The sequence below is a fragment of the Ovis canadensis genome, chromosome 2 (assembly GCF_042477335.2).
Source record: "Ovis canadensis isolate MfBH-ARS-UI-01 breed Bighorn chromosome 2, ARS-UI_OviCan_v2, whole genome shotgun sequence".
Classification (NCBI taxonomy): domain Eukaryota; kingdom Metazoa; phylum Chordata; class Mammalia; order Artiodactyla; family Bovidae; genus Ovis; species Ovis canadensis.
In genome coordinates, this window is record NC_091246.1 from 27652699 (window position 1) to 27776763 (window position 124065).

The window sequence follows — 124065 nt, forward strand, 5'->3', positions numbered from 1 at the left end:
AAACTAGTCAATCCTAAAGGAAATTAACCTTGAATATTCATTGGAAGAACAGATGCTGAAGCTGAAGCTCCAATATTTTGGCCACCTGATGTGAAGAACTGACTCACTAGAAAAGACCTTGATACTGGGAAAAATTGATGGCAGGAAGAGAAGGGGGCGACAGAGGATGAGATGGTTGGATGGCATCACCGACTCAATGGACATGAATTTGAATGAACTCCAGGAGACAGTGAAGGACAGGGAAGCAGGGTATGCTGCTGTCCATGGGGTCACAAAGAGTCGGGCACGGCTTAGTGACTGAAGCAAACCACCACCACCACGGAGGTAAAGTGCCTTTCTCCTCATATCACATCAGGGGAACATGCTATCAACATGACTTAACACTGATGATGCTGACTCTGATTCTCTGGCCAGGAGCTGTTTGCAGCTTTTGCCACTGTAAACTGATTCCCTTCCCCAGCCCCTTCCACCTTATACTTTCTGGAAGCAACTTACTGAGTGCATTTTAGTGGGGAAAGAGAAGAGTATCTACCTAAATTAATCTGGAATTCTTCATAGGAGGTTTGTCTCATCTTCCCAGTTATTTATTGCTCACTTATTTATATAAACTTGGGCTCATGGACATTTTAAACTTTTCCTATGGCTCATGCATTGTACACAGACAAGCATTGGGCTAGATTGAGAATGACCCTGAGTCATAGAAGACTCCTCGGGAAGGACTCAAGTGAATAATATTCTCTGAGTTATTTTATGTTGATACACATGTGTGGCCTTTATATATAAAAGCTGCATGATTTGGAAAGAAAATAATTTTCTCCATCTCTTTAAAAAAGGTTGTTGGAATTGTATCAAATCTGTACATAGCTTAGATAATATTGACATCTTAGCAAGATACTTGTGTGAGTATCGTTAGCTTCTGGCATGGTGTTGCTTTTGAAAAGTCAGAAGTCAATCTAATTTTACTTCCCTTTTAAATGGCTTGGTCTTTTAAAAAATTTTTCATTTCATAATATATATATTTTATTGAAATATAGTTGATTTACAATATTTCAGGTGCAAAGCAAGGTGATTCAGTTATACATATACATACATATTATTTTTTAGACTATTTTCCATTATAGGTTATTACAAAATGTTGGCTATGGTTCCCTGTGATATATAGTAAATCTTTGTTGCTTATTGCATATCTATTGTTTTTAAATTAGACATCTAGCATTTTATTCATACTAAGTCAGTCCTGGGTGTTCTTTGGAAGGAATGATGCTGAAGATGAAACTCCAGTACTTTGGCCACCTCTGCGCAGAGTTGACTCATTGGAAAAAACTGATGCTGGGAGGGATTGGGGGCAGGAGAAGAAGGGGACAACAGAGGGTGAGATGGCTGGATGGCATCACCGACTCAATGGATGTGAGTTTGAGTGAACTCCGGGAGTTGGTGATGGACAGGGAGGCCTGGTGTGCTGCAATTCATGGGGTTGCAAAGAGTCGGACACGACTGAGCGACTGAACTGAACTGAACTGAAGTCAAACAAGTGGAGTCAAAATGTCATAAAATTTTAGTTAGGCAAAAATTCATACATTTTCTAAGATACATATATTATATATACTATTTACATATATGTGAACAACAGCTTTTCTACTGCACATGATACAAGTTCGAAAAAGAACATCAAGAAAAGAGGTGTAGAAATTGAAAACATAAGCTACACGAAATGGGAGCACTGAATATGAAATAGAAAAAGTGAAACAAACTAAATAAAAGTAAAAGATCATCATAGAGTCCAGTACTTTTAAACATGGCTGCTCATTAGAAACGTATCTGGAGTTCTAGAGGAAAAAAGAAATATCTGGGCATTGTATTTTTAAAAAAATTCCAAGATAATTCTGATATGCATCTGCATTTTAAAAAGTGATTACAGGTTTTTCTATTAGATGGTAGTTTTAGTGATATAGTATTCTGTTATTTTTCTGTTGACTGATCATGATACAATGATGTTAAGTGAGTAATAGTTACATAATAACAATAGTAAAAGTGGTTTATTAGTTTCCACAATCAGTTCAGTTCAGTTCAGTCACTCAGTCATGTCCAATTCTTTGCGACCCCATGGACTGCAGCATGCCAGGCTTCCCTGCCCATCACCAGCTCCCCAAGCTTTCTCAAACTCATGTCCATCGAGTTGGTGATGCCATCCAACCATCTCATCCTCTGTCATCCCCTTTTCCTCCTATCTTCAATCTTCCGCAGCATTAGGGCCTTTTCAAATGAGTCAGTTCTTCGCACATCAGGTAGCCAAAAATATTGGAGTTTCAGCTTTAGCATCAGTCCTACCAGTGAATATTCAGGACTGGTTTCCTTTAGGATGGACTGGTTGCATCTCCTTGCAGTCCAAGGGACTCTCAAGAGTCTTCTCCAACACCACAGTTCAAAAGCATCAATTCTTTGGTGCTCAGCTTTCTTTATAGTCCAACTCTCACATCCATACATGACTACTGGAAAAACCATAGCTTTGACTAGATGGACCTTTGTTGGCACAGTAATGTCTCTGCTTTTAAATAAGCTGTCTAGGTTGGTCATAACTTTTCTTCCAAGGAGTAAGCATCTTTCAATTTCATGGCTGCAGTCACCATCTGCAGTGATTTTGGAGCCCAAGAAAATGAAGTCTGTCACTGTTTCCACATCTATTTGCCATGAAGTGATGGGACCAGGTGCCATGATCTTAGTTTTCTGAATGTTTAGTTTTAAGCCAACTTTTTCACTCTCCTCTTTCACTTTCATCAAGAGGCTCTTTAGTTCACAATCAATAGCCAGACTGAAAAATAAGACAATTACAGTTGAAAATCATAATGCAAACATGATTAACCTAACAATATAAAATAATTACATACAGTTTGGGAGGTCAAGTAGAGTGATGTGGTAAGTGTAAGTACATTCATGCACATGTTTTCATCTGCCAAGCCAGTCTATTGTTTGGTTGGTGCATTTCATCCATTTACAATTAAGGTAGTTATTGATATGTATGATCCTAATACCATTCTCTTAATTGTTTTAATTTCTGTAGGTCTTTTCCTTGCCATGTTTCCTGCCTAGAGAATTTCCTTTAGCATTTGTTGTAAAGCTGGTTTGGTGGTACTGAATTCTCTTAAATTTTGCTTGTCTGGAAAGCTTTTGATTTCTCCACCAAATCTGAAGGAGAGTCTGGCTGGGTAGAGTATTTGTGGTTCTTCCTTTTCATCACTTTAAATATATTGTCATGCCATTCCCTTCTGGCTTATAGAGTTTTTGTTGAGAAATCAGCTGATAGCCTGATGGGAGTTCCCTTGTTTATTATTTGACATTTTTCCCTTGTTACTTTTAATATTTTATCTTTGTCTTTAATTTTTGTGAGTTTGATTACTATGGGTCTTGGTGTGTTCCTCCTTGAGTTTATCCTTCCTGGGACTCTCTGTGTTTACTAACTTGATTGACTGTTTCCTTTCCCATGTTATGGAAGTTTTCAGATATCATCTCTTCAGATATTTTCTCAGGCTAGTCATTTCTCTCTTTCTTCTCCTGGGACTCCTATAATGCCAATGTTGGTGCATTTAATGTCGTCCCAGGGGTCACTTAGGCTGTCTTTTTCTCTTTTCATTCTTTTCTCTGTATTCTTTGTTCTGTGGCAGTGATTTCCGCCATTCTGTCCTCCATATAACTTATCTGATTTTCTTTCTCAGGTATTCTGCTATTGATTTCTCCCACTGTATTAGTCGTCTGTTTGTTATTTAGTTCTTATAGATCTTTGGTAAACAGTTCTTACATCTTCTCCATTGTTTTCACAAGATCTTTAATCATCTTCACTATCATTATTTGGAATTCTTTTTCTGGAATGTTGGCTGTCTCCACTTCATTCAGTTGCTTTTCTGCAGTTTTATCTTGTCCCTTCGTCTGGGACATAACTTTATGCTTTTTCATCCTGATTAACTTTTTGTAATGCAGTTTTCAACACAAGAGAACACTCTACACATGGACATCACCAGATGATCAACACCGAAATCAGACTGATTATATTCTTTGCAGGTAAAGAGGGATAAGCTCTATACAGTCAGCAAAAACAAGACCAGGGGCTGACTGTGGCTCAGATCATGAACTCCTTATTGCCAAATTCAGACTTAAATTGAAGAAAGTAGGGAAAACCACTAGACCATTCAGGTATGACCTAAATCAAATCCCTAATGATTATATAGTGGAAGTGAGAAATAGATTAAGGGACTAGATCTGATACATAGAATGCTTGATGAACTGTGGACGGAGGTTCATGACATTGTACAGGAGACAGGTATCAAGACCATCCTCAAGAAAAAGAAATGCAAAAAAGCAAAATGGCTGTCTGAGGAGGCCTTACAAATAGCTGTGAAAAGAAGAGAAGCCAAAGGCAAAGGAGAAAAGGAAAGATACACCCATTTGAATGCAGAGTTCCAAAGAATAAAAAGGAGAGATAAGAAAGACTTCCTCAGTAATCAGTGCAAAGAAATTGAGGAAAACAATAGAATGGGAAAGGCTAGAGATCTCCTCAAGAAAATTAGAGATACCAAGGGAACATTTCATGCAAAGATGGGTTCAATAAAGCACAGAAATTGTATGAACAGAAGCAGAAGATATTAAGAAGAGGTGGCAAGAATACACAGAAAAACTGTACAAAAAAGATCTTCACGGCCAAGATAATCATGATGCTGTGATCACTCACCTAAAGCCAGATATCCTGGAATGTGAAGGCAAGTGGGCCTTAGGAAGCACCACTATGAACAAAGTTAGTGGAGGTGATGGAATTCCAGTTGAGCTATTTCAAATCCTAAAAGATGATGCTGTGAAAGTGCTGCACGCAATATGCCAGCAAATTTTGAAAACTCAGCAGTGGCCATAGGACTGCAAAAGTTCAGTTTTCATTCCAATCCCAAAGAAAGGCAATGCCAAAGAATGCTCAAACTACCACACAATTGTACTCATCTCTAGCAAAGTAATGCTCAAAATTCTCCAAGTCAGGCTTCAACAATACGTGAACTGTGAACCCAGATGTTCAAGCTGGATTTAGAAAAGGCAGAGGAACCAGAGATCAAATTGCCAGCATCCACTGGATCATTGAAAAAGCAAGAGAGTTCCAGAAAAACATATTTCTACTTTATTGACTATGCCAAAGCCTTTGACTGTGTGGATCACAACAAACTCTGCAAAATTATTCAAAGGGTGGGAATACCAGACCACCTAACCTGCCTCCTGAGAAATCTGTATACAGGTCAGGAAGCAACATTTAGAACTGGACATGGAACAACAGACTGGTTCCAAATAGGAAAAGTAGTATGTCAAGGTTGTATATTGTCACCCTGCTTATTTAACTTACATGCAGAGTACAAAATGAGAAATGCTGGGCTGGATGAAGCACAAGCTGGAATCAAGATGCCCAGAAGAAATATCAATAACCTCATATATGCAGATGACACCACCTTTATGGCAGAAAGTGAAGAACTAAACAGCCTCTTGATGAAAGTGAAAGAGGACAGTGAAAAAGTTGGCTTAAAGCTCAATATTCAGAAAACTAAGACCATGGCATCCAGTCCCATCACTTCATGGCAAATAGATGGAGAAATAGTGGAAACAGTGAGATACTTTATTTTTTTTAGGCTCCCAAGTCACTGCAGATGGTGACTGCAGCCATGAAATTAAAAGATGCTTGCTCCTTGGAAGAAAAGTTATGATCAACCTAGACAGCATATTAAAAAGCAGAGATGTTAAGGTCCATCTCGTCAAAGCCATGGTTTTTCCAGTAGTCATGTACAGATGTGAGAGTTGGACTACAAAGAAAGCTGAGCACCGAAGAATTGATGTTTTTGGACTGTGGTGTTGGAGAAGACTCTTGAGAGGACCTTGGACTGCAAGGAGACTAAACCAGTCCATTCTAAAGGAAATCAGTCCTGAATGTTCATTGGAAGGACTGATGTTGAAGCTGAAACTCCAATACTTTGGCCACCTGATAAGAAGAGCTGACTCATTTGAAAAGACTCTGATGCTGGGAAAGATTGAAGGTGAGAGGAGAAGGGGATGACAGAGGATGAGATGGTTGGATGGCATCACCAACTCGATGGACATGAGTTTGAATAGATTCCGGGAGTTGGTGATGGACAGGAGGCCTGCTGTGTTGCAGTTCATGGGGTTGCAAAGTCGGACATGAAGAGCGACTGAACTGACCAACTGACTAAATGTAGTTTTTATTCTAGCTGTGGGATTGTGGCTCTTCTTGGTTCTTCTGTTTGCTCTCTGATGGAGGAGGCTAAGGGGCTGTGTAAGTTTCTTGATGGGAGGGCCTGGCAGTGGGAAAAACTCGGTCTTGCTTTGGTGGGCAGGGCCTTGCTCAGTAAAATTTTATCCAATTATCTGCTGATGAGGTTTTGTACTCCCTCACTGTTAGTTGTTTGGCCTGAGGCAACCCATCCCTGGGGTCTAGGGCTCTATGGTAGGGTTAATGGTTACCTTCAAGAGGGTGTAAGCCAAGGGGGGCCTTCCAGGACTACTGCTGCCAGTGCCCCCTTCCCTGTGGTAAGCCCCTGTTGATCCACGCCTCCACAGGAGACCCTCCAACATTAGCAGGTAGCTTTGGTTGAGTCTCCTGTGGGGTCACTGCTCCTTTTCTCTTGGTCTTGGTACACATAAGATTTTGTTTGTACTCTCCAAGACTGGAGACTCTGTTTCCCTCAGTCCTGTGGAAGTCCTATAATCAAATCCTGCTGGCCTTCAAAAAGACTGAGAATTCCCAGTCTCTTTGTTGGATCCCCAAGCTGGGAAGCTTGACATGGGGTTCAGAACCTTCACAACAGTGGGAAAACTCCTTTTGTATCATTGTTCTCCAGTTTATGGGTCACCAACCCAGCAGGTGTAGGATTCGATTTCATCGTGGTTGTGCTCCTTCTATTTCACTGCGGCTTCTTTGTCTTTGGACATGGGATATATTTTTGTGGTGGGTTCCAGCATCCTCCTGTCAATGGTTGTTCAACAGCTAGTTGCAATTTTGGTGCTTTTGCAGAAGGAGATGAGTGCATGTCCTTCTAATCTGCCATCTTGAACTGGAAGCTTAAATAACTTGGTCTTTTGTCTGTCCAAAGAGTCTTTTGTTTTTCCTTTAAAAACCAATGATTTTACTAGAGTATGTGTCACTGTTGACCAGTCTGGGTTGATTTTTCCACGTAAATGGAGTAAATTTTTAGTATATACTTGTAAGTACATTGCTCTTTCACTGAGCAATTTTTTTTGATAGTGTAGTTTTAAAAATTATTATTTATTTTTTCCCATTATTTCAGCTTTCTTTTTCGGATATACGTGTTATACTTATGTTGAATCTTCTTTGTCCTCTGTATCTATCACTTTTCTCAAATCTTCTTAAACTTTACTTTGTAAATTTGTTTTCTTCCTTCCCTCCTTTGTTTCTCTCGGACTTATTTGCTTTTTTGCTTCCCAGGTGGTGCTAGTGGTAAAGAACCCACCTGCCAATGCAGGAGACATAAGAGACACAGGTTCAATCCCTGGGTCAGGAAGATCTGCTGGAGGAGGGCATGGCAACCCATTCCAGGAGAATCCCATGGAGAGAAGCCTAGTGGGCTACAGTGCAGAGGGTCACAAAGATTTTTATACAACTGAAGCAGCATAGCACATAGCACATCCATCAGTTTAATATTCAGTTTCTCAAAATTTTCCTCTTTATTTCTAATTCTTTCATCTTTTTTTTTTCCAGACCTTGTTTTTAACCAATCATCTCATTTCTGAATTTTTCATATTCTATTTTTTTGCTATCCTATCATAGCACCTATAATCTTAATTTTTAAAGCTCATTTAAATATTAGACATCTTTATTTTGCAAGCATATATCTCTGCATTCTTTCATTATTTATAGGAATGTTATTCCAAATTTAACCCATTAATCTTTTTTAAATAATTGTATATGGGATTGTTGTTCATGTTATATGAGATGGGGCAGAACTGCTTCCCTAGCTTTATAGTTTCAGGATGTCTTTCTCTGTGGTTTCTGAAAAGTGATGAAAAAAATAGCCCAAACCAAAAAACCTCATACTTTCCATTCCTCTCCCAACTTTCCTTTCCCTCTTCCTTTGCACTCATTTCTCTCTCCTTGTCAAACTGAATCCACTTCCAGCAGCATCACCTTTGTGGGAGGCTTTGGAAAGGAGCTTTGGGCTGTTAGCTTTGACTTGATAGAGGCCATACGCTGTCAGGGATACCTGTAGGGGACCTGAGACTCAGGTGTCTGCAACCTTTACTTTTTCATTAGAGTATTAAGATGTTATGTGCATTTCTCATGCTCATGAATGTACAGTGTAGTTTTCCAGTGGTTACAAGATGTGTGACAGTATAACAAAATGAATGCAAGGCAGATATGAGAATCCAGTTGTTTTCTCTTGTCAGAACTTAGAGATTTGCAAAAATTAAAAACAATGCCACTAACTTAAAAATATTTATATTAAGAAGTACTGAATGGGTCAATTACTAATATATATATATATGTGTGTGTGTGTGTGTGTATGTGTGGTGTGTCTGGGCATGTTAAATCACTTCAGTTGTGTCCGACCCTTTGTGACCCCATGCACTATAGGCCACCAGGTTCTTCAGCCTATGAGATTCTTCAGGCAAGAATACTAGAGTGGATTGCCATGCCTTTCTCCAGGGGATCTTCCCGACCCACGGATCAAACCCTTATTGTCTCCTGCATTGGCAGGCAGGTTCTTTTCCACTAGCACCACTGGAGAAGCCCTATATATATATATATAAAATATAATAGATAATTATATATAACAATATGTAAAATTATATAATTGTTATAATTATTATATGTATAATTATATATTATATAATTACATATTATAACAATATAATTGTTATATAATTATATTATATAATGTATAATTATATAATATATATATATATAATTATATAATACATATATAAAAATGGATAAGTATTACATAATAGAAATAAGCAAAAGCTTTTTGAGGAACTCATTGATTCTTAGGAGAGATAAACCAGTCAGAACTGCTGCATAGGAGCCTGTGTTTGTCGTGTGCATTTGTGTATGTGGAAGCCACTGTTGTGTGCATGCACATGTTTCAGTGACTCTACAGCTTTGCTTTCTTTGCTTTGCACAGTCTCTCAGTTGCTGAGAGTGGGATGGTAAAGTTATAAGCCTAACTGTGGCTTTGTCTATTTCTCCTTTCAGCTCTACCAGATTTTGCTTCATGTATTTGGAAGCTCTGATGGTTGGTGTGGACTTACTCAGAATTATGTGTCCCTGGTGGGCTGATCCTTTTACCACTGTGTAACGTTTCTGTGGGGAAGGAAATGGCAACCCACTTCAGTATTCTTGCTTGGAAAACCCCATGGACAGAGGAGCCTGGCAGGCTGTGGCTTTTGCATGGGGTTGCAAAAGAGTCAGACACAATTTAGCGCCTAAACAACAGAAACAAATGTTTCTGTAATTTTCTTTGCTTTAGAGTCTACTTTATCTAATAAACCATTCTGTTTTTAATAAGTAATGTATAACCTATCTATAACATTGTATTTTAATCTTTCTGGAAGGCAGGATTTATTAGTCATTTTTATCTACAAAGCCAATCTGTCTTTGGTGCATTTAGACCATCTGAATTTAGGTAATTGTTAGAATTTGTCAGCCATTTTATTATTTGTGTTTGTTTGTTTTCTGTATTCCTCATTCTTCTTCTCTTTCCTGTTGTAGTTATTTGAAAATACAAAAAATTCCATCTTGATTATAGTGAGTATATTACTACAGTTTTCCTAGTGCTTACTCTAGATATATGTAACTTGGCTAGTCTACTGGCATGGGATGTTTTATTCTCCAGGCCAGAATGTTGGAGTGGGTAGCCTTTCCCTTCTCCAGGGGATATTCCCAACCCTGGGATTAAACCCAGGTCTCCCGCAATGCAGGTGGATTCTCTACTAGCTGAGCCACAAGGGAAACCCAAGAATACTGGAGTGTGTAGCCTATCCCTTTTCCAGCAGATCTTCCCGACCCAGGGACTGATCTGGGGTCTCCTGCATTGCAGGTGGATTCTTCACCAACTGATCTATCAGGGAGGCCTGTTGAATGAAGTGGAGAACCATTACTTCCATTATGCCCCTGTACACTCCACTTCCTTGTTTTTATTTATTTAGATTAATATTTACTGGAATATAGTTGCTTTACAATGTATAGCAACTATACATTTTCTACCATATAGCAAAGCGAAGCTATATTCCATTATGCCCCTATACACTCCACTTCCTTTTTACTTATTTAAACTAATATTTACTGGAGTATAGTTGCTTTACTATGTTAAGTTTCTACCATATAGCAAAGCACAGCTATATATATACATATATCCCCTCTTTTGGGGGTTTTCTTTCCTTTTAGGTCACCACAGAGCACTGCAGTTTCCTGAGCTACACAGTAGGTTTTCATTAGTTATCTATTTCATACGTAGTATCAATAGTGTACATATGTTAATGCCAATCTCCCAATTCATCCCACCTTCCCCTCTTGGTGTCCAAACATTTGTTCTCTACATCTGTGTCTCTATCTCTGCTTTGCAAATAACCCATTTTTAAACATAACTGACCCAGGTATTTTTTTCTATATACACTGACACCAGGGCTCTACTTTCCTTTCCTCAACCCTCTTCCCTTTTACCCATATTACATTTGTTGAGTCCTCCCTATGCACCAGTGTTACACCAGGAGTAGCAGTTTCATGGATGAAAAGAAATACCAACAAATCCAGCATCTTACGTTTAAGTCACGTGAGACACACATACGGAGGACTTTGCTTTTAAACTTTATCACCTCTTAAAAGGCCTGTCTCCAAACACAGTCACATTCTGAGGTACTAGAGGCTAGGATTTCAACATATGAATTTTAGGACTTAATTCAGCTCATGACACCTCCCTACGTCTGGGGGTCATCAGGTAGTTGAATTTAATTACATTTAACAAACTTTTAATTAATACATAGTTTGAAGGGGCAGAGCTGAGTTTTGAAGGACACTCAGAATTAACAATAATGAAGTATTGAGAATTACTCTTCCACCATTGTATAGAAAGAATGCAGGTGTGGGCTGAAGCGGGTAGCTAAGTGGCAGACAATGCAGAACCCATTTTGGGTGCTGATGGAAGGAGACGGCATGAACAGGTGACACACAGGCCTGCACTAACTAGACCTGGCTCCTGATGGAGGGATGAATGACTGAATGATTCCTGGGTGTCCCCAGCATCAGCAGAGTGGAAGCTCAGAGGAGCACAAATCAGTTGCTGAAAGAATAGTTTTATATTAATCTCTTTCTTTTTTTTGGAACTCTGAGCATAAAGGATATCCTTAGAAAGTAACTGATCATCTAAACTTTGCTAAAATAATTTAGAAAATGTCACCTACTGGCCCCGGGAAAATGAAATTTAGTATTCGGTTGAACTGTATAAAATGGCCCATATTTGATAATTTTTGACCTGCAGAAATGGCCATTCAGTATGGTTCAACATAATTCAATGTCTGAGTAGTCTGTTTTATTCTTAAGAGGAGAAAGAAATGAAAAGGCAATTCACGAAATCAAAACCAAGTAATATTTGCAGACTGTAATCAAATGGTTAGGTAAGTGGGAATGTATTCTAAAAATATAACTTTTCTCCCAAAGAGGCAATCTGAAGAGTAAAACATCTTTTAATTTTAATCAAGAAAGCCAGGAGGCAAGGGCATAATTGCCTTCTCTTGTGATGTAAATTGCAGTGGATGTATGAAACTTTTATTTTTCAGGGCAAAAGATTTTATTATATTAAAATCTTATTGGGACATTATTTTTAGTGACTAGCTACTTTAATTGACAATTTAGAATGAAGGTTCACTACAGCTCTACTGTTGAATGGCTCCATTGTGATTACTTGTAAATCAGTTTTATTGTCAGCCAGCACTGGGCTAATCAGAGATCAGCTCAGGCTTAAAAGCATAACTAAAAAATAATCCACCACTGTGTAACAGGATTTGTTGAATCTTTCTCCTATCATTTTATCTGTAAATAATTTTCAACCACCTAACACTGAAAGTCGCTCAGTCGTGTCTGACTTTGTGACCTTATGGACTATACAGCCTATGGAATTCTCTAGGCCAGAATACAGGAGTGGGTAGCCTTTCCCTCCTCCAGGGGAGCTTCCCAACCCAGGGATCGACCCAGGCCTCCCACATTGCTGGTGGATTCTTTACCAGCTGAGCCATAAGGGAAGCCCAGATATTAGGGCTTCCCTGATAGCTCAGATGGTAAAGAATCCGCCTGCAATGCAGAAGACCCTGGTTCAATTCCTGGGTCAGGAAGATCCGTTGGAGACGGAATAGGCTACCCCCTCCAGTATTCTGGGAGTTGCAAAGAGTCGGACAACTTTCACTTCAATACTGAAAAGGGCTCCTTGGGTAAGGTGTTACTCTTGGGTCACATTCATAAAAAGCAGCAAAGGAAGTGTGGTTCTTACTGAAAATGTATCAATGCTTAATAATTTTGAACAACAAAGATCCTGTGAGTAAGCTGTCACTTTTAAACAATTCCTCAAATTATCCTCAAATTATTTGGGGGCCTTCAGATATCAAGAACTTGGGACACACACTCTGTCTACAATATACTATCTCTGGAAACTTTTTCAGACCTCTAGAGAACAGCCAGAAATAGCACCCAAGCATATAAGCATGTGTCCTCCATTTAAGAGAGAAATACAGAAACTTCCTCTCTATTGAAGTATGATATGTTTATTTTCATGGAATCCAGAGTGATGAAAGCACATACTCTTTCTCAGATAGAACTGGGAAGTTGGTTGAAGCTATGAGAAAGTAGATCAGCATAGTGTTTCTGAGTTATGCAAACAGATGAAGAAACTTTAAAATAGCAGCACTTCATCTCAAAGAGCATCAGCAAGTTCTCTGAAACAGGAAAAAAACAGAAGTGGCAAGAAATCATGCACTTTCTATATATGTATGTATGTTTGTATGTGTGTATCACACACACATATGTAATAGCAATAGAGTGAGCTCAGTCTTTTTCAGAGGACAAAATTTGTAGGATATTCCCACTGAAGTTACGGATAATACAGTGCTCTGTAATGCCCTCATGGAGTCCAGTTTTGAAAGGGCCTCAAGAAGGAGAACATACTTCAAAGTCAGTCAGAGGGGAATCCTTTCATCAGCCAAGTATGAAAAGTATTTCACTCCTGGCCTGGTAAGAGAAGTAATCAAACCAATGCATGTGCTCAGCCATGGTAGTTAAGTTCTGAATGTGTGCAGTTTTGGCTCTTTCCACTCTGCTGAGCTGAATTTTTGTAGGCCTGTAACTTCTTCTAGTAGGCAGACTTCTATCCTCTGGGCTACAGAGAACTCTTCATCAGTTCAAATACTGGAAGGCAGGAATCCTGCTGACCTTGAGATTTTCCTCCCATATTTCTCTTAGAATCCTCCTATCTGGCTATCTCCACCCCTTGGTCATTCTGAACCAACAGAGTCAGAGCTGACTACTCAGTCTGCTCACTAGGAAATCCTAATCACAAAGCCAAATCTTTATCATCAGGATCTCAAGAGCACTAAACTAAAGAAGTACAAGACAAAGATCATGTGTTTTCCCCCACTTTTATTCAAATAAATACAAAACCTGTATACAACTTGATTCATCACACCATCTCTCTCTCTCAGAGTGGTACACTTAGATTTTAGGCAGGCACTGCTGTGGTCACAGCATGGCTGTGCAGGATCTATCCTCTAATCTGAAATGATCATTTGAGACCGACAAAGATGAGGATAAATATCTTTTTAGGTATAAAATACATTATCTTTATAATGTACCTTTGGATAAATGTAATAGTTTTCTCCCTGTCTTTCCCAAATCAGGCACTTGAAAATAAGAAATTTCAGGAATGGGCAAACCAGTTTACTAAAATTCACTGGATCTAATTTCCTAAAAATTCAAACAGTATGGCATTTGCCACTAGAGTTAGTAAGATCAATAATGACAGACATTTTTGATGTACTAGAGTTGATTCAGAAATGTACAAGTTGGAGAAATTTCATTTCTTGTAAATTACTCTCTCTGAAATTTTGTCTTTAAGATTACGTAGTAGCTTTAGTTTGAAACTAGTTTAGTATCACTTTTATTGGGAAAAAAAGAGTCTTGGCCTCTTCTGCCCCACATATTCACTTAAATATTATTTAATGGCTTTGATTACTGATAGTTTGGTTTATAAGGAACTAAATCATTTAGGCAATTACTTCCTCGTATCTAAAACCAGTAGGGTGAATGCAACCTACAATGAGTCAAATTCAATTTAAACATCTAAATTCTCACAGAAAAGCAACCAAAGATAAAGCCCTGAGGCAACTGGGTCTATGAAACAGTAGATTTAGGACGTGTGGGCTGACGCTCATGCTCTATCACCCCATCAGCATGAACAGAACCGCCTCTGGGGAGTGGCTGTGGCTATGGCGCCCGCCCCTGTAAGACAGTTCTGCTGGAGTCCTGCAGCTTCCTACACTGCTTGTCACCGATCCTACTTTCTCTGTAAAGATGCTGCTCAGCTCAGCAACAGCCCAGGAGAGTGCGAATAAGGCTTGATGTGTTAAGAACTGTTCCTTCTGCCTCTGACAGCAGAGGTCAGTGAGGTTGTCAGGAAGCCTGACAAAGAGCAAGCCTATTTCCTACAGTAAAAAGTCCCAAACACTGTACTGTCAATCCTTTAAGGTAAAACTAAAACACTCACAAAAATAATACATTTGAGACTCTTTGCCACATTTATAAAAAGAAAAAACAAAAAATTCAAACAAATGTAAAAAAATCCTTTAAAATGTAACAATAGCCTTCTTATAACAAATATCATACAGTTTAAGACACTTGGTGACTTCCTTAAGGTCATGTATCAGGGCATACACATTAAAGTTTTACTATTAAAATTATCTATTTGGTAAACAGATAATTCCATCAATAAAGAGAAGAGCTCCATCAATAAAATAATTGTTTTGGAAAGTGGAGTTACAACTTTTCCCAAAATGTCAAAAAAGAACAAGGATGTAAATACCATATGCTTAAAATATTAATACAACAATATTAATTCAGTTAAATAAATACATAAATAAAAGAAGTGGCACTGACTTTATGGCAATTTTTTAACATAATATAACTGAAGGATATTTTAAAATAAATAATTGCTCCAAACAGGAACAAGCATTTCTGAGCACAAACTGAGAGCATCTGAAATACAGTGCTATGAAACGAAGCAGTTCCACACTTCAATTTGTTCAGCTATGAGCAGAAATGCCACTCAGATCTTCAAGTCTGAAACAGTCATGAAGGGAAAGTCAGCGTCACTAAATGCCAGGCCCAGGGCTATCTTTTGTCATTTTTCTTTTTTCTTCCAGTGTGTGCTTAAATATTTTCTTCAGGGTGTTGTAGACTATTGGTCCATTTTCAGAATCAAAATTAACCTAGTGATAAAGAAAATTTATATTCAGTATACTATAACAAGAATTCAGGATACTATAACCAGTCTTTATTCTGGGAGAAAAGAAAGGGGGTGGAGAAAAACAAAAACTTACAAACAAAATTACATATAATTAAAAAGGACACACAATACAGTTCACATATGAGTTTAAATTCAAGTAGTGTATTAGAACTGCCAATTATGTCAATACTAAACTTAGAAATGAAAACTAAAACAATTAAATCTAGTGCCTGGATAGGTACTGTACTTATGAAGCAAGCCAACAGTGAGTGTGATGGGGGTTTTGAATCCAGAGACCAACCATGGCTGGCCTAAGGGGAAAGTCTCCTTATTAAAACAATGCACACCAGCTTAACTGTTGCACTGAGGTGACCTGAATAAGAAGCCTAGCTCTCTGTAAGCAATTGTAGCCTCGGGTCATATCTAACCTTTCTGTAAAATGGAGATCACAACATCCATCTCCTTAGGATTTCCGTGAGTACAAAATAGGAAGATCTAACATGGGCATGACACTTGTAAAAACCTCTGTGTAAAAGTTAATTTCCTTTCCCATTGGTGGGAAGGCACCATGTACACATATTTGGATTGTTTATCCAAGTTCACTGTATTGCAGGGTTGCAATGACATTAGGACAGAGCACCAGAGCAATCACCACACCTCCATCCTACTCCCACTGCCAAATGCGCAACTTCTTAGGAAAGATCAGGACTCCTTGACCAGTGATCCCTTCCCTTCTGGAGGGAGACTGGAAGGCCGTTCCCTCCAGGGGGGCTAGGAAGGATCTCACACAACTTGTGGACACTGGCAGAAGACATGACAGAGTTGGGGCAAACAACTTTATGGCTGAAGGCAGCAGACTCCATAATCACATGGGTTCCCTTGCCTTCCAAGCCCCCCGGGGATGATGCAGAGGGGCACAAGTGGAGGCCACACAAGCGAGGAGTCAGCCTCACCACTGAGGAACTCCCCAGTGTCTGATGAGGGAGCTGTGCCAAGGCTGCTGAGCTGTGGCCTGAAGGAAATCTGATCTATTACACTGGAAGCAGACGCTACACAGATTTCCTTCACGAGCCAGTCTGGAATAAAAGCTATCAGGGCCTCTATTCCTAAGATTGTACACAAGCAAAGAGACCCAAGAACAGTCTTCTAATATTTTTATAGACATATTTGGAACAACCAGTATATTTAACTTTTCATTAGTATTGCTGTGAAAGGTCAACAGAAGTTGTAAAGAATTCCTACTGCTTTCAGGGAGACCAGTATTAAGGACTTATTTTTAATTAAATTCAGAAATTTAACTTTATCTTAATCATTGTTTTGTCTATCCTATCTGCAAAACTTAATAACATTAGTAATGGCCTGAGCTGCATACTTTGTTACACACCAAACCACAACCCTCCCCACAGAGCAGGTAATCTCTGGGTCTATGAAAACATTAACACAGTTGTAAAAGATCACATAATTTGGTCTTGATGTGCTAACTCTGGAAATAGTCACAAAGAGACTGACTGAGAGGATGCAAAGCGGTTAGTGCTGTAAAGCTCTAGATGAAGAAAAAAGCTCCTGATGTGGAACAAAGAAATCTGTAAGAAGGACATCACTTTGGAAAGAGTGGATGGGGAAAGAGAATGGCGTGTGAGTACAAATAACAATTGCTATTAATATAAATGTTTGCCAAAGACGCTGTCATCAAAAAACAGGGTTCTTTGTTTAATGATATTTTGGTATCACATACAAGAGACACAAAACAAATTAGCTGAGGGGAACCTTTTCTCTTGCCATGAAATCTGGCATCTTTCTTCAGTCAGGAAAGACTACTGCAGGACAAAAGGATGTGCATGGAAAGGAAACTTTGCTTAGGATTTGCCAACCAGACACTGTTCTGAACTGGCAAAGCTGGATGTTAAATTCTCAATAGGTGGTTTCTTGTTCAGACCCAAAGTAGAACTGGCTCAAGAAGAAAAGATTCTCTCCTAGGGTTAGAATTCTACTAGGCACATGATTTTAAAATATTTCCTCAACACTCAACTGTTTCTCTCTACATAACAGTTCTTTGTTTCAAAGTTTTCCTTCAAAAACCCCACCGTTCAGCCTTTTCTCATATCATTGTTAGAAAACTGCTATTTTTTAGCCAAAAGTCTATAACTTTCATGAAATGTCAAACATATTTCCACTAAAGGGAAACATGGCCAAAAGTTTTATTTTAGAGAAGGCTGATGACCTCTGGATTCTGATTTACTAAGATTATGCTGACTGTGGTATGAAGTGGGAAGGAGGAGTGCAACCCACCTTAGTGAAAGCTTTAATGGCACGGGCAAGAACAGCTTCCTCCACATCTGCAGGAATCGTCTGCAGGCTCACTATGCAATGCAACACGCAAAGAATAGTTTGTTGCTGGCCCTGTTTTGCAGAAATCAAAATCAAACAAGTTGTCTGGAAAATGCCTCAAGAAATAAACTCAAAACAACTGCTGAGCCAAGAACTGGTTTGCAATCAAGTATTTACTACCTCAAATACTAAACTATCTACCAAGGGCTCTACCAGTGTTTACTGTTATATGTTAATCTGAAGAGCTTTCAGGAGATAATATCAAAGCTGGTTATTTATTACACAAAATATAGTTGAATCTGAAGATAAGTGCAATTTTTAATCGAATGCCTTCCATGCAGTGTACTGAAGATGATTCATTCTTGCTGTTTCTAGACAGTCACTGAATACACCTAGCAGATACTGGCACCTCACAGAAGTATGTGTACTGGACAGCTGAGTACTCAGCACTCAGCGCCTTCATGTCCTGCCAGTTGCAGACAATACTGAATTGGGAAGGACAGAAGAAAGAGCACCACAGCCCTCCAGGAACATGCTAAAGCATAAGGGGAAAGGTCCCTGAAGAATGAGTCCCCAGCTTAACTCCTAAGGGCTGCTTCCTTTGGAGAAGCAAAGGAGAAGCCCTATCACTGGAGCAATTTGCATCCAACACACCCTGTCCACTGAGTCACTAATTTCACTTCTGAAAATCTACTCCAACGACATAATCTGAAATGCAGGAAAACATGTAATCACAAATTATCATTACAGTGATCTGTATCAAAACTGTTAATAATGTAAACACCCTGCATGTGAGAACTAGAGTGAATAATGTGGAAATAGCACAATGAGACAGAAAAGTACAGGACTTCGGTGCCAGAGTTCGTATCCTGCTCTGACACATGCTGCATGCTGTGGGCAAACTGCTTCACACTCCCTCTTCTGAAAAGTGGGGCCTCTACCTCTCTGAGCAATGGAGATGAACAAAGGTGAAAACAGAAATTATGACCTAGCAAGGGCCTGGCCCACTGCCACCCAATCAGTGAAAGTTAACTGCCTTCCTTATCCCTGCTCCGGATTAATCTCTGTCATTCAAATGCTCATGGGCATCACACAACTGTGCACAAATGCCTGTGTGTATCTCTGTGTGCCTATATTAAGCAGTAGTTAGTAGTAGAAGATTTAGAAGCAATGAAATGTTTATACCACAGCATAGCAGATTACTCAAGGCTGATTATGAGGTAACACTGGTTCCTAAAACAAAACAAATCCTATTTATAGATGAAAATTTACTATCTCTACATGGTTAAAAATACTAAATTGTATAAAAGAATCTACAATGAAAAGTCTCTCTTGCTTTCTAGATCCACTGTCTCCTATTACTATTCTCTAAAGGCAACCATCATTATCAGTTCCTTATTTTTCCTTCTATATTTTATATATACAAAATTATACACATAAATGGATATGTGATACACACCCTTTCTAAAGAAATACAAATGAATGTAATTCCAACCCACTTCAGTTAGTCACATTATATGCTCACAGTAAATAAGTAGAAACAAATACCTGAAAATGAGAAAGTAATTAGTTATAGCATATCTCATATTAGAGTATTATCTACCCATTTAAGGTTACATTTATGAAAAACACATGGAAAAACATCTATGTTATAATTTTGAGCAAAAATGAAGTATAAAATTTTATGTGAAATAATTTTTACCAAGTTAACATATGTGTTGATAAGACTGAAAGAAAAAACTTGAAAATGTTTCAATGAAAATGTTTAAAGTAGCTCTCCTGACTCATTTGATGTTGGGAAAGACTGCAGGCAGGAGAAGGGGACGACAGAGGATGAGATGGTTAGATGGCATCACCGACTCAATGGACATGAGTTTGGGTGAACTCCGGGAATTGGTGATGGACAGGGAGGCCTGGCGTGCTGCAGTTCATGGAGTCACAAACAGTCAGACACAACTGAGCAACTGAACTGAACTGAACCTGGGGTTATGGGTATTTTCCCATTTTATTTTTGTATCTTCTGAATGTTTATATTGGGGATGCATTTCTTCCCTTACCTTGGAAAATTTTAAATTAGACCTCAATACAGAATTCTGTGTGAGTCCTCTTTTTTTCTCAAAATGGTTATTTTTAGTGTGTAAAACTTGTACTGAGAGCCTCAGTTAACTTCATCAACTGTTCAACAGCTATTTTACCTTTTCTAATAAGAACAGTGCTTCCGAGGCATCTGCACATCTGTCAACCAACATGTCCATGTCCTCTTTGGTTATCACAGGCTCCTTTAGCTGCTCCACCCAAGACCACATCAAACTGCACAGGATGAAAGGATCCTTCTCGCCACATATTCTTTCCCAAGCTCCATCTCGGGAATTTAGTTCTTTCTAAAAAGGGAAGGAGAAAGAAAAAGAAAGAGAAAGGAGAGCGGACAGGACAAGAGAGGAGGGAAAGGTACAGAGAGAGAGAGACAAAGTGAGGGAGAGGAGGGCAGGGAGGCATGCTGTGACATCTGATGAGCCCTAGGCTCTCCAGGAGAGTAAAGTCTCAGGCTCTGAGGTGGGGACTGGAACCCCTCCCAATGGTCCCACTTTTACCCTGGGCTAAGACATTTGATTTCTCTAAGCCTCAGTTTCCCTTTGTGAAATTCATCCCCACCCCACTGGTGGGCTGAATAAACTGAGAGGGCTGTTAATGCTTCTGATACTAAGAAGGATTAGTTAACCCGAGTTCTCCATTTCATTCAGAAACCACAGAAACAATTCAAGAAGGAAACTTTCTTTTCAGTCTCCTTAGAACAAAACAAATATTTACTGCAAGGAAGTTGAATGGTAAATGAAAAAGTATAAAAGTGCCAAAAAGTTAATAAATATGATATATATAACCTGTTTTTTTTCAAATTCCTTTTTAGAATCCCATGTAAAATTTAACAAGTCCTGCATTCTGAATTTGATAGGGTAAAACAACTAGGAAGTTTTGCCAATACTTCAAATGCCTGGAGATAATTTAAGGAGATTTTAAAACTTTACCTCACAGAGAGTAGGGGGGAAAGTAAGGTAACTATTTTTATTCTGAGAGGGTTCAGATTTATGTTTTAATAAATAAAATATAAGTTTGCAATGGTAATAAGCAGAATAATTACCACCATTCATTCATTCACCCAAGCTAATACTCATAGAAAACTTGTAGTATGACAGGAATGATGACACAAGCCTTTTCTCTGCTTCTTACAGCAACCCAGCATAGAAGTCCCCTTTACTGATGAATGTACTGGGAGGCTCATGAAAGAAGTAACTTGCCCAGGAGCCCAAACTAAAAGAGCACATTCCCAACCCAGATCTGCTCTACCCCAGTCTGTGATGTTTTTCTCATGCTATCAGGGTCCTCCAGCACTGGTTTCTCTTTATTTTCTCCTAAATAAGCCCAAACTTTTAGTTATGCATAGTTCTTCATATCTCATAGCTCACGTACATAGCAGAGTAGCTTTTATTCAATTTTATGTTATGCAGAAACGACATGACTCAAAGACCCTCTTAGTAAAATGACCATTACATCATTGCTGTTTTCTGAAAATTTCCAATGGGGCTAGGAAAAACATCAGGGATGATGAAAAGTATTAAACACATTAACTGTACCCTGGCTCTGCTACATTCAGACCACGTGACCTCAAGCACATTACTTGACCTCTCTGAGTTTTCTCACCTGTGATACTTAGTTTGTAAGTACTGAAAGGTTAACAAAGAATTTGTAAATAGTATCATCTGTCTCACAGGATTGCTGTGAAAATCACATGAAACAATGTGAAAGGGCCTTAGGGATACACAGAATTCAACTGATTTTATTACTGAAAGACCCACAATAAAATCCAGAAAGGAAAAAAGGCAAACCTATCCAAAGGATAGAGTTGTATCTACATCTAGAAAACGCTTTTGTATATATTATGTGTTCAGACTGTTTGTTTGGTCATGTGGGGCAGACCTACGGTGGGGTGGTGAGCTGTCGAGCCTGAAACTGGAGGTCCTGCCGCTAGCTACTGTGGCTCAGTTAGGCGGAGGAGACCCGCCTACTGAGTGGAATGTTTGTTCAGCTTGGAGTACGAAATTAAGAAAAATATTTCATGTTGGAAGACAGCAATACGTTTAACTATTGATTAAGCAAAACACTACAATTCTGATGAAAAAATCATGTGTGGAAGTGCTCTCCTCCTGTCAAACAGTTGTAAGTGAAGGCAGGCTCCATGCCTCCTCTTCTTGCCTCTGCATCTGGAAGGCCTGACCTCCTGGAAAGTGTACACACCTTGCTTGATTAGTGGTAGGAGATGGAAAAGCAGCTACAAATAATTCATGGTACATTATGGGCTAACAAGCCAAAATATCACTGAGCCAGGCCTCCCCAGGTCAGCCCTACATTTGGGCAGTTTACCATACTAGGTTTATAAGGCTTGTCTTCTCTCTAATCAGCTGCTCATTCTAGGCAGAGAGCATGATTTTAGGCATCTCCCTCATAAAAGTACAACACAAAACGATGTTAAAGTTTAAAATGTCACATTCTAATTTAAGTAAAAGCCAAGAAATAGAACTCAGGAACTCAATCTCAGATAAAACTAGTGGACACAGGGGCTCTGTGGCCACTCCCATTTGCTTTCCGGAATCCAACACCTGCCTTGTTTGGTGGGCTGGGGAGGGATTGCTGAGCAGTCAGCACTCATCACTCATCTTTCTGTCCTTACTTGATACTTGGGTTAATGAGCTTTGGGAAAGAATTGTCTCTATTTCATTTTCTCTCTCAGCTCGGGGTTCTCCAAGTGTGGTTCCCTGCTAGGGCTCAGGTTAGAGATGCTTCAGGTCAGTTCCTACAGCTGTCTATCCATCTGGCCATCAGTCCCACAGGCCCAGCACGGAAGAAGGAAACTATTGTCATCAATCACTATCATTGCCATGATCAGTCAAGCACACTGATGACTGCTGAGCACTAAGTGCTTTCTTTCACAGAGACTGAAATAAACCTATACAAGAGACCTGTGTCTGTTGTTTCAATGACAGCAATTTGGTATTACGGTTGAGTAACTTGACATTCAAAAGTTATGTATTATACCAAAATGTCTTCAAATTCCTGAAAACAAATGAACTTGGGAAAGTGTTTTACTTTTGCTCTGACAAAAATATTTCCTACTCATAAATAATTAAATGAAATACAAATACCTGCCACATTTCTACCTTCTTTTTCACTTCCTCCTTTTCTGCAATCTCATTTAAATTTGCCAGGGCTTTGGCTGCCAGTATTCTCCTTGCTTCAACACTCAGCTCAGACTGTAAAGCCATATGTGCAGCAACTTCACACAGGTATTTGCTGTTCTGAGTTTCATTCCCCAAGAACTGTGCTTTGGGACTGGACCCACAGTCCACAGGGCGGCGGCAAGTCTCACCATCCTCTGCAACAGAGCTTAGGCCACGACCACCGTGACTTTCACACTCACAGTGGTACACTTTCTGTTGAGAACAGTTTGGTCCCTTAGGAATATTTGCAAAGTTTGGTGCGACTGGTTCCCCAGGGTTGTATGAACCTGAAATTCCTGAAGAGAAGGTTCTACTTCTCTGTACTTCCTTTGGAATGCTCGTCCTATGGAAAATTGATGACCCATCATCTTTGAGTCCCTCTGGGACTCCAAATTTAGTGTGATTCCAGAAAGAATATGTATTGCGGACCAGCGTTTCCTTACTTAAATCTAGTTGTGGAGACTGTGGGTAGTAACAACGGCTTATGTGCTTCTGCTGCCTGGGATTATGGCAAAGCAAGGCTTGGGCAGGCACTGTCCATGGAGTCCTCCCTTGCTCCAGAAGCGAATCGGGCCTTTTTAAATCTGAGTCACTGTAGCTGAGCTGCCTTTTCAGATGAGCCAGGGGCTGAAGACACTCGACATTCCGCCTCTTCCAAAGAGGGTCCAACTCTTGCTCACTGGAAAGAACCACATCCTGATTCTCAAAATCCATCACCACTGCATTGGGGGTGAAAGTGTCTGATGCATCACTGTCATGTCTCAGTAACTCCTTATCCAGCTGCCTTGTGATCATCTCAGAAACAGTCTTTTCAATTTCAGCTGAGAGGCCAGGTATGTCGGCCACTTCTTCTGTCACCACTGGCCTGTTCTCAGCTAAGTCCAGCAGCAATTTGCAAACGAGGTGGATAATTTTGGGTATGTGTTTCAGAAGTCGTGCCTCATATCCGTGAAGCAGATGCCGCTGACGAATGAGATACTGTGCTAGGGTGACAGCATGTGCCTTGGGGTCACAGCAAGAGAATATATTGCGAAGAGGAATCAGAAACTGAGTAAATTCCCTTACACAGAGTAGCTGTCCTCGAGTCTGTATGGAATTAGGTCGCTTTGCCCGAACAAATATAATTGCTTGGTCAGCAGTCATTCTTGTTGCAAAAACTAAGTAACATGCTATTAAAACACCTAAACAATGAAGAAATGAAGATTGGTATGAGAAAAATTTATATTTTTAGTTATACTCTTTGATGATTTTAAAATTTGAATATGTATTAGGAAACCATATATATATAGGAACATTTTAAGAACAATGATAACTTAAACTTTTGGTACACGGGTTCACCTATTTACTTGTCTCTATGGTAACCCTCCCCTTGACTTAGAACCCTTGGTCACCTCTGTACCACAGGGCAAGCACAAGTACTGTCACAGTGAACCTGAGCAGGTGTGGAGTAAGGAAGGATGGCTGAGTGTGGAGGGCAATGACTGAATGAACTGATGACCTGGTTCATTTATCCTCATTATGCCCAACTCCAACATGGAAGAAAGCCAATACTGCTTTCCACTCTGAACAGTCCTTAAAAATTTCTATTCAATCACTCCATACGTTCTGCTTGGAACTTCCCAGCCCTTTCAGCTTTGACATCAATTGGTGGCACATTCCAGACCTGCATTTTTCCCACTTGGGTGTTTTTATTTTTGGCGACTATTCATTTTCACAATCTATTTCCTCTCTTGAAGTTTCTTCTTTAAGAATAAACTAATGCCTAAACTAATATATATTTTCCTCCAGACCACAGATACTTTTCTATAAGTACTTAATAGTAAGGAAGACCACATTAACAGTGTAAAAATTATGTACTATCATTAATACTAAACTGAAATGAATAATAAAAAGGTGATATATTAATTTAAATACAACAGTTAATTAACATCAAGTAAAAGGCAAATCAAAAGACATCTGTGTGATTCATGAAGTTTCTGAATCTCATTACACACGAAAATCAGAACCTCTGAAAAATGCCTGGTTTCCTAGTATGACGTAAGGTCCAACATATCTTTCTCACTAGGATAAGGCAGTTCTTTAGGGCAAGTATGATATGTCTGCAAAACTATCACATGGAATCCCTAGAACAGTGAGATCTTGGCTCAACCATGAGAGCTGACAATCTGAAGCAGAACTACGTCCCCATCCCCCTCCCCAGTAAGTGGGAAGGCCAGCGGTAAGTACATGGGTACATTGTAAACAGAGTCAAACTCTGGTGTCTGGCTGGCTTAGATGACCAATGAAGATTCCATCCTTTTTGTGCCCTAGGTTTGGCATTGCACTGATATTCTGCTGCATTTTAAAGTAAAATCACTGATTTTTATACAGAACTTAGGCACAGTTAAGACTCTACAAACAAAATCCTTATAGCAGTGGCTTTAAATCATGGTCCTGTGACTTTAGATACAGCAAATTAACCTCCTTCAAAACTTACAGTGTTGCTAACAACTTAAAAAGATTATTGGATGAAACAATGCTTGCTATTTCCATTATTATTTTGGTTAATGAAGATAAAATTTTAAAAAGACTTATGTATTAAAAACAAAAGTATTGACTTTTTTCCTTGAAAGAAGAAAATCAGAAAGGTCATTCAGCTAGCTATGGAAACCCACCTATTTTTCAATATGATGCAGTTTTAACTCTAAATCATTCAAAAAATACTCTCATGGATATATGGTCACTGAAACTATCTATTTAAGATATTTCAAGTATCTTTTATTGACTTGCTCCATTTGACTCCAAACCTTCGATAGGAATCTGAAAACTATCCTTAAGAACTAGGAAATGTTTTTCCTTATATGTTTAAATACACAGAAAGGCAATAAAACCACCCCCTAGAATTTACCTGTTCGACCAAGCCCTGCATGACAATGGATAGCTACTTTTCCTTCTTGTAAGGCAAATGTCATCACCTTCACCATATCTAAGATGGTGGTAAGGGACGCTACACCATAATCCTTCCATCCAAAGTTGTAGAAATAAACTGGACAATGAGAAAGAACAAGAAGAAATCAACATATAGGAGAAATACTTGCAAAGACATTTGAAAAAACTGAGTGAAGTCATGAAAAGTATACAGCTGTAAAACACGCAGATCTCACTGGATGTGTAGACCTAAAATAACAGGCTTTTCCCATTTCCAGTAAATTTACTGTTAGCATTTCTTAAAAAGCATATTCTGTGTTATTTAACACATTTCCTGCTGAAACTCAGAAATAATTAATGAAAAGCAGGATTATAAATTAAAGTTGATGACCTATGCCAAAATTACTCTACCATGGAGGGAAAGCATGCAACCTTGTTTAAGCACTGAAACATGTCTGACTGACTGATAAATGACATGAGGTGGCACATACAGATTTTTCTAACTAGTGGGATAAAAAGCTAGCATGAACTTCAAGTTGTAGAAGTGGCACAGGTTGATCCTTTCCAGCTTGGTGTGAATGACACATGTTCAGGGGATTCTATGCTAAAGCTCCTGTGACTGATAGCTTCTGGACTTGTCACATACAGAATCCCCACATCCTACCCACTGGGTAGAGCTATGCGGTAGGAAAAAGCACAAATAAGTCCTGGGTTTTAATCTTGTTGCTATGTTTAAGTTGTGTAATCCTGGGCAAGTCAGAACTTCCTCAGTCTGTGTGATCTCATATGTGAAGCAGAACAACAACTATATATATATATATATATATAGATATATATATATATATAGATATATATATATAGATAGATAGATAGATAGTTAAACATTCATTTATTTATTTGGCTGTGCTGGGTCTTGGTTGCAGCATGTGGGATCTACTTCCCTGACCAGAGATGGAACCCAGGCCCCCTGCATTAGGAGCACAGTCTTAGCCACTGGACCATCAGGGAAGTCTCAGAACAACTACATTACATGAATGCTTTAAGGATTAAATAAGATGATAGGTCTGACATACTGTTTATGTTAATTATGCAGGTATTATTTCTACAAGATCTCCTCTCAAGATCTCTCTCACAGGAAAAAAGAAATTCTGTACTTTCAACACCAATACTAAATAAGATATTTAAAGACAAAGTTATCTCATCTTCACTTTTCAGAAGCCCTACTACTGTGCATGAACTTTGTTTCCATCACCTTTTTAACCTAAGAACTGAGCAGACAAAAGTCTCTGAGTTCTGTCCTTGGTAACGTATGGAAAGGAGGTTGGAAAGACTTACTGCCAGCCTCCATGAAAGCTTCAGGAAGATATGTGAAGCCACTTTCTTGTTCCAGAGGGTTCCCACAGCTGGCATGCTCACCAGGACGCTGCAGGTTAATGATACTTTTTATCCCATAGCTTAAAGGAAAAAGAAGAAAATTAGTCATATTGGGGAGGTAGTGTTAACAAAAAATAACCATTTTTGGTATTAATAAACATTACTCTTAAAACTTTATCTTACTTGAAATAAGTTCCTCACATTTCTGTTGGTAAAATGAAAGGACTTTTCTATTTTAAGTCAAAAGCAGTGGAAAAGAAGACATAAGCTGGCTTATTACAGTGTCTAAACATGCGACATTTACCTTCGGAACTGCTCAATGATACAGAACTTCTCCAGGACCTCAGTGGATGGGCGTGCCATGGCCAGGATATTATCAGTGACCCTACAGATGGGAGAAGGGACTGATGAAATGCACAGAACTGAGAAAGTAAGATTTCAAGCCCTTACTTTTTCTCTGATTTCAACAATACTGTAAGATAAGAATCTCCTTATACAAATCTGGCTTCAATTCTGTATTATGATTAGGGCTATACGAAACCCTTACTTCTTAAATCCCTGGAAACAATTCCAGAACATAATGTATTTATGGGCTCCAGCAAAGTATCTTCAAGGACTTTCATGAGATTCTAGCGGCCATGACAGAATGATGGAGAAGCCTCAGCTCCATGCAGCAAAAGTAACATCCTGGATTAGTTATCCAGAGGTTACTGACTAAATGAGGAGGGCCAGCTGGGAAGCATTTTTAGTTACTTTAGTCATCTATACCTCAGTTATCTAATGTGTTGAGTGAGGGTAATAATGCCTGCCTCATAGGGTTCGTGTGAGAATTCAATATTATGTGACTATAAAGTCTTTTAGCATAAATCCTGGCATGTGGTTATGAATAAATGCTGAGTTATTATGATTTAGAAAAAAAAATCACTTTGGAGTCAGTCAGGCCTGGTTTCAAATGCTGGCTTTTCTATTTTCCAGCTGTGTGGCAAATTACTTAGTCTCTCTGGACTTCAATTCCTTATCAATAAGATGACACTAACAATGCCTACTTAAAAGGGTTTTATGACCATAATAATTTGAAAATGTCTAGCACTGTGACTGGCCTGTAACCAAATGGATGTTTACTGAGTGTACAAATGGACAGAGGCCCAGTAAATGGCTGTCATTCTCACTAGGGCTCTAACTTCCCTCTGTTCTGATCAAATTTCTCACCAGTGGTCTGGTGAAAGATACCTAAGATAGACTGTCACAAGTTGTGGGTTACAAGAACCTGAGAGGAGTAATAGAGACATCAGATGAGCAGGTCAGGATTCAGAAAGATACCATCTCTCATGACTGGGGCAATATCTAAAAACAGGGAACCATGAAGGTTTGGGATCCCCCAAATGTAATAGCACTTAGTGTAAGATTAGGAGAGATGTAATGTGAAAGCAGCAGAGGTAAAAACAAGAGAGTTTAGTCAACAATAAACCAGAAATGTTAATGTGACCTTAAGCTGCATTATTATAAATTTATGTGTCTGGCCACATCTCAGGAGTAGTGTTTGCTTTTTCATGACACTCTTTAAGAAAGGTAGTGATGAAGGTAATGACAGTGGACCCCAGACTATAACACTACACATGTACCCAACAAATCCAATGTGAAAAAGTACAGGGCTGGAGGTTAGTAAACTGGCTGACAAATATCTGATTTGTACATGGAGTCTTACTCTATAAAATGATTCACCAGCAGAGTTATTTAAATAGTGAATTCTTCTTAGTGCGTTCCAAATATGGTTTTAAATTTCAGAATTTTTCAAAGATATCACTATATCAAAAAAGGTATACTTGACAATTTGCTAATAATAATAAAAACAGCATGATTCAATAATGAATGAATTACACTTACGTACCATAAACAATGAAAGCATTTTACCTCATCTACTGAACTGACAACTTATACCACCCTCTACTGAGGCAGACTGGAAGTGTATGTATTTGTATGAAAATGTATCCTTTTATACAGAGTACAGGAACAAAATAAAAATGAGGCTAAAGTTCACCTACATGAAAGTGAAAAACTACCTATATGCCTCATAATTTCTCAAATTTATAGCTGAATATTTTAATTGTTTCTAGCAGTCTCTGAAATTTAAAATCTATCTAGTTACCAATTCTTTAAGATACTTTACCTATAACATTCTACTTTATTAAAAACAAATAATCCTATAGGGTTGGTTTCATTATTTCCATTTTACAGATGAGGAAACTGTGGTTCAGAGTGCCTGTGAGTAGGCCAGATGGTCAAGAGGGAAAGCCAAGGATGGAAGGTGAGGCCCTCTTACTTCAAAATCCCACATTCCTTCTTCTACAGGCTACTGCCTCTGGCCATCACCTACAACTCCATTTCCTTTTCCTACTTAGCAGTAGGTGGAAGCTATCAAAGACTGACAGAATCACTTACCAGGATGAGTAGACCCCTTTAACAGCTTGTTCCTGTTCACTCCAGCGAGCTGCATTTTCATACTTGCAAGCTTTGCCACCACATGCCACAGAACAGGCCACATGTCCAGGAATGACATGCCGCAAACGCTCTCCAACTTTTGTATATTTTGGCGTTGGACGTCCTGAATTTCCTAGAATAGACGAAGAAGGGAAGATTTAAAGTCCTACTCCCCAAATGGAATAGTAACAAGGGAAAGAGCTTCCAATTTCTCTCAGGATTGCATGACAAGTTGGTGCTAAATCCCCTTCATTTTGTCAGGAATAAAACTGTTTCCCTTTCATATAAGTGCACTATCCTTTACTTCGGAAAAGGCCTTTGCACACAAGAATCTCCATATGGGGTACTGGTAATGAAAAGGAAGAAACTGTTACAGCAGATCTTCTACAAAGAAATGAGTTTTACACAAGAACTACATTTTTAATGAAAAAAAAACATAAAACATTCAATCATTTTTATCTATTACATGTCTACTGAATCTCTTAGCATAACAGACAATAGAAAGTATAACAGAATTCTCAAAATTTTAAAAGGTATAAACACAGCATAGCTTCTTCACAATCATTGTATTTAAACTCAAAAGTGTGTCAATCTTTAAGAAGAAAAGGAGCTTTACTTTTTCTCTCGGGGCAAGTTGGGTTTCTCTCAGCACAGCTGACAGAGGACATGGCCACCATCACCTGGAGAGAGGACGAGGACAGCACCTTGGCAGCAGAGCTGCGCCGCCCCTGCTGCAGCCGCAGGATAGGGTCGGAGGCAGAGTGGCGACGACCCTCGAAAAAGGAGCTGAGGAATGGCACAGCAGAGAGCCTCCGGGGTGGATCCTGCATGGTGCTGGGCTTCCAGGAGGGAAGAGCTGGAGGCGAGATGTCAGCGCCAGCCTGCTCCATGATGAAGTTACACTGAGATGTGAGCATCACTCTGCGTGATCTAACTGCTGTTCAGGATAGGCTGACTTGTTTCCATAGTGACAAACAAAGAAAGTACTGATTCCCACTCAGATCTGTACAAGCAAAATCCCTTATGAATGGATTGTGTTTTGAACAGATTGTTCGAATACAGGGAAGAATAACATGTATTTTAAATAGATTATACCTAAAATGTGACTTTTCTACTGTTTCTCAAATACCGTCAAAAAGATCTGATGCAAACACACACATTATTAAAATACCGAAATTTTGTTCTTCCTTTCTTATCTATTCTCTGAATATTTTGAAAAATATTCTCTTTCTACTCCTCTCCGGAACAGGGCAGATAAAAAGTTAGTTGTAATAAAGTGGGACATATTAGATACCTCTAACATTATTAAAACATCATTTTTCAAAGCCAAAAATCCCTCTATTTTTTGTTTAGTTGCTAAATCATATCTGACTCTTTCACAGTCTCATGGACTATAGCCTGCCAGGCTCCTCTGTCCATGGGATTTCCCAGGCAAGAATACTGGAGTGCATTGCTATTTCCTTCTCCAGGGAATCTTCCCGACCCAGGGACTGAACTCGCATCTCCTGCACTAAAGGTAGACTATCAGTGGGCCACCTTGGAAGCCCGAAACCCTCTATTATTTTATAGAACAACTTAAGAAATGCTTGGAGAGAAGAAATAAAGACATCTTGAGGGCTGGTATACTAACCAAAGACATTTATTTTCATATTTCTATTTTCAGAATGTGAAAATCCAATTCTTGGTTATTGGATAGTTATAGCAGTCATAACTACAGCCCTCAAAAACTCAAAAGACATGCTTCTGTGTCTTTTGTTGCTGACTAAGGGGAAAGAGAAGCTTCAATAATGTCTTGGCAGAGACACAGGAAGAAAATCCACTAAGTATCACATTTTTTAAAGGAACTGGATGAGGGGGAGGTTGCAACTTGAGGATAAAGGATATAAAGAACACAGAAACTGTTAACAACCACCCATTGTCCGCCTCCTCTCTTGTTAATGTCAAACTGCAACACCCTCACCCCACCCCGTGTCTTTTTCTCTTTCTGTTTCTCCAAATGGTATTCTGGCCATGTGCAGATGGAAACAAACTATTGTCACAGATAGGGCTCTTTGCTTTGTTCTGTTCTATTTTAATAATTAATAATGCTTTAAAACTTGCTCCTTTTAAAACACATCCCCATTTCTCCAAATGGATATGTTTTGTCAAATAAGATACAGCAGCTCAACTTGGTGTCTAAATTTGAGTGTAGCATCCTGCCCCTGTCATTTTGTAAACAGCAATGAAAAAGAATTTCTTCTAATGTAGTCTATTCAGAAGGCACAGCTTCCACAGTTTTAAAGGAAAGGAAAGTACAGAGGATGTGGTGAGGAAAGCATGCTGGAACCTGATGTCAAGAGGCCCTAAATGCTCAAAATAAGGAGTCTGAGTCTGCTGTTGGGGAACAGGAGTCTGACTCAAGTTCCTCAGGGTTAACACTCCCTGCAAAGACAGGGATTGAAGTCAAGGACTGAGGGCCTGCTGGGACAGTGACAGTAAGTGTGGGAGCAAGATAGTATAGGGGCGGACACTGCACTGCATGCCAAGACTTCAAGTCTAAGCGAGCAGCAACAAGACACTTAAGTCAGTAAATATGCAGTCCATAACGAGAAGGTGCCATAGAAAACCCAGCAGGCAATCTCCATCTGAGATGAAAATGCATGTGAGGCAGCAACTAGGAGGCCTCAACCAGTGAGCAGGAAATGCCTGATCTGTGCAGCTCTAAGGACATGAGAGTCCAAGTGACTCTGCGCTCAACAGTTCTGAAAATGAGAATGAATTTGATGAGGATAGGACTTGTCTGGACCAAGCTAAGGAAAGGAAGATTTTTCTATCATCTCAGGAATAATTTCTGCTGTGAAATCTTAAGAACTGGGCTGGCCTCAAATAAATATGCAACCACTTAGTGGGCTGAGTTACCAGACAGGGACACTGAGTTTGGGCTTTCAGTAAAGTAGAGTGAAGGCAAACAGGAATCCAAAAGGTGACTGCAGCCCTCCCTCTCAGCATATTCTTGCCTTGCTCACTCACCTGGGGCACCCAGGGGTGCTGGGATACACTGGCACTGTCTGGTGCTGAACTGGAGTGCTACCCACCTGTGGGCCCGACAGACAGAGCAGAGGCCTCCATTCTCCAAGACATGTCAGAACTGTCAACCTCACTACTGCATGCTCCAAACTACTCCTTTAAAAATGCCCAATTCATAGCCAAATCCACCTTTAAAAATCAGTTTTTATTTATGCCAAACGATGTTACAATAGGGAAGAGTACCTTTCATTCCACCCCTAAACTCATCTTCCTTTCAATATTTGTCCACAGGCACGTAGATTTTCTATTTATTTGTAGTCATAATTGCAAATAATTTTCCCTGCTTTTACTAAGCAGCATAGCCAACACCTTCCCATTTTGCTTTAGTCTTATTTTCATTTAGTGGATACACAAGATTTTGATGCATTATAATTTACCTAGTCATTCTTTAGCTGTTGACTATTTAGGCTATTATTATATTGTTTAAAAATAAGGTATTATATATTTTCAGGATTAAAATTTTTTACTTCTATTTTTTCCTTCATTAAACCAGAGATGATATGACTGGTGTGCAAGGCTCATATTTTTATTTACTTGACTTTACATGTTTGAACAACTAACTTTATACAAGTGGAAAGGAGTAATATTTTATAGCAAATCACAGGTTTTTCCTGAAGTCAGAGAGGAACACAGCATTAAAATAAAGATCAAGAGATGCTGTCCCTGATAAGCTATTTTGTCAACCTCCGTGACCTCAGAAATCCATATCTCCACATAACCATGTTTTCATTCATAGAATGTTGCCAAAAAGCAATCATGCCATGACTTTAAAGGGATTATCTTCTAATTCATGGAATAAAACATGTTAGAACTTGTACCAAATTAGTACAAATTGGTCTCTCTTTTTTGTATTATTTTAAAAAATAGTTATTTTATTCATTTTGTGGATCAATTTAGTTACTAATAGTCATACTTTTTGTTTCACACCTCTGTAAGACTTTGTATTACATCCTAAAAATCAATTAAAAATTTTAAATTGGGATGAGTCATATAGATTGCTAATGATGAATTGTTCAGACTAACATTTTAATATTTATTTAAATTAGCAATTGGAAAAAAATGAAGCCTTTTTCTTAAAAGGAGCAACAAGACTACTTAATTTCTAGTATTTTTCATGTTTTATATAAAATGGAAGTGTTTTAAAGCAAGAGTAATTTTATGAAGGGCCATATTTTCAATAGACATCTAAAAGCTAAAAAAACTTTTTTTCTGACAACCACAGAGATAGGCTGTTGTTGTTCTTGTTCAGCTGCTCAGTCATGTCCGACCCTTTGCAACCCCACAGACTGCAGCACGCCAAGCTTCCCTGTCCTTCATCATCTCCTGGAGCTTGCTCATACACGTCCATAGAGTCTCATGTCCATTTAGTCACATGTCTATGTAGTCTCAGTCCTAAGTCAATAAAGCAGTCATTTCCAGGAGCTAGACTAGAACGCTGACTTTTTAGCTCCTTTTTTTCCCACTTTTTGTGACATGAGACTCATTTCTCACAAGGAAATTAACTATTCAACTGTTTGACAGCTCAAGATGCTTCCTACTGTTGAGTCAAAATCCATTTCTCTGTAAACACTGGTCCTGGTTCCTCCCTTTGAAAGCGAAAGTCGCTCAGTCGTGTCCGACTCTTTGCAACCCCACAGACTGTACAGTCCATGGAATTCTTCAGGCCAGGACACTGGAGTGGGTAGCCTATTCCTTCTCCAGGGGATCTTCCTGAACCAGGAATTGAACCAGTGTCTCCTGCATTGCAGGCAGATTCTTTACCAACTGAGCTATCAGGGAAGTTAAAAATGAAAAATAAAGCATCTCTCTGACTTGCAAGGTTTTCAAATATCTGAAGACAGAACCTCTCCAAGACTCCCCCATTGCAAATCTTAATTTTTACAAACATTAATAGTCATTGCTTCCAGATCCTTCACTATAATTCATTTTCTTCAGAGAGTCCCCCAGCCCCTGCCTTCCCTTTACAGATAAACTTCTAAAAAGAAAATTTGACTTCATTTGCTATTTTCATTTGTGATCTGTTTCATGGCCACAGGCCTGGAAAAGGTCAGTTTTCATTCCAATTCCAAAGAAAGGCAATGCAAAAGAATGCTCAAACTACCGCACAATTGCACTCATCTCACACGCTAGTAAAGTAATGCTCAAAATTCTCCAAGCCAGGCTTCAGCAATATGTGAACTGTGAACTCCCTGATGTTCAAGCTGGTTTTAGAAAAGGCAGAGGAGCCAGAGATCAAATTGTCAACTTCTGCTGGATCATGGAAAAAGCAAGAGAGTTCCAGAAAAACATTTATTTCTGCTTTATTAACTATGCCCAAGCCTTTGACTGTGTGGATCACAAGAAACTGGAAAATTATGAAAGAGATGGGAATACCAGACCACCTAACCTGCCTCTTGAGAAATCTGTATGCAGGCCAGGAAGCAACAGTTGGAACTGGACATGGAACAACAGATTGCTTCCAAATAGGAAAAGGAGTACGTCAAGGCCGTATATTGTCACCCTGCTTATTTAACTTCTATGCAGAGTACATCATGAGAAACGCTGGGCTGGAAGAAACACAAGCTGGAATCAAGATTGCCGGGAGAAATATCAATCACCTCAGATATGCAGATGACACCACCCTTGTGGCAGAAAGTGAAGAGGAACTAAAAAGCCTCTTGATGAAAGTGAAAGTGGAGAGTGAAAAAGTTGGCTTAAAGCTCAACATTCAGAAAATGAAGATCATGGCATCTGGTCCCATCACTTCATGGCAAATAGATGGGGAAACAGTAGAAACAGTGTCAGACTTTATTTTTTGGGCTCCAAAATCACTGCAGATGGTGACTGCAGCCATGAAATTAAAAGACGCTTACTCCTTGGAAGAAAAGTTATGACCAACCTAGATAGTATATTCAAAAGCAGAGACATTACTTTGCCGACTAAGGTCCGTCTAGTCAAGACTATGGTTTTTCCTGTGGTCATGTATGGATGTGAGAGTTGGACTGTGAAGAAAGCTGAGCGCTGAAGAATTGATGCTTTTGAACTGTGGTGTTGGAGAAGACTCTTGAGAGTCCCTTGGACTGCAAGGAAATCCAACCAGTCCATTCTGAAGGAGATCAGCCCTGGGGTTTCTTTGGATGGAATGATGCTAAAGCTGAAGCTCCAGTACTTTGGCCACCTCATGCGAAGGGTTGACTCATTGGAAAAGACTCTGATGCTGGGAGGGATTGGGGGCAGGAGGAGAAGGGGACGACAGAGGATGAGATGGCTGGATGGCATCACGGACTCAATGGACGTGAGTCTGAGTGAACTCCAGGAGATGGTGATGGACAGGGAGGCCTGGTGTGCTGCGATTTATGGGGTCGCAAAGAGTTGGACACGACTGAGCGACTGAACTGAACTGAACTGAACTGAAGGTCTCTGATGGTCCTTTTTATAGTTGTCTTATTTTTACTTTTTAGCACACATTCAACAGAGTTGAACAATTTAGTTTTAATTTTAAAAATATTTGGAAAGGATTTTACTTTTTGATGCAATCTCAAACTTATAGAAAAGTTTTATGTATAATACAAAGAATTTTTTTTCTTGAATCATTTGAGAATAAGCTGCAGATATGCTGCTCCATTACTCTAAATAAGTTAGTGTATATTTCTCACAAAAAATTCTCCAAAATTCCCCCAAATCAGAAAATTATAATTGATATATTATTAGTTTCCCACTATTCCTCAGACCTCACACAAGTTCCACTGATTTCTCTCAATGTTCTTTATAGTAAAATCATACTACACAATGTTTAGAATCACACACTTTTAGTTGTCTTCTCATTTATTTCAGTTTAGAACAAGTTCCTCAGTCCTTCCTTGATATCGATGCCTTTGGCTTTTGAAGAGTACAGACCAGTTATTTTGTAGAACATTTCCTCAATTTGGGTGTGTCTGCTTCCTCATAATTAGATCTAATAAGTTCTGGTGTTTATGGTAAAAAATGATATTTAGAAACCAAGTCCACATGCTAGGTGTGGTCACTACAGTTAAAGAGTTGTTGCCTGCAGGCATTCTCAGTGGATAGAACTAAAGAATGCATACAATATATACACGTATACACACACATACACCACACATTTACATCCATATTTATATATGCATGCATTTATGTTGAAAACTGAGAGTTCATGCAGATGTTAGCAATTCTAATCCAACAACACAGGGCTCCTCCTAACAGCCCTCCTTCCATAAATACACAGGGGCTTCCCAGGTGGTGCTAGTGGTAAAGAATCTGCCTGCCAATGTGGGAAATGTAAGAGATGCAGGTTCGATCTCTGAGCCAGGAAGATCCCCTGTTCTGTAAATAAGTTCATTTGTACCATTTTTAAAGATTCCACATATAAGCAATGATACCTGTCTTTTTCTATCTGACTTCATATAACACCTGTCTTTCTTTATCTGACTTATTTCATTCAGTATGGCAATCTCTAAGTCCCTCCATGTTGCTGTAGATGGCATTATTTCATTCTTTTTTATAGCCAAGTAATATTCATTGTACACATGTACCACATCTTCTTTTTGTCTAGTTGTGTGTGTGTGTGTGTGTGTGTGTTTTTTCATAGTGAAAACTTTTATATTTGGAATTAGCCAGCTGGACTCAGTTTAGATGATCCCAATTTTGTTGGCAACATCCAAAACATCATAGTCAGGAACCAGTCGAACATATGCCTTCTCCTCTCCATCAGGCCTGATCAGGGTATTGACCTTAGCCATGTCAATGGGATAGAGCTTCTTCACAGCCTGTTTAATTTGGTGCTTGTTGGTCCTGACATCCACAATGGATACCAGTGTGTTGTTGTCTTCTATTTTCTTCATGGCTGACTCGGTGGTGAGGAGGAAATTGATGATGGCATAGTGGTCAAATTTGTTTCTCCTAAGGGCGCTCTTCTGAGGATATTTGGGCTGCCTCCTGAGCCGCAGTGTTTTGGGCCTCCAGAAGGTAGGTGATGTCTGGATCTTCTTTTTCTTGTGGCTGTGGACAGCTTTCAACACTGCTTTCTTGGCCTTCAAAGCCTTTGCTTTGGCTTCAGCTTTAGGAAAGGCAGGGGCTTCCTTCTTCGCCTTCGGTGCCATCTTCATGAAAAGCTATTTGTGTTTTCATTGTCATTTATTTTGAGGTAATTAAAAAAAAATCTCTCCATTTCATCATGGACCCACTGGTTTTTTAGTAGCATGTTGTTTAGTTTCCATGTAACCTTGTTTTCACTTCTCTTTCTGTGGTTAATTTCTAGTTTCATGCTCCTGTGGTCAGAAAAGATGCTTGAAATTATTTATGCTCTTTAAAATTTGTTAGGGCTTGTTTTGTGTTCTAATATGTAGTCTATCCTAGAAAATATTCCATGTGCTCTTAAAAAGAATTTATTTTCCTTTTTTTTTTTTTGGAAGGGGGGGGGAGTGGAATGTAATGTCCTGAGTACATCATTTAAGTATAACTGTTGTATTGTGTCATTTAGGATCTCTGTTACCTTATTGATTTTTCTGTCTGGAAGATCTGTCCATTGGTGTCAGTGGGATTTTAAAGTCTCTTAATATTAATATATTCCTATCAATTTTTCTTTTTTCTTGCTAGCATTTGTTTTAGGTATTCCTATATTGGGTGCATATATGTTAGTGAGCGTAGTATCTTCTTGTATTGACCCTTTTATCAATATACAGTGTCCTTCTTTATCTTTCTTTATGGTTTTTGTTTTAAAGTCTATTTTGCTTGATATAAGTATTGCCACCCCTGCTTTCTTGTCATTTCTATTTGTAGGAAATACCTTTTTCCATTCCCTCACTTTCAATCTATGTGTGTCCTTCACCCTAAGGTGGGTCTCCTGTTGGCAGCATCTTCTTTTATTATCTAGTCTGCCACTCTGTGTCATTTGATTGAAGCATTTAGTCCACTAACAATGAAAGCAATTGGGGGGGGCATACTGCATGGCATGTGGGATCTTAATTCCCTGACCAAGGAATGAACTCAAGCCCTGGCAGTGAAAGAACAGAGTCCTAACCACTGGAATGCCAGGGAATTCCTTGTTTTTTCTTTTGTGTTTCCCTACTGTATTAGGGTTGAGTTTTCTTTTTGGTTTTTGTGAATCTATGCTTTTGACTTGTGGTTACCCTAGATTTCAAATATGTAAACTCATTACTATATCTACTTGTTTTACACTGGTAGTCATATTGGCTCAAACACATTCTAAAAGATCTACATTTTCTTACTCCTCTCCATTTTATTATTTTTATATCTTATTTTTATACTTTGTTTATCCTTTTGCTGTTTATCATAATCATTTTCACAAAAAATTTTATTGCTTTTCAAAACATATGTACTAGCTTAAGTGATCTTCAATCCTTTTATATATTTGCCTTTCCTATTGTGATTTTTTTCCTTCCCTATAGACACTTGCTTTTTTCTATTCAGAGAAGACCTTCTAGTATTTCCTTTAGAATACGTTTCCATTCAGTTCAGTTGCTCAGTCAGTTATAAGGGATTCCCAGTAAGGCTATTAGCTGATTTCTCTACAGAAACTTTGCACGTCAGAAGGAAGTACCACAATACATTCAGTCCTGAAAGTAAAAAGCCTGCAACCTAGGATACTCAACCCAGCAAGATTATCATTTAGAAAGATAAAAAATTTATCAGATAAGCAAAAAACTAGAAGAATTAAGCAATTCTAAAAAGCCTCTTGATGAAACTGAAAGAGGAGAGTGAAAAAGTTGGCTTAAAGCTCAACATTCAGAAAACGAAGATCATGGCATCTGGTCCCATCACTTCATGGCAAGTAGATGGGGAAACAATGGAAACAGTGTTAGACTTTATTCTGGGGGGCTCCAAAATCATGGTGATTGCAGCCATGAAATTAAAAGACACTCCTTGGAAGAAAAGTTATGACCAACCTAGATAGCATATTCAAAAGCAGAGACATTACTTTGCCAACAAAGGTCCGTCTAGTCAAGGCTATGGATTTTCCAGTAGTCATGTATGGATGTGAGAGTTGGACTGTAAAGAAAGCTGAGCACCAAAGAATTGATGCTTTTGAACTGTGGTGTTGGAGAAGACTCTTGAGAGTCCCTTGGACTGCAAGGAGATTCAACCAGTCCATTCTAAAGGAGATCAGTCCTGGGTGTTCTTTGGAAGGAATGATGCTGAAGCTGAAACTCCAGTACTTTGGCCACCTCGTGCGAAGAGTTGACTCATTGGAAAAGACCCTGATGCTGGGAGGGATTGGGGGCAGGAGGAGAAGGGGACGACAGAGGATGAGATGGCTGGATGGAATCACCGACTCGATGGACGTGAGTTTGAGTGAACTCCAGGAGTTGGTGATGGACAGGGAGGCCTGTCGTGCTGCAATTCATAGGGTCACAAAGGTCGGACACGACTGAGCGACAGAACTGAACTTACTTCCTGTGCCTAGATATTTTCCCCCTTTCAATTTAGCAAGTTTTCAGCAATAATTTTTTCAAATGAATTTTCAATCCCCTTATGTCTTTCTTCTCCCTCAGGAATCTCTATTATGTGTAAATTGGCATCCCATAGGTTAAATATGTTGGTTTCATCTTTTCTTTTCATTTGTCCTTTTGTCTGCTAACTGTGATTGGGTGATTTCCATTATTCTATCTTCCAGCTTACTAATTCATTCTTCAGAATTAATTTGCTGTTTTAAAAAAATTTCATTTATTTTCATTGGAGGCTAATTACTTTACAATATTGTGGTGGGTTTTGCCATACATCAACATGAATCAGCCACAGGTGTACATGTGTCTCCCCATCCTGAACCCCCTACCCACTTCCCTCCCCACCCCATCCCTCTGGGTTGTCCCAAAAAAACAGCTTTGAGTGCCCTGCTTCATGCATTGAACTTGCACGGGTGACCTGTTCTACATATGGTAATATACGTTTCAATATACATCAAATTGTCTCACTCTTGCCTTCTCCCACATGTCCAAAAGTCTGTTCCTTATATCTGTCTCTTTTGCTGTCTTCCATAGAGTCGTCATTACTGTCTTTATAAATTCCATATTTATGCATTAATATACTGTATTGGTGTTTCTCTTTCTGTTTCTCCTTCTTACTCCACTTTCTATAATAGGCTCCAGTTTCATCCACCTCATTAGAACTGACTCAAATGCGTTCTTTTTTATAGTTAAGTAATATTTCATTGTGTATATGTACCACATATCCTTATCCATTCATCCGCTGATGTACAGCTAGGTTGCTTCCGTGTCCCAGCTATTGTAAACAGTGCTGCAGTGAACACTGAGGTACACGTGTCTCTTTCAATTCTTGTTTCCTTGGTGTGTATGCTCAGCAGTGGGATTGCTGGGTCACACGGCAGTTCTATTTCTAGTTTTTTAAGGAATCTCAACACTGTTCTCCATGGTGGCCGTACTAGTTCGCATTCTCACCAACAGTATAAGAGGGTTCCCTTTTCTCCACACCCTATCCAGCACTTTTGTAGACTTTTTGATGGCTGCCATTCTGTCCAGCGTGAGATGGTACCTCATTGTGGTGTTGATTTGCATTTCTCTGATAGTGAGTGATGTGTTTGTTAGCCATTAGTATGTCTTCTTTAGAGAAATGTCTGTTTAGTTCTGTGGCCCATTTTTTGATTGGGTTGCATTGAGCTGCATGAGCTGCTTATATACTTTGGATATTAATTCTTTGGCAGCTGTTTCATTTGCTACTATTTCTCCCATTCTGAAGGCTGCCTTTTCACCTTGCTTATAGTTTCCTTCGTTGTGCAAAAGCTTTTAAGTTTAATTAGGTCCCATCTGTTTATTTTTTATTTCTATTACTCTGGGAGGTGGGTCATAGAGGATCTTGCTATGATTTATGCCAGAAAGTGTTCTGCATGTTTTCCTCTAAGTGGTTTATAGCTTCTGGTCTTACTTGTAGATCTTTAATCCATTTTATTTTTGGGAATGGTGTTAGAAAGTGTTCTAACTTCATTCTTTTACAGGTGACGGACCACTTTTGCCAGCACTTGTTAAAGAGATTGTCTTTTCTCCACCGTATATTTTTTCCTCCTTTGTCAAAGATAAGGTGTCCATCATTTCTGTTCAATTGCTCAGTCATATCTGACTGTTTGGGACCCCATGGACTGCTGCACTCTTGGCCTCCCTGTCTATCATCAACTCCCAGAGTTTCCTCAAACTCATGTCCATTGAGTTGATGATGCCATCCAACCACCTCATCCTCTGTTGTCCCTTTCTTCTTCTGTCTTCAATCTTTCCCAGCATCAGGGTCTTTTCCAATGAGTCAACTCTTTGCATGAGGTGGCCAAGTACTGGAGTTTCAGCTTCAGCATCAGTCCTTCCAATGAACACTCACACTCAGGACTGATCTTATTTAGGATGGACTGGTTGGATCTCCTTGCAGTCCAAGGGACTCTCAAGAGTCTTCTCCAACACCATAGCTCAAAAGCATAAATTCTTCGGCGCTCAGCTTTTTTCATAGTCCAACTGTCACATCCATACCTGACCACTGGAAAAACCATAGCCTTGACTAGACGGATCTTTGTTGGCGAAGGAACGTGTCTGCTTTTGAATATGCTGTCTAGGTTGGTCATCACTTTCCTGCCAAGGAGTAAGTGTCTTTTAATTTCACGACTGCAGTCACCATCTGCAGTGATTTTGGAGCCCTTCAAAAAGTAAAGTCTGCCATTGTTTCCACTGTTTCCTATCTATTTGCCATGAAGTGATGGGACTGGATGCCATGATCTTAGTTTTCTGAATGTTGAGTTTTAAGCCAACTTTTTCACTCTCCTCAAGAGGGTGTTTAGTTCTCCACTATCTGTCATAAGGGCGGTGTCATCTGCATATCTGAGGTTATTGATATTTCTCCCAGTAATCTTGATTGCGGTGTGTGCTTCATTCAGCCCAGAGTTTCACATGATGTACTGTGCATATAAGTTAAATAAGCAGGGTGACAATATACAGCCTTGACAAACTCTTTTCCCAATTTGGAACCAGTCTGTTGTTCCATGTCCAGTTCTAACTGCTGCTTCCTGACCTGCATACAGATTTCTCAGGAGGCAGGTCAGGTGGTCTGGTATTCCCATCTCTAGGAGAATTTTCCAGAGTTTGTTGTGATCCACACAGTTAAAGGCTTTGGCACAGTCAATAAAGTAGAAATAGATGTTCTTCTGGAACTCTCTTGCCTTTTCGATGATCCAACGGATGTTGGCAATGTGATCTCTGGTTCCTCTGCCTTTTCTAAATCCAGCTTGCACATCTGAAAGTTCACGGTTCATGTATTGTTGAAGCCTGGCTTGGAGAATTTTGAGCATTACTTTACTAGTGTGTGAGATGAGTGCAATTGTGTGGTAGTTTGAGCATTCTTTGGCATTGTCCGTCTTAGGGATTGGAATGAAAACTGACCTTTTCCAGTCCTGTGACCACTGCTGAGTTTTCCAAATTTGCTGGCATATTGAGTACAGCACTTTCACAGCATCACCTTTTAGGATTTGAAATAGCTCAACTGGAATTCCATCACTTCCACTAGCTTTGTTCATACTGATGCTTCCTAAGGCCCACTTGACTTCATAGTTCAGGATGTCTGGCTCTAGGTGAGTGATCACACCATTGTGATTATCTGGGTCATGATGACCTTTTTTGTACAGTTCTTCTGTGTATTCTTGCCACCTCTTAATATCTTCTGCTTCTGTTAGGTCCATCCCATTTTTGTCCTTTATTGAGCCCATCTTTGCATGAAATGTTCCCTTGGTATCTCTAATTTTCTTGAAGAGATCTCTAGTCTTTCACATTCTACTGTTTTCCTCTATTTCTTCGCACTGATCACTGAAGAAGGCTTTTTTATCTCTCCTTGCTATTCTTTGGAACTCTGCATTCAAATGGGTATACCTTTCCTTTTCTCCTTTGCTTTTCGCTTCTCTTCTTTTCACAACTATTTATAAGTCCTCCTCAGACAGCCATTTTGCTTTTTTGCATTTCTTTTTCTTGGGGATGGTCTTGATCCTTATCTCCTGTACAAAGTCATGAACCTCTGTCCACAGTTCATCAGGCACTCTATCAGATCTAGTCCCTTAAATCTATTTCTCACTTTCACTATATAATCATAAGGGATTTGATTTAGGTCATACCTGAATAGTCTAGTGGTTTTCCTATGTTCTTCAATTGAAGTCTGAATTTGGCAATAAGGAGTTCATGAGCCACAGGCAGCTCCCAGTCTTGTTTTTGCTGACTGTGTAGAGCTTCTCCATCTTTGAATGCAAAGAATATTTTCAATCTGATTTTGGCATTGAACATCTGGTGATGTCCATGTGTAGAGTCTTCTCTTGTGTTGTTGGAAGAGGGTGTTTCCTATGACCAGTGCGTTCTCTTGGCAAAACTCTATTAGCCTTTGCCCTGCTTCATTCTGTACACCAAGGCCAAATTTGCCTGTTACTCCAAGTGTTTCTTGACTTCCTACTTTTGCATTCCAGTCCCCTATAATGAAAAGGACATCGTTTTGGGGTGTTAGTTCTAAAATGTCTTGTAGGTCTTCATAGAACCACTCAACTTCAGCTTCTTTAGCATTACTGGTCAGGGCATAGACTTGGATTATCGTGATATTGAATGGTTTGCCTTAGAAACGAACAGAGATCATTCTATCATTTTTGAGATTGCATCCAAGTACTGCATATCAGATCTTTTGTTGACTATGGTGGCTACTCCATTTCTTCTAAGGGATTCTTGCCCACAGTAGTAGATATAATGGTCATCTGAGTTAAATTCACCTGTTCCAGTCCATTTTAGTTCACTGATTCCTAAAATGTTGATGTTCACTCTTGCCATCTTCTGTCTGACCACTGTCAATTTGCCTTGATTCATGGATCTAATATTCCAGGTTCCTATGCAGTATTGCTCTTTATAGCATTGGACCTTGCTTCCAACACCAGTCACATCCCACAACTGAGTGTTGTTTTTTCTTTGGCTCTCTCACTTCATTCTTTCCTGAGTTATTTCTCCACTGATCTCCAGTAGGATATTGGGCACCTACCCACCTGGGGAGTTCATCTTTCAGTGTCATATATTTTTGCCTTTTCATACTGTTCATGGGGTTCTCAAGGCAAGAATACTGAAGTGGTTTGTCATTCCCTTCTCCAGTGGACCACATTTTGTCAGAACTCTCCACCATGACCCATCCATTTTGGGTGGCCTTACACGGCATGGCTCATCGTTTCATAGAGTTAGATAAGGCTGTGGTTCATGTGATTAGATTGGTTAGTTTTCTGTGATTATGGTTTTCAGTCTGTCTGTCCTCTGATGGAAAAGAATAAGAGGCTTATGGAAGAGAGGGGAGAGACTGACTGAGGGGGAAACTGGGTCTTGTCCTGATGGGCGGGGCTGTGCTCAGTAAATCTTTAATCCAATTTTCTGTTGATGGGTGGAGCTGTGTTCCCTCCCTGCTATTTAGTTCAGTTCAGTTCAGTTGCTCAGTCCTGTCCAACTTTTTGCAACCCCATGAATCGCAGCACACCAGGCCTCCCTGTCCATCACCAACTCCTGGAGTTCATCAAACCATGTCCATTGAGTCGGTGATGCCATCCAGCCATCTCATCCTCTGTTGTCCCCTTCTCCTCCTGCCCCCAATCCCTCCCAGCATCAGGGTCAACTCTTCTCATGAGGTGGCCAAAGTATTGGAGTTTCAGCTTTAGCATCAGTCTTCCCAATGAACACCTAAGACTGGTCTCCTTTAGATGGACTGGTTGGACGTCCTTGCAGTCCAAGGGACTCTCAAGAGTCTTCTCCAACACCACAGTTCAAAAGCATCAAGTTTTCGGCACTCAGCTCTCACATCCATACATGACCACTAGAAAAACCATAGCCTTGACTAGATGGACCTTTGTTGGCAAAGTAATGTCTCTGCTTTTTAATATGCTATCTAGGTTGGTCATAACTTTCCTTCCAAGGAGTAAGAGTCTTTTAATTTCATGGCTGCAGTCACCATCTGCAGTGATTTTGGAACCCAAAAAAATAAAGTCTGACACTGCTTCCCCATCTATTTGCCATGAAGTGATGGGACTGGATGCCATGATCTTCATTTTCTGAATGTTGAGCTTTAAGCCAACTTTTTCGCTCTCCTCTTTCACTTTCATCAAAAGGCTTTTTAGTTCCTCTTCACTTTCTGCCATAAGGGTGGTGTCATCTGCATATCTGAGGTTATTGATATTTCTGCCAGGAATCTTGATTCCAGCTTGTGCTTCTTCCAGTCCGCATTTTTCATGATGTACTCTGCACAGAAGTTAAATAAGCAGGGTGACAATATACAGCCTTGATGTACTCCTTTTCTCATTTGGAACCAGTCCGTTGTTCCATGTCCAGTTCTAACTGTTGCTTCCTAACCTGCATCCAGGTTTCTCAAGAGGCAGGTAAGGGGTCTGGTATTCCCATCTCTTTCAGAATTTTCCACAGTTTATTGTGACCCACACAGTCAAAGGCTTTGGCATAGTCAATAAAGCAGAAATAGACGTTTTTCTGGAACTCTCTTGCTATTTACCTGGGGCCAACTATGGTGGAGGCAATGAAGATAATGGTGACTTCCTTCAAAAGATTCCATGCGTGTACTGAGTGTGCCCAACCCTGCAGCAGGCTGCTGCCAACACACACCTCCACTGGAGACTCCTGGAAACTCACAGGCAAGTCTGGGTCAGACTCCTTTGGGGTCACTGCTCCTTTCTCCTGGATCATGGTGCACAATGTTCTGTTTGTGCCCTCCAAGTACCTATTTCCCAATCCTGTGTAAGCTCTGGCAGCTCTATGGTGGGGTTAATGGCGACCTCTTCCAAGAGGGCTTATGCCATACCCAAGTCTGCTGCACCCAGAGCCCCTGTCCCTGTGGCAGTCCACTGCTGACCCTTACGTCCACAGGAGATGCTCAAACACAGTTCTGTCTCAAGTCTCTGTGGGGTCCCTGGGTACTGGTGCACACAAGGTTTGTTTGAGCCCTCTCAGCATCTCTGGCATTAATGCGGTTTCATTCTAAACATGAATTCGCCACTTCTACCATCTTGCTGGGGCTTCTCTCCTTTGCCCTTGGACGTAGGGTATCTCCTCACAGCTGCTCCAGCGCCTACCGTCTTACTGGGGTTTCTCTGAGTTGCACGTGGGGTATCTCCTCACAGCTGCTGCTCCTGATCTTGGACGTGGGTTATCTCCTCTCAGCTGCTCCAGTGCCGCGCAGCCGCCACTCGCCACTCCAGCGCCACAAAGCTGCTGCTCGCCACTTCAGCACCTATGGTGTCCATAAGTGCATGGATTTATCTCTGGGCTTTCTATTTTGTTCCACTGATCTATATTTCTGTCTTTGTGCCAATACTATACTGTCTTGATGACTGTAGCTTTGTAGTATAGTCTGAAGTCAGGCAAGTTGATTCCTCCAGTTCTATTCTTCTTTCTCAAGATTGCTTTGGCTGTTCAAGGTTTTCTATGTTTCCATACAAATTGTGAAATTATTTGTTCTAATTTTGTGAAAAATACTGTTGGTAGCTTGATAGGGATTGCACTGAATCTATAGATGGCTTTGGGTACTATACTCATTTTCACTATATTGATTCTTCCAATCCACAAACATTGTATATTTCTCCATATATTTGTATCATTTTTTTTTACTTCTTTTATAGTTTTCTATATATAGGTCTTTTGTTTCTTTAGGTAAATTTATTCCTAAGTATTTTATTCTTTTTGTTGCAATGGTGAATAGGATTGTTTCCTTAAATTTCTCTATTTTCTTAGTGTATAGGAATGCAACGGATTTCTGTGTATTAATTTTATATCCATCAACTTTACTATATTCATTGATTAGCTCTAGTAATTTTCTGGTGGTGTCTTTAGGGTTGTCTAAGTAGAGGATCATGTCATCTGCAAACAGTGAGAGTTTTACTTCTTTTCCAATCTGGATTCCTTTTATTTCTTTTTCTTCTCTGACTGCTGTAGCTAGGACTTCCAAAACTATGATGAATTGTAGTGGTGAGAATGAGCACCCTTGTCTTGTTCCTGATTTTAGAAAAAATTCTTTCAATTTTTCACCATCGAGAATAATGTTTGCTGAGGGTTTGTCGTTTACGGCTTTTATTCTGTTGAGGCATGTTCCTTCTATGCCTGCTTTCTGGGAAGTTTTTATCATAAATGGCTGTTGAATTTTGTCAACGGCTTTCTCTGCATCTATTGAAATAATCATTAGTTTTTATCTTTCAATTTGTTAATATGGTGTATCACATTGACTAATTTGCAAATATTGAATCCTTGCATCCCTGGAATAAAGCCCACTTTGTCATGATGTATGATCTTTTTAATATGTTGTTGGATTCTGTTTGCTAGAATTTTGTTGAGGATTTTTGCATCTATGTTCATCAGTGATATTGGGCCTTTATCTGTTTTTATGTGGGAGTATTCGTGTTCAGCATGCATGTGTTCAGTAATTTTGGCGCATGGGCTATATTTGGTATGGATGCCTGCCATGTCTTTCCTCAGGGTGTCCTGGCCATTATCCTCTTGGGAGAGGAGGGTGTGTGTGTGTGTGTGTGTGTGTGTTTGGTGTTATGGTGACCAGAGCCTGCAGTCAATGTTGGGTAGAGCCTTCTCCTTGTTCTTTGATAGTCATAGCTCTGTTGAAGGCAGGATTTGCTCCTCGGTTGTAGGAATAGAAGCCTCCAGATCCAGTTCTAGGCTGCAGTGTGAGGTAGTTGGGATTGGACTACTCCTTGTGGTAAAGAAGCTGCTGCATATTCCTCTCCAGGAGACTTGTCCACTGTGCTCAGTGATGTAAACTGCCACCCAGTGTGTGCACCCACAAAGTACACCATTGGAGGCACTGTCTTTGGCTCCACTTCCACGGCGGGAAAGCTGGTAATTGGCTCACATTTTGGTGCCACTTCCATGTGTGTGCAGCCACGAAGTCTGCTGCTGCTCATATTTGACTCACCTTAGCAGTAGGACTGCCAGTAGTCAGCATGGATGTCCCTTCAGTCATTGCCCCTAGAAAGTTGCAGGCTTGAAAACCTGCCAAAGCTATGCCTTTGTACCCACTTTGAGAGTACTGGTAACTGGCTCAGATTTCAGCCGCTTCCACATGTGGGCAACCTGCTGGCACCTGCATGCTCCTAAATCTTGTAGCAGCAAAATCACTCCTGCTGTTAGCACACTGAGACCAAAGCTACTATTGGAGGGCCATGCCCCTCCCTTTACAAGCTCATTGACAATGGTGCTCCTATGGCAGACCTGGGTTCCATCTTGAACACACATCCCCAGATCATACTTCAGGCCTTTTGGGCTGTCTCCACATAGCCAAACCAAGTCCAGTCCCTAGGTCTCTCTGTTGAAGCTCAAGTTGCAGCGCTTACCACTGCACACATCAGCAGGGGCATGATTTGGGCTCAGAAGTGTAGCAAGTTGGCAAGGACCATCTGTGCTGGTCTTTCTCTGCCCTGTCTGACACAAGCCTGCTGGTGCACTCTCCTCTGAGCTTCTGAAGCTCCCTATCTGTCCCAGCTGACTTTTCAGATGATGAAGGAGGTTCCCAGGGTGAGGGAACCATTCCTTTTTCATAGTTCCCTCCAAGGGGCATAGGTCTCATCTCAATTACCATTTTTTTCTCTCATTTTATATGTTGATCTTTCTTGCAGCTGGGGTTGTATGAGACCTTCTGCCTGCATTCAGTAGGTATTCAGTGAGAATTACTCCAAATGTAGATGTATTTTTGATGTATTTGTGGGAAGAGGTAAGCTCCATGTCCTTCTACTCTGCCATCTTGTTTTCTCTCAGGTTTTTTATTTTGAGTTAATTTTCATATATGGCAGAAGGTAAGAGTTCAACACCATTTTTTTTTTTTGCATGTGCACACAGTTGTCTCACTACTAACTGATAAAAAGATTATTTTTTTCCCACTGAATAGCCTTGGCACCCTTGTCAAAAACCACTGACCACATTTGCAAGGTTTTTTTCTGGGATCGCTTTTCCATTCCATTTGTTTCTATGTCTTTGTTTTATCCAATACCACACCATTTTAAGTTTTGAAATCAAGATGCAAGTTCTTAAACTTTGTTCTTGTTTTTCAAGATTATTTGGTAATTTGGGGGTCTTTCAATAGTCCATGCAAATTTTGGGGTGAATTTTTCTATTTCTGCAAAGAAATCATTGGATTTCTGATGGTGATTGCATTGAATCTGTAGATTCTGTTGGGTTGCACTGACATCTTAGCAATTCTTCCAAATCATGAATACAGGATGTCTTTTCATTTATTTAAATCTTTAATTTTTTTCAGCAATATTCTATAGTTTTCAACAAAGTACACTGAAAATACTGGAGCCCTGACTGCCCTAAGCCCTCTCCTTTGTTCCAGAGGTTCCATGCTGAGAAAGGCAAGCCCTCAAAAAAGGATAAGAACAAACCTCAAAGATTGGCCTTGGTCAAATGAAACTTAAAGCGGATATACCCAAAGAAACCTATGCCAAAAGTCATGGGTGGAAGTGGGTTTGGCTATAAATGGGCAACAGAAGGAATCCTTGTATTGATGGAACTGTCTTGTATCTTGACTATAACAATGTCAGTATACTGGCTGTGAAATAGTACTATATTTTGTAAGATGGTTACTGTTGGTAGAAACTGAGTAAAGGGTAAATGAGATATTTTTGTACTATATCTTACAACTGCATGCTAGTACTTAATTATCTCAATATTTTAATTAAAAATGTATATACAATCAAAGAAAAAAGCCACAAGGTAGGCTAAGTGAAGGTGATTTAGCAGAGGTCAAAGCTAACACGGGAAGATATCTAATAGCATATGATACATGATCTGGCAGGATGTAGGCCCCATGTGAAAAAAAGAGCTAAACTAGATGATGGCTGAGCAGGTCTGGGAGACTGGTTATGAAAACGAGGGCTGAATAAATAAGCAAACATATTGGGGATAATAAGAGTCAGGTTTCTCACTCTTGGAGAAGGGAATTGTAAACATAAAAAAAGGCAAAACTAGAATGATGGTATAGTGTTGGATTAGAATATGAAGTATCAACATGAATTCATGGTTTTCAATGTGCATAGACAAAACAAAAATAACTACAAGTGTATACACATACATACATATATACATACACTAACATAAGTTGCCAAAGATTATAGTATCATATTTGAGCACCAAACAAATGATAGTAAAGGATAATATTCCACTGAACAAAGTAGTAGTAATCTACACTGAAATAACTGAACAAATAAAAGCTAAGGGAAAGTTCTTTCTCACAGCAGAATGCTAATGAAGAAATGCCACAGGAAAGAAGGAATTAGAAAACCTCCACTCAGTTATCTGTCATAGTAGTAATTAAAAGCTGAAACTACTGAGTAAAAGCTGGATGAGGACCAGGATATATACAAGGTCTCAGTGGATCGCTCCATAAAATGTTGGGAAAAAGAATAATGTATAATAGGTAAATTTTTGGCAGATACAACTTTACTGATGTGATCAAACTTAACATTTCCAGTTTTATGACCAAATGGTATCTTGAATTGCTTGACAGGATGGAGAATACAAAAAGCACAGAATCACTTCTATGATATTTCTGCCAAAAATTTTAATCTTATGATGAAACAGTAGACAAACTCAAACTGAGAAACACACTGCAAAATAACTAGCCTGTAATCTTCATAAAGGTCAAGAAACGACTAATTATGGTCACTAAAAGAAGTTGAAAAAACATGACAAGTAACCTTTTGGTACTAAAAGATATTACAGAGACAGTTGATAAAATTTGAATGAGGGTCTCTGGTTGAAAAATACATAGAAAAATTTTTGTGCTTTTTTGTATGTTGGAAATGATTTCAAAATAAAAGAAATAACATTATAAGAAGAGGGACACTCTGACAACATGAGAATCCTGACGGAAGAATACAGCGCCTTCTGTGAAATATCATGCCAATAAAAAAACCTGACTACAGACTCTACATCTTTCTATCAATTCAATTTATAGTAAACAGTATTAGGATATAATCAGCAAAATATAGATTATGGCAAAATCTACAGAGTAAAAAATCTGATTTCCTCAACAAATAAAGTGTAAGGAAAAAGAGACTGGAGGAAATCCAAATTTAAAAGATACGTAAGATACATCTCAATCATGTATGATGTATGAAATCATATATACTGCTGGATCTCAATTTAAAGATACATCTATGAGACAAGTAGAAATCTTAGCAATGTTTAGATATCTAAGAAACTATTGTTAACTTTTTTAGTTATTGCAACGATGATATACAGTTAATGAATCAAATGAAGTAATATGGAGGTAGGGGAAATGAGTGGAGGAAGCCAGTGACCTGATATTGTTAAAGTTGGGTGATGATACCTACTTAGGGGATGGTACGTCCATGGCAGGTGGGTCCCACCTGGAAATCTTTATTGTACTCTGTATACTTCTGGGAATATTTGAAATTTCCCCAAAATAAGTTTTCCCTTCAAAACGTAGTAGAACCAAGATTTAAATTGAGGTCTATTTAATTCCAAAGCTAATTCAATATTTACTGAATTTCCAATTTTCCTTTAAAAATCATTTAAGTATTTTATTTATATATCCCTGTTAGAATTTCTCATCACCTATTAGTCAACATTTTAAAAGTATACTAGCCTTATCCCAATGTTAACTTAATAATGTATAACTGACTGTCTTCATAAATGAGATGCAGTTTAGGAAAGTTACATATAAAGTTTTTAAAATTTTTTCTAATTTTTCCTAATTAAAAATTAGCTACACTTACACAATAAGGAAAATTTTATTTAAAAAATGCTTTTGGAAAGGTAAAAATCAGCTTAGTGAGTGGATGACAATAGGGGTTACAACCTTCCTGGGGACATCTGGAAATGTATATGATTTTTTGATAGTCACTGTGACCTAGGGACATTACTAGATGAAGAGGGCAAAGATACTAGATGTTTTCAATGCTAAGGGCTCTCATGTACAATCAAGAGTTGCTTTGCCTCAAAAGCCAAGAGAATCCTAGGTAAGAAACACCAACTAAGACATAACATTCCAACTGAAGAAAGGGGAAAAAGGCTAACTAAATTCTGACATTCATTAACTGGAAAGTACATAGGGGAAAACCCCTCTACCAGAGAAGCAACAAACTGACACCATTATGAAAGCAATTGTTTTAGATACCTCTTCTTTCTAAAATCAGGGAAATGAATATGTCGTAAGTCTGGCACATAGAAGTTGTCCACAGATGGTAGTTATCAGAAGTATTAGTCCCTTTAGAGTCAGACACAGCACAGAGAGATGGAGGATCTATAAAGACCTGGAATTTACTTTTAAAGCTTTTTATTTTATATTGGAGTATAGCCAATTAACAATGTTTTGACAGTTTCAGGTAGACAAGGTCAGAAGTGCAAAACTTTGGTTTTCTTGATGAAAGAGCTCTCTCTGGTGGAGTGGATAGATTCTAATAAGAAGCATAACCAACTACACGAACCAATTATTCCCAGCAAGCATTTAACTCCAATACCTTTAGACCTTTATTTCTTAACTTCTTATATTATCAAATCCATACTCAGAGGGGGAAAACCCTTCCAAGATCCCTACAGAGGAGCACTAAAATGAACTTGAGCAAAATCCAAAGTAGGCAGTAAGAAAATCATGCAAGGGGTACTGCCAAGAAAAATTATTCAACATGTTTCTTGGCTAACTGCTAGTGGTAGCAGCAAGACCAGTGATGCCAAAGTGGCAGGAAATCGGGTTGTACTTCCAGCTCAGGGCTTTCAACAGTAGGAAAGAGAGAGGGTGAGTGTAGCAGTAAGAGTCTGAGTAACAGCACACTTCCTTTCCTGGGAAGCTTTGTAAGAATCAGAACTGTAAGGCCATGACAGAGAGACAAAGACAGAGAAGAAGGGCTAGCATGCTTCTGAACTGTCTTTATAAGTGACACTGGCGAGTAACAGAAGAATGAAATGAAAGATCAAACTGCAAGCAGGTGCTTGATGAGAGGAACAGCCAGATAATTTAAGAGGAAAATGAAGGAGATAAACATTGTTTTCAACACTGCTTCTTAAAAGACTAAGGAGAGAGTGGCCAAGATGGCGGAGTAGAAAGACCCTGAGCCTACCTCCTCTCATGAACACACCAAAATCCTAACTATATGCAGAAAAAGCATGGATGAAAAAGACTGGAACCTACCAGAAATGATCTCCTACAACTAAAGACAGAGATGGAACCAAGAGATGGGTAGGATGGGTGGACTCAAAATATAATCAAATTGCATACCCACAGGTGGATGATCCTGGAGGAGGACGTGTCAACCCACTCCAGCATTCTTGCAGGGGAAATCCCATGGACAGAGGAGCCTGGAAGGCTATGGTCCATGGGGTTGCAAAGAGTCGGATATGACTGAAGCCAACTGAGCACAGGTGGATGACCCACCAACTGGAAAGTAACTATACTGCAGAGTGAGTAAGTGTTCTAAATCCTACATAGGGCTCCATAGCACTGTAGGATGAGCCTCCAGAGCATTTGGCTTCAAACACCAGTGGGGCATTTCAGGAGCCCCAAAGAACTGTGGGAAAAGAGACTTTACTCTTAAAGAAAACACATAAAAGCACACACATCAAGATCCAGGGCAAAACTAGTCACTTGACAAGAGCCTGAGCCAGATCCACCTGCTGGTCATGGTGAATCTCCTGCAGAGGTCAGGGCAGCTATAGTTCACCCTGGGGATATAAACACTTTGGCAGTCACACTTGGCAACATTCTTCCAGGTGAATACTACTGTTGGTAGCTGCCATATTGGCTGACTAGTGGAAAGACGGGCTTCATCCAACAGCCTGTAAGGACTACAGCTGGGCTACCTCAGGCCAAACAACTAACTGTGGAGGGACACAGCACACTCATAAGCAGACAGGCTTTCCAAAGACTTCCTGAGCCCACAGCCACCTCTAAGATATGCCCCTGACATGGCCCTACGCACCATAGGGTCAGGACCCAGCTTCACCCACCAGTAGGCAGGCACCAGGCCTTCCCCCCAGGAAGTCTGAACTAGCCTCTAGAACAGCTTCACTTATCAACAAGGAGCAGACACCAGATCAAAGGAAACAATAATCCTGTAGCTTGCAGATCTAGGACACCCACAGAAGGCCAGACCATACCTTGAGAGCAGCTGGGCTCTGGCTGTGTCCACTACCAGGCCAACAGAAGCTTCAGGACATCTCAGACTCCACAATCAAGTCCAGGAACCAGCCTGCCCGCCCCTACCACCAACTACCTGAAACGAGTTCTGGGATCCCTGGTCCTATAATTGGACTCCAGGAACTGGCTCTGCCTATCAGTAGACCGGCACTAACCACAGGTTCTGGCTTTAACAACCAGTGGCCAAGCAACAGCCTTGGAGTCTTCGGGACCTGGTTTCTGCCACCAGTGAGCCAGCACTAGCCTTGAGGCTCCCTAGGGTTCTGTAGCCAGCTGCCTTGTGACCAGACCTTTTGCTGTCTTGCGAAAGAGCAACCAGCAGCATTTGCACAATGCAGGGTCTGAAAGCCAAATGGGCTAGGGGCCAATCAAGCCTACAAGACTGTACATATAGCCCCCATAACAGAAGAATCCACACACCCATCTCAGGGAGAAACCCTAGAGCATCTAGCTTAGACGACAAGAGACAAATGCACTGCTGAGACACATAGGATGTCTCCCACAGGCCACTTCTCACAGGTCAAGAAACATAACTAACTTACCACATACATGAAAATACAAATAACAACTTACACAAAGTGAGATGGCAAAGGAAAATGTTCCAGATGAAGGAACAAGATAAAACTCCAGAAGAAAAACTAAGTAAAGTGGAGAGAGTCAATCTACTCAAGAAATAGTTCAGAGGAACAATCCTAAAGATGATGGAAGAACTTGGGAGAAGAATGTATGCACTGAGTGAGAAGTCAGAAGTTTTTAAACAAAGTCTTAAAAAATATAAAGAGTGACCAAACACAGTTAAAGAATGTAGTAGTTGAAATGTACACTAAAAGAACTTAATAGCAGACTAAATGATACAGAGGAATGGATCAGCAAGGGAGAAGACAAATGGTGGAAATCACCGACTCTGAACAGAAAAAAGAATAAAAAGAAAAGAGGGCAGTTAAAGAGATCTCTGGGACAGCATCAAGTGCAATGATATTTGCATTATAGAGGTCCCAGAAGAAGACAGAGAGAAAAAAGGCCTGAGACAATACTTGAAGATATAATCGCTGAAAACTTTCCTAACCTGGGAAAGGAAAACACTCACTCAAGTCTAGGAAGTGCAGAGTCTCACCAGGATTATTCCAGAGGAAAACACCAAGCAAGACATATTGCAATCAAAATGACAAAAGTTAAAGACAGAATATTAAAAGTAGCAAGGAAAAAGCAACAAGTTATATATAAAGGTACTCGCATAAGTTTATCAGCTGATTTTTTAGCAGAAATTCTGCAGGCCAAAAAAGGAGTGGCAGGAAATACTTAATGTGATGAAAGGGAAAAACCTACAACCAAGAATGCTCAGCAAGGTTCTTGTTCAGATTTGATGGAGAAATCAAGAGCTTTACAGACAAGCAAAAGCTAAAAGCTAACTTCTAATTTAAAAGTTAAATGTAAACTGACTGAATGCTCCAAGCAGAAGACACAGAGTCCCTGAGTGGAAACAAAAACAAGTTCCATAAACATGATGCCTACAAGAGACTCACTTGAGATCCAGAGACAGATACAGACTGAAATGGGACAGGAAAAGTTATTTCAGGAAAATGGAAATCAAAAGAAAGTTGGAGTAGCAATACTTATACTGTTACAACAAAGAACACAATGATCCAGGGAACAAACCAGGAAAAAGATTTACAAATTGTAAATATAGGTACTCAACATAGGAGTAGCTAAATACATAAAGCAAATATGAATATACATAAAGGAAGAAATTTACAGTATCACAGAAATACTAGGGGACTTTAACTTCACACATCAATGGTAACAACACTTACATAAGTCTATAAGATTAGATATCAATTACAAGAAGAAAAGCTGTAAAAAACACAAACAAATGGAGGCTAAACAAAACACTTCTAAATAATCAAGCGCTCACTCAGCAAGCGAAACTACAAACATGATGAAAAGACAACATGTAAAATGGGAAAATAACTGCAAATGAAGCAACTGATAAAGGATTAATTTCTAAAACATAAAAGCAGCTCATGACAGCTTAATATCAGAAAAATAAACAACCCAAACAAAAAATGGGCAGAAGACCTAAACAGGTATTTCTCCAAAGAAGAGATACAGATGGCCAATAAACACATGAAAGATGCTCAAAATGGCTATTAGAGAAATGTAAAGCAAAATTACAATGAGGAATCATCTAACACCAATCAGAATCAGTTCAGTTCAGTCACTCAGTCATGTCCAACTCTTTGTGACCCCACGGACTGCTGAACACCAGGTCTCCCTGTCCATCATCAACTCTCAGAGCTTACTCAAACTCATGTCCAATGAGTCAGTGATGCCATCCAACCATCTCATTCTCTGTCTTCCCCTTCTCGTCCTGCCCTCAATCTTTCCCAGCATCAGGGTCTTTTCAAATGAGTCAGTTCTTCACATCAGGTGGCCAAAGTATTGGAGTTTCAGCTTCAACATCAGTCCTTCCAATGAATATTCAGTCCATTAGGATGGACTGGTTGGCTCTCCTTGCAGTCCAAGGGACTCTCAAAAGTCTTTTCCAACACCACAGCTCAAAAGCATCAATTCTTTGTCACTCAGCTTTCTTTAAGGCCAACTCACATCCACACATGGCTACTAGAAAAACCATAGCCTTGACTAGACGGACTTTTGTTAGCAAAGTAATGTCTCTGCTTTTTAATATGTTGTCTAGGTTGCTCATTACTTTTCTTCCAAGGAGCAAGCATCTTTTAATTTCAGGGCTGCAATCACCATCTGCAGGGATTTTGGAGCCCCTCAAAATAAAGTCTCTCACTGCTTCCACTGTGTCCCCACTTATTTGCCATGATGTGATGGGGCTGGATGCCATGATCTTAGTTTTCTGAATGTTGAGTTTTAAGCCAACTTTTTTACTCTCCTCTTTCACTTTCATCAAGAGGCTTTTTAGTTCTTCTTCACTTTCTGCCATAAGGGTGGTATTATCTGCATATCTGAGGTTATTGATATTTCCCCTGGCAATCTTGATTCCAGCTTGTGCTTCTTCCAGCCCAGCATTTCTCATGATGTACTCTGCATATAAGTTAAATAAACAGGGAGACAATATACAGCCTTGACGTACTCCTTTCCCTATGTGGAACGGGGCTGTTGTTCCGTCTCCAGTCCTAACTGTTGCTTCCTGACCTACATATAGGTTTCTCAAGAGGCGGGTCAGGTGGTCTGGTATTCCCATCTCTTTCAGGATTTTCCAGAGTTTGTTGTGATCCACACAGTCAAAGGCTTTGGCACAGACAATAAAGCAGAAGTAGATGTTTTTCTGGAACTCTCTTGCTTTTTCGATGATCCAACGGATGTTGGCAGTGTGATCTCTGGTTCCTCTGCCTTTTCTAAATCCAGTTTGAACATCTGGAAGTTCGCAGTTCACACATTGTTGAAGCCTGGCTTGGAGAATTTTGAACATTACTTTGCTAGCGTGTGAGATGAGTGCAATTGTGTGGTAGTTTGAGCATTCTTTGGCATTGCCTTTCTTAAGGATTGGAATGAAAACTGACCTTTTCCAGTCCTGTGGCCACTGCTGAGTTTTCCAAATTTGCTGGCATACTGAATGAAGCACTTTCACAGAATCGTCTTTTAGGATTTGAAATACTTCAACTGGAATTCCATCACCTCCACTAGCTTTGCTCATAGTGATGCTTCCTAAGGCCCACTTGACTTCACATTCCAGGATGTCTGGCTCTAGGTGAGTGATCACACTATCGTGATTATCTGGGTCATGAAGACCTTTTTTGTATAGTTCCTCTGTGTATTCCTGCCACCTCTTCTTAGTATCTTCTGCTTTTGTTAGGTCCGTCCCATTTCTGTCCTTTATAGAGCCCATCTTTGCATGAAATGTTCCCTTGCTGCTACTGCTAAGTTGCTTCAGTCGTGTCTGACTCTGTGCGACCCCACAGACGGCAGCCCAACAGGCTTCCCCATCCCTGGGATTCTCCAGGCAAGAACACTGGAGTGGGTTGCCATTTCCTTCTCCAATGCATGAAAGTGAAAAGTTAAAGTGAAGTCGCTCAGTAGTGTCTGACTCTAGTAGCGACCCCACGGACTGCAGACTACCAGGCTCCTCCATCCATGGGATTTTCCAGGCAAAACTACTGGAGTGGGGTGCCATTGCCTTCTCCAGAAATGTTCCCTTGGTATCTCTAATTTCTTTAAGAGATCTCTAGTCTTTCCCATTCTATTGCTTTCCTCTATTTCTTTGCATTGATCACTGAAGAAGTTTTTCTTATTTCTCCTCATTATTCTTTGGAACTCTGCATTCAGTTCAGTTCAGTTCAGTTGCTCAGTCAAGTCCGACTCTTTGCAACTCCATGAACTGCAGCACGCCAGGCCTCCCTGTCCATCACCAACTCCCAGAGGCCACCCAAACCCATGTCCATTGAGTTGGTGATGCCATCCAACCATCTCATCCTCTGTCGTCCCCTTCTACTCCTGCCCTCAATCTTCCACAGCATCAGGATCTTTTCAAATGAGTCAGCTCATCACAGCAGGTGGCCAAAGTATTGGAGTTTCAGCTTCAACATCAGTCCTTCCAATGAATATTCAGGACTGATCTCCTCTAGGATGGACTGGCTGGATCTCCTTGCAGTCCAAGGGACTCTCAAGAGTCTTCTCCAACACCACAGTTCAAAGCATCAATTCTTTGGCACGCAGCTTTCTTTATAGTCCAACTGTCACATCATTACATGACCACTGGAAAAAACATAGCCTTGACTAGACAGACCTTTGTTGACAAAGTAATGCAAATGGGTATATCTTTCCTTTTCTCCTTTGCCTTTTGCTTCTCTTCTTTTCTCAGCTATTTATGATGCCTCCTCAGACAACCATTGTCCATTTCTTTTTCTTAGGGATGGTCTTGATCACTGCCTCCTGTACAATGTCACGATCCTCCGTCCATAGTTCTTCAGGCACTCTAACAGATCTAATCCCTTGAATCTATTTGTCACTTCTACTGTATAATCATAAGGAATTTGATTTAGGTCATATGTGAATGGTATAGTGGTTTTCCTTACTTTCTTCAGTTTAGGTCTGAATCTGGCAATAAGGAGTTCATGATCTGAGCCACACTCAGCTCCAGGTCTTGTTTTTGCTGACTGTATAGAGCTTCTGCAGCTTTGGCTGCAAATAATATAATCAATCTGTTTTCAGTATTGTCCATCTGGTGATGTCCATGTGTAGTCTTCTCTTGTGTTGTTGGAAGAGGGTGTTTGCTATGACCAGTGCATTCTCTTGGCAAAAACCAATCAGAATGGTCATTATCAAAAAGTCTACAACCTTAAATGTTAGAGAGGATATGCAGAAAAGGGAACCCTCCTCCAAAGCTGGTGGAAAAGTAAACTGATACAGCCATTATTGAGATTTCTTAAGAAGCTAGGAATAAATCTACCATATAACCCAGCACTCCCACTACTGGGGATAAACCCTGATAAAACCACAATTCAAAAAGACACACATAACCCAGTTTTCATTGCAACACTACTTACAATAGCCAGGACACAGAAGGAACCTAGATGTCCATCAACAGATGAATGGATAAAGAAGATGTACATATATACAATGGATTAGTAAGCCATAAAAATAAAAGGGCTTCCCTGGTGGCTCAGCTGGTAAAGAATCCGCCTGCAATGCGTGAGACCTGGGTTCAATCCCTGGGTTGGGAAGATCCCCTGGAGATGTGAACGGCTACCCACTCTTGTTTTCTGGCCTGGAGAATTCCATGGACTATATAGTCCATAGGGTCATGAATCTGAGTTAGTGGTAGTCAGGGGGATGAACTTAGAGCTTGTTATACAGAGTGAAGTAAATCAATACATATCATATATTAAATGTATATATACAGAATTTAGAAAAATGATACTGATGAACCTATCTGCATGGGAGTAATGGAGACACAGATGTAGAGAATGGACTTGTGGAGATAGCAGGGAAGAAGAGGGTGGGACGAATGGAGACAGTAGCACTGACATATATACACTATAGTGGGTAAAACAGATAGCTGGTGAAAGTTGCTACAGAACACAGAGAGTCCAGCCCTGTGCTCTGTGATGACCTGGTAGGGTGGGATGGGCGAGGGGAGGGAGGCTCAAGAGGGAGGTGATATATGTATAATTTTGGCTTATTCAAGTTGTTGTATGGCAGAAACCAACACAAAATTATAAAGTAATTTTCCTCCAATTAAAAAATAAATTTAAGAAAAAATAAAGTAAAATAAAATAAAATAAAATATAAATTAATAAGAAAACAAAAGAACTATTACCTTTCATGTTTGCAGCATATCCACTGTTATTCACCAATGTAGAATATGGTTGTTCATTTTGAGGCAAGGCTCCTGCAGCCATGGTAGTCTGTTGGGGGGAAAAGATTATTTTTTGAAGTTTTGCCTATGGAATATTTATTTGCTAATCACCTAAAATGTGCTAGTCTTCTACTAATACAGCAGTCATTAGCTAAGTGGTTACTGAGCATTTAAAATGTGGCTAGTATAGATCTGAGATATGCTATAGATATAAACTACAAGATTTTGGAGAATGGCACAAAAAATATAAAATATTTAATTTTTTACACTGATTTTATATTTAAATATTTTAAAATATATTAGGTTAAATACATTATTAAAATTATTTTTCTGATTCTTTTTGTTGTTACTGGAGAATCCAAATTTGAATATGTGGCTCACATAATATTCTATTGGACAGTGCTGCGCTAGACTGTAAGGAAATGGTGGAAAAAAGTAAGACCTATTCTTCCTGTACATTTATAGACTGTTGGGAAGATAAGATGTAGACACAAATAATGCTAACATGTGCTAAGTGTCACAAGGCAGTCTGGGACAAACAAGAGGGGAGGTGAAATGCTTAAAAAAGGAATTTGTACTTGAACTAGGCTCAAGGGGTAACATTTATTGTGGACACGATGGTACACTAGGCAATTAAACAGAATCCCTCCTTCTTTACTAATTCAGTTCAGTGAGGGTTACTACTTTACAGTTAACAGTCTTCATCTATCTCATGGTAAATTATATGGCTAAGTAACCATTGTGTTGCTATGGTTTCCACTGAGGAAAGTTAAGTAAATCTTTTAATGTGTCAAAAAGCAAAAATCGTCATTTTTCTGAAGCCCCTATTATGTGTCAGATTGTGAAATAAACAAAACACATATTGATTTCTTCTCCTTGGTTCCTGACACAGAGCAACTAGACACCTGTAAATTCCTAAGTGATAAGGACCCTTGGAGACCCTTTGTTCCAGTTCTAATGGGGTAACTCTTAACTCTAGGAGGGCTACTGGATGGCTCCTGGATGGGGGCTGGTCACCAGAAAGCCATGATTAGAAGCTTGGAATTTTCTAGAAGGGGAGAGTTAACTGTGATACAACAGAAAGTCACACACAGTATTAAAATTTTTTCCTAAATAATGATCTTTTTCTTTGAAAAGCCATGTTTATTGTTTGAGCATCAATGACTAGGGGGTCAAAGACTAATTTTTATGTGACTGTTAATTTTTTAAAAATGCTTTAAAAATCTGTTGAAAATTTTGGCACCAATAAACTAAGTGGTAATTAAATACAGTCTTAATTAATATTTTCCTTGGAGCATTTATTTTTGTGGGAAAAGAATCACAAATTTCAGTGACCCTCTGACAATTTCAAATTCACTAAAATTTTATTACTAAAATCAAGTTTTATATGTTCAATAGATATAAAATTTTCAAGTCCTACTTGATAAAACGGTCTCCCTTCAAAAGAAATACAGAAATTAAAATCACAGATATATTCTACCATAAAGATAAAAGAAATTCCTGCAATATTCATATCACAAATCTGGTATCATACTAATTAATATGAAGTTTATAATGTACATAATATTTCAAACAAATATTACACAAAGACAAGAAGTCAATGGACTAATGGAACAAGTTGTTCCAGGAAACTCATTAGTCAAAATTTAATTTAAAAGAATACCCATGAAGATCAGATTTACACTTAGTATTCTTACCATATTACTTTTCAAAATTCTGGACCTTTAAAACATATTTTGACTCCCAAAAAACAATTATCACCATTTTAGCTTCTCTTTTTTTTTATTTTTATTTTTTTAATTTTTAGTTTTTTATTTTTTAAATTTTAAAATCTTTAATTCTTACATGCATTCCCAAACATGAACCCCCCTCCCACCTCCCTCCCCAGAACATCTTTCTGGGTCATCCCCATGCACCAGCCCCAAGCATGCTGCATCCTGCATCAGACATAGACTGGCGATTCAATTCACATGATAGTATACATGTTAGAATGTCATTCTCCCAAATCATCCCACCCTCTCCCTCTCCCTCTGAGTCCAAAAGTCCGTTATACAATTTATCACCATTTTAGAACCATGGGATTTTTAGAGCAGTCAGAATTGTTGTTCCGTAGATGAGGAGTTATGAAGCATGTCCCAGGTGATTCAGCATGTGGTGACAAGACAGACCTAGCTGTCACTTTTTCTGTTAAGTCTTTCCTGAAGCCACCCTAAGCTCTTCAGCTGTGATGTAATAAAATGCAACTACTGGACTGGCTCCCCTGCACACCATGGGGTCTCAAGAGAAGCCATGACTTGCTCTTCTCTGTCTCTTGAAAAGGGGAGAGTCTGATGTAAGGGACACATTCACTGCATACATATCCTGAGATGAAATGCATATTAGACTGAGTTTCATGGATCTAACACCTAAAACTCATTGAAAACATCGCTTTAGGAACTTCCCTGGTGGTCCAGTGGTTAAGACTCCACACTTTCAATGTAGGGAAGGGGTTTGATCCCTGGTCTGGGAATTAAGATCCCATGTCGCACACGACTGAACGACTTCACTTTCACTTTTCACTGTCATGCTCTGGAGAAGGAAATGGCAACCCACTCCAGTGTTCTTGCCTGGAGAATCCCAGGGACGGGGGAGCCTGGTGGGCTGTCATCTATGGGGTCACAGAGTTGGACACGACTGAACTGACTTAGCAGCAGCATGCTGCACAGACTGGCCAAAGAAACCACCCCCAAAATGGCTTTAAATAGTGTTGAATTAATCTTATCCCTTTGGGTAAAGTACAAATAAGATTGTAGACTGTATTAAAACTTTCTTCTCAACTCAGCCCTCAGAAACTCAAATTTGTGAGGAACCTCAGAAGTCCTCTGTTAGAATCCTAACCCGTATGAGCATTCTCTCCACAATATCTTTGAAAAGTAACAGTGACATCATCACATAATTCTAGTAAAAAACTCTTTTTATGTGGCTACTCTGTAAATATCTGCTCTGAGACCACACAGAATAATAAACCCTTTGTTCCATATATCTAAAGCTGGCTAGCGATCATGTACTCTCGCATTACATCTTCCCAGACTATCCACCAGCAGATCTTCTCTTCCACATTTTTCATATGTAATGGTTCTAGACCTCATAGACATGGATGCCCTTTCTACTTAAATTCTATAGTTATTCATATCCTAGTACTCAGAGCTGAGATCTAACCTTCAGATATAGGCTGTAATCATCAAAAATTAAACCAAACACAATCTGTTCCCCTGTCTGCACAGTGTATGTGGTTTACCATCACATTAGTGTTTTCAGAAGTCCCAAGATACATCAAGACACAATAGTTTTTTTAAAAAAGGCTAAAACTGATTTGCAATACATTTTGAGGTTAAAAAAATGGACATTCAAACACAGATAATGAAGCATATATAAAAGTTTACAATGAAATAAATGGTACAGAATGAAAAGTCTCCATTCCTATCTCCCAGCCCAACTTTTAGTCCCCAGAGGTTAAAAAATGTAAACACTAGGTTTAGTTCTTCCAGGGGAAATGACTACATGTATACTTCTGGTTACTATTTTATCATCTTTAAAATAATTCACCAAAATGAGAAAACTGGCTCATTTACTCTACCTACCTCCCACCACCATGCCAAATCTTTCTCCACTAAACACATCAAAACATTTTTAATTCTTCTCATTATCTTTGTAATTTTAAGTAACATCCTTTAACCATATTTTATTCTATCAACTTTAAACAGTATCTTAACTCCTTACCTTGTAAAATAAGAAAAGTAGTTTTATCTGTACTATTACATTTCACCTTTCCCCTTCACTTCCAAGTTCTGCTACCTGTTTTATTTCCTTTTTTAAAAAACAATTTTTAATTTTAAGCTTTAGCTAATTAAGATCTAGCTAAAGCTTAAAAATTAAAAGTAATTGAAAAAATGATATAGGTAGAAGAACTTGGAAGTGGAGGGGACCTATATCATTTTTTAAATATTTTTTAATTTTTACCCTTTAGCTATATCTGCATTTGGGCATTTCTGGGGCCTCAGCAGTAAAGAATTCACCTGCCAATCCAGGAGATGCAGCTTTGATTCCTGAGTCAGGAAGAACCCCTGGAGAAGGAAATGGCAACTCATTCCAGTATTCTCGCATGGAAAATTCCATGGTTGGAGGAGACTAGCGGGCTACAGTCCATGGGATTGCAAAGGAGTCAGACATGATTTAGCAACTAAACAACAACAAAAAAAACCTGTAATCAAGTTTTCCATGCCTATAGGCTTATTCTAATATGCAAGACAAAATACAAAATAATTATTGTGTGTGTTAGATATTATATACATGTATTATGTATGCAGGCATGCATGGTAAGTCACTTTAGTTGCAAGTCTTTGCAACCCTATTCTCCAGGTAAGAACACTGGAGTGGCTTGCCATTTCATTCTCCAGAGGCTTGATCCCACGCAGGGATTGAACCTGCATCTCTCATGTCTCCTGTATGGGCAGGCGGGTTCTTTACCACCAGCGCCACCTAGGAAGCCCATTTGTATCTGTAGGGCTATCAAAAGTATTCAGTGCAGATTCCCTTTCATTCTTCTTGCAGTTGTTGATCACGTGCCTTCATCTAAACTCTAGTAGCTCAAGTACTAGTAGCTCTAGTACTGTTTAAACTCGGTTCCACTGGTTTACAAATTAAACAGCTTTCCTGTTTGCCTGAACAACCAGTCATACTTTTATCCTGTTTTACTTAATCCTTCTTTCTCCACAAGGAAATCCTCATTACTTATTCAATAGGTCTCAATTACTCACTTTTTTCCTACCTCATTAGACTAGTTATCTGACATTAGTATGGCAGCTCCACAGCTGCCTTCATTTTAGGCTAATTTAGTCGGACACGACTGAGCGACTGAACTGAACTGAGCCCATTGCTTAAGGCCACAACTCTGTAAGGCTTCCACCTGCTGCTCTGGGTATCATGAGGCTTTTCTTCTCTGACTGGTGGGGGTATGAACTATTTCCAGCCCCGTGAATGTCCTGGAACTGCTCTGTCTACTTCTTCCTGTATCTTTCCCTAGTCTTGGGTAGTCTGTGCAGATCAGTACTCAGCCAAATACTCTAGGCCAGCAAAAACTTGAGGGTCCTCCACATGTTTCTATAGCCTCTCTTCATGCTACTCCCTTCTCTCCAACATATTACACTGCAAATTCTAGCCATCCTGGCTCTCTACACATCTCCAAGAAGGCTCTGTTTAGGTACTCCTCATACTGCAGCATGCAAACTGCTTCCAGAGAGGCAGCTGGTGCAACCTGAATCTCACCATGTTTCCTGGTCCTCTCTCAAAGATCATGATTCCAAGCTGCCTGCTTTTCAATGTCTGCCGGGAGCCAGTGTGAGGAATCCCACCCGTGACAAGGTCATGTGGCAGAGCTCTGATGGCGAGGCTAATCAGACCTCAGGTTTTCCCCCTGGTATTTCCTGAGCATGTACCCCCCCAAATAAGAATCTGCCTGCTTTCCCACTCTTCTGATATTCTCTGGAAAAAGTCAAATCAGGGCTTTAGTCTTCTGCATTTGAAAGGGATGTTTCAGTTAAACCCCTCTGATAACTCTCTAGCTTGCCTAACAGGTTCCCCCGGACCTCTTACAGCTTGTGAATTGCTTGCAGTCCCCCAACCACGAGAGGCACAAAGATTAAAAACATCTTAAAGATACAGAGCCTTTTCTAAAGAGCCAAAAATCATATTGGTGACAGGATTTCACTGTTGACTCAATGATTGCTGCCAGGCCTCCATATTCTTTATCTTTTAGGCACCTGGGAGGATGTTAATCAATGTAGACGGGATATGGAAAAAGATATATAGTAGTTTTGATGTTAGCAACACTAGACTTTTGAGTTAATTTCTTTTGTTATAAATCACTGTACTCCTTTTACTTGCTATAAATTGCTGTATCTTTGCTATGTAAGAGTGTAACTTTATTTAGTGCTTTCTGAGAGTGGCACCAGACTTTGGGAAGAACAACACAAATAAGTTTTCTGGTTGACAAACCCTTATCAGAAGAAAGGTTGTAAAATGTTAATTGGCCCTTTGGCCGGAAGATGATGTAAATCACCTAAGACTTGTATGCAGAGAGAAAAGCCTGTTTTTGATAAGAGTCTGGGCTGCTAACGCTGCATAACTTTGTATTACCCATTGATCTCTATGTATAATCAAAGGTATAAAAGGCCTTGAGGGACAATAGAGGGGAGGCCAGTCATTGGAAGGACTGGTTTCCCCCGTGTCTCCTCTTTACTCTAATTTCAGGCTGAATTCCCATCTGAGGCGTGGAGGCTCACCATGACTACTTACTTGTCCCCACTTCTAAGATCCATAAGAGAGAGAGCCCAAGGCGGGGCACTCTCCGATATTCAAATGGACACCGGTAGCCTAACGTAGATGGTGCAAGCTCCTTGCCTGGAACTTTATTGGCTTTCCATGTAAATCAAGTTATTTAGCCTCTTTTCTCCACTTAATTTTCCTACTACACTATTTCTTCCTAATCTAATCTTATATTAATTAATAAATAAATAAGTTTTTTCCTTGCCTACTCCGTCTCCCCTTCAAATCACCCTGGATCCACCGGGGCTGGACCCCGGCAAATGTCCAAAACCATTTTTACATATTTTGTCTAGTTTTATTTCAAGTAGGATGGTGATTCTGGTCTCTGTTATTTCATCTTGGTTGGAAGCAGAAATCCCCCTTGGCTCTCTTCAAATAACTCAAATCCAGGAGAACTCTGCAAAAGTGCTCATTTGTGCACTGACTCTCCATCAGTTCAGCTCAGTTCAGTTCAGTCGCTCAGTCACGTCCAACTCTTTGCAACCCCATGAATCGCAGCATACCAGGCCTCCCTGTCCATCACCATCTCCTGGAGTTCACTCAGACTCACGTCCATTGAGTCCGTGATGCCATCCAGCCATCTCATCCTCTGTTGTCCCCTTCTTCTCTTGCCCCCAATCCCTCCCAGCATCAGGGTCTTTTCCGATGAGTCAACTCTTCGCATGAGGTGGCCAAAGTACTGCAGTTTCAGCCTCAGCATCAGTCCTTCCAATGAATATCCAGGACTGGTCTCCTTTAGGATGGACTGGTTAGATCTCTTTGCAGTCCAAGGGACTCTCAAGAGTTTTCTCCAACACCACAGTTCAAAAGCATCAATTCTTTGGCGCTCAGCTTTCTTCACAGTCCAACTCTCACATCCATACATGACCACTAGAAAAACCACAGCCTTGACTAGATGGACGTTTGTTGGCAAAGTAATGTCTCTGCTTTTGAATATGCTATCTAGGTTGGTCATAACTTTCCTTCCAAGGAGTAAGCATCTTTTAATTTCATGGGTGCAATCACCATCTGCAGTGATTTTGGAGCCCAAAAATATAAAGTCTGACACTGTTTCCCCATCTATTTGCCATGAAGTGATGGGACCAGATGCCATGATCTTCGTTTTCTGAATGTTGAGCTTTAAGCCAACTTTTTCACTCTCCTCTTTCACTTTCATCAAGAGGCTTTTTAGCTCCTCTTCACTTTCTGCCATAAGGGTGGTGTTATCTGCATATATGAGGTTACTGATATTTCTCCTGGCCATCCTGATTCCAGCTTGTGCTTCTTCCAGCCCAGCATTTCTCATGGTGTACTCTGCATAGAAGTTAAATAAGCAGGGTGACAATATACAGCCTTGACATACTCCTTTTCCCATTTGGAACCAGTCTGTTGTTCCATGTCCAGTTCTAACTGTTGCTTCCTGACCTGCATATAGGTTGCTCAAGAGGCAGGTTAGGTGGTCTGGTATGCCCATCACTACTTTCTCTTCCATCTTCCAGATACATAGTGATCTGCCAAAATTTTTTTTTTGTTTGTTTGTTTTAGTTTTTTATGTTTTTAATTTTAAAATCTTTAATTCTTACATGCGTTCCCAAACATGAACCCCCCTCCCACCTCCCTCCCCATAACATCTCTCTGGGTCATCCCCATGCACCAGCCCCAAGCATGCTGCATCCTGCGTCAGACACAGACTGGCAATTCAATTCTTACATGATAGTATACATGTTAGGCTGTCATTCTCCCAAATCATCCCACCCTCTCCCTCTCCCTCTGAGTCCAAAAGTCCGTTATACACATCTGTGTCTCTTTCCCTGTCTTGCATACAGGGTCGTCATTGCCATCTTCCTAAATTCCATATATATGTGTTAGTATACTGTATTGGTGTTTTTCTTTCTGGCTTACTTCACTCTGTATAATCGGCTCCAGTTTCATCCATCTCATCAGAACTGATTCAAATGAATTCTTTTTAACGGCTGAGTAATACTCCATTGTGTATACGTACCACAGCTTTCTTATCCATTCATCTGCTGATGGACATCTAGGTTGTTTCCATGTCCTGGCTATTATAAACAGTGCTGCAAAATTTATACATGTATTTTTGGGAGAGAATTTATGGGGATTGTATTAATAACTGCCTAAGATATTAGAAGTATGGTATATTCTTCCTAGACTCTCAAAGCATTAGCACTCCAACATGCATCAAAATCACCTTGAATGCTTGTGGAAAATGCAGATTCTTTGGCCTATACTCAAAATGATTTATTAAATTTGGTCTAACAATTTCTACCATCAACTTACACTCCAGCTCATTCTGGTAAGAGGCTTTCTGCCACACTTAAAGAAATACAATGAAAATGATTAGATTCTACACAGCAATCATGATAAAAGCTTCTGTGGCTAAAAAATTTAAGTTTGTATGGGGAAAAACGGATATAAGCCTAAGTCTATGAGTGAACCTATGCAATCTATATATTTTTATGTTCATGAATAATATAATAACACATACACTTACTTAATGCCAAGCCCTGTTCCAAATGCTTTATATGTCTCAACTCATAATATCCATGACAACATTATTAGATGAGTATCACCATTATTTCCATTTAAAAAAATTATTTTATATTTAGAGCAATTTTAGATACACAGCAAAACTGAGTAGAAGGTACAGAGATTTTCCTCTAAATCCCCGCCCTATTTCCCACATGCCCAGCCTCTCATTATCAACACCCTCCCACCAAAGTGGTACATGTGTTATAATAGAAGAACCTACACTGATACGTCATAATCACCCAGAGTCAATAGTTTGCCTTAGGATTCACTCTTGGCGTTGGACACTCTATGGAACTGGACAAATGTATGACATGCATAGGTTTCCCAGGTGGTGCTAGTGGTAAAGAACCTACCTGCCAATGCAAGAGACACCAGGAACCTGGGTTCGATCCCTAGGTTGGGAAGAGCCCCTGGAGTAGGAAATGGCAACCCATTCCAGTATTCTTGCCTGGAGAATTAGATGGACAGAGGAGCCTGTGGGCTACAGTCTATGGGGTCGCAAAGAATCATGATATGTATCCACCATTATAGTATCATACACAGTACTGTGTCTGCCCTAAAAATCCTCTATGCTCCATTTAGTTATGCTCTATACCCCATCCCAGTAATAATTAATCTGTTCACTGTCTCCATACTTTGGCTTTTCCAGAATGCAATATAGTTGAAATCATACATTATGTAGCCTTTTCAGATTAGCTTTCACTTACTAATATACAACTAACATCTTCCATGTCTTCATGGCTTGAAAGTGGATTCCTTTTTAGTGCTGAATAATATTCCATTCTCTAAATGTACCATACCGAGTTTTGGTACTTATGAATATAGTGGCTATAAACATCTGGGTACAGGTTTTTGTGTGGACAAAGGTTTTTCAGCTCCTTTGGGTAAACATCAAGGAGCATGATTGCTGGATTCTACGGCAAGAACATGTTTAGTCTGTACATTATCTCTATTTTACAGATTAGGAAACCAAGGCAAAATCAAGTCAAACAATTTGTCTAAAGGCATAGCTATTATCTGAACTGGGATTTGAACTGGGATTTCAATTTACACAGTTCAGCTCCAAAGTTTGTGCTCTTAACCACTATACATACAGCTTTTCAACAATACAGACAGACCTTAGTCTGCTACACTATGCATTGGAACTTAGCTACACTGGATTCTGCACCATTTATAATTGCTTCCCTTTCAAGAAACTCTTCAGAGCTCCTTTCCACAGTAGTATTTTCAAATTTGTCTTGCTCTGTGCAGACAATCTGTCAATTCTTCCTTCCAAATCTTCATTCATTGCTATACCAAAGACAAGTATCAACAACACAGCCCTTTTACATATTTTAGTTCCCCCCCTCCCAACAGAAACAGAAATGCAGCTAGTCTAAACATAATGTTACAAAATCTAAACATATTTTCAATAGAGTTGTTGGCACTTACTGGCTTTGTGATCTTAAGCACACTTACTAACAGCTCTGAGACTCACTATCTGCTCTCTAGAAGTTGTAAAGATTACCTGAGAGCCAGTACACAGATCTAATTCCATACCTGATTGATAATACAGTCTGTTTTCAACACAGAAGCCAGAATGGTCTTGTTAACTTCAGATGGATCATGTCACCATCCTCTTCAAAATCCTTCTAGTCACCCTATTCATATTTTAAACCAGCTCTCTTTCCCTGTTTCATTTTTCTCCTTAGGGCTTGTAAAGAAAATATATCTAAGCACATTACATAATTTACTTATTTATCCTATTTACCATCTGCCTTTCTCTACCCAATGAAGTCATAGATTTTTGTCTGCTTTGTCAACAGAAGTGTGTCTTAAAAGCCCAGAAAAGGGCCTGTTATGCAGTAGATGCTCAAAAATTTGTTTAATAAATATTGGGTTGGCCAAAGAGTTCAATCATTTGCAGTGTTGTTTGCTATTCAGTTGCTAAGTCATGTCTGACTTTTTGAGACCCCATGGAATGTAGCACCCCGTCCTTCACTATCTCCCACAGCTTGCTCAAATTCATATTCACTGAGTTGGTGATACTATCTAACCATCTTGTCCTCTGCCGCTGCCCTATCCTCTTGCCTTCAATCTTTCCATCAGGGTCTTTTCCAGTGAGTCGGCTCTTTACAGCAGGTGGTCAAAGTATTGGAGCTTCAACATCAATCCTTCCAATGAACATTCAGGACTGATTTCCTTTAGGATTGACTGGTTTGATCTCCTTGCAGTCCAACGGACTCTCAAGAGTCTTCTCCAACACCACAGTTCAAAAACATAAATTCTTCGACACTCAGTCTTTTTTATGGTCCAACTCTCACATCTGTACATGACTACTAGAAAAACCATAGCTTTGATTATATGGACTTTCTATATTGTTCTCTATATATCAAACTATATTGTTCACAATATCTTATAGAAAAGCCCAAATGAACTTTATGGTCAACCCAACATATACCACACCACCATCATTTAATCTCTCTGTACCTCAGCTTTTTTATCTGTAAAGGAGGAAGAGTAATCATGCTTTACTTATCTCAAGATTGTTGCTAAGAGCCTATCAAATAAATAATAGCACCACTACACAAATGCAAGAAATGGCATTCTCTCTATCGTAACTTCCCTGATTACAGTGACATCTCCAACATCTTTTCAATTTTCAACCTGAAAAATTTGTGTTTGTCCTAATTCCCTAAGGAGTGTAGCTAGTGTTTTTATTTTTTTAGCCAAATATGCACAATGACAATAAATTCAACCCTCAGCCCAAATTTTCTCTCCTTTAGGATGCTTTCTCTAATGCTAATTACAGATTCTATTCACATCCCCTCATCATGAAGGGCTGACAAGATTTATCTAGTGGCTCAGATGCTATAAAAAAACAGATTCTTAATACCACAGTATGTAGTATTTTGTCCTTAAAAGAATTAATGCACTCCTTATGACTCCTTATGTAGTAAAACAAAATAAAAACAAGTTTCTTTTAAACTCTAAGTCCTCAACTGTGAATCCCACCTCTAAGTCTGCATCCTCAACAAAACAACAACAAAAACCCTTAGAACTATATAAAATCCCCTTTCTCCTCAAATCACCTCTGGAGAACAGGCCAGCAACATTTAAAACACACCTTTTATTTTTTTCAAATCCCTCCAGCCTTTCTAACTAGGTAAGTCCTCAGAGAAATAACTTACAACTGTTCTGAATATACGTTATGTCTGGCAGTTTGCTATGAACCACACTGGCTTCTGTGACCTCATACCTTAAATACACCTTAGGGAAGGTTCCCAGCTCTCAGGAGACTAATCACAGATCAGAGAAAAACAACACTACAGTATCATTCTCAGTATTTCATCATTTGAAGAAATATGCTGTTTGGTTCAGACTGTTTACAAAACATATTATGATAAAACAGGTAAGATGTTAACAATAGGTGAAACTGGTCTTCATAAGCAAGGTTTCCATACTCTTTTCCAACAACCACATCTGACTGGTTATTCCTACAGGTTTCAACCATCTTCACGAGTGCCACTACCACAGATACTTCTAAATTCATTTAAAAAAAAAAAAGTCAACAAATCCTAATTCAACACTCATCACAATCAATTGGAGGGCTTTCCTAAAAATCCAGACTGGTCAGCCCCACCTCGAGAATTTCCACTCAGTAGGTCTGGGTGGGGCTGAGAATCTGCCTTGTTAACTAGTTTTCAGTGACCCTGATGCTCTGAGAACCAATGCATTAGGTAGGCAATCTGCATTTACCTAGCAGCACATATTCTATAAATTATTGTGAAAGTGTGTCTCCTGGGTTCTATTTAGCTGCCAGAAAAATAAAACCTTCTTTTTTTCTGACCCAATCTTCACAACCTCCTGAAATATGTTAAGAAGTTCTACATCATCAACCAGATCTAGAAAAAGCCTCATGTTCCTGGGTGAGACCTGGGCATTAATGTTCCTATCAAAATTCTATTTTAAACCAAATACATTACCTGGAATCACGGCATTGCTATGCAGGTGGTTATCAGCAAGAAAGATTCTCCTCATCAGTCATTTTCAGTAAAAAACAGCATACCACATCATTTTGCAGACCATAATTTGGATTCCTAACCAAAAGATGTTTATTATCTGAATATTCTTTTTAGCAAGTATATAAACACTGTGGTCATATAATTACATCCACCTTTAAATACACATACTGTGACACTGTTTAGAATTTTTAAAATAAATTGCAGCTAGTTCAACATGAAAAACTTAAAATACCAGATGAAGCAGAGTTTACTATTCACCTTATTATTCCCATTTATTTACAGACTGGGAAGGATAACAAGATTTTACATCTTTTACATTCCTGAACTACTTCTCAAAGAAAATACTATTCTGTGAAACATATTTGAAACACTTGAGTGACAAGCTTGGATAACTGAAAACAAGGGCAGATGTGTAGCTCCTGGGAAATCACAGGCTTAGATCAGACCTTCTATAGCAAGATACAGAGAACATCTGGTTTAAGTAGTGGATTGAATTCACACATTAGCTTCCCCTTCCTCCTAAGATCCTGGTGAGAAGAAATTTTAAAAAGAATAAGCTCACAGAACAAGAAGCAAGAGGTTTCAATGGATTTGGGAAGAAAGAAAGCAGACAGAAGTAGAGGCAACTAAAACTGAGTGGAGGAAGTTGTAGCCTAAAATATGACCATGAAGAAAGTTAACAGATAGTTATGTCTTATCAGAAAAGATGAAAGACAGTGAGATGATCATCTTCAAAGTGCTAAAAGAAATACATGGTCAACCAAGAATTATATATCCAGCTAAATTCTCCTTTAAAAATAAAGGAGAAATTAAGGCATCTCCAGATTTAAAAACAAAGACTAAAAAAACAGCAAGAGAATTTGTTGCTAGCAAATCTGCCTATGAGAAATACTAGAGGAATCCTTCAGGCTGAAATGACTGACATCATAGGGCATATATAAAGATTTCAAATCCTAAATGATGATGCTGTTAAAGTGCTGCACTCAATGTGCCAGCAAATTTGGAAAACTCAGCAGTGGCCACAGGACTGGAAAAGGTCAGTTTTCATTCCAGTCCCAAAGAAGGACATTGCCAAAGAATGTTCAAACTAGCACACAACTGCATTCATTTCACATGCTAGCAAAGTAATGATCAAAATATTTCAAGCTAGGCTTCAACAGTATGTGAATCAAGAACTTCCAGATGTACAAGCTAGATTTAGAAAAAGCAGAGGAACCAGAGATAAAATTGCCAACATCAACATATCAACAGAGAGTAACATGGAAACTTACATTACCATATGTAAAATAGATAGCCAATGGGAATTTGCTGTATGACTCAAGGAACTCAAACTGGGGCTCTGTAAAAACCCAGAGAGGTGGGATGGGGAGAAAGATGGAGGGAGGTTTAAGAGGGAGGGGACAGATGTATACCTATGGCTGATTCATGTTGATGTTTGGCAGAAACCAACACAATTCTGTAAAGCAATTATCCTTCAATTAAAAAATAAATAAATAAATAAAAGAATGAACCCTAAGGTAAATGATACTTTGGTTGACTATGATATATTAACATACGTTCATAGATTATAACAAATATATTATTCTGGTAAGCAATGTTGGTAATGGGTGATGTATCTGTTGGAGCAGAGGATATTTGGGAAATCCCTGTAACTTCCTCTGAATTTTGTTGTGAACTTAAAACTGATCTTAAAAAACTAGTCTTAAAAATATGGACCCAAAACCATAAAACAAAAAAGCATAAATTAGATTTCATCCTCCCCCTAAAAAACTAAACTACTAATATATACAATCTACAAAAGACATGTTAGATTCAATGTCACAAAAGTAAAGGAAAAGTAAAGGCTGAAAAGTAAAGGACAGGGCTTCCCTGATGGCTCAGGCGGTAAAGAATCTGCCTGACACAGGGTCAATCCCTGGTCTGAGGAGCTGCAGGTGACACAGGGTCAATCCCTGGTCTGGGGAGAGCCCACATGTCACAGAGCAATTAAGCCCCACCATCTGCAGTGATTGTGGAGCCCAACAAAATAAAATCTTCCACTGCTTCCATTTTTTCCCCACCTGTTAGCCATGAAGTGAAGGGACCGGATGCCATAACCTCAGCTTTTTGAATGTTGAGTTTTAAGCCAGTCTTTTCACTCTCCTCTTTCACCTTCATCCAGAAGCTCTTCTTTAGTTCATCTTTGCTTTCTGCCCATCAGGTGGAGGAGGGTGCAAAGTGCTACTCCCTAAATATAACCAGAGGCAGCTCAGAGAAAACAAAAACTTGTGCTATAGCGCCACCTATTGGAAGAGAAAAAGAAAATCCTCTAATTACTTTTGCGTTATCAGAATCAGTTGAAAAGTATTCTCTATTTCAAATACACCATCAGAGGAACAACTCATGAAGCATCATGAAGAACCACAGTAACACTATCACAAAAAGAAAACGACAATTTCAATCAAAACAAAATTAAAACTATGGAGTATTATGATCTAACAGAGAATTCAAAAGAGCTGTCATGAAGAAACTCAACAAGCTACAAGAAAACTCAGAAAGGCTCAATGGTTCAGTTAGCTCAAGATAAAAATTAATGAACTGAAATAATAGTTCACCAAAGAGGCTGAAACCCTTAAAAAGAACCAAACAAATTCTGGAGCTGAAGAACTCAAAATACGACATAAAGAATGTATTAGAAAGCACTGGAAATAGAGCAGACCAGATACCACAAAAATACAAAGAATTATCAAAGAATATCATGAACAGCTATGTAACAACTAACTGAAAACATAGAAACAGATACATTTTTAGAATCATTATAATCTCCCAAAACTGAATCATGAAGACAGACAGTGAAATGGAAACATAAAAACCTCCCCCCAACCAAAAGCCCAGGACCAGAGGCTTCACATGTAAATTCTAACATTCAAAGATGATTTCATATCTATCCTTATCAAACTCTTCAAAAAAACTGAAAAATAGGGAATGCTAAGTAATTTCATAAAGCCAACATCACTCTGATACCAAAACCAAATGAAGACAACACAAACAAAGAGAATTATAGCCAATATCTCTGATAAGCAAAAACATAAAAATTCTCAACAAAATATTAGCAAGCTAAATACAATACATTCAAAGATCACACAACCATGATCTACAGAAGCAAGGATGGTTCAACATGCTCAAACCAAACCATGATCTATCAAAGCAAGTTGATTCAACATCCTCAAACCAATCACTGTGATACATCACCTAGATAGATAGGTATGTATATACAAGAATACACACTACTCAGTCACAAAAATGATAGAACACTGCTCAGTATCAAGATGATACTGCTCAGTATCATCTTTCAACATGGATGTACCTTAAGAGTATTATACTAAATGAAATAAGTCAGATGAAGAAAAATAAATACCATGTAATTTCACTCATGTGAAATATGAAAAATAAAAAACTTGAATAAACGAAACTAAATAGATAGATATAGAGAACATAGTGGTCACCAGAGAGGAAGGAGTGATCAGGGGGAGAGTGAAATAGGTAAAGGGGATCAACTATATGGCGACAGATGGAAACTGAATTTTTGGTGGTGAGCTGTAATGTACATAGTAAAAATATATTATTGTTCACATGAAGCTTATATAATGTTGTAGCCAATGTTACCTCAACAAAAAGGTAATTAAAAAACAGAAAATCTGAAGAGACATGATTGAGTATGCACACACACACAAATGAAGCTTAATCCTATTTATAGAGTCAACTAACCACGGATGGAAAATATTTGGGAGAAGAACCCCAGAAAGCTCCAAAAAGTAGAACTTAAGAATCTGCTACATACCTGCAACTAACTATATACATAATCTTTAGCTTCTATTTACAACCATTTATATAGCATTTGGGCTTCCCAGGTGGCACTAATGGTAAAGAACTTGCCTGCCAATGCATGTAGACATTAAGAGACACAAGTTCAATCCCTGGGTTGAGAAGATTCTCTGGAGGCAACCCACTCCAGTATTCTTGCCTGGAGAATCCCATGGACAGAGGAGTCTGGCAAGCTGCAGTCCACAGGGTCGCACAGAGTCAGAAATGACTGAAGTAACTCAGCACACACGCACGCACATACATAGCATTTACATCGTATCTATAAATAATTTTATAGGGTTTATAAGTAATCCAGAGATGCTTTAAAGCATACGGGAGGATATGCATAGGTTATACGCAGACATTACATCAGTTTATATAAGGGACTTGAGCATCCATGGATTTTGGAATCCAAGGTGGGGCGGGGGATCCTGGAACCAATTCACTGTGAATAAGCAGGATGACTGTATTTAAAATTGGAAGTTTCAACGCCTGTTTCCAAGGAATTGATAAATCAGGTAGGCAGAAAATCAGTAACAATATACATGACCTGAACAGTACCATCAATCAACTTGACCCAACCGATATTTATAGAACATTCCATCCAACAACAGAAGCACACACGGAACATTCACCAACATTCTGGTACATAAAGCACAATTTAATAAATATAAAAGAATACAAACCTTACAAAGTATGCTCTCAGAGCATACCAAAATAAAACTAGAAATCAATAATAGATGACAGCTAGACATTTCAAAATATTTGGAAATTAAACAATGTACTTTAAATTATACATGGGTTAAGAAGGCTCAAGATAAATTTGAAAATGTTTTGAACTAAATAAAAATGAAAAGTACAACTTAATTTACACAATATGAATATACTTAGTGAACTGTACACTTAAAGTGGTGGTGGTTGTTGTTTAGTTGCTAAGTCATCTCCTACAACTTTTGTGACTCCAAGGACTGTAGCCCGCTAGGCTCCTCTGTCCATGGGACATCATATTAACACACAGAACAAGAAAAATCATGTGATCATATAATACATGAGCAGAAACAGTTTAACATCAATTAATGATAAAAACTCTCAAAAATTAGAAGAGAACTTCACTAACCTAATACAGATTATTTTTTAAAAATCACAGCTAACATCATTCTCAACAGAAAGATGCTAAGCTTTCCCCCAAGATCAGGAACAAGGCAAGGATATCCTCTCTTTGTTGTTGTTGTTCAGTCCTTAAGTTGTGTCCAACTCTTTGTGACTTTAGCATACCAGGACTTCAGCATGCCAGGCTCCACTGTCCAACACTTATCTCCTGGAGTTTGTTCAACTTCATGTCCACTGAGTCAGTGAAGCTATTTAATCATCTCATCCTCTGCTGCTCCCTTCCCCTTTTACCTTCAATCATTCTCAGCCTCAGGCTCTTTTCCAATGAGTTGGCTCTTCGAATCAGTTGGCCAAAGTGTTGGAGCTTCAGCTTCAACATCAGTCCTTCCAATGAATATTCAGTGCTGATTTCCTTTAGGATTGACTGGTTTGATCTCCTTGCAGTCGAAGGGACTCTCAAGAGTCGTCTCCAGCACCACAATTCAAAAGCATCAATTCTTCAGCGCTCAGCATTTTTCATGGTCCAACTTTCAGAACTGTATGTGAGCACTGGAAAATCCATAGCTTTGACTATACAGACCTGTGTCAGCAAAGTATGCCTCTACTTTGGAATATGGTGTCTGGGTTTGTTAGAGCTTTTCTTCCAAGGAGCAAGCTTTAATTGTGTGGCTGCAGTCACTGTCCGCAATGATTTTGGAGCCCAAGAAAATAAAATCTGTCAGTTTCCACTTTTTTCCCTCCTATTTGCCATGAAGTGATTAAAAAGATCTTAGTTTTTTGAATATTCAGTTTTAAGCCAGTTTTTTCACTCTCCTCTTTCACTCTCATCAAGCAGCTCTTTAGTTCCTCTTCATTTTCTGCCATTAGAGTGGTATCATCTGCATATCTGAGGATGTTGATATTTCTCTCAGCAATCTTGATTCCAGCTTGTGATTCAGCCAGCCCGCATTCTGTATGATATACTGTGCATGTAAATGAAACAGGCAGAGTGACAATAACAGCCTTGTCATACTCCTTTCCCAGTTTTGAACCAGTCAGTAGTTTCATGTTCGGTTCTAACTTGCTTCTTTATCTGCATACAAGTTTCTCAGGAGACAGGTAAGGCGGTGTGGTATTCCCATCTCTTAAGAATTTTCCAGTTTGTTGTGGTCCACAAAGGCTTTAGCATAATCAATGAAGCATAAATGGATGTTTTTCTGGAATTCTCTTGCTTTCTCCATGATCCAATGAATGTTGGCAATTCGATCTCTGGTTCCTCTACCTCTTTGAAACCCAGCTTGTACATATGGAAGTTCTCGGTTCACATACTACTGAAGCCTAGCTTGAATAATTTTGAGCATAAGATGTTAAGTATTTCCCCTAAGATCAGTAACAGGGCAAGGATGTCCTGTCTCATCACTTCTAATTCAACCTCATACTGAAAGTCCTAGCTAGTGTATTTAAATAAAAAAAAGAAATGAAGGGTATTCAGGCTAGAAAGGAAGAAATATGTAAAACTGCTTTAACGACAGACAATGTAACTGTATTCAGAAGACCCCAAAGAATCTACCAAATAACTCTTCTTCATAATGAGTTTAGCAAAGTCAAAAGGTACACAGTTCAGTTCAGTTCAGCTCAGTCACTCAGTTGTGTCCGATTCTTTGTGACCCCATGAATCACAGCATACCAGGCCTCCCTGTCCATCAACAACTTCCAGAGTTCACTCAGACTCGTGTCCATCGAGTCTGTGATGCCATCCAGCCATCTCATCCTCGGTCGTCCCCTTCTCCTCCTGCCCCCAATCCCTCCCAGCATCAGAGTCTTTTCCAATGAGTCAACCCTTCGCATGAGGTGCCCAAAGTTACTGGAGTTTCAGCTTCAGCATCATTCCCTCCAAAGAAATCCTAGGACTGATCTCCTTCAGAATGGACTGGTTGGATCTCCTTGCAGTCCAAGGGACTCTCAAGAGTCTCCTCCAACACCACAGTTCAAAAGCATCAATTCTTTGGCGCTCAGCTTTCTTCACAGTCCAACTCTCACATCCATACATGACCACTGGAAAACCATAGCCTTGACTGGATGGACCTTTGTGGACAAAGTAATATCTCTGCTTTTCAATATGCTATCTAGGTTGGTCATAACTTTTCTTCCAAGGAGTAAGCGTCTTTTAATTTCATGGCTGCAGTCACCATCTGCAGTGATTTGGGAGCCCCCAAAAATAAAGTCTGACACTGTTTCCACTGTTTCCCCATCTATTTCCCATGAAGTGATGGGACCGGATGCCATGATCTTCGTTTTCTGAATGTTGAGCTTTAAGCCAACTTTTTCACTCTCCTCTTTCACTTTCATCAAGAGGCTTTTTAGCTCCTCTTCACTTTCTGCCATAAAGGTGGTGTCATCTGCATATCTGAGGTTATTGAGATTTCTCCCAGCAATCTTCATTCCAGCTTGTGCTTCTTCCAGCCCAGCGTTTCTCATGATGTACTCTGCATAGAAGTTAAATAAGCAGGGTGACAATATACAGCCTTGACATACTCCTTTTCCTATTGGAACCAGTCTGTTGTTCCATGTCCAGTTTGAACTGTTGCTTCCTGACCTGCATATAGGTTTCTCAAGAGGCAGGTCAGGTGGTCTGGTCTTCCCATCTCTTTCAGGATTTTCCACAGTTTATTGTGATCCACACAGTCAAAGGCTTTGGCATAGTCAGTAAAGCAGAAATAGATGTTTTTTTGGAACTCCAGCTGACACATAAAGTCAACTAATCAGTAAAGATGTTAATTTTCTGTGACCTAATGTAATCCCTATTGAAATTCTAGCCAGGTTTTTTTTTTTTTAATAGAAATATATAAACTTACTTCAAAAATTTGTGGAAAAGTAGAGGTACTAGAATAACCAATTCAATTCTGGGAAAGAAAAGCAAAAGCTTAAGAATTTATATTATTCATTTCAAGACTCACAGTAATGAACATGGGGGCAGGGCGAGGGGGGGGAAGAATAGACACATCAATCAATGAAATAGAATAGAGAGTATGGAAACAGACCTACACAAATACTGTCAATTTTTGACAAAGGTGAAAAGGCAATTCAATGGAGAAAGAAGAGTCTTTTCAATAAATCATGCTACATGTTGGGAGTCCATATACAACAAACTGAACTTCACATCTTACACAAAAATTAACTTGAGGTGGATCATAGACCTAAATGTAAAATGTAGAAACTAAAAAAGTTTCTGTAAGAAAACTTAGGGAAAAAACCAGCATGACTTTGAGTTTGGTAATGAGTTTTTAAGTACAATACTAAAAGCAAAATTCATTAAAGAAAAAAATTTTAAGGGAGAAGTCAAGATGGCAGAATAGGAGGACCCAGAACTTGTCTCTCCTCACAATTACATCAAGAATACATCTACAAATGGAACAATTCTCACAGAGCACCTTCTGAACATTAGTGGAAGACTCTGGACACCTAAATGGATAAAAAAAAATCCCCTAACAACCAGGTAGGACCAAAGAAAGAAAAAAAGAAAAGGAATCAAAAAAGGGGCCAGCAATCCTGGCGGGAAGCTAAAGGTAAGGACAGGTTCCCATATTCAGAAAATGTGGGGAGAACAGCTGGGGCAGAAAGGGAACTTTGGGGAATCAGAGGAGATGGCCCTTTCTGTGGCAGGCAGAACAAAGTAAGAAATGCATGCATGGTCTGTGCCTCAGCCCTGAGCACTCCAGTATGAGTTGTGTGTCTCCTGGTGTAGAGGGCACTGAGTGCTGGAAAGTGGGGTTCAGAGAGTGGACTCAGGGAGGATTGGCTGTGAAAAGGTAGCCTGAAGTAACAGGACTAAGGACCCCACAACTAGGAAAGTTTAGGAAAGTTTACACAAAAAACCTGGGACATCATAGAAGCAAGGCATCATTATTGAGTGGCACAGAAGGGGCAGGGCCACCATTGCAACCCCCTTCCTCAACCATCTGCTTCAGCCTCTGCAGGCACTGGGAGGGACTCCCACCAGAGTGATCCTACCCTAGTATAACTGCCTGTCAGTCTCCACTGCCACAGGCACTTCGCGCATAGCCCAGGGGTCACCATACCCCTCCCTGGCCTGGGTGAATAACTGTGCTTCAATGATGAGCAGATTAGAGCAAGTCCTGGTTTCTAATACCCTTTTCCAATGAAAGGATCCAGGGAAATGGGTGATTTTACATAAACAAAGAATGAAATAATGTCATTTGCAGCAGCACAGATGAAACTGGAGATTGTCATACTAAGTGAAGTTAAGCCAGAAAAAGACAGATACCATATGATTTATGTGGAATCTAAAATATGACACAAATGAACTTATTTACAAAACAGTCACAGACACAGAAAATAGACTTGTGGTTGCCAAGGGGAAGCGGGATGGGGAGGAATGGATTGGGAGTTTGGGATTAACACATGCAAACTATTATATATATTAATAGAATGGATAAACATCAAGGTCCTACTATACAGCACAGGGAATTATATTCAATATCTTGTAAAAAGCCATATGGAAAATAAAAAAGTAAAAAACAACAAAGATAAACAAAAAGAGAAATGGCTGATTTTAGAAGCGGAGTAGAGAATATACAAGATGATCCTGGCCCAGAAAATAGGAAAGTGCTCAAAACACAAACTGCTAGGGCTATCTCAAAGTGATTCAGAAGCCAACTAAAACAGCTCACAATGGCAAATGCTGGAACAATCTGAACAACAAAATAAATAATGCAGTTTTTAGTTATAACTGTATGATGATGGAAAACTCTGACACCCTCAATAATAATAAAATTAGACCTTTGATATTTTTCCAAATTTTAATCGTATATAATTGCGTCTTTGTGCAAATATATATATTTTTCAAAGCATGAAGACAGAGTATACAGGAACATACTGAAAAGAGACATATAAACTAGTATATGTTAAGGGGGGAAGAAGCCAGGACAGTTAGGGACTCATGAGTCCATATATAAATACCTGAGTTGCTACTAGGAGCCAAGAACTATGAGAGGCATGAGGAATACAAGGATAAATAGTTCCTGACCTTTAAAAACATCATTGTCTGGGAGAAAGAATAAAAGCATATACCCAGGGAGTATTTTTATTCAGTTATCTCTCCTTTCCCTATAAGTCTGAGAAAGAATTCCAGCATATGATTTTGTTTTCCTGTATTACTCCAAATCCTCCCAAATCCACTCATGATGTTTGTCTCCAGCAAATAAAATAAAATATAAAAATTCTGAAGGATTTACTGAAAAGACTGGAAAAGAAGAGAACTTAAGTGTTAACAATGTATAACTGACTAGATAAAACTTCCTTCAGAGACTTCCCCAACAGAACCCTCCTGGGTGTGGGGAAATGGGCAGTGGGGAGTAAGAGGTACAGAACTGAGGTAAAAAAGGAGCACAGAAACATCTGGGTTGGTAGACTGGGTTTCTGTAGACTAATTTAATAAATAGATTCTTAGGTCCCTATTTTAGCAACAAAACATCTGCTCACAAAGAACTGAAATTATGCATGTAAAAAGCATATTTATTTGTCATATGCTACTCAACTGAAAAATATAAGGTATAAAATAGAATGCAGAGTATGATCTCATTTTTATTAAGAAATACATAAATAGAACAGGTACATAAACAAAGACCAGAAGAACATATGCCAAAATATTAACAGAGTGTATTTTATTTTCTGATTATCAGTACAAGTTTGATATTGACTTTATATTTGCCTATCTTTATTTATTTCTAGAAAACATTATTTTTAAAAGTCAATACATATTATATGCAAACTTCCTGGGAAACAGTATTGTGTCTATAATAAAATAAAAACACAGAAACAACACTAATTAAACTACTGGGCAATTTAAACCCTAACTCAGAAGATTTTTTTAAATGGAGAAAATATAAATCCTCTAGAACATTTTTCACCTAGAGCTAAATTAAATTAGCCTTTATAAAGCTATAAAAGTAACATATTAGGATTGACTTTGAAAACAGTATCATTCTAAATGAGAAAATGTTTCCATGAGTAGCTAAGATCATATGGCCCTTCTTAAACATATAGGAATCTAAGAATCTATAATAATTGATCCATTTAAAATATTATAATGTCTAGCACAAGCATTCAAACATTTTTGATGAAATAAAGTCCTGAGTTCATTTATAGGGACAGACAACCTTCCTTTTGAAGGGAAGAGTGCCACAAACTATTAGATCAAGTGTGCAGAAGAAATGGTGCTGCCTGAACTATAGTGAATAAAAACAACTCCAAGATCAAAAAAGACATGCCTTTGTTTCCCTCAAGTACTATCTGTAGGCCTTCTCTAAACCATTCTCCACCTGCAATGGTCAGCTCCTCGCACTATGAACACAGCAGCATCCAGACAGGAAAGTATGAGCCAAAGACTAATACCTATTCACATCCAAGAGAAAGAACAAAGAGAGGAAGTATTCTTTCATAGCAGCTAGAATAGGCTAGTTAATGGTTTTGCAGTAGAATCTGCCACTCAAAAAGTTATGGATTAAAATCATAAAGGTTTACTACCCAAGAAAACAAATGTTAGGTTTTAAACAAGACAAAAAAAAAAAAAAAAGAAGAAGAAGAAGAAAACATGATCATTAACAAACTGAGAAAATGTTAAAGCAGAATCCCTATTAATAAAGTTTTTTTTCATGCAAGTGTAAGTAGATAGTTTCAATTTTTCATCACTGTAACTAGTTACAATGCAAAATTCATAGCTTCTTTAAAAATCCAATTTGCTCCATTTACTGTGATCAGATTGATCACTGTTTGAAAGTGTTGGAATTGGGGTTGGAGCACCAGGTCTTCCTTAAACCAAAACTCACTTTATTTCCTCTATCCCATATTGCCTCCATAAGAACTAGAAAAATAAAACCTTTTTAGCAGCAAAGTGCATTAAATGAGAGTTAATAATTGCAAAGAAATGTTTTGATTATTTAACTTACATTTTTTAGAACATGAAATATATAAGCAAATTAAGTATTAATAATTAAATATATCTTTTGGTGAGAATGAAGTGATATGGGAAAGGACAGATAAAGTCACTGGAAAAGAAACATTTCAGTGTATGCATATTCATACCAACAATACCATTTATTTTTAGAACTAAAGAAAAATCTTCAGATTTTGAGGCATTTGGAAGGAGAATGAGATATGCTCTTAAGAGAACTGTGATTTAAGGTTTATCTTCAGCATAATTTTATGATTTCCAATTGGAATTGTGAGGTTCAAGCTCATCTCCTAGACGAATTTTCTAAATTGTGTGAACTTGAACAATCTATATGATTAACAAGAGGGAGACTGTTATAATTAATAGTAGAACAATACAACAGAACATGCAAACTTACAGACTGGAAGCATTATGAATGAATTGTGGTTTTTAAACCTTTTTTATGGTGTTTTAAATTTTAATATGGACTTTAAAATAAATGCCTTGAGCCATTTTCTTAGGAGTATCAGAGTAGCAACAAAGGAAGGTGTACAAAAAAGAGGGGAGAGAAAAGGGGGAGGAGAAAGGAAGGAAAGAAGAGGGAGGGAGGAAGGAAGAAAGAAAACCAAAATTGCCAGCACTTTCTCAAACTGAGAGCTGTGCAAGGTGCTAGCTCATAAACCTTGGCTTCTCCCAAAGCTTGGTTGGCCACCTCTTTGGAAGAGAAGATGTAATCTCTGCTCTTTTGAATCCCTAGGGTACACCCAAAGAGGATGTGGGGGCTGGGTGGGAAATTTATAGAGTAGTTTTTCTCCAAATGGTCCCTTGGATCACCAAAATGGAACCACCTAGTAATAGTTAATATGCAGATTACCAGGCTAGGTCCCAGATACTGAACTGATGTTTCTTGGGTGTGGCAGGCTGGGAATATTCATATTTTAAGTCACAAAGTAGAATTCTTGGTTGGGACATAACTGGAACAGAGGCTGAGAGGCAACATGATGAATGGGTTTGGGGCCACAGAGGCTTGGGTTTAAATTCCAGTTCTTCATTTAATAGCTCTGACTGTAGCATGTCACCCAAACCCTTGGATCCTCAATTTTCTCATTATAGAAGGTGGAATGACAGTCTGTTTTGGAGGCCAAGTAAAACTGTGTGTATGTACATGTGAGGCGTCACAAAACTTTTCTAATAGACGACCTTTCAAGTTCTTCCAACTCGTTTGCTTTAATCCTCTAATGTATATAACTATCACAAGAACGTCTCTTTATCTCTTCCCTTAAAGCAGGATTTCTCACCTTTTTCTCATCTACCCCCTCTCCTCCCAGGAGCCTTTCTAAGCATTTTCTCTTCTAATTCCCCAGTCCGAGACAGACAGTACTTAAGTTTTGTGGCCCTCTGGAAAGCCACAAGCCATTGTATTGTCTGAGATCTTTTTCCCCTCAAAAATATGAGCACCATCATCCACGTTGAGAAAGTCCATCCTCGAGAGAGGTGACTTGGTCAAGGTCACACCACAAATTAGGAGCAGGACTAGTCTACATTGGCCACAAACCGATGGTCTGGAACCGGCCCATCCGCCCTCCCCCTCAGTTTACTCATTTACTTTTAATTAGTTACTGATATTTAAAAATCCAGAGCTCCTACAGAAGGATGTCGGGTCCTGGGCGGGGCTGAGAGAGGCCCCTCGCAACCGGGCCCTGCAGCCCCGATACCCAGGCCAGTCGCCCTCACTGAGGTGCCCGCCAGCACTCACCACGTGAGGATTCAGACGTTTAACATGCAGCTGGAATCGCCGGCGCAGCTAACAGCAGATCGCGCGCCTCTCCCGCGGCTTCTCATCCGTAGCCCTCGTAGCGGCGGGCGGGTCGGCTTTACTGCCTTCCCCGCCCGACTTGCCCCCCGTCCGCCGGCTGACCTCCGCCCCAGCCCTAACTGAACCCCACAGGCCGTGCTTCGCCGAGGTGTCCAGAGGCCCCGCCGCTGCCCAGCAGGGCAAGCAATACTACCGCCCCTCACAGTCCCGCCTGACTGACCAGGCCGCGCCCGCCTAGCGGTCCATTCACCGCCGCTGGGCTCTAGGGGCTGAGGCAAAGCTCCCTCCGCGATCCCCGGCGCGTCCCCGCTGCCTCACACTGCACCAATCGCCGCCGCGCGTTGCTGCACGTGACGCGCGCGGGCCAATGGCAGCTTGAGATGGCCCGTGACGCGACTGGTGGCTCTGGGAGCTTTCAAAGTGGGCTGAGGGGGCTGCGGCGTGCTAAGTGCCTGCTCAGCTGACGCTGTTGGGTGGTTTCGGGGTCAGTTCTGCAGGACTGAGGGTAGCCGAAGTCCAGTTTTGACTCCCCCTGCTTTCCCCGGACTACACCAGTAGAAGAAAAAAGGGAAAGGAGTACTTGGGACGAGGGCTGACACAGAATGGGGTTTGGCCAGCCTCTCAGCCCTGGACCGAGAGCCTGTTTTCCACCTTTTTTTCCTCCGTTGTCATCCTAGTCCAGCCCCAGTCTTACTGGCTACCTCAGTTCAGTTCAGTTCAGTTCAGTCGCTCAGTCGTGTCCAACTCTTTGCGACCCCATGAATCGCAGCACGCCAGGCCTCCCTGTCCATCACCAACTCCCGGAGGTCACTCAGACTCATGTCCATCGAGTCAGTGATGCCATCCAGCCATCTCATCCTCTGTCGTCCCCTTCTCCTCCTGTCCCCAATCTCTCTCCGCATCAGAATCTTTTCCAATGAGTCAACTCTTCGCATGAGGTGCCCAAAGTACTGGAGTTTCAGCTTCAACATCATTCCCTCCAAAGAAATCCCAGGGCTGATCTCCTTCAGAATGGACTGGTTGGGTCTCCTTGCAGTGCAAGGAACTCTCAAGAGTCTTCTCCAACACCACAGTTCAAAAGCATCAATTCTTTGGCGCTCAGCTTTCTTCACAGTCCAACTCTCACATCCATACATGACCACAGGAAAAACCATAGCCTTGACTAGACGGACCTTAGTTGGCAAAGTAATGTCTCTGCTTTTGAATATGCTATCTAGGTTGGTCATAACTTTTCTTCCAAGGAGTAAGCATCTTTTAATTTCATGGCTGCAGTCTGGCTACCTAGCCTCCAGCTAGTCCCAGATGTTCCCAAGGGCGGGAATACTGGGATTAGATCAAGGCCCAGCAGTCAGCCTCACACTAGTTCCGTTAACAGATGGAAGGATGGGTTTGCCTGCATGCCTAACTTTTCAACATCCTAAACCCTTAGCCTTTTTCCCCCTCTCTCAGAAGGTGTTAGGTTGGTACCCCAGGAATGCAAACTCCACTCTATCCTTACTGTTGGCTTCTATCCCCAAGTTTGGGCCAAAATGGTTGTAGCTTCAGATATCACCTTAGTTTATTTTAGTTTGAACTAGTAGTCATTGTATTCTTCACCACTACTCTTTGCAGAAAAAGAAAAAAAAAAGTTTCACAGTAACAATTATTAACTCTATCAAAAGTTGACCCTTGAGATATATGTATCTTTAAAATTCTATGATGATTGTCTGAAAAGGCATTTGGACTATTAAGTTGAATGATATGATACGGCATTGCCATTTGTTCTAAACAAATACAGTTTGAGTTGTGAGCTTAACTAGTCACTGTTTTGCAAAATGAAACACCAATGTTACTTGACTAAGAAACTAGTATTCAGACTTGAGTATTTGTCAGATTAAAAAAAAATCTCTTTTAGAAAGGATTCTTCCAGAAGCGCCACCCAAGAACTTCTATCTACATCTTACAGATTTGAACTTAGTAACATGGCCTTGCCTGGTACTCTAAGCATATTTCTGTCCTCAATAAAATTCCCTTCCAAAAAAGGAAGGAAGAATGCCTTTGGATGAACAACTACAACCTCTTTTTATAAACACTTGCAAGTGGTCCTGTACCACACAACTCAGTAGAAATAATTCCTTCCTCTGGGTGTGCTGAACAACTTACTAGGCAAATATGAACTCTGTGGCTGACTCTGTGCTAAATGCTTTACATATATTTTCCTCTTAAATGCACAATAATCCTGCAAGGTGGGCAGGCATTACTAGCCCTCTCATGCACATGAACACTGAAAGATAATAGTGACAAACCATAGATATACCAAATGATATAGATATACTACTGAGCTGCTACACAGTATTTTACAAGCATATGGGCCTCAGGAATATAATTTCACGTACTAAGTCAAGAAGGACCACTCTACTCTGTCTAAAGCTGACTAGAATCAAACAAAATGAGAATAAGGCCACTCCCCTATAAGCGCAGGAAGCAGGCATCAGGTAATATACCAGTGTAAAACTATAGTTATGTCAAAACACCAATATAGTAATGTTGTACAAACAAATGCTTTTGATAAACAGTCAAAGCTAAAAGAGAACTGAAAAAGTTGAACTTGGTACTTCTCAACACTGTCCAGGGGAGAACAGTGCCCATATTAGAGTTTATTAGCAACCCACTCCAGTACTCTTGCCTGGAAAATCCCATGGACAGAGGAGCCTAATAGGCTGCAGTCCATGGGGTCGCTAAGAGTCGGACACGACTGAGTGACTTCACTTTCACTTTTCACTTTCATGCATTGGAGAAGGAAATGGCAACCCACTCCAGTGTTCTTGCCTGGAGAATCCCAGGGATGGGGGAGCCTGGTGGGCTCCCATTTATGGGGTTGCACAGAGTCGGACACGGCTGAAGCGACTTGGCAGCAGCAGCAGCAGTAAGTAATGAGACTGATTTTTTGCATTCAATAAACTTTAATGCTTATTGAATACGTGCTGCTCCATTAAACATAAGTATTAGTCAGATAATCCCTGCCTTTAGGGATTCCACAGTCAAGGGGGAGAAAGACAAGAGTACAGACAATTTGAACACATCATGATACTATGGATGATGTGGAACAGGCGAGAAGGCATCCAACCTGGAAGGGAGGGAAGGGAGTTGTCACAGAAGAATTTCTAAAGAACTGATGGCTCTAAATAATATATTTTTAAAAGAGCTGATGACTAATGGGGTATTGAAAATGGAACTGGAGACCACCAGCTAAGTGTAAGGAATGGTAGTACAAAAGTATATAGATGGCAAAGAGGGTGAGGCATATTGACTACCTGGTATGAAGAGATAGGGGTTAGGAGAGTACGTGGAACAGTTAGGCAGTGCCCTATCATGATGGGTCACATATTCATGCTAAGGAGTTTGATTGCTATGGCCGGTAGCATCCATTGTCTCCTTGCTTTGGGAGGTGGGTGGGGGTGGGTGGAGTTACTTTATCTTGTGTGCAGTTTTCTTGGCGGCATTCTTAATTTAGACATCTTCTGCTTCCCCAGCCAATGGATGGTCACTTGACACAAGCAAAGCGAATCAGATGAGAGGAAAAGATGAGGGATAGGGAGTTGAGTGTTTAAACATCTGCACTATAGAGCTGGTGAGGCTCTTGGATCCATGAAAAGATTCCAAGATTCGATGGTACTCACAACTGACAATATTTTCCTTAGAAAACCCAATAACGTAGAGATTAGTTACTTCATTTTCACATCTCACGACTAGGTACAAATACTGTATTTTCGTTGCTGAAAAGATGTACTCTATAATTATTGTGATTGTACTTTCTAGCCAAAAATTAAATTGTATTTAATCATCCCTGTTACAGAAAATCTGTATTATATAGAAATCATTTTTTAGTTAATATTAAAACAGTTTATTCCAGGCACCATCTCCAATTATGATATCCTCAGTAATACACCTTAGCCACTGCTCTGAATCTATCTACTGTTAAGGGAGATAAGTGGACAGTCATTCTTTAATGGTAAGTTGTTGCACTTATTGAAGACTTGCCCTGTTAGTTTATCTCAAATATTTCATTATTGAGTTGAATGAATGTTCTGGCTTGGCAGTTTTTAAAGTTGTAATTTTGTTTCCTTGTGAAACACAAGCCGGAATCAAGATTACAGGGAGAAATATCAGTAACCTCAGATATGCAGATGACACCACCCTATTTAAGAAAGTGAAGAAGAGCTAAAGAGCCTCTTGATAAAAGTGGAAGAGGAGAGTGAAAAAGTTGGCTTAAAGCTCAACATTAGAAAACTAAGATCATTGCATCTGGTCCCATCCCTTCATGGCAAATAGATGGGGAAAGAGTGGCACTTTATTTTTGGGGGCCCCAAGAAAAAGAAATGCAAAAATGCAAAATGGCTGTCTGAGGAGGCCTTACGATAGCTATGAAAAGAAGGGAAGTGAAAAGTAAAGAAGAAAAGGAAAGATATACCCATTTGAATGCAGAGTTCCAAAGAATAGCAAGGAGAGATAAGAAAGCCTTCCTCAGTGATCAATGCAAAGAAGTAGAGGAAAACAGTAGAATGGGAAAGACTAGAGATCTCTTCAAGAAAATTAGAGATACCAAGGGAACATTTCATGCAAAAATGGGCTCGATAAAGGACAGAAATGGTAGGGACCTAATAGAAGCAAAAGATATTAAGAAGAGGTGGCAAGAATACACAGAAGAATTGTACAAAAAAGATCTCTGTGACCCAGATAATCACGATGGTGTGATCACTCACCTAGAGCCAGACATCCTGGAATGTGAAGTCAACTGGGCCTTAGGAAGCATCACTATGAACAAAGCTAGTGGAGGTGATGGAATTCCAGTTGTGCTATTTCAAATCCTAAAAGATGATGCTGTGAAAGTGCTGCACTCAATATGCCAGCAAATTTGGAAAACTCAGCAGTGGTCACAGGATTGGAAAAGGTCAGTTTTCATTCCAACCCCAAAGAAAGGCAACGCCAAAGAATGCTCAAACTACCACACAATTGTACTCATCTCACATGCTAGTAAAGTAATGCCTAAAATTCTGCAAGCCAGGCTTCAGCAATATGTGAACCATGAACTTCCAGATGTTTGAGCTGGTTTTAGAAAAAGCAAGGGAACCAGAGATCAAATTGCCAAGATCCCCTGGATCATGGAAAAAGCAAGAGAGTTCCAGAAGAACATCTATTTCTGCTTTATTGACTATGCCAAAGCCTTTGACTGTGTGGATCACAATAAACTGTGGAAAATTCTGAAAGAGATAGGAATACCAGACCATCTGACCTGCCTCCTGAGAAACCTATATGCAGGTTAGGAAGCAACAGTTAGAACTGGACATGGAACAACAGACTGGTTCCGAATAGGAAAAGGAGTATGTCAAGGCTGTATATTGTCACCCTGCTTATTTAACTTCTATGCAGAGTACATCATGAGAAACGCTGGGCTGGAAGAAGCACAAGCTGGAATCAAGATTGCTGGGAGAAATATCAATAACCTCAGATATGCAGATGACACCACCCTTATGGCAGAAAGTGAAGAGCTAAAGAACCTCTTGTTGAAAGTGAAAGAGGAGAGTGAAAAAGTTGGCTTAAAGCTCAACATTCAGAAAACTAAGATCATTGCATCCAGTCCCATCACTTTATAGCAAACAGATGGGGAAACAGTGGAAACAGTGGCTGACTTTATTTTTCTGGGCTCCAAAATCACTGCAGATGGTGACGGCAGCCATGAAATTAAAAGACGCTTACTCCTTGGAAGGAAAGTTATGACCAACCTAGACAGCGTATTGAAAATCAGAGACATTACTTTCCCAACAAAGGTCCATCTAGTCAAGGCTATGGTTTTTCCAGTAGTCATATATGGATATGAGAGTTGAACTATAAAGAAAGCTGAGCACCGAAGAATTGATGGTTTCAATTATGGTGCTGGAGAAGATTCTTGAGTCCCTTGGACTGCAAGGAGATCCAACCAGTCCATCTTAAGGGAGATCAGCCCTGAGTGTTCATTGGAAGGACTGATGTTGAAGGTGAAACTCCAGTACTTTGGCCACCTGATGAAAGAGCTGACTCATTTGGAAAGACCCTGATGCTGGGAAAAATTGAAGGCAGAAGGAGAAGGGGACGACAGAGGATGAGAAGGATGGCATCATCGATTCAAAGGACGTGAGTTTGGGTAAACTCCAGGAGTTAGTGATCGACAGGGAGGCCTGGCGTGCTGTGGTCCATGGGATCACAAAGAGTTGGACATGACTGAGTGACTGAACTGAACTGATAATTATTTGCAATTGTGTTTGAAATAAGCCATAATGTAATTGTCTCAAGTTAATGTGAGCTGTTTTTAGCAGTGCAAAAGCTCTGATTGCATATTTTCATTTTATCCCTAGTATTAATAAAAGATGGGCATTCATGTTTAATCATATTCACAGATTACCTTAATGAACAGAAATATGTTACATTATCTTTAAATCAATGAATTTCAATATATTCCAAGGTTCCCCCCCCAAATATTGCATCATTATGACAAAAAAATGATAAACTCTCCTCCCAAGGTTTTGAATATATTATTTTTGAAAATGAGAATATACCTATCTTTAATTATAAAAAAAATTCATTAAAAAAATAAATTGCAAGAAAGCAGAAAAGTATGAGGACTACCTTTAAAATATATAAATTTTATATGTAAAAATACATAAATTTAAAATATATAAAAGTGGCTTATACTGTCCAAGACATTTTTCTACAAATTTGTTCAAACATAAGCTTAATTTAAATAAGATCATACAACATACTATTTTTTACCTTACATAACATAGACAGCTTTGAATAACAAATTACCACACACTTAGTGACTTAAAACAATATTTATTTATTATCTCACAGTTTTTGTTGCCAGGCTGCAATCAGCTGTTGGCCAGGACAGCAGTCCCATCAGAGGTTTGACCATGGAAATATCTGCTTCCAAGCTGTTATTGGCAAGATTTATCTCCCTACAGCTCTAGACTGTGGTTCCATTTTTTTTGCTGACTGTCAGCAGTGGACTGCTCTCAGCTTCTAGAAGCTGTCCTCAATTCCTTGCCACGTGGTTCTCTCCATTGACCCTCTTACAAACTGGCAGCTTCTTTGAAGCCAGTAAAAGAGTGAGAATTGCTACCCCATGGACTGTAGCCCACCGGGCTTCTCTGTTCCTGAAATTCATAGAACTGGAATGGATTGCCATGCCCTTCTCCAGGGGATCTTCCCAATCCAGGGCTCAAACCCAGGTGTCCTGCATGGCAGGCAGAGTCTTTGCCACTGAGCCACCTGGGAAGCCCATAACAGTAGCCTAATACTGTACAAATGTCCTATAATTTAACTACCCTCTGTAGATAGAAGGTTGTGTCAAATTCTTCTTTATTATAAACAGTGCTACAATACATTTTTGTAACTTGTCCAGTAATTTCCTTAAGATAATGCCTAAAAGTAAAATTGCTGAGTCAAATGGTATACGCTTTTAAAAACAATTTGCATATTACAAAATAGCCATCCAAAAAATTAATCCCATCCAGTAAGAATGTATGAGACTGCTAGTTCTTGTACATACTTGCCTTATCCATAAATTTAAGCTTTACTATTCTAATGGTTAAAAACTATGTTTCATAGTTTTAATCTGTATTGCTTTATTGGTAAAGTCAAACATGTTTATATGTTTACTGGACATTTGTTTTGTGAATTGTCTTCTCATGACTTTTGCCTAGCATGCAACTGTGAAAAACTATATGTTAACTGCTTTTTATGGATTGCAAATATTTTCCCTAATTTATGTTTTTCAATATTTGGCAGAATTCTTGGCCTTGTAAAAGTTTTAAATTTTTTTTCAGAAATCAGTTCTATTGGTCATTTTCTTAATGCTTTCTGCCTTTGCTACAATGCTCAGTAACACCTTTCCCACTTGAGAAGTATAAACATTTCCACACATTTGTTGTTCCAAAATTCTTATAGTTTTATATCTTATTTAACTTTTAATTGCTCTGGAATTGTGTTGTAAGATTGATTAATTGTGACAAACATGACAAGTGTGTGTGTTTTACTTGAGTGATTTTAGATGGGCAACTCTAGAGCTAGTTTTAAAATGAGTCACTTGTTGCTGTAGATTTGTGGGAAATAGAGAACAAATCAGCACTGTGGAATGTTTCTTCATAATGCGGTTCTCTGAGTACTTTTGTTTCCAGTAAAATGCACTTTTTCCTGAAATGTTATGGAACTATGTCACTTGTGCTATGATAACATTATATAAGAGGACATACTTAGTGATGAAATTGACAACAGGGAATAAATTAAAAGGATCTAGGACAAGGACCAAACCACAGAAGCCCTTAATTAAAAGAGCAGGATGTTCTTGCCAAAACACAATTACTTTCAAAGGCAATCACATTGAGGCCCAGGGCACTGAAGCTTCTGTTGAGAAAGTGGAGTTATTCTTCACTACAAGTGGGAAATCAAAAATAGTTGGGGAGCAGTGGGAGGCCAAGACTGACCTCAGGCTTGGCTGGAGTATAGAGCAAGTCTCTTAGGTATGCTCTCCTGCCCCAGTGGAATTCAAGAAGACTGAGTCAAAAAGAAATTTTGGTGACCAGTACACCAAAGTGGCTTGTTGAGCTTTGATGTCCTTAAATGAATTAATGTGTGAAATAAAGAAACAAAAGCAGATATGAAATTCAAATTCTGTGACTTGTTCGCCTACGATTCCCAACACTTAGCACAGAGTCTGGCTCAGTGTGGGTTCTCAGTGTTAATTTCCTCTCCCTTTCCCCTGAGCCATCCTCTCACTTAACTCAACATCTATCATTTAGCACAGGGACTGGAATATTATTAAGCACTTAGTGAATGTTTATGGAATAAATGTTTGCATGGTTTCAAGAAATAAATGTACAGGTATTCAAGAGGAAATTTAGTTACATACAAACAATCATATAACCAATTTATGAAGAGCCTATTTCTATACTAAGTGCTTTGTGTACTTAGTTCATTTAACCCTCATAAGAACCCCATAATATAAATATTATTAATATTATTGTTCCAATTTTGCATGTGAAGCAACAGAATATCAGAGAGGAACCAAAGTTATCTGACTAAGTGGAGGAATCAAGGTTTAAAATATTGAGCTGACTACAAAGCCCAAGTAATTTCCCAGTATTCCTTTAGAGCCTCTAAAAACGTCACAGATCACCAAGGAGAGACACCTCTAATCATTGCATAGGCATGTACACTCCCAAGGTATTTCATGGGTGTTGATCTTCCAAAATGGACAAGACCCACAGCCAAAGATTATAAAAGATCACAGGAGTTAGAGAGAGCTCATTAACCTTTCAGATTCCTTCAACTCAGCTCCTCAGGGAAGAAAGACAACAGATGGTCAACGTGCTGTTCACTTCCTCAGCTGCATGACTATTTATAGAGACATTTAACTTGACAGACTGGTTGGAATTTATAGTGAATATAGGAGTTGACACATTCAAGTTTAGCCTGAGCTTTAACACCTGCTTATTAAATCTGTTCAAAAGGCAGCCCCATACATGGAGAAGGCAATGGCACCCCACTCCAGTACTCTTGCCTGGAAAATCCCATGGACGGAGGAGCCTGGTAGGCTGCAGTCCATGGGGTCACAGAGTCTGACACGACTGAGCAACTTCACTTTCACTTTTCACTTTCATGCATTGGAGAAGGAAATGGCAACCTGCTCCAGTTTTCTTGCCTGGAGAATCCCAGGAATGGTGGAGCCTGATGGGCTGCTATCTATGGGGTTGCACAGAGTCGGACACGACTAAAGCGACTTAGCAGCAGCACCAGCAGCAGCAGCCCAATACAGTGGGAAACGGTTTACTAGAAAGAGTGATGGGTGGGAAATAGGAAATATGGGTCCAACTCACTGTTTTATTATCATTACTTTTATTATAAATTTGTTCATTTGGCAAATGCTTTTTGAAATATCTATTTTATGCCAGACTCTGCTCTATTCTATGTATTTAGCAAAAAAGGGTTGAGGGAGACCATCGCATAATGGTTTCTTCTGCTGAAGGGGCAAACACGGTTAGTATATGTAAGCCATCATTCTTAAGCAATTTACGTCTAGGTTTATGTGCTCCTTTCTCAGAAAGTAATCTACACTGAAGGAAGAGAAAATGAGGCTCCTACAGATGCATGTGCTGGCTTACTTGTACCTTTAGAACATTGCCCCTTTGGTGGTGTTCTAAATGAAGAGAGCTGTGATTAGATGTTAACATAGCTCACAGTTTTTGCCCTAAGGAACATTGGAGAGTGGGGAGGGATAGATGAGCTGTCTTCCTTGCTGAAACATGTGCCCAGTCATCTCTGCTGTGCCTTCCCTTTCTGAGTTAGGCCCCAGCTTTATCAGATGAGCATGTCAGCTTGGGGGGTCCAGGACTGTTTGGTCACTTGAAGAAATCCCAGCTTTAGCCAAGGGCTAGAGCAGTCCAGATACACCCACATACAGTTTAGTCCTGGATAGGAGGAAGCTGCCTTTTGAAATCCTGTAGCTCCTCTCCTTTCCTTGGTGCCCTCAACTTCCATGTCATTATGACTGCAAGGCTGACACTGCAGAGGAGGAAGCCCCTGTTTTTGGCAGGTCTGAAGAGACAAACTTTCCTCTAACTTTCAGCAGTTTTGAGTCTAGTGATGCCACATACTTGTACATATTAACTTGAGCTAGACCTTGCCAGGTTATGCCTTATAGCTTAAAGCCATCCTCATATCCATCTTCTCATTAACACTTACAAAAACTTTGTGGGGTATTTATTAATTTCAGTCTACCAATGAAGAAACATGAGCTCAATCAAATGTAATGATATGTCCAACCACAGAAATGGTGAGTAGTGAAGCTGATATCAAAACCATGTCTCTGATTTCCATTCCCTGTGTGTAGGCAGGATTCTAACTTGTTTTCCAAGAGTTCCTGCCTACTTTCCACATATACATCCTGAATCATCCTTGGGATTGAATCTGATGGGTTTTCCCACTGTGATTAGGTTATGTTATCTGGCACAGTTGATGATAAGAAAAAGAGAGAGGATCCTGGTGGGCCTAACCTAATCACACGGAGCCTTTGAAAACAGAGGATCTTCTGTAGCTAGTAGCCATGGTGCAAATCAGAAGATTGGAAGTATTAGAAGGAGTTGATGTCCTGTTGTTGGCTTGATGATGGAGGGGCCAGGTAGAAAGGATTTGAGAGCCAATGGCCAACAAGGAAACTGGGCATTCAATCCTGCAACTGAGTCCTGCCAGTAAGGATGAACTTGGGAGTAGGTTCTTCCCCAAAGGCTCCAGATGGGAACTCAGCCCACCGATGCCTTAATTACAGCTTCATGAGACCCTGAGCAAGGAGCCAGTCATGCTGAGCCAGGCAGGGCCTCTGACCCATAGAACTGTGAGTTAATAAGTGGGTGTTGTCTTAAGCCATTAAATTTGTGGTAATTTGTTTTGCAGCTTGCTTTTCTTGCTAAATCTTAGGACTCAGAGCAAGTTTTTTAAATTTTCTGGCCTTCATTTTCATTTGAAAGAGAATTGGTATGTTCTTTAAGGTACTTCCAGCTCAGATGATTCTAAGGTTCTTAAAACTGTGTTTTTATAAAGACGGAAAGAAAATAGTACATACGAAAGCACTTTAATCTTGAGAAAACATGTGAATTGAGAATAGTAATCAATCTAATGATGTGTCTAGTCATCTGATGCCCTCTTGGGATTTTCTAGGACAGTTTCCCATGAAAAGTAATCCCATGAAAAGCCCTAAAAGTAATTTTAGGGCTACAGCTGTGGTCATGTAGGGAAAAGAGACTTTCTGACTCCCCAGGGACTCCTCTCCACTGTGGCAGACTTCAGGGAGCACACAGAGGGAAGGACACCCTCTAGCATCTTGAAAAACCCAAGCTACAGGGTTGGAGGTACGGTAGGAATGAGACACAGCTCCAGCCTTGCAATGTGAGAGGATGGTGTCCATATGAATAAGCCGAGACAACAAAGTGATCAGAAGCTCCAGAGGAGGAAGAGAGGCTTTGTCAGAGGCATCTGTGAGCTCGGATTGGGTTTTGAAGGGAAGGGGTTTCCCAGCCACACTAGGTTGGAGCAGCACAAACAGAGGCAACAGCATATGTGAAGATGTGGATAATAGCTGCTGATCCTAAAGCCCAGGTGGGTATTCAGTCAGTGGGAGCTGTTAGTTGATTATTGCTGGAGCGTTGGAGTGGACATGCCGGAGGGAGATTAGGGTACCTCTGTGTATGCAGGCCAGGAAGCAACAGTTAGAACTGGGCATGGAACAACAGACTGGTTCCAAATAGGAAAAGGAGTATGTCAAGGCTGTATATTGTCACCCTGCTTGCTTAACTTATATGCAGAGTACATCATGAGAAATGCTGAGCTGGAAGAAGCACAAGCTGGAATCAAGATTGCTGGGAGAAATATCAATAACCTCAGATATGCAGATGACACCACCCTTATGGCAGAAAGTGAAGAGGAACTAAAAAGCCTCTTGATAAAAGTGAAAGAGGAGAGTAAAAAAAATTGGCTTAAAGCTCAACATTCAGAAAACTAAGATCATGGCATCTGGTCCCATCACTTCATGGGAAATAGATGGGGAAACAGTGGAAACAGTGTCAGACTTTATTTTTTGGGGCTCCCAAATCACTGCAGATGGTGACTGCAGCCATGAAATTAAAAGACGCTTACTCCTTGGAAGAAAAGTTATGACCAACCTAGATAGCATATTCAAAAGCAGAGACATTACTTTGCCAACAAAGCTCCCTCTAGTCAAGGCTATGGTTTTTCCAGTAGTCATGTATGGATGTGAGAGTTGGACTGTGAAGAAGGCTGAGCGCCGAAGAATTGATGCTTTTGAAGTGTGGTGTTGGAGAAGACTCTTGAGAGTCCCTTGGACTGCAAGGAGATCCAACCAGTCCATTCTGAAGGAGATCAGCCCTGGGATTTCTTTGGAAGGAATGATGCTAAAGCTGAAACTTCAGTACTTTGGCCACCTCATGCAAAGAGTTGACTCATTGGAAAAGACTTTGATGCTGGGAGGGATTGGGGGCAGGAGGAGAAGGGGATGACAGAGGATGAGATGGCTGGATGGCATCACTGACTCGATGGACATGAATCTGAGTGAACTCCGGGAGTTGGTGATGGACAGAGAGGCCTGGCGTGCTTCAGTTCATGGGGTCGCAAAGAGTCGGATACGACTGAGCGACTGAACTGAACTGAGCTGTGCTAATATTTGCATGTGTTATCACCTCTCTAATATTAACTCCACATAATTGATACTTATTGATCCTTCAATCTCATGCATATACCCTCAGAAGGATAGTTTTGTTGTGCTTTACTTTCTGTAGTTGGGCTTTCCAGGTGGTGCTAGTGGTAAAATAACCCACTTAATGCAGGTAGATGTAAAAGAGGTGGGTTTGATCCCTGGGTTGGGAAGGTCCTGCAGAAGAGGGCATGGCAACCCACGTCAGTATTCTTGCCTAGAAAATCCCATTGACAGAGGAGCCTGGTGGGCTGCAGTTCACAGGGACATGACTGAAGCAACTTAGCACACACACACTTTCTGTAGTTAGAATAATCAAATTAATATGCACATATTGAATCTATCCTTTCCAATGACCTCACCATCACCCCTTTCTGTTACCCAATTCAAGATTCCATTAGGCCCTCCTAAAGAGTAGGAATCATTTGTCCAAAATATGAACTTAATGTAAACTATGACTAATAGTGCTGAAATAAGAAATGCTGGAAATCTAACACTTTGGCCACCTGATGCGAAGAACTGACTCATTGGAAAAGACTCTGATGCTAGGTAAGATTGAAGGCAGAAGAAGAAGGGAGCAGCAAAGGGTGAGATCATTAGATAGCATCACCAACTCAATGGATGTGAATTTGAGCAAATCCCAGGAGACAGTGAAGGACAGGGAAGCCTGAAGTGATGCAGTTCGTGTGGTCAAAGAGTCAGGCATGACTTAGCAAATGAACAACAACAGCAGCAAGAAATAGTGGACTGTAAACTTCTTGAGGACAAGAGTCTTGCTTTTCACATCTCTATAGGACTCAGCACAGTTTCTTGCATACAGCAAATGTTCACTGTTGAATTAAATTTAATTTGAGTTAAGTTTTATTAGCATGCAAAGGCAAAAGGAGCAAAGATCATATAAAAATCTGCCCAATAGATAGTGCTCAGGCTTTTTGCACACACCAACCAGAGCAGCCTCAAAGCACAGAGCCAATTGGTTAGAGCACATTTCACTTGGAAAATATCATATTTCAGACCCTGTTCCTGGGAGAAAGTTGTTCAGCTGCCAGAGGCAAGCTTGGAAGAAGTCCCCTTTCCACACTAGATCCAAGTTGTTCTCCTTGGTCACAGGAGACTCATTTATTACTACTCTAGATGACAGCTTCAGAAGCGGATAGTTAAATTACACAATTATGGATAATAGTGTGACATTAACCGAGGAAATATAAAGTAGTTCCTAAGTGTTGCTAATCGTCTCCCACCACTATGTGGAGTTAAAGACCAGAAATTATGGAAGCTTGGTCAATCTTTTGTTTCTTTTTGGTGGGAAAAAATGTTTCATCTGAAATCTGGAGGAAGAAATCTTAGAGGTTATCTATTTGTCTAATGTTTAGTCTACCACTACTTTATTCATTGAGCAATGCTAATTATTGAATGCCCACTATGACTCAGACACTGGGCTGGCCTCCAGATTTGAGCTGCGAACGAGATTAGTGTTGTTGTTTGTCCTTATACGAAGCTTCAAACCTAGAAGTTAGAAATGTCAAGAGTATAAAGTATGACCAAGGGCAAAGATGCTCCAGGAGCATGTTCTCAGGAAACTAACCTTGTTCAGGGAGATGAGAGTCTCTAAGGAAATGATATTGTAGGCGTAAGCTAAAGATGAATGTGAGTTAGTGAGAGGAGGGAGATAAGAGTCAGTGGGAGGGATTCCAGATTAAAGGAATAACCACATTTATGTAAGCTTGCCCTTATTAAATAGAAAAATCAGACTGAGTTTCTAAAAGAGAAAGGATGCTCTGAGTGGAGAAGGCAAATTTGAGATTTTAGACTTAGACCAACCTCAAAGATGGAGTAGGAAAAGGCAATCCACTACACTATTCTTGCCTGAAGAATGCCATGGACAGAGGAGCCTGACGGGCTATACAGTCCACGAGTTCGCAGAGTTGGACACTACTGAAGGGACTTTGCATGCATGCGCAACCTCATTGCATTTACTGAGAAATTGTGCCACCTTGTGGCAGCTAGTTATCAATGCACATCCTGTGTATCAAAAGGTTTTCTTGGAGTCCTAGGATTTTTTTGAGAGGGTAGGGTCCTTGCTTTAGAAAACAACTATTCCATAGATTTCTAACCTTATTGAGAAAGATACACATAATTGTATGCCTCTCCCTATGAGTCATATTTTGAATGGTATCTATAGAACAAAAGTCCACTTCTTTTTCCTTTTTTCTCTCTGTAACTGGTTGTTGTTGTTTGGTCACTGAGTTGTGTCCGACTCTTTGCCACCCCATGGAATGCCAAGAGTCTGCCAGGCTCTTCTGTCCATAGGATTTCCAGCACTGGGAATACTGGAGTGGGTTGCTATTTCCTTCTCCAGTTAACTGGATAATCCTGGCTAAATTATTAAGTTGATATAATTCCATTTAAAAGCAAAGAAACCTGAGTTTTTGTTTTATTTAGTTTTGTAAAATGCCAATTCTGCCTTAGGAAAGTTATCTCCCTTTCTGTGTGCTAGTTCTTCATTTGAAAATGGAAATACCTACTTCATTATGCAACTTCAAGGAAACATAAACCTAAGTACTTGTGTACTTAGTAAATGTTTATTCCTTCTGTAGCCTTCTTGTGGGCAAAAGTTCCATTTTATTAGCTTACTTATTCTTGTTTACATCACTGAGAGCCCCCTGGGAATCCAAGGGTTCCATTCTTGTCATCTAATTCCAATTGAATTCAACCTTCTTATTTTACAGATGAATAAACTATGACACAAGAGAAAGGAAGTGATCTATTTCTGCTCTTGATGTTAAATTGCATGTCAGTCTACTTCTGGTCATTATAAAGAAACAGTTAGTAAAAATAAGGCCTTGGGCCTTCCAGAAATGCAAACAAGTCCATTATGGCAGGCAAGGAGTGGGCAATGGGAAGGAGGGGCATGAGAAATTAAGGTAGAATGGTAATTGAAGTTGAGATTTGGAAACATATTGACAAATGCATTTAAAAATTTTCATCCATATGTTTGGAAATGTTCAATCACAGGTTTAAAGTTATAAACTTTACTGTGTAAGCTGACAGTAAGAAATTATTTCCAGTGAGAATAAGAACCGAAAGCAATGGGCTTAACCAGACAAAAGAAATGTAGGTTGAATGTGGATGGAAATTCTTGACTGCAACACTACGCATGCTACAGATCTTCCATCCTGGAAAAGAACCCAGGCAGCAGTGTTCTTAGAAAAGACCATTATGAATCTGAGTGTTTCCAAGCTTAACCATGAATGATAAAGATTTAATCTATGTAAAAAGCCTTTAAGATGTGTGTTTTTAAAGGGATTCCCTGTTTGGTTTCCTTTTAACAAATTCTGAGGAATGAAGGTGGAGAGTTTAAAAGCCTCTGGATATAGCACATCCACATACAAGCTGTGAGACTGTGATCTGAATAACACTCTAAGAGTGTCTTCTGTTTACATACATCCCACATTTCCCTCCTATGTTCCAACAGTTTATTAGCCCCTTTTACTTGCTTGTCCCACAGGTACCTCTAACTCAGCATTCTAAAACTGGATTCTCTCTTTCCCTCAAATTGCTTTTCCTTCTAACTGAGTGAAAGAACCTCTTTTGATCTGTCAGTTCAAATCAGAAACCAGGAATCATCCATCCTTCCTTTACGTCCCTGCTCACTGGCATTCTGCCCTATGGATTCCACCTCCTTAGAACTACTTGGATTACTACTGGAGGTGATGGAATTCCAGTTGAGCTATTTCAAATCCTGAAAGATAATGCTGTGAAAGTGCTGCACTCAATATGCCAGCAAATTTGGAAAACTCAGCAGTGGCCACAGGACTGGAAAAGATCAGTTTTCATTCCAGTCGCAAAGAAAGGCAATGCCAAAGAATGCTCAAGCTACTGCACAATTGCACTCATCTCACACACTAGTAAAGTAATGCTCAAAATTCTCCAAGCCAGGCTTCAGCAATATGTGAACTGTGACCTTCCAGATGTTCAAGCTGGTTTTAGAAAAGGCAGAGGAACCAGAGATCAAATTGCCGACATTCACTGGATCATCAAAAAAGTAAGAGAGTTCCAGAAAAACATCTATTTCTGCTTTATAGACTATGCCAAAGCCTTTGACTGTGTAGATCACAATAAACTGTGGAAAATTCTGAAAGAGATGGGAATACCAGACCACCTGACCTGCTTCTTGAGAAACCTGTATACAGGTCAGGAAGCAACAGTTAGAACTGGACATGGAACAACAGACTGGTTCCAAATAGGAAAAGGAGTTTGTCAACGCTGTATATTGTCATCCTGCTTATTTAACTTATATGCAGAGTACATCATGAGGAACGCTGGGCTGGAAGAAGCACAAGCTGGAATCAAGATGGCCGGGAGAAATATCAATCACCTCAGATATGCAGATGACACCACCCTTATGGCAGAAAGTGAAGAAGAGCTAAAGAACCTCTTGATGAAAGTGAAAGAGGAGAGTAAAAAAGTTGGCTTAAAGCTCAACATTCAGAAACCTAGGACCACGGCATCTGGTCCCATCACTTCATGGGAAATAGATGGGGAAACAGTGGAAACAGTGTCAGACTTTATTTTTCTGGGCTCCAAAATCACTGCAGATGGTGATTGCAGCCATGAAATTAAAAGATGCTTACTCCTTGGAAGAAAAGTTATGACCAACTGAGACAGCATATTAAAAAGCAGAGACATTACTTTGTCCACAAAGGTCCATCTAGTCAAGGCTAGGGTTTTTCCAGTAGTCATGTGTGGATGTGAGAGTTGGACTGTCAAGAAAGCTGAGCACTGAAGAATTGATGCTTTTGACCTATGGTGTTGGAGAAGACTCTTGAGAGTCCCTTGGACTGCAAGAAGATCCAACCAGTCCATCCTAAAGGAGATCAGCCCTGGGTGTTCATTGGTAGGACTGATGTTGAAGCTGAAACTCAATACTTTGGCCACCTGATGCGAAGAGCTGACTCATTTGAGAAGGCCCTGATGCTGGGAAGGATTGAAGGTAGGAGGAGAAGGGGAGACAGAGGATGAGATGGTTAGATGGCATCACCTACTCAACGGACGTGAGTTTGGGTGAACTCCGGGAGTTGGTGATGGACAGGGAGGCCTGGCGTGCAAAGAGTCGGACATGACTGAGCGACTGAACTGAACTGATGCTCTTCTCTACCTGTGTTATGGCTACCCTAAGTTGTGTTCTGGCCTGGGTTACTGCTCCTGCTTCCTGAGTGATCTCTCAGGCTAGTCCGACTGCTTCTACACCTCCTTCTACACTGCCCACTCCCCCGACCCACAAGGAGGTTTCCATACCACAAATCTGATCATCCCACTCCCTCTTTAAACACCTCGTTTACCACATCGTTAAAAAGTCCACACTCCTTAGGGTGATATGCAAAGCGCTTAACGGCCTTGCCTGCCTGTGCTGTTAGCATCATGTCTTCTCCACCACTTCCCTCAATTCTTTAATCTGACTGTGCATACTATGATTGGTTTTTCTCCAGATCTGTCTAGCCCTCCTTTTCCTTGTTCATGCTCTTCTCTTGTCCTATCACCCGTCTTCTTTTCTCCTCCTTCATGATTCATCTCAGTTATTATTTCTTCTCTCTACACCCTAGACCAAGTTAGGGGCCTATCCTCTGAAAAGGAATGTATTAATGCAGTACATTTCAGTTTATAAAGTACTTTTAAATACAAATTTATTTAATTCTTTTCAAAAACTAGATACAATAGATTTATACCCATTTTACAGAGAAGGCTCGAGAAATTAGCTTGTTCAAGATCACACAGCTAGTCAGTAACAGAACTGGGACTATAACCAGGTCATATAGTGCAGGGCTCTTTCTCCTGTACCCTGTGGAATAAAATCAGAGGAGAAAGCAGAGGGTGTGCCATCCAAACTGTGACAGACTGCCATCAGGAAAGTGAGGGCCATAAGAGAAATCTTCCTTCTTGCTTGCCACCCACCCCCAACCCTGTCAATGTGATTTAGAGTATTCAGGAAGAGAAGAAAAGTCTATTGGGTTTATTCATACTTTTACCCCTACTGTTTTTCTGTCTTCCTCACTGACATTCCAGAATTCCTTCTTTTATCATTTTGGTCTCAAGAACATCTTTTGCGGTATGTCTGCTGATGACAAATTTTAGTTTTTCTTCCTCAAAAAGTGTCTTGATTTCCCCCTTATTCCTGAGGGATATTTTTACTGGATATAGAATTCTGCATTCATAGTTCTTTTCTTTCTGTATTTGAAGTATGTTGTGCCACTTATTTCTGGCTGGATGGTTTCTAATGAGAAATATGGGCATTTGAATGGCTTTCTCCATAGGTAACATGTTATTTCTTGGTCCTTCCTAAATATGAGATCAGATGCTTTAAAACACCTAGAAGAAAACATAGGCAGAACACTCTCTAACATTTCAATCCATCTCCTAGAATAATGAAAATTAAAAAAAATAAACACATGGGACTTACTTAAACTCAAAAACTTGTACAGCAAAGGAAACAATAAACAAAGTGATAAGACAACCCATAAATTGGAAGAAGATATTTGCAAATGATGTGAACAATAAGGGATTAGTCTTCAGAATTTATAAATAGCTCATGTTGCTTAACAGCATCAAAACAAACAATCCAATCAACAAATGATCAGAAGACCTAAATAGACATTTCTCCTGAGAAAACATACAGTGGCCAAGAGGCACACTAAAATGTGTTTAACATCACTAATTATTAGAGAAATGCAAATCAAAACTACAGCCAGAATGGCTATCATCAAAAAATACATGAACAATAAGTGCTGGCGAGAGTGTGGAGAGAGGGGAATCCTTCTACACTGTTGGTGGAAATGTAAATTGGTACAGCCACTATAGAGAACAGTATGGAAGTTTCTTAAGAAACTAAAAATAGAGCTACCATATGACCCTATAATCCCACTCCTGGGCATATATCCAGAGAAGAACATGATCCAAAAAGATGCATGCACCCCAGTGTTCATTGCAGCACTGTTTACAATAGCAAAGACATGGAAGCAACCTAAATATCCATCAACAGAGGAATGGATAAAGATGATGTGGTACACATATGCAGTGGAATATTACTTAGTCATTTAAAAGAATGAAACAATGCCATTTGCAGCAATAGGGATAAACCTAGAGACTGTCATACTGAGTGAAGTAAGTCAAATAGAGAGGGAGAAATATTGTATGACATCCCTTATATGTGGAATCCAAAAAGAAATGATACAAATGAACTTACTTACAAAATAGAAAGAGACTCACAGATTTTGAGAAAGAACCTATGGTTGCCGGGGGAAGTATAGGGGGAAGGGATAGTTAGGGAGTTTGGGATGGACTTGCACACACTGGTATATTTAAAATGGATAGCCAACAAGGACCTGCTGTATAGCACATGGAGCTCTGCTCAATGTTATGTGGCACCCAGGATTGGAAGGGAGTCTCGGGGAGAAAGTATACATGTATATGTATGGCTGAGTCCCTTTGCTGTTCACCTGAAACTATCACAACATTGTTAATCAGTAATACCTCAATACAAAATAAAAAGCTTAAAATTTTTTCTTAAAAAAATTTGTTGATATTTCGTTTTCAGAACTCTGTGATGTTTTGCATGGATTTCATTGGGTTTATCCTATTTGGAGTTTGTTCAACTTCTAGAATCTGTAGGTTTATGTCATCTGCTAAGTTTGAGAAGTGTTCAGCCATTATTTCTTTGAAAACTTCTCAGTCCCACCTTCTTTCTCCTCTCCTTCTGAGGCTCTGATAACACACGTAAGATTTGTATTACAGGACAATCTTGACACACAGGAATTGGAGGCTCACTTTTAGAAAATCTGTTTCCTTTTTCTTGTTCAGTTGGATAATTTCCATCATTCTACCTTCAACTTTATTGATTCTTCACTCTGTACTTTCCTCTCTGTTTTCCATTGTACCCATTCATTGACTTTTTCATTTGTAGTTTTTAGTTCTAAACTATTAATTTTACTTTCTTTATATTTTCTATTACTTTTCTGAGACTTTCTATTTTTTTTTTCCATTTGTTTCAAACATGCTCATATTTGCTCACTGAAGCATTTTCTTCATGGGTGTTTTAAAACCCTTGCTGTATGATTCCAGCATGTGTCCTATTGATGTTGGCTTCTGCTGTCTTTTCTCAATCAAGTTGAGATTTTCCTGCTTCTTGGTTTATCTAATGATTTTCTATTATATTCTGGACATAATAATTATTATGCTATGAGACTGTTTCATACTTAAATTCTTTGTTTCAACAGTCTCCTCTGTCACTGCACTGGTAAGAAAAGGAGAATACCACCTTGGTACTGCCCAGTTGGGGTGGAAATTCAGATTCCCTACTTATAAGGTCTCCACTGACAGAGTGGAGGAGGGATTCATTACCATCAGATAGGGATAAAAGCCCTAGGTCCTCATTCAGCCTTCTCTAACACCATGCTGGTGAGTGGGAGAGGCTGTCTCGTTACAGTCAGGTGGGTGAGGGTGGGCATCTAGCTTCCCCAGTAACTCTTTGAGGATGGGGATGGCAATAGAGCTGCAGTATTTTCTGTGATATTTGATTAGAGTTTTTAATTTGCATTTTCTAGTTTTAAGATTTCTATTTGGCTCTTCAAGTTCTTAAAGTTATGGTCTAAAAGTTTTCTGTCTTGCTAGGTTGTCCTTTCCAATTCTTTTGGCTAGACAGAATTGGCTCTGGGTGCGGGTATGTGGGGCTTCTGTTGTCTGTACTCATTGGCATTTGCAAGTTGCCAGCTTCTTGATTCTTTACATCAATAACCTCAGCTATGCAGATGACACCACCTTTATGATAGAAAACAAAGAGGAATTAAAGAGCCTTCTGATGAAGGTGAAAGAAGGGAGTGAAAAAGCTGGCTTGAAACTCAACGTTTAAAAAACTAAGGTCGTGGCATCAGGTCCCATTACTTCATGGCAAATAGATGGGAAAACAATGGACACAATGACAGACTTTATTTTCTTGGGCTCAAAAATCACTGCAGGTGGTGACTGCAAGCATGACACTTCTCCTTGGAAGAAAAGCTATGACAAACCTAGACAATGTATTAAAAATCAGAGGCATCACTTTGCTGACAAATGTCCGTATAGTCAAAGCTACAGTTTTCCCAGTAGTCATGTACGGATATAAGAGTTGGACCATAAAGAAGGCTGAGAGCCAAAGAATTGATGCTTTTGAACTGTGGTGTTGGAGAAGACTCTTGAGAGTCCCTTAGGTAGCAAGGAGATCAAACTAGTCAATTCTGATGGAAATCAGTCCTGAATATTCTTTGGAAGGACTGATGCTGAAGCTGAAGCTCCAATACTTTGTCCACCTGTTGCAAAAAGCCAACTCATTAGAAAAACCCTGATGCTGGGTAAGATTGAAGGCAGAAGGAGGAGGGAACGACAGAGGATGAGATGGTTGGATGGCATCACTGACTCAATGGACATGAGTTTGAACAAGCTCCAGGAGATGGTGAAGGACAGGGAAGCCTGGTGTGCTGCAGTCCATGGGAGTCACAAAGAGTTGAACACAACTGAGCAACTAAGCACAGCACAGCACATGGCCCTTCTCTGCACCTCAGTTTCCTCATCTGTAACATGATATTGAGGCAGGAAATAGATGGGCCCCAGGCTGAGCAGCTAGAATTTGCACTCTAAGATGAAGGTAGGAGAGGCCAGTCCTGCCCAGAATAAAAGATAAAGGACTATGTAGTTCTCATTCTTGAACACAAGGAGACCTTCCTGGCTATACAGCTCCTTGAAGGTCAAAAAGGGAATGGGCACCACCCTGTAGCAGGTGATGTCAACATACCCATAGTCCTCTTTGCTGGAATGCATCTTTGCTAAGAGATGTGCATGCACTCATGGGAGGATCCTGAGATATACCAAATACAGACTCAGAACCAGGCAAAGCAAGATGATTCATCAAAGGAAACGCAGAAGAAATGCCCCCATAAAGGTAATTTAAACCACCATGAAGGTTCAGCTCTCTCTGAGCCTGCCTGTGTGTCATCTACATGTACTCTTTTTCCTCTTAATAAACACTTTACTTGTTTCACTATTTTCTGTCTTTGTGGGAATTCATTTCTGCAAAGCTGAGTGGCCAGGGCCTTGTCACTGGCAGCTGGTCTAGGAGTTAGGATTCCATACTCTCACTGCTGCAGCCCAACCTCAATATCTGGTGGGGAACCTAAACCCTGCTTCAAGCCATTACCGCTGAGGCCACCCAAGATCACACAGTGCTGTGCTTAGTTGGTCAGATGTGTCTGAGTTTTTGTGACTCCATGCACTGTAACCCGCCAGGCTCTTCTGTCCATGGGGATTCTCCAGGCAAGAATAGTGGAGTGGGTTGTCATGCTTTCCTCCAGGGAATCTTCCCAACTCAGGGATTGAACTCAGGTCTCCCACATTGCAAGCGGATTCTTTACTGTCTGAGCTACCAGGGAATCCCCAAGATCATATTTGGTGCCAAAACTCAGAAACTCAAGGTAAACTGCAGGCCTTGCCCAACTGCAGCTTGAGGTCCCTGACTGTCTCTCTTGCCCTCTTTCTCTCGCTCTCTGCTTTGCTCTATTATCAATACCCACAGGGCATAAACTCTGTTCTCCCACTGCACTAAGTCTTCCCCCCAAAGTTGGGGGTGGCAAGAGTATTCCCCAGGTCACAAAGATTCAAATAATAATCACTTGAGTGACAGCTGATGCTGTCCTTTGGGACCTGGTGAAAATGTGATTTCCCATCGTGAAGGAGTCCATGAGGTTTCTCTCGCTCTCACTGTCCAATGTGGAACTCTCCACTATACTTTTCTTTTGCATTTTACTTTCACAACAAGGTATCTTTCTCACTTTATATCTCCATGCCCTTTTAGGGGAGGATTTCTTGGACATCATTCCTAAACCATGTCCCTGCTCTGCCAAACTCGGTCCTATGTCAGACAAAATTGTCAGACGATTCCCAATTCTGTCTTAGCTGCCAGACATATAGGGCAAAGCATTTTGGGTTCTTCTGCTATTTAGACTCTTACTTTACTCAATGCCCAAAATTTACTGTGAGAATTTCTTTGTCTCCCAGCCTCCACCCTTGAACCCTGTGCCACCTTCCATAACATCCAACTTCAGTTTCTCCAAAGGTCCCTCTTTGTATCTATTGGACTCCTTCACTCCAGGCTTTGACAGCCTATGTATTGTTATGAACAGCCTATCTGGCTGGCCACTAGCCAGAAGCCCAAATTAAAAACTTTGTAGATGCTCAATCATGAACAATACACCCCAGTATAGGAAGACTTATCGTAGGACATAAGCTGTGTAGACAATGGATCCCTCCAAAGGAAAATCCTGGCAACCAGTCTGCAATGATTCGAATGTCCACCCCTCGACTGCCGGCCACACTGGGGGACACCTTGGGCGAGGCACTAAGGAAGACCAGAGACATCTCGATAGCAGAGTAGAGAATGCTTGAAACCCCATCAGGTTTGAAAGGAATTGGGGGGACACCCTGAACCCCTTCAGGTTAAATCTTCCTGGTAAATGTTTCTGGAACACCAGATTCCATTTGTAGAACTTTCTTGTTCTCAGTTGCAAGTTACCTGACATGGGAGGATCCCTCTCTAAGCCAGAAGAAACACCTCTGAAGTGTATCTTTAAGAACTGGATTTTTTTTTTTTTTAATAGAAGGGCTTAGAAAGGAAAAACTTAAGTTTGTTGGGAAATGGAGAAAAATAGCCTGAAAAAAAGGTCTCTAAATTATAATACCATTCTGCAATTGGATCTTTATTGCTGCAGGATGGGGAAGTGGACTAAAGTTTCCTATGTTCAGGCTTTCAAGGTTCTTTACCAAAACCCTGCCCTATATAGCTCTTGTAATCCAAAATGTGGGGAACCAGAAGCTTTCCTGACATTTCATATGATCCCCTTCTATGATCTCCCATCTCTCAGAGGGGATCACCAGGCTCCCCCAACTTCTGACAGTATTTCTACTTCTCCAGAGCCACTCACTTCTCTGCAGTCACGTACTATTCCCTGTCTCTCGGACCAATCCCAGCCTCTACCTCCCTATGTCCCTCAATACTCTTTACCCCAAGAAGAGTCACTAGTCCCTGTGGGGTAACTTGTAGTAGAGCTTCCTCTCACCTAGGATCAGGGAAATTATGCCCTCTTAGGAAAGTGGCAAGAAATTCAGGCAAGGCTTTATTGGGGTTCCTACAGGAGGGAGCAAAAACAAGAAATACGTTCTCTCCCTTACTCCCCAGAGCAGGGGCAGGGCAGGGTGGGCAAGCTCATCCCTTGTATGGGGTGAGGGTAGGGGTCAGGTTGGAGGGGTGGCTTAGGCGATTTGCTCACCCCTTTGTGGTGTTGAGTGCTGGGGGCATGCCCAGCACGCTGTTTTGCTCCCGACACCCAGTTTTTGCTCCTGGCTCTTCAGAAATGGCAGTTGGGATTTTTGTCTTTTGGTCCAGAATTTGTCCCAACTGCACATGCACCGTTATTTTTACTCTCATAAAATTTCCTTGTATTTTCTAGCTCAAGGATAGGTGTGTCCAGGTGCAAGCATTGCAGCATGCATCAAAGGGTGTCAGGTCCCAGGCCTGACTCATGATCAATCATAGGTATGAAAGCAACTTTCAAAGGTATTTCTGGATTAAAAATGATATCATGACAATCATGAAACTGCGGAGGGGGACAGATTTTGACCTTTTAGATGTTAGCTGTTGACTGAATTCAACAGGCTTTGCATTGATCTTTTCCAATGAATCAAATATGGAGCTATGACCTAAGGAAAATGGGCCATTGTCCCTTCAGCAAACCACTGGGAAGATGGTGTGGTGTACATTTCAGCTCTAGCTGTGACCCTGTACTATCTCCTGTTGCTGGTAATAAAATTAATAGGTTGGTGCAAAAGTAATTGTGGCTTTGCACTGTTGAACATTGCCATTTGATATTAGAATGCATTCTTAAATAAATGTGGTTGTGTTATACATCATTTTTAATGCCCATTTCTCGCTTTATGTATTTTTGCTAATGACATTACTTGCTATTTATTTCGTATTTATTTTAAATTAGGGAAATGATGGCAGACAAAAAGCAAGTTTGAGCGATTTTCTTCTTCGAGTTCAAAATGAATTGTAAAGGAGTGGAGATAACACAACATCAACAATGCATCTGGCCCAGGAACAGCTAATGAATATAGTGCAGAGGTGGTTCAAGAAGTTTTGCAAAGGAAACAAGAGCCTTGAAAATGAGGAGCACAGTGGCCAGCCATGGGAAGTTGACAACAACAAACTGAGAGAATCATCAAAGTTGATCCTCTTACAAAGAAGTTGCCAAATAACTCAACGTCAACCAACTTATGGTCATTCAGCATCTGAAGCAAACTGGAAAGGTGAAAAATCTCAGTATGTGGGTGCCTCATGAGTTGACTGAAAATCAAAAACATTGTCATTTTGAAGTGACTTCTCTTATTCTGTGCAACAACAAAGAACCATTTCTCAGTTGGATTGTGATGTACAACGAAAAGTGCACTTTATACAACAACTGGGGATGACCCTCTCAATGACTGGACTGGAAAGAAGCTCCAAAGCATTTCCCAAAGCCAAATTTGCACCAAAAAAAGTCATGGTCACTGTTTGGTGGTCTGCTGCCCGTCTGATCCACGAAAGCTTTCTGAATCCCAGTGAAACCATTACATCTGAGAAGTGTGCTCAGCAAATCAGTGAGTCACACTGAAAACTACAATGCCTGCAGCCAGCACCGGTCAACACAAGGGACCCAATGCTTCTGCACCACAATGCTCAACCACACGTCTCACAACCAACGCTTCAAAAGTTGAGTCAATTGGGCTACGCATTTTTGCCATATTCACCTGACCTCTTGCCAACAGACTACCACTTCTTCAAACATCTTGACAACTTTTTGCAAGGAAAATGCTTCCACAACCAGCAGGAGGCAGAAAATGCTTTCCAAAAGTTCGTTGAATCCTGAAGCACAGATTTTTATGCTGCAGGAATAAACAAACTTATTTTTCATTGGCAAAAATGTGTTGATTGTAATGGTTCCTATTTAATGAGTGTTTGAGACTACTTATAATGATTCACAGTCTGAAACTGCAGTTTTGTTTACACCAACCTAACAACACAAACTTAGTGACTTAATGGGACTTCTCTGGTAGCTCAGCAGTGAAAAATCCACCTGCCATTGCAGATGTGGGCTCAGTCCCACAGTATTCTTGCCTAGAGAATTCCATGGACAGAGGGAACTGTCGGGCTGCAATCCATGGGGTCACCAAGAGTCAGACACAACTGAGCGACTAACACTTTCACTTTTTTTCTGTGACTTAAATGACTCACATTTACTGTCTTATAGCTCTGAAGCTCAAAAGTGTGAAATCAGTTTCTCAGGGCTAAACATCAAGGGGTCAGCAGGACTGGTTCATTCTGGAGGGAAAATCTATTTCCTTGCCTTTTCCAGCTTCTAGAGGAAAGAATCACTCCAATCTCTGCCTCTGTTATCACCTTGCTTCTTTGACTCTCTTGCCTCCATATTGTAAGGACCTTTGGAATTACACTGAGCCCACTTGGATAATCCAGGAAAATTTCACCTCAAGAGCCTCAACTCCACCATATCTGGAAAGTCTCTTTTGCCATATAAGCTAACATAATCACAGGTTCTGGAGCTTAGGACAGGGGTATCTTCGGAGGCGGTTATTATGCATACCATGCGCTGGAAGAATGCTGCCCCAGTTGTGCTGCCAGACCACAGAGCAGGCAGCCCCTAGATGACTGCTGAAGGCTGAGTTGTTGTTTTAGTCACTAAATAGTGTCCAACTCCTTTGTGACCCCATGGACTGTAGCCTGCCAGGCTCTTCTTTCCATGGAATTCTCCAGGCAAGAATACTGGAGTGGGTTGCCATGTCCTTCTCCAGGGGATCTTCGTGACCCAGGGATCGAACCTGCATCTCCTGCAGAGGCAGGTGGATTCTTTACCCTTAAGCCACCTGAGAAGCCTGAAGGCTGAGTAAGGACAGCTTTAAGAGGGCATTGTAAGAACAAGGACCCTGGAGGACCTGTCCAGGGTCCTCCTCAAAGTATTTGTTGTAGAACTGCTATGTCAGGAGCTATGCTTGGGGCCTTATGCCCCCTTCTCTTTTCACCCTCCAGACACCCCCATGAGAATCTCAGCTATGCATTTGAGACAAATAAAAAGAGAATTCAAATCAGAATGGAGTAGACTGGAGTGGGATGGGAAGGCTGGAAGGCCCTGGCGGTGGTTACATTCTACATATACTTGTGATGGTGGGGTTGGAAAGAGGGCCTGGTGTCAAGTGGACAGGGAAGGGTGGGAACAGTCATCTGGAAGGATGCTAATGTTCTTGCCTTAATGGCCATGAGAGTGAATGCTAGAGAACATGTTCTTTTTATTTAAAGGATGATATTCCTAGTTAATTTTTTTTCAAGGTTATAAAGGAGTACAAGACAAAAAGCAAAAGGCCTTGCCTTCCATCTCTCTTGCGTTCCGCAGTTAAACTCTCCAGATGTAGCCTCTATTAAAATAGTTTCACCTCAGAGATTTTTCTCTGAAAAACAAAGATTAGGGGGGCAGAAAAGAGAGGAAGGTTAGCCTGGACTCTTGAGTCTGAGGTGCTGTTGGACATCCAGGGAGAGGATACTGGAGGCAATGGAGAAAAGGGGTCTAGAGTTTAATAGACAGGTATGGACAGAAAAGACTTATAATATATCCTTAGAAAATTCATTTTCTGGATATGCTAGAAACTATCATTATAATGATTTTTCCTGGATATTAATATTATAAGCACTTTTCCCCCAAGCACCCATAGCACCATGGGTGAACATTTCCTTTTTCGGTACCTTACTTGCACATATCAAGGTAGTAAATCTCTTCTGCTTGAAATGTTTTAGTTTAGGAATGCTACTGTCTGACTTCATCAAGGGGGCTATCCACCCTAGCTATTTGGGCAGAGTCATCTTTATGATCTCACTGTTCAGGGAATTAGAGTTAGCTCTGACTACCAGAAAGATTTTAGTTGAGTAGATGTCATCATTGGGCAAATTTCTGCCCTCTTAGCCTCAAAAATGTTATTTAAAAGAAATCAAGGCTGAGTTTCATTTTCTGTAATGGTGAACCAGTTTGTTTCAAACTAACCCTCACAACCAAGGACAACTAGAAAATCTGGACAAAATCCAAAGTCACATCTTTTGGCATCATTGTAGAGAGAAAGGAAGTGCATTTAGGGGAACCCAACATCTGGCACATTTTCTCCCCGAGATATTTGCCAGAAATAAATGCTGCTGCTGCAGAGGCTGAGAAACTCAATGAGACTGTTGGTGGCTCCATGGGCCTGGAGAGCAACAACTGTCATTCAAAGTTTGTCAGGGCACCCAGAATCTAGCTTGGTCCCTGAAGGCTTACACCCCGTCCCTTATGAACTGCCTGCCAAAGTAAGAGTAAATCCTTTTTGCATGAGAAGGAATCCAAAGTCTCAAATTATCTCCGTTATTTTTAAACCACAGATAACTGGCAATCAACCAAATATAGGCAGGCATTTAAAAGGACAATAATTAACCAAAAATTAAAAGAAGCAAAATAAGTCTGAAGATGGTCCCACAGATGTCCCAGATACTAGGATTATCAATCATGGAGTTTAAAATAATTGTTTCATATTTCATGTCTTCAATACATCCAATGAGAATATATAGGTTTTTTTTTTTTTCCGGAGAACTGGAAACTATTAAAAACAATCAAATGGAAATTCTAGAATTGAAAACTATGATAACTGAAATTAAGAACTCAATGGATGACTTGTACTTCTCTCCATGAAAGATTAAATGCTATGAGAATTGCCCTCTGGCCATAAAAATTAGAAAACTAGATAAAATATCTGAAAAAATAGTTTTCAGACATTGGAAATTGGGTAGCATAGGACTGAGAAACTGAAAGGAAGCAAATGACATGAGCCCTATAATTGTCCCAACTTGCTGCTTGGAATCAACTTCCAAAGAGCAATGCAAGAGAGGCCAGGAAAACCCAACAATACTGGGAAGTATTGCTGAGTTCAAGAAACAGATATTGGGTTCTAGACAAGTTGAAAGGTTAGAAATTTGCAGACAGAATTTAGAAAAGGATTGTATTATAGAGTTCCAGACATCTGCAGAAGGATCCTGTTGAAGCTTTATTAGAGTACTTGTGCATGTTTGCACAAGGAAAGGAATCCCCCAAAGCAATAGACAAAACAATTCCTGGTGTTTAGGTAAGGGTGGGAATAGTTTGTGTTCCCACAGGCCTCCTAATAATGCCTGGGGGATTGGGTAACATATGCACAAGGGCCAGGCCTAGATGTAGGGCTGAATTTTCCCCAGAATAAGAGCTACTCTGAAACCCCTATAAGTCTTAAAATTAAACCTCAAAATTATCAAATTGATCTGAAAGTAACTGCTACCAGAACAACATTCTTTAAAATAATGTAACGGTATCCAGCAGGGCTTCCCACATGGCTCAGTGGCAAAGAATCCACTTGCCAATGCAGGAAACACAGATTCAATCCCTGGATCAGGAAGATTCCCTGGAGAAGGAAATGGCAACCCACCTCAGTATTTTTGTCTGGGAAATATCATGGACAGAGGAGCCTGGCAGGCTACAGTCCATGGGGTGGCAAAGAGGTGGACGTGACTCAGCAACTAGATGACGACAACAACAACAAACAGTACCCAGCATGAAAGAACACTGTAAAATTCACAGTATGGAACATTCAAACACAAGTTACCAGGCAGGCAGAGAAGCAAGAAAACATGGCCCATGGCCAGGAGAAAAATTACTCAACAGAAGCAGACTGAGTACAAGGTTTTATGGCTCCTTAGATAGTTTATTCCTAATTATTTTATTCTTTTTGTTGTGATGGTAAATGGAATTGTTTCCTTAATTTTTTTTCTGCTCTGTCATTGTTAGTGTACAGGAATGCAAGAAATTTCTGTGCATTAATTTTGTATCCTGCAACTTTGCTGAATTCATTGATTAGCTGCAGTAGTTTTCCTGTGGCATCTCTAGCATTCTCTGTATATAGTATCATGTCATCTGCAAACAGTAACAGTTCTATTTCTTCTTTTCCAATTTATATTTCTTTATTTCTTTTTCTTCTCTGATTGCTGTGGCTAGGACTTCTAAAACTATGTTGAATACTAGTGGCCAGATTAGACATCCTAGTCTTATTCCTGATCTTCGGTGAAATGCTTTCAGTTTTTCACCACTGAGAATGATGTTTGCTCTGAGTTTATTGTATATGGTCTTTAGCTAACACCTTTCCCTCTTAAACTCTTCCCAAAAATGGAAGAAGGAGGAATACTACCAAATTTGTTCTGAGGCCATAATCACCCTAATACCAAAACCAGACAAATACATCACACAAAAAAGAAAATGACACACCAGTATCATGATGAATACAGAGGCAAAAATCCTCAACAAAATACTAGCAAACAGAATCCAACAACACATTAAAAGGATCATACACTATGATCAAGTGGGATTTATCACAGGAATGCAAGGATTCTTTAGTATATGCAAATCAATCAATGTGATACCCCATATTAACAAATTAAAGAATGAAAACCATATGATCATCTCAATAGATGGAGAAAAAGCTTTTGACAAAATTCAGCACTCATTTATGATAAAAACTATCCAGAAAGTAGGCATAGAGGTAAACTACCTCAACTTGATAAAGACACTGTTGGTGGGAATGTGAACTGATACAGCCACTATAGAAAGCAGTATGGAAGTTCCTTAAATAACTAAACATGTAACTACCATATGACCCAGCAATCCCACTACTGGGCATACACCTTGAGAAAACCGTAATTCTGAAGGACACATGTACCCCAGTGTTCATTGCAGCACTATCTGCAATAGCCAGGATATGGAAAAAACCTAAATGTCCAATGACAGATGAATGGGTACAGAAGATGTGGTGCGTACATACAGTGGAATACTACTCAGCCACTAAAAGAATGAAATAGAGTCATTTGTAGAAATGTGAAGGGACCTAGAATCTGTCATACAGACTGAAGGCAGTCAGAAAGAAAAAACAAATATTGTACATTAACAAGTAAATGTAGGATGTAGAAAAATGGTACAGATGAACCCATCTCCAAGGCAAGAATAGAGGTGCAGCCATAGACAGTGGGCATGTGGACACCGCAGGGAAAGGGAGGGTGTGACAAACTGGGTGATTAGGACTGACATATATACACTATCATGTGTAAAATAAATAGCTAGTGGGAAACCTCTATAAAGCACAGGAAGCTCTGCTTGGTGTTCTGTGATGACCTAGATGGTAGGGATGGGGGAGGTGGAAGAGAGGTCCAAAAGGGAGGGGATATATGTATGCATATGGCTGATTTACTTCACTGTATAGCAGAAACTAACACAACACTAAAAAGCAATTATATTCTCATAAAAAATAAACTCAGAAAAAGAAACAGACTGAGAAATGACAGAGATAATGGAGTTAATAGATAAAGATAGTAAAACAACGATAAATCTTACAACTATGTTCAAAGCAATAAAGAAAAATGTGAACATAATGAGGAAAAAATAAAAGATATAAAACAGCCCCAAGTACATTTCAAGATGTATGTAAGCCAAATCATTTTTTGGTATACCTTAAATGTATATCAGTAAAACTGGAAGAAAAAAAAAGATCCAAGTGAAAGTTACAGAGATTAAAAATATGATACTGAAATGAAAAATAAACTAGATGGAATTAAAAGCAAACTAGACTCTGCAGAAGAATAAATCAGTGAACTTGTAGCTGTAGCAATAGAAACCATTCAAAATAAAGCACATAGAGAAAAAACAAGACTGGAAGAAAGGAACAGAACTTTACTGAGTTGTGTTGCAATACTGAGTAGTCTAACAGATTTGTAATTGGAGTACTTGAAGGAGAGAAAAGGAAGAAAAATATTTAGAGAAATGATACTTGAACACTTCCAAATATGAGAAAAATGGGAAACCCAAATATCCATGAAGCTTAACAAACTCCAAACAGAAGAAACAAAGAAAGTCACACATTATCAAATTGCTGGAAACTAGTGATAAAGAGAGAATCTTATAAAGCAGCTGGAGAAAAAAAAGGCTTATTACAAGAGCAAAGTAAGAATGACAATAAATTTTTATTCAGAAACTGTGCAGTTCAGAAGATAATAAAACAGTATTTTTAAGTACTGAAAGAAAATGTTGACCCAGAACTCCATACTCAGTGAAAATATCTTTCAAAAAAGAAACAAAAGTTGAGATAATTTATTGCTAGCAGATTTTTACTACAAGAAACGTTAAAGGAATTGTTTCAAGAATAAAGAAACAGATGCCAAGCCAAAACTGTGTTTCTCCACAAGAGAAATGAAGAGTATCCAAAATGGCAAATACGTGAATAAATCTGGAACACATTTTCCAATTTAAAAAGTTTTTAGAAAGCGTGCTATTATAGCAAAAAGCGACAATGTATTTTGGAGTTTAAACATGTATAATTAAAATGTCTGATAACAATAGCACAAAATATTGGGTGGGAGGAAGGAAATACAAGTTTACTATTGTAAGGTTTATATATTATATATGAAAAATATTATTTGAATATAGACAGTGATCAGTGTAAACCCTAAAGTAAATCAATACATAAATGTGACTTATCTAATAAGACAAGTATGGAGACAAAATGAAATCATAAAAAGTATTCTTCCTGAATGGAGTTATGGAAAGAGGCAAAAAAGCAACAAAGAGCAAATAAAAAAATCAGTATGGTAGACGCAAATGCAGCCATATGGATAATTACATTAAATGTGAATGGTTTAAACACTCATGCCAAAAGGCAGAGATATATATAAAAACAAGACTCAATTATGCATTGTATATAAGAAATTCACTTAAATATAAAAACATAGATAGGCTCCTAGCCACAGCAAATAGGTAAGAAAATTGAAGACATCTAATTGGAAATGAAAAAATAAAACTGTCACCATTTGCAAATAACATATACAGTAAACCCTAAAGACTCCACCCAGAAATGAATAGAACTAGTAAATGCAGCAAGATTGCAGGATACAAAATCAACATGCAGAAATCTGTTGATTTTTATACACTAATAATGAACTAACAGAAAGAGAAATGAAGGGGAAAAAACCCATTTATAATTTGCATGAAAAATAATAAAACACATAGAAATCAGTTCAGTTCAGTTCAGTCACTCAGTCATGTCTCTGACGCTTTGCAACCCCATGAACCGCAGCACGCCAGGCTTCCCTGTCTATCACCAATTTCCAGGGTCCACCCAAACCCATGTCCATTGAGTTGGTGATGCCATCCAGCCATCTCATCCTCTGTCGTCCCCTTCTCCTCCTGCCCTCAATCTTTCCCAGCATCAGGGTCTTTTCCAATGAGTCAGCTCTTTGCATCAGGTGGCCAAAGTATTGGAGTTTCAGCTTCAACATCAGTCCTATCAAGGGACACCCAGGACTGATCTCCTTTAGGATGGACTGGTTGGATCTCCTTGCAGGCCAAGGGACTCTCAAGAGTCTTCTCCAAACCACAATTCAAAAGCATCAATTCTTCGGCGCTCAGCTTTCTTTATAGCCCAACTCTCACATCCATACATGGCTACTGGAAAAACCATAGCCTTGACTAGACAGACCTTTGTTGACAAAATAATGTCTCTGCTTTTTAATATGCTGTCTAGGTCGGTTATAACCAAAGAGGTGAAAAACCTTTATACTAAAAAACAAAAGGCATTAATGAAAAAAATTGAAGAAGACACAAATAAATGGAAAGATATGATGTGCTCAAGGATTGAAAGAATTAACAGTTCTTACATGGCCATCCTAGCCAAGGTAACCTACAGATTCAATGCAATCCCTAACAAAATTTCAATGGCATTTTTCAGAGAAATAGAATTATCAATCCTAAAATTTATAAGGAACTACAAAAAACCAAGAAGATAAAGCTGATGTCTGTCATAATGCTTCCTGATTTCAAACTGAATTACAAAGCTACAGTAATTAAAATAGTATGGTATTGGCATAAAAACACACATAAATACACAGAAAAGAATAGTGATTACAGGAGTCAACTTATGCTGTAAATATGGTCAATCAACTTATGACAAAAGATCTAAGAACATACTTTGGGGAAAGGACAGTCTCTTCAATGGTGTTGGGAAAACTGTACAACCACATGCAAAATGATGAAACTGGACCACTAAATCTCACGCTATTCACAAAATTAACTCAATAGATTAAATACTTGAATATAAGATCTGAGATCATAAAACCCTTTGAAGAAAACAGATGGTATGTTCTTTGATATTGGTCTTGGTGATGATTTTTTGCATTTGACATCAAAAAGGAAAACAAATACTTTAGGATCTCACTTACATGTGGAATCTAAAAAACCAAAAAACAAAATCCAACTCAGATACAGAGAACAGATTGGCAGGTGCCAAAAGTAGGGAGTACTGAGCGGGAAAAATGGGCAATGGTGGTCAAATGGTACAAATGTCCATTATAAAATAAGTAAGTTCTAGGGATGTAATGTACAGAATGGTGACTATAGTCAATACTCTATTATATATTTGAAATTTTGTAAGAGAGTAGGTCTTAAAAACCCTCAGGAAAAAGCTTTTTATAACTATGTGTGGTGATGAATGTTCACTAGACTTTTTATGGTAATCACTTCACA

The 124065-nt window shown here is 39.7% G+C and overlaps 1 protein-coding gene and 1 pseudogene across 9 annotated transcripts; both read right to left on the bottom strand.

Moving 5' to 3' along the window:
- Window positions 1–13658: 13658 nt before the first annotated feature.
- Window positions 13659–88386, bottom strand: PTPDC1 (protein tyrosine phosphatase domain containing 1). Of its 9 annotated transcripts, XM_069575610.1 has the most exons (11): window positions 87991–88386; window positions 76411–76632; window positions 61416–61503; window positions 29855–30026; window positions 27720–27800; window positions 27377–27495; window positions 26022–26159; window positions 23060–24315; window positions 20060–20245; window positions 17826–17936; window positions 13659–15519 (listed from the first exon to the last, which is right to left on the bottom strand). In XM_069575610.1, exons 3-11 carry the CDS (start codon window positions 61495–61497, stop codon window positions 15403–15405), a joined length of 2262 nt encoding a protein of 753 aa, XP_069431711.1. In that variant the 5' UTR covers window positions 61498–61503; window positions 76411–76632; window positions 87991–88386; the 3' UTR covers window positions 13659–15402. The 9 variants fall into 9 exon arrangements, with proteins under 9 accessions (XP_069431711.1, XP_069431715.1, XP_069431713.1 ...); XM_069575614.1 differs by lacking the exon at window positions 20060–20245; XM_069575612.1 differs by lacking the exon at window positions 17826–17936.
- LOC138433294 (large ribosomal subunit protein uL23 pseudogene) lies at window positions 36392–39338 on the bottom strand (annotated as a pseudogene).
- Window positions 88387–124065: the final 35679 nt, after the last annotated feature.

Bases quoted from the DNA above. Each gene is read 5' to 3' on its own strand.
- PTPDC1 (XM_069575619.1), bottom strand. From the start codon at position 30,810: ATGCTCACATCTCAGTGTAACTTCATCATGGAGCAGGCTGGCGCTGAC. The intron at 30,027-30,509 runs GTAAAGCTCCTT...CGTCTATTCTAG, and splicing joins AACTTGCCCCGAGAGAAAAA to GAAATTCAGGACGTCCAACG. The intron at 27,496-27,719 runs GTAAATGTCGCA...TTTTCCTTTAAG, and splicing joins ATCATTGAGCAGTTCCGAAG to CTATGGGATAAAAAGTATCA.